General features: G+C 57.9%; 5 protein-coding genes and 1 long non-coding RNA gene across 6 annotated transcripts in view; 4 read left to right on the top strand and 2 right to left on the bottom strand.

Moving 5' to 3' along the window:
* Positions 1-6: 6 nt before the first annotated feature.
* On the top strand, positions 7-20,414 carry OAS3 (2'-5'-oligoadenylate synthetase 3). Its single transcript, XM_036439456.2, has 16 exons — positions 7-284; positions 1,169-1,451; positions 3,735-3,910; positions 5,140-5,375; positions 7,137-7,290; positions 7,775-8,116; positions 9,814-10,096; positions 12,106-12,281; positions 13,275-13,531; positions 14,249-14,393; positions 15,828-16,001; positions 16,496-16,781; positions 17,814-17,989; positions 18,315-18,553; positions 19,701-19,848; positions 20,056-20,414. Exons 1-16 carry the CDS (start codon positions 78-80, stop codon positions 20,065-20,067), a joined length of 3,294 nt encoding a protein of 1,097 aa, XP_036295349.1. The 5' UTR covers positions 7-77; the 3' UTR covers positions 20,068-20,414.
* Positions 20,415-24,580: 4,166 nt separating this feature from the next.
* Positions 24,581-45,627, top strand: OAS2 (2'-5'-oligoadenylate synthetase 2). The gene is made up of 11 exons (XM_036439457.2): positions 24,581-24,935; positions 26,626-26,896; positions 28,837-29,015; positions 30,429-30,664; positions 31,411-31,546; positions 35,168-35,341; positions 37,761-38,052; positions 38,679-38,857; positions 41,249-41,487; positions 42,713-42,869; positions 44,631-45,627. The coding sequence occupies exons 1-11, from the start codon at positions 24,744-24,746 to the stop codon at positions 44,727-44,729; spliced, it is 2,154 nt and encodes a 717-aa protein (XP_036295350.1). The 5' UTR covers positions 24,581-24,743; the 3' UTR covers positions 44,730-45,627.
* Positions 45,628-50,241: 4,614 nt separating this feature from the next.
* On the bottom strand, positions 50,242-53,216 carry LOC123652424. The gene is made up of 3 exons (XR_006741768.1): positions 52,501-53,216; positions 50,763-50,865; positions 50,242-50,518 (listed from the first exon to the last, which is right to left on the bottom strand). It is a non-coding gene; the product is annotated as an uncharacterized LOC123652424 (long non-coding RNA).
* Positions 53,217-54,917: 1,701 nt separating this feature from the next.
* DTX1 (deltex E3 ubiquitin ligase 1) lies at positions 54,918-91,811 on the top strand. The gene is made up of 10 exons (XM_036439459.2): positions 54,918-55,047; positions 55,576-56,524; positions 74,575-75,247; positions 87,311-87,372; positions 87,956-88,117; positions 88,419-88,480; positions 89,063-89,221; positions 89,310-89,471; positions 89,577-89,666; positions 90,551-91,811. The coding sequence occupies exons 2-10, from the start codon at positions 56,266-56,268 to the stop codon at positions 90,773-90,775; spliced, it is 1,854 nt and encodes a 617-aa protein (XP_036295352.1). The 5' UTR covers positions 54,918-55,047; positions 55,576-56,265; the 3' UTR covers positions 90,776-91,811.
* Positions 91,812-92,923: 1,112 nt separating this feature from the next.
* RASAL1 (RAS protein activator like 1) lies at positions 92,924-117,500 on the bottom strand. Its single transcript, XM_036439458.2, has 21 exons — positions 116,964-117,500; positions 113,348-113,404; positions 111,213-111,326; positions 111,019-111,080; positions 109,745-109,874; positions 107,335-107,416; positions 107,111-107,242; positions 105,084-105,172; positions 104,470-104,587; positions 103,759-103,912; positions 103,312-103,376; positions 102,904-103,016; positions 100,868-101,060; positions 98,749-98,886; positions 98,058-98,202; positions 96,782-96,954; positions 95,602-95,739; positions 95,368-95,503; positions 94,576-94,696; positions 93,724-93,797; positions 92,924-93,467 (listed from the first exon to the last, which is right to left on the bottom strand). The coding sequence occupies exons 1-21, from the start codon at positions 117,026-117,028 to the stop codon at positions 93,328-93,330; spliced, it is 2,439 nt and encodes an 812-aa protein (XP_036295351.1). The 5' UTR covers positions 117,029-117,500; the 3' UTR covers positions 92,924-93,327.
* A 15,588-nt stretch (positions 117,501-133,088) lies between these two features.
* CFAP73 (cilia and flagella associated protein 73) overlaps positions 133,089-137,394 on the top strand; it is a 6,031-nt gene continuing 1,725 nt past the window's right edge. Inside the window, exons 1-5 of the mRNA XM_036439460.2 lie at positions 133,089-133,192; positions 133,978-134,082; positions 135,100-135,300; positions 135,989-136,210; positions 136,516-136,674. Coding sequence (XP_036295353.2) covers positions 133,157-133,192; positions 133,978-134,082; positions 135,100-135,300; positions 135,989-136,210; positions 136,516-136,674 — 723 coding nt within the window. The 5' untranslated portion in view covers positions 133,089-133,156. The remainder of the gene's footprint in view (positions 133,193-133,977; positions 134,083-135,099; positions 135,301-135,988; positions 136,211-136,515; positions 136,675-137,394) is intronic.

Here is a 137,394-nt window from a genome sequence, read left to right on the forward strand (position 1 = left end):
GGAGCGCTGTGGAGCCGCGCCCCCGGCACAGAGCCCTGCACCCTACACCCTGCATCCTGCACCCTGCGCCCCGGGCCATGGACGTGGACGTGGACGTGTGCCGCACCCCCGCCGCCGCGCTGGACAGCCTGGTGGCCCGCCGCCTGCAGCCGCCCCCCGGGTTCGTGGGCGCCGCGCGGCGCGCCCTGGGCGCCCTGGCAGCCGCCCTGAGAGAGCGCGGGGGCCGCCCCGGACCCGGATTCGGAGCCGCTGCACCGCCCTGGCGGGTGCTGAAGATCGCCAAGGTGGAGTCTTGGGGGACAGGGGCGAACTCGGGGGACCACCCTCGGAGGACGCTGGGCTCAGTGAGTCAGGGCACGGGGACACGGCGGGGCTTTCTCCGCCTCTCCATTCATTGTGACACTTCCAAAGCACACCTGAACATGCACTACTGCACACAGCACCTCTGCACCCGAGGTACGATGCACCCCCCTTGGCAGATGGGGAAACCGAGGCACAGAGAGCCAAAGCAACCTATCCAGTCCAGCCAGATTTCAAAGCAGGAAGTCTGATTCCTGGATCTGTGCTGCTAAGGGCTGCCTCTTCTACATTCATTCATTCATTCACTCATTCATTCTTCACTTGCATGCACCCAAACAGACCAGGATCTCACTGAGGCCTGCCCCTGAGGACGCATCTGTGATAACTCTCCAGAATCGCTGCCACAGCCCCCTTTCCTGAGGAGTCACTGGGGAACAATGAGCGTTGCCTCCTTGTCTTATCTCCCCGCAATCCCCCCATTCCGTCTCCTGGAGATGACGGTCCCTGTTTAGCGGGTGGGGAAACTGAGCCTGGGTCACTTTTAGGCCTGGTCACTTTTTGCCATGCTGACTCTGAGCTCAGGACGCCCGCAGACTCGCGGAGGAGACAGGTGCCACCTGCTGTATCCCCAAGACAAGCTCAGGGGTGCCGGGGGCGGGGGGGGGGGGGGGATCCAGGAAACCTGGGTGGGATGGAGGGGCACCTGGAGTTTGCCAGGGGAGAGATGACAGCAGGTGCGAGAGGCCTCTGAGCAGCCGGGAGCGGGGTGGCCACAGTCCTCACCCAGCCCACTTGCCTCACTCACCCCGCCAGCCCCGGGCACTGGGGCGGGAGCGTGCAGGATGCTGAGGCTTGTGCTTTCCTCCAGGGAGGCTCCGCTGGCCGGGGCACCGCTCTGCGGGGCGGCTGTGACTCCCAACTCGTCGTCTTCCTCGACTGCTTCAAGAGCTACGAGGACCAGCGGGCGCTGCGGATGGAGATACTCGCCGAGATGCGGGCGCTGCTGGGGTCCTGGTGGCAGCAGCCGATCCCCGGGCTGAGCCTGGAGTTTCTCGAACAGGACACGCCCGGGGCCCTCCGGTTCCGACTGGCATCCGCAGACCTTGAGAACTGGATGGACGTGAGCTTGGTGCCTGCCTTTGACGCGCTGGGTAAGACACCCCGGGGGCAAGGTCGTTAGGAGTAAGTCAGGGCTAACAGTGTGATCCCTGCCACCAATGTACTGTGTGACCTGGGACACCCTCTCTGGGCTCCCGTTTCTTTCTCTTCTTTTTTTAAATATATTTTATTGATTTTTTTTTTTTTTTTTTTTTTTTTTTTTTTTTTTTTTCAGAGAGGAAGGAAGCGAGATAGAGAGTCAGAAACATTGATCAGCTGCCTCCTGCACATTCCCTCCTGGGGATGTGCCTGAAACCAAGGTACATGCCCTTGACCGGAATCGAACCCGGGACCCTTCAGTCCACAAGCCAATGCTGTATCACTGAACTAAACCGGTTTTGGCTTTCTTTTCTTTTCTTTTTTTAAGTATATTTTTAAAATTGGTTTCGGAGAGGAAGGGAGAGGGAGAGAGAGAGAAATATCGATGATGAGAGAGAATCATTGATCGGCTGCACAACCTACTGGGGATCAAGCCCACAACCCAGGCATGTGCCCGACCAGGAATGAAACCGTGATGGGTCGATGCTCAACCACGGAGCCATGCTGGCTGGGCATGGGCTTCCGTGTCTTGACTAAGCGTACTGGGTTTGGGCCAGACAAGGCCCATTCCTCTGGCATCTGTGGTCCTTGCTCCAACCACTGGGGAGAGTTTCCTTTCGCCACTGCCTCGCGCAGTGCAGCTGAGCCCTCCCCTAGACCCCACAGGAGAAGGCAGGTGGACACAGGCCTGCAGCAGGGGTCTGAGGACCAGGCCAGAATCCTGCAAAATCTCACCTGTTATCTTAAAAGCATCAATGGGATTTTTCACTCCCCTTTGTCATAAACCCATGCTTGATTTAATATAATAATATGCATCTGCCGCCCAAACCGGTTTGGCTCAGTGGATAGAGCGTTGGCCTGTGGACTTAAGGGTCCCAGGTTCGATTCCGGTCAAGGGCATGTACCTTGGTTGCGGGCACATCCCTAGTAGGGGGTGTGCAGGAGGCAGCTGGTTAATGTCTCTCTCTCATTGATGTTTCTAACTCCCTATCTCCCTTCCTCTCTGTAAAAAAGTCAATAAAATATATTTTAAAAATAATCATAATAATAATATGCGTCTATGCAATGCAGATAATAATTATAGGATAATAGTTTGTTCTGGAAAGACTTTATGCATGAATGCATGTAATGAACTTAGTACAGTGCCTGGCATGTGATAGGGCTATATGAGAGCTTACTATTCTTATTTCTATTCTTATTGTTATTTCTGTTATCATCATCATCATCATCATCGTTTCCCATGATGCTCTGGGAGATAGCTGTCTGGAGTTTATCCAGCGTTCTGCTGATCTGGCAGACAGCCACACTCTCCCTTACCTAAATACCCACCTAGTTACTAATCCTAATAGCTACTCCTTATGAAATGCCTCACTATTCCAAGCACGTGACATGCTTTGTCTCGTGCACGCCTCCAAGCAAACCTTTGAGGTCTGTCCTGTCTCAGCTTCCATTTCACCAGTGGGGGCTCTGAGGCACAGAGACACACGGTAACTCACCCGAAGTCACACAGCAGGTAATTGACGTCAGGGACCTAGGGAGTTCTGGGGAGGGTATGTTCCCCGCCCCCCCCCCCCCAGCCTGGCCCAGGACAGCGGGGCATCTACTGTAGAATCAGCCGGCTCCGCCTTCCAATCCTGTCTCCAGCCGCCTCACCACCGAATGTCCCTGTGCCTCAGTTTCCACGGCTATAAAACGAGGTGGAGAGCTGCCGGCTTTTAGTGGGGACACACTGAGGGGGTTGGTGTGAAACGTGCAGCACAGCGCCTGGCACGTGGTAAGCGCTCAGAAAACATTAGCAATTACTGCTAAGGAATCAGAATCTCTTGCCTTGTGTTTCTCTGGCATCGTTTCCTCCTCGCGGGGCACCCGTTAATTACAGGTCTGTGCGGTGGTATTTTAGTATGGCCTGCGGGCAGCCTCGGGGCGGGAAGCATTGCCAGGTTATAGAACTCCCGACTCAGCAGGAAGCCTCTTGCCTGCTCGCCTGGGAATGAGGCTGCACTTCTCCCGACGACCTCTGGGGGCGCCTGGCCATTTGGGAGCAGGAACCCTCCCTTCTGGTCCAGAGCTTTTTCCTCTCTGGCTCCCAGGCTCTCTGCCTCATCCTCCAGTGCCCAGGCAAGGGTACCCCGCCCCTCAAATCCTCCTCGCTCTCCCCCAGCGCCCACAGCTGAGCTCAGCACCTTCATCCTGGGTCCTCAGCATCCTTCCTCACTCACAGGCCCTCACCTCCTCAGGTCAGCTCAGCTCCAGTGTCAAACCCAAGCCCGAGGTCTACGCCAGCCTCCTCAGCAGTGGCTGCCAGAAGGGCGAGCACGCGGCCTGCTTCGCAGAGCTGCAGAGGAACTTCGTGAACACGCGGCCAGCCAAGCTGAAGAACCTGATCCTGCTGGTGAAGCACTGGCACCGCCAGGTGAGGCCTCTGGGGGGTAGGGGGGGGGCGGTCCCCGGCATGTGACCGATGGGATGTGTGCCTCCGTGATGGTGAGACTGTTTCCCTATGTTTAGCAGCCATCCGTGTTTCTCTTTCTGGGAATTGTCTGTTCATATAATCTGCCCATTATTTTCCACTGGGTTAGCTAACCGCCTTCTTGTTATTGATTGGTTAGCACTCTTTATATATTGTGGGTGCTGGTTTGTATTTTGTGAACACAGTGCAAATCTATCCTCCCCACCCGTGGCTTATATAATACTTTCACTTTGTTCATTGATCTTTTAACACAGAAAATGTTTGTGTTTTCATGCAGTCAGGTGTGTCCGCCCCTTTCTTATGCGATGTGTGCTTCGGATGTCTTATTTAAGAAGTCTTTGTCTCTTTGGACTTTCTAAAATTATTCTCCCATGTTCCCTCCCCCCAAAAATGTAATTTTTTAAATATATTTTATTGATTTTTTTTTTTTTTACAGAGAGGAAGGGAAAGAGAGAGAGAGAGAGAGAGAGAGAGAGAGAGAGAGAGAGAGTGTTAGAAACATCGATGACAGAGAAACATCAATTACCTGCCTCCTGCACACCCCCCACTGGGGATGTGCCTGCAACAAAGGTACATGCCCTTGACCGGAATCGAACCTGGGTCCCTTGAGTCCACAGGCTGATGCTCTATCCACTGAGCCAAACTGGTTAGGACCCAAAAAAATGTTTTAATTTTTAGGGCTTTGAGACTGTCGGGGGTGTTTTATGTACAGAATGAAGTGTGTGGAGTCTGTGCACCTCCCCCACAGCCTCAGGAATGCCCTGAGCCTACCCTTGGCTTGGGCCTTCTCCTCCTTCAGCAGGTCTGGAAGGAGGCGATCCTGGAGACCCCTTCTTGCTCAGCCAGGGACTCGCTGTGCTTTTCTTTGGGGGACAACAGTCTCAGACTCCCTGCCGGCCTCTCCCTGGCTGCTCCCCCCTCCTGGAGGCTTGCATCTCGTACCTCTCCCTTCCCCCCCTCCCACAACATGAGCCAAGCACATGTCTGAAGCCCAGGCGGGGAGGGAGGAGGGGGTAGCACCAGGCAGCCTTTGGAACAGGCTCCGCACACAGCTTCTCGTCCCAGGCTCCGCCTGCTGGTGTCCACCTCGGAGACCGAGAGATCCTGCTGAATTCTCCAGAGAGCTAGCTCCCCCTCCCCGTCCTCCCCTGAGCCGCCCTGTCCTCTCACAGGTGTGCCCTCGGGCGGGGCGGAACGAGATGCCCCCGGCCTACGCCCTGGAGCTGCTGACCATCTTCGCCTGGGAGCAGGGCTGCGGGAAGGAGGCCTTCAGCCTGGCCCAGGGCCTCCGCACCGTGCTGGGCCTGATCCAGCGGCACCGGCACCTGTGTGTCTTCTGGACCACCCACTACAGCGCCGAGGACCCCGCGGTTCAGAAGTTCTTGCAGCGTCAGCTGGAGGGACCCAGGTACCTCCTCGGACCCAGCACCCACTCTCCCGTGCCTGTGCCTGGGAGAGAATGAACAGTGACAAAGCAGGTCGTGTCTAAGGAGGATCAAAGCCAGCTGCTACCAGGGCATTCCTCATACCACGCATCCAGCCCCAGGGGCAGATTAGGATCACTTAAGACAGTGGTTGGCAAACAGCGGCTCGAGAGCCTCAGGCTGCTCTCTGGACCCTTGAGTGTGGCTCTTCCACAAAACACCACGTGCAGGCGTGCACGGACAGTGCGATTGAAACTTCGCGGCCCATGCGCAGAAGAGCCTGGGCGAGACTATTTTGAAGAAGTGGAGTTAGGACACTCAAGGGGCCGACAACTGGCTTAGGAGATGTTGTTTCTTTTTAAATATATATTTTTTTATTTTTTTAAAAATATATTTTATTGATTTTTTACAAAGAGGAAGTGAGAGAGAGTTAGAAACATCGATGGGCGAGAAACATCCATCAGTAAATATATTTTTATTGATTTCAGAGAGGGAGGGAGAGACAGAATGAGAGAGAAACATCAGTGATGAGAGAGAATCATTGATCAGCTGCCTCCTGTGTGCCCCACCCTTGGGATCAAGCCCACAACCCGGGCCTGTGCCCTGACCAGGAATCAAACCGTGACCTCCTGGTTCATAGGTTGATGCTCAACCGCTGAGCCTCGCTGGCCGAGCGGGGGCAGTTTTTAAAGCGTCCCGCCCACTTTGTGTGTGAGCGGCTCAGCGGTGCCTTTCTAAGACGTGATCACCCGGGAATCCCCATTAGGTCACAGCGTACCCCTGCACCCGGGAGCTTCCCTGTGCCCCTCCCACGGGGAACCCCCTCCTGACTGTGATCAGTATAGCCGTGCTGCTAAGTCACATTTCAGTGGGGCCGCACAGCATGGGCTTTTAAAATATATATATATATATTTTATTGATTTTTTTTTTTTTTTTTTTTTTTTGCAGAGAGGAAGAGAGAGGGACAGAGAGTTAGAAACATCAATGAGAGAGAAACATTAGGACTTATTATATACATGCATATAAGTACAACCAATGGACACAAAATTCTGGGGAGGGTGGGTATGTATGGGAGGGGGGGCAATGGTAAAATATGTACACAGATAATAATTTAATAAAAATAAAGAGAGAGAGAGAAACATCGATCAGCGGCCTCCTGCACACCTCCCACAGGGGATGCGCCCGCAACCAAGGTACATTCCCTTGACCAGAATCGAACCGGGGACCTTTCAGTCCGCAGGCCGACGCTCTATCCACTGAGCCGCACCGGCTAAACAGCGGGGGTTTTGTGGGGCCTCCTCTCTCCCAGAATTAAGTCTTTGAGATTCTCCGTACGGTCGCCTGTAGCGGTGGCTCCTTCTTGTCCACTGCTGAGCAGCATTTCATGGTGTGAGTTTATCGCCGTGCGTTTCCCATCCCACTCTCGGGTCTTACAGAGAGGGCTGAGGCGCGGCCTCACGTCGCAGGGCAGACACTGGGTCCCGGTGTCTTGTAACTCTATCGAGCAGGTGGAGCTGAGGACCCTCGCCCCCACTCGGTCCCCACAGCAGCCCGTCAGCTCGGGCATCGCTGCGGTCTCCATTCCACAGATGAGGAGACTGAGGCGCAGATAGGCCAGCCACCCGCCTCCGGTCACACAGCGGGAGAGGAGCAGAGTTGAGATCGGAACCAGTCAGCCCGACTCCAGAGCCCCTGACTCTGGCCCTCTTGCTAACCAGAACCTTCTCGTCCCTGTGGATTGGCAGGCCCGTGATCCTGGACCCGGCCGACCCCACGTGGGACGTGGGGGGCGGGGCAGCCTGGCGCTGGGACCTGCTGGCCCAAGAGGCAGCGTCCTGCTACGACAGCCCGTGTTTCCTGCAGCCGGCAGGGGGCCCTGTGCAGCCCTGGGAGGTGCCGGTGAGTGAGGGGCTCCTGGGATGGGTGGCATTTACCCCCAGCTTGTGTGCCCCGTGTTTTCTGAGCATCTGCAGTGCGGTGCGCGGGAGGCCATGGGTGTGGAACAGAGCTGAAAAGTGGGAACAGCGGGCGTGTGACACCGTCTAATCACCCATCTTTGTGTCGTTACTGTCTGCTTACCAAGTGTTCCACCTCAGGGGGGCCGTTTTGTTTTATTTTTTTAATTAAATCTTTATTGTTGAAAGTATCACATAGGTCCCCCTTTCCCCTCATTGACCCCCTCTGGCCTGCCCTGGGGGAGGTTTTTATACTGTGTCCCCTTCCTAAGGGCACCTCGTCTCATGTGTACAAGGCACCATATGGGCAATCTCTCCCGTCCCCTCTCTGAGCCTCGGTCACCCTGACTGAGGTGGGGGCGGGGGCTGCCAAGAGGAGGAATGTGGAACCCCGCACATGTAAGACAGCTCCTCCCCCAACCTTCCAGGGCCTTCTACTCACCGTGCACTCAGGTGTGGACCGGCCCATCCCAGGAGGCCTGGCCCAGGGGACCCCCAAGGACAGCAGCAGTGCTGATGCTGGATGCTCGAAGGCAGGGAACAGGCAGCCCTTATGCCCGGCTCCTGACCCCTCGGTGGACGGCACTGCCCCCTGTATACCGGAGGGGGTCCCAGATCTGGCTCAGGTCCCCACCAAGGAGCTGGACCGCTTCATCCAGGACCACCTCAAGCCCAACCCCCAGTTCCAGAGGCAGGTGAGCAAGGCCGTCGACGGCATCCTGAGCCGCCTCCGGGAGAACTGTGTCCACAAGGCCTCGAGAGTCGGCAAGGTGAGCGGCAGGTGAAGACACCAATGGGACCCGATTGGAGGGGGAGGACTGTGGGGGATAGGCAGGGGAGACCTCCGTGGGGACAGGAAGAAGTCACAGAGACACAACTGAGGGAGGACAGAGGAAGTGGACATCAGGGAGAGCAGTTTGCTGGGGGAGAGTTATATATCTACACTAATAAAAAAGAAAGATGCAAATTGACTGTACCTTTGCGTCGCCCACCAGCCAATCGAGAGTGAGTATGCAAATTAACCCAACAAAGATGGCGGGTTAATTTGCATACACCGGCACTGAGCAGCCAGGGGTGGGACGCTTGAGTTCCGCACTGCCCCAGCGGCTCAGGGCTTCTGGGCAGCGAGAGAAGGCAGAAAGGCAGCTCTGGCTGGAGGGAAGGTGGTGCCAGCAGCCAGAGGAAGGAAGCCCATTCTTGCACAAATCTTCATGCATTGGGCCTCTAGTGCTAGTATAAAAGCCAGCTGCTTTTTTTTTTCATGGTAGTTTTATTTTAACCACTATTACCATAATGAGATCACTTCCCTTCTCTCCACAAAATTCTCCAAGGATTCACAGAGGACAGTGGCCTCAGGCTTGTGGGGTCTGGCCCTGGTCTCTCTCTGCCCCTCACTCCATGCTGACTCCCAGGCACACCTCCCCACTGGCTGTTTTCTCTTTCTCGAATGTTCTTCCTCCATCCACTTGGGTCTCTATCTCTTGTGTGTGTGTGTGTGTGTGTGTGTGTGTGTGTGTGTATGCGTGTGTGTGTGATTGATTTCAGAGAGGAAGGGAGAGGAACAGAGAGATAGAAACCTCAATGATCAAAGTCATTCATCAGCTGCCTCCTGCACGCCCCACACTGGGGATCGGGCCTGCAAACCTGGGCATGTGCCCTGAACCAGTGACCTCCTGGTTCATAGGCCGGCACTCAACCACTGAGCCACACCGGCTAGTCCCTTCCCTCCTTTAAGTCTGTGATCCAAGTCCCCTTCTCAAGGAGCCTGACTGCTCATTCACAATCATAACCTTCACTCCCCGCCAGGCCCCTTTTTATTGGCCTCTACACAGCACTTAAGGCTTTTTATTTTGGGGGGAGAGGGAGGGGACGGTTTGCTGACTGTCCCTGCCTCCCCCTCCCTCTCCTCCTGGTACAATATAAGTTCCAAGAAAACAAGTAATATAATCCACTCGCATACCCATATATGCAATTGCTCAGTAAATATCCATTGAATGCATGCATGCATGCATGAATGAATGAATGATTGCTTGAAGCAGGCCAAGAACATCTGCAGACCCTTATCGGGCCTGGACCCCAATTAGCAACCTGGGAGACAGATGTGCAGTCCGCAGGAGCTGCAGATGTTCTGCTGGAACCTTTGACCCCTGCCCTCTCCACCCAGCTGTCCCGTTATCTGCCGCTGCACGCTGTCTGACTTTGCACTCACTTCGTGGTCTAGAGAAGGCAGAGCCTTCAGATAGTCAGACATGACCTGGCCCTGCCAGCTTCTGAGGGGTCAGAGGTCACAGCCTGCCTCTGTCACGGTGCCCCAAGAGCCAGCATCAGGGAGCCAGGAGTTCCAGGGCTGCAGCTGGGAGTGGGACGGGGGGGGTGGGGGGGGGTGGAGGGGGGTTGGGGCTGGGGGAGGAGTCCCAGTCTGAGTTTAAACCGAGTCATGAGTCTGAGACCCCTCTTTTCTCTGCAGGGGGGCTCCCTCGGCCGGGGCACAGACCTCAAGGGAGGCTGTGATGCTGAGCTCGTCATCTTCCTCAACTGCCTCGAGGGCTACCGGGACCAGGGGCCGCGGCGGGCGGAGATCCTCACGGACATGCGGCACAGGCTGGAATCCTGGGGGCGGGATCCGGTCCCCGGCCTGACCCTGAGCTTCCCGGAGCAGACCATGGCCCAGGCGCTGCGGTTCCGGCTGATGGCCCCGGCCCTGGCCAGCTGGACGGACGTGAGCCTGCTGCCTGTCTTTGATGCCGTGGGTGAGGGGTGCTCGGCCTGGGCCTGGGGGAGTCAGGGAACGTCTCACGGGCTCTCGCAATCCTCTCGCTGGCTAATTCCCCTACCTCACCGAGCACTGGGGCTACTGTGCAATCCCTACAGTCATGATCCTCAACTCATCACTATGTAGTGCTGAAGGGTCCCAAGTTCGATTCCGGCCAACGGCATGTACATGGGTTGTGGGCACATCCCCAGGAGAGGGTGTGCAGGAGGCAGCTGGTTGTTGTTTCTCTCTCATCAATTGATTTTTAGAGAGAATGGAAGAAGGGGTGGGGCAGGAGACAGAAAGAGAAACATCAGTGTGAGAGAAACACATCGATTGATTGCCTTTCGCAAGTGCCTGGGCAGGTGATCAGACCTGCAGCCCCACTATGTGCCCTTGTCTGGGAATAGAATCCACCACCGGGAATTGAACCGTGACCTCCTGGTTCATAGGTCGCTGCTCAACCTCTGAGCAACACTGGGCTCTTTTTCTATTTTTAATTGTAGTCAGAAAATATACCCCCCAAAAGAATGCATGCTCCCCATTGGGGAATGCAGGCTCCTGTACAGATCCTTTAGGGTTAGCTTAGGGTCTTTGTACAAACCCTTCTTTTTCCTTATTTTGTCCTCCAGTTTATGAATGGGCTCCCAGAATCTCCTGCTCGGGGTAGAGATTTGTCAGTTTCTCCTTGTAATTCTGGAAAGTTTTGATTTTAATATTTTGAGGCGATGTTATTAAGGAACATGTAAGGATATAATTATATTTTATTGGATTGTTCCTTTTATCATCAAGTAATAATCCTCATTATGTCGAAACACATATAAACTTGCCTTAAAGCCTTTTATCTGACATTAATAGAGCTGCACTGATCTTGGCAGTGTTTTCCTGAAATACCTTTTTCCTTTTTTATTTGTAAGAATATGCTATTAGATTTTAATTGTGCCTGTTATAAGTAATGTAAAACTAGAAGACAAAAATGGAGCACACAGTAATAATAGGATCATTTTGAAGGGGTTAGCAATCTATTAGAACTAACATACAAGACACTCACAATAAGAAAGATTATCTTCCTTGCTTTTGTTTTTATACCTGTGTAAATTAAAACCTCTGAACATAATTAGAAATATTTCCTCCTCCCCCCCCCCCCCCCCCCCCACTAATGCTTCTTAATTTCCAGTTCTTCCTCTGGATTCATTTCCTGGTTACAGAAATACATTCTGTAGTACTTTTTCAGAAGTTGTGTATAAGTGATAAATTTTCACAGACTTTGTCTAAAAAACCTGTCTCACCTCCCTCTTGGAGGGAATGTTTGACATTTGTTTTTCTCAGTTTCTACTGTCTTCTGACCTTCATAGTTGTTGATGAGAAGTCTGCTGTTTACTTCTTTGTTGGTGTGTGTGTGTGTGTGTGTATGTGTGTGTGTGTGTGTGTGTGTGTGTGTGTTTCCTTTTCGGTAGCTTTTAAGACTTTTCTTAGTCCACAGAGTCCTTCAGGCTCTGATGTTTGTGTATTGATTTCTTTTTAATTATTCTATGTGGGATTTGTGCTGACTGAATCTGAGGACTCCCTTCTTCCTTTAGTTTTGGGAAAATGCCTCCCAGTAGCTCTTCAAATATTGCTTCTCCTCTGATTCCTCCCTTCTCGACTTCTGGAACTCTTGAATGGTGTCTCACTCCAACCTCCACGTCTCATCGCTCTCATTTCCCCATCTCTCAGCTGCTGCCTGCTGCTCCATTGCTCAAACATACCTTCCAGTTTACTTTCTTCAAATGTGTCTGATCTGCTGCCTCAGCTTACTTTTTTTAAAAACCCCAGAGACTTTGTTTTCCACGTCCATAAGTTCTAGAAGTTCTGGTGGTTATTCTGTGCTCTCGATGGTGTGTCACTGACCGCAGCGTTTATAATATAATTAATGTTTAACTATTGGAGGCAGGTGAGCGGCCGGGTAGGGAAATGCCGCTGGCTTCCGTTAGAAATGCATCCTCAGCATCTTGCCAACATCCTCAGGGCAGCTCAGCGCCGGCACCAAACCGGACCCCAAGATCTACCGGGCTCTCCTGGACAGCGGCTGCCGGGACGGGGAGCATGCAGCCTGCTTCGCGGAGCTGAGGAGGAGCTTCATGAACTCGCGGCCAGCCAAGCTGAAGAACCTGATCCTGCTGGTGAAGCACTGGCACCGCCAGGTGAGGCCTCTGTGCCCCTCGCTCCTCCCAGAAAACAGCCGCTGTCATGGCAACCGCCTCGGCCAATCCGCTCGTCCCCGGCACAGCGCCCTCCTTTGCGTTTTGTGGGCCACCCCAACCAGAAGGACTGTGTCCTCCACCCCCCATGCTCTAAGAGCCCCTGGCTGAGTGAGAATCTTCTCCATCCGGCCCCCACATCCTCTTGTGACTGGGTTCCCCGCCGCTCTCCAGCCTTCTCTCCTCACAGGGCTAATGTTTTCCCTGTCACTTCTCACCTTCAAGCCCTTGCTTATGCTGTTCCTCCATCACCATCCCCTGTATGAGGCACGCTAACTCCTGAGCATCCTTCTGAGCCCCCTCAGCAAATACTCTCTCAGTACCAACTCTCTTATTCAACCGGCATCTCCTGACCGCCCGCTATTACTAACGTATTATGAGTATTGAAATGCCAAGATGACAGCCAAAACCGGTTTGGCTCAGTGGATGGAGGGTTGGTTGACCTGTGGACCGAAGGGTCCCAGGTTCGATTCCGGTCAAGGGCATGTGCCTTGGTTGCGGGCACATCCCCGGTGGGGGTTGTGCAAGAGGCAGCTGATCGATGATTCTCTCTCATTGATGTTTCTAACTCTCTATTCCTCTCTCTTCCTCTCTGTAAAAAAAATCAATAAAATATTTTTTTTTTTAAGAAAAGAAAAAGAAAGAAATGCCAACATGACTATGTTGCAGACCCCGCTCCTGTGAGATAGACTATAGGCACAGACCAAGTCTGACCTTCTCTGTGACCTTGGACAAGTCACTGCCCCCGCTCTGGCCCTGCGTTTATTCTCCTGCAAAACTAGAAGGGTGTGCCAGGCCACCCCCAAGGCTCTGTTCTCTCTGTGGTCTGTGCTGTGTTTTTTCTGTCCCCCTCCTTCTCCAAGGAGGGCCGTGCTCCGCAGACAGGAAGCGCTCCCTCCACTGAGTCTTGAATTTGGGGGGGTGGGGGGGGCATAGGTTGCTGCCACCGCCCGGAACAAAGGAGAAGGGCCCGCCCGCGCCGCCCTGCCCCCGGCCTACGCCCTGGAGCTGCTGACGGTCTTCGCCTGGGAGCAGGGCTGCGGGAAGGACCGCTTCCCCACGGCCGAGGGCCTGCGGACCGTCCTGCGGCTGGTCCAGCAGCACCGGCAGCTCTGTGTCTTCTGGACAGTCAACTACAGCCCCGAGGACCCGGCTCTCAGAACGCACCTCCTCGGCCAGCTTCGGAAGCCCAGGTCACACCGCTACCTCCTCTCCCGCCCTGTCATCCTCCCCCGCTGTCACCTGGAGTCCCTGCCGCCAGGAGGGGCCCCGGGTGGGGTTTGGGTGCCCCAGCCCCATCCTCACTCTGCATCCTCCTGGACTCTGCTGAGGAAGCATGGAGACATGACCCTCAAAGGAAGCCTGGGCCCGTTTTATTTTTATTTAAAAAAAATTTTTTTTAAGTTAACATTAGAAGAGTTTTGTTTAATTTTTTAAAATATTTTTATTGGTTTTGTGTGTTTGTTGTTGTTGTTGTTTTTTACAGAGAGGAAGAGAGAGGGATAGAGAGTTAGAAACATGGATGAGAGAGAATCATTGATCAGCCGCCTCCTGCACCCCTCTCCCCCACCCTGGGGATGTGCGTGCAACCAAGGTACATGCCCTTGACCGGAATCGAACCCGGGACCCCTCAGTCCGCAGGCCGACCCTCTATCCACTGCTGCAAACCAGTTTTGGCCAGGACCAGTTTTATTAATACAAGACAATCGCCATCTCAAACTAAGGGGTCGCCCCATAGCTTCCGGACCGAGGTGGCCACGCTGGGACCCTGCTGTGCGTGGGCGAGATTGCACCAGCCCTAAGGGGCTGACATTCTTCTCTCCCTCCCCCGCCCCCCCCCCCACCACACACCCCTTCCCGATGTCCCCACCCCCTGCTCCTTCACTGATTCTCGCCCACTGTGCCCCCAGGCCCCTGATCCTGGACCCCGCCGACCCCACCTGGAACGTGGGTCTGGGCAGCTGGGAGCTGCTGGCCCGGGAGGCGGCGGCCCTGGAGGCGCAGGCCTGCTTTCTGAGCGCCGACGGGACGCCCGTGCAGCCCTGGGATGTGATGGTAAGAGGTGGGTCCCGAGGGGGAGGACGCTGCCGGTGCCGCATCCCAGATCCCCTTTCCCTGCCGGTGCCCTCTCCCGGTTGCTCGGAGCGTTGGCTGCTGCCGGCTCACAGCCAAGGCCAAGGTTGTGTCATCCCAGCCGGTGCTCGGTGACATGCGCATAGAGGCCCACCCTGTTGCCAGGCAGGACCAAATCTGTGATGCAATTGCTGCTCCAGGGCCCGCTCTGGCTTCCGGGAAAAGCCTTCTCCAGCTGAGCCTCCCCACCAGCTCCTGCTCCCCTCGCCCCTTTCTGCCTGCTGGCCCCGTCTCCGTTAGTCACAGGCACAGGAACCCTCGCCTCAGCTCTGCTTCTGGGGAGCCCCACTCACCACGGTAGCCACGGGCAGCTCCCCGAAGGACAGAATGCCATCGCATTCGCTATTTTGCAGAATCTCATAACCCGTGCTTAACCATCCAGGCAACCCAGTGAAGCATGGACCACCTTCTTGCCCCCACTTAAAGATGGGGAAGCCCGGCCAGTGTGGCTCAGTGGTTGAGTGTTGACCTATGAACCAGGAGGTCACGGTTCGATTCCCGGTCAGGGCACATGCCCAGGTTGTGGGCTTGATCCCCAGGATGGGGTGTGCAGGAGGCAGCTAATCAATGATTCTTTCTCATCCTATTTTTTTTTAATATATCTTATTGATATTTTACAGAGAGGAAGGGAGAAGGATAGAGAGCTAGAAACATCGATGAGAGAGAAACATCGACCAGCTGCCTCTTGCACACCCCCTACTGGGGATGTGCCTGCAACCAATTTACATGCCCTTGAAAGGAATCGAACCTGGGACCTTTCAGTCTGCAGGCCCACATTTTATCCACTGAGCCAAACCGGTTTCGGCTCTCTCATCCTTTTTTAAAGAAATATATTTTATTGATTTTTTTTTTTACAGAGAGGAAGGGAGAGAGATAGTTAGAAACATTGATGAGAGAGAGTCATCGACCAGCTGCCTCCTGCACAGCCCCCACTGGGGATGTACTCACAGCCAATGTACATGCCTTTGACTGGAATTGAACCTGGGACCTTTCAGTCCGCAGGTTGGCACTCTATCCACTGAGCCAAACCAGTTTTGGCTCTCTCTCATCCTTGATGATTCTCTCTCTCTCTCTCTCTCTCTCTCTCTCTCTCTCTCTCTCTCTCTCCCCCCCCCCCTTCCTCTTCTGAAATCAATAAAAATACATTTAAAAAAAAAAAAAAAGATGGAGAACCTGAGGCTGTGTGGTGGTGGTAGAACCAGAACTTGAACTCTGGTCCCTCTGATGCTGCCAGCGGACAGCCAGTTGAGAAGGAAAAGAGCCACAGGGGATCATGGGAATCTTGTTCTCATGGGAAGCCAAGGGGCGGGGCCTGGGCGTGCACAGGCGACCCTTCTCCACCTGTTCTCTCTGCAGCCCGCGCTCCTTTGCCAGACCCCAGCCAGGGACCTGGACAAGTTCATCGCTGATCTTCTCCAGCCCAACCGCCAGTTCCTGGACCAGGTGAACAAGGCGGTGGACACCATCTGCTCCTTCCTGAGGGAAAACTGCTTCCGGGACTCTCCCATCAAAGTGCTCAAGGTGGTCAAGGTGAGCGCCAGGGGGTGTGGGCCCGGGCTGCAGGCCGGTGGTCTCGTGTGGGCCCGGGCCAGGCCGGACCCACTTCTGTGGGCTCTGCAGCACAAGGCCAGGCATAGAAGAGAATGTGGGACAAGGTCACAGACAGATGGCCGAGGGAGGGCCCATAGAGGCCCACGAGGTTTCTCTGGGTTGCTCACGGCGGCCAGCTCAAGAGAAGCAACAAAGCAAGTGTTGGCTGATGTGAATGGACGGCCCTGGAAGAGGCTGCCTTCAGGCACAGCTGGATCCAGGAGCCCATGCCGGCTCCTCAGGACTCGGCTTCTCTTCCTAGCTCTGGGCCCTACCTGCTGCTGCTTGGGTGGGGCCTGTCCATGGGATGGTCGTTGGCATCTCTTCGTAAAAGGGGAATTCCCTTTTCTCTAACTTCAATGAAGTCTTGGGGTTGAGTCTCATTGGCCTTATGATGTCCTTCCGGGCTCAGGCCGCCTGCCTTGTCCCCCCAGGGCGGCTCCTCGGCTAAGGGCACGGCGCTGCAAGGCCGCTCCGACGCCGACCTGGTGGTGTTCCTCAGCTGCTTCCGCCAGTTCGCCGAGCAGGGGAACACACGGGCTGAGGTCGTCTCGGAGATCCGGGCCCAGCTGGAGGCGTGCAAGCGGGCGCGGCGGTTCGAGGTCACCTTCGAGATCCCCAAGTGGGAGAACCCCCGCGTGCTGAGCTTCTCACTGGCGTCCCAGACGATGCGGGACCAGAGTGTGGACTTCGACGTGCTGCCCACCTTCGACGCCCTCGGTGAGGGGCCGGGCACAGTCCCCAGAAGGGAGAGGTGGAGGGTGGGCTCCCGCTCGGTGGTAGGCACTGTCGGTGTGTGTGTGTGTGTATCACCACTTCCCTGCAAAGGGTCTGGAGAAGGGGACCCCGCGCTGGCTTCTAGTCCCACCAACGTGCTGGGTGACCTTGACCTCGACCTTGAGCCCCCGTGTCCTCATCGAAGTGTCTCAGTGCATCCCCAGCTTTGAATATCTGTGCGCCCCCTCCCCCACCTGCCACAGACCCATCCGATCAGTCCAATCCATAAGCGCACCTACTGTGTGCCCAGCACACTTCCAGGCACAGAGCGGGGAAATCCCTGAACAAAACAGGAGCAAATCGCTTTGTATCTATTCAGTTCCGTGTCTGGATAGCAGAGTGTGCAGAGTGAGAACCCCCCTTTCCCCCCTCCCACCCCCACATCTCAATGTAGACGGTGCCTGCATTTCGCAAAACAAGTAGCCAGGGAGAGATTGGTCCGGAAACGTCTCTGAGTCTGTTCCGTTCCTTAGTTCAGAGAGCAAGAGCGGGGATTCCAGGAAATGCCTCCCAGTGCCCTGGGACTGGGTGACACCAGCTCTCGCCTATGATTCTGTCCCCCGGGCCTCTCCCTGGTTAGGGTCCGAGCGTCGGTGGAGGGGGGTGAGCCCCGAGCAGAGCCTTCCTTCACGGTGGGTAAGCAGGTGGGGTGTGGGCACACAGTAGGTGCACTTGTGGGTTGAACTGATCGCATGGGTCTGTGGCAGGTGGGGGAGGGGGCGCACAGATATTCGAAGCTGGGGATGCACTGAGACACTTAGAATGAAGACACTGGGGCACAAGGTCGAGGTCAAGGTCACCCAGCATGTTGGTGGGACTAGAAGCCAGCACAGGGTCCCCTTCTCCAGACCCTTTGCAGGGGAGTGGTAATAAGCACACACACAGGAGTCAGATCCTCACCAGGGTTCAGCCCTGGGTCCGCTGCACCTGTGTTTCCCCGAAACAAGGTGGGGGTGACCTTCTCCCCGCCTCCAGGCCAGCTGGTCCCCGGCTCCAGGCCCCCGGCGCACGTCTATGTGGACCTCATCCGCAGCTACAGCAGCCCCGGCGAGTACTCCTGCTGCTTCACCGAGCTGCAGCGCGACTTTGTTGTCTCCCGCCCCACCAAGCTCAAGAGCCTGATCCGCCTGGTGAAGCACTGGTACCGGCAGGTTCGGCACACGGACACCTCCTTCCTCACCCCCTCCCCACCCCCCCCACCCCCGCCCCCTGGGCTCTGCATCTGGAGCTGTTTCCCGGGAGAAGGCAGGCCCAGCCCTGACCGGAGCCCTGCGCCAGTGGAGATTTGTCCCAGTGGTGGGACCTCAGTTTTCTTACCTGTGAAATGGGGCTGGCATTCCTGCATCCCAGGAGTTGGTGGAATGGTGCAAGGGAGGGCACCTGGCATGGAGGGGCTCTGTCCGTGTTTGGGGTGGATTTGCCGGCTCCTCTTGGCCGCAGGATGGACGGGTTCGTCGTCTCCTCCTCCTTTCTTAGTGCACCAAGATGCCCAAGGGAAAGGGTGCGCTGCCCCCCCAGCACGGGCTGGAGCTCCTGGCGGTGTACGCCTGGGAGCAGGGCGGGCGGGACCCCCAGTTCAGCATGGCTGAGGGCTTTCGCACCGTCCTGGAGCTGGTCACCCAGTACCGCCAGCTCTGCGTCTACTGGACCGTCAACTACAGCCGCGAGGACGAGACCATCCGAGACTTCCTGGAGCAGCAGCTTCGGAAGCCCAGGTTCGGACCCACCCCGCGTCCCAGAGTCCCTGGTCCAAGGCCACCTCTCTCCCCGCCTCCCGAGGGGAGGGCATGGAGCAGAGACGGAAACCCGCTGCCTGGGACTGAGCTCCTTCCCGGAAGTGTGGCCTCAGCAGCGGGGCCGCAGTCAGCTTCCTGGTCGCCGGGGAACAGGGGTGCCGGTGACATGCAGGACTCCACGTTAAGTTTGAATTTCAGATAAACAATGAAGAGCTTTTTAGTGTAAGAATATCCCATGTAGTCATCAGGATATACGTATGTTTTAAAAAACCAACACCCTTGCCTAGCGAAGAGGCTCAGTGGTTGAGCATCGACCTATGAACCAAGAAGTTGGATTCCCAGTTAGGGCACCTGCCTGGGTTGCGGGCTCAATCCCCAGGTTGGGGGTGCAGCAGGCAGCCTACCGATGAGTCTCTCTCATCCTTGATGTTTTGATCTCTCTCTCTCTCTCTCCCACTCCCTTCCTCTCTGAGATCAATAAAAACGTATTTAAATTTTTATAAAACGAACAAACAAAAACACCTGTATTCATTGTTTATCTGGAGCTCAAATTTAACTGGGCAACTTCTCTATGTGTTTGCTAAATCGGGCCCCTCCTGCCTGTGAACCACCAGGTAACATGAGCTGCCCCATACTGTGGGGTTTTGCCAGCCTCTGAAATGCTACAGAGATGACAAAAATGCTTTCACAACATTGTGATGTATTCCCGGTCCGTGGGTAATGACTACGTAGAGAGATGTGTGGATAAAGACCCTGAGGGTGTGAGTGAGCTCCACTGAAAAGAGTGATCTCATCAGTTCATGGCCATGGATAGGGGAGAGGGATGGAACCAGTGCTGTGGTCGATTAACAATGCCTGCTTTACAAGCAGGTGGGGCAAGCATGGCCTGGGCTCTATGGTTGATTAGTAATGTCTGTCCTGGATTCAGAAGGCAGAAGGGGCTTCTGTGTAGCTTCTCCATCCTGCCCTCAAGTGTGTGCCTGGAGCCCAGAGGAGTCTCCGGGCCCTGCCCCTGCCCCTGCCCCCTGCAAAGTGTTGGGTGAGCGGGAGAATAGTTCAAGCAGTCCCAGAGGTAGATACCCAGATGTTTGCCAGGAAGAGGACTGACCTAGGATGGGAATTGCAGGCCCATCATCCTGGATCCGGCAGACCCGACAGGCAACCTCGGCCCGAATGCCCGCTGGGACCTGCTGGCCAAGGAAGCTGCAGCCTGCATATCCTCCCTGTGCTGCATAGACAGAGATGGCACCCCCATCCAGCCATGGCCAGTGAGGGTGAGAGACCTGTGGTACAGCAGGGAGCATCTTGGTGGGGGGGGAGGGGCATTGTGATCGGGGGGGAGTGGCATGATTCCTCCCAAAGGGGCAGAGCCCCGTCATGGCCCAGATGTGCCCCCATGCCTCCAGGTCCTATCTATTTGCATTCTCTCAGCTTTTCTAGGAAGGTTGGAAGTAACCAGCATATTCTATCATCTTCCCCAGGCTGCTGTGTGAAGCCCAGTAAATCAGTGGTCCTGCCAGATGGACAGATGGACACCAACCCTCCACATGGGGAGACTCAGGGTCACATGCCAGATGTGTGTGTGTGTGTGTGTGTGTGTGTGTGTGTGTGTGTGTTGGAGTGCAGCCTGCATGGGTGGGCACTTTCTGGGTTTCCAGCTTCTTCAACACCCTGGTGACCCTCTGGTCTCAGCTGCATCTGCCCCACCGAGAATGTCCTCCTCCTCCCCGATTCTTTCTACCCATCCACACCAGCTCCCATCCTTCCTTCTGACGGTCATCTCTGACCTCCCAGTGGCTGCTCCTCCTTCCCTAATCTAAGAACTTTTCACAGGGATGGTTGAGTTTTATTCTGGTGGTCTTTTTCTTTTTAATTATATTTTATTAAAATTTTTCAGGGAGGAAGGGAGAGGGTTAGAGAGTTAGAAACATCAGCTGCCTCCTGCATACTCCCCACTGGGTATGTGCCCGCAACCAAGGTACATGCCCTTGACTGGTATCGAACCTGAGACCCCACAGGCAGACGCTCTATCCACTGAGCCAAACGGGCTAGGGCAACGCTGGTGGTCATGATCCAGCATCTAGAAGGGTTCAGAAATCCAGAGAAGGGTTGTGCATAAATTAAATAAGAGTCCAAGGACGAAGCATAATTTTGAAAGGCTTTATGAGGGCCAGACGAGACTTAGCTAAAGGAGCTAAGTCCCCCTTGTCTCAGGACCCCTTGCTTTTTATTAACACAATTTGTCCTAAGGCAAGGTGGAGATATGCACATCAAAGGTAGGGTTAGTACATGAATCCATTGTCAGATTGGAAGAATTTGCCTGCGACTATTCAGCTGTTTGGCCAGTAGGAGGCAATGACATGTAGATTAAGATGCCCTGAAGTGGCTGGCAGCAAGTAATCTTCCTTTTCAAGTTTGCGGAAATACCTTTAGCCATTCCCAACAGGAGATTACATATGTGACTCAGCCCTTGCTGAGTCCCCACGTACCATCAACCTTTTGATGAAACTCTTGCAATTATGACATGCTGGAATTGGCTTCCGGCAGAGTTTTCATCTCATCTGTCGGCCACATTCAGTTGGTTGTGGCTGTCCGGAGCCCTATGTGTTAAAGGATTTTGAAGAATGGATGCCTAGCCAGGAGGAGTGACCTAATCAATTAGTGATGTCTGCCATGGATGCACAAGAAAAAAGTAGTGGCGTGAGTGCTGTGATTGATTAGCAATGTCTGGGCTATTGAGAAGCTTCCTGAGCTCGGCTGCTAGAAAGACAGCATGCTGGGATCGGCTACTTATGTCTGCCACAGACACAGACAGGGAGTGGGATAATGCATGTCATGCGGTTCCTGTCCTTGGACACTTCGCCAGATGCCTTTTCCTCGGAGGCCTCCTTTTGGACACCTTTCCCCAGTTTGCACATCTTCATGCCATGCCATACAGTCTGTACCAAGTTCCTGCCTTTTTTCTTTCTGCTACGATGCCACCAGTGGGATCCTCCATCCCCAGAGCCTGCATGTGAGCCAGTGCCATGGTCACAGTGCCAGCCTGCCTCTGCCCTCCAGAGCAAACCCACCGGCGTTTGCTGGGGGGCACGTCTGACCTCCGGTGCAGTCACATGTCCCTCTCAGTCCAGGACCAGCACTCCGGAATCGGGAGTGGAAAGGGGTTCCATCCGAACCCTGGACCGGCGGCAGGAGGCTGGGGCCGCCTGGACGATAGTTTCGTTATTGGACCACCGCTGGCTGAATCGGAGGAAGCTGCTGCTGCCCTGCCCACCGCCTCTCTCCCACAGAGCAGGGGGCCAGACGCAGGGATGTGGCCTCCCCCAGCCACAAACATCTCCCGGGACCGGGCCCCCAGGGCTGCAGGGGGTGCTTCTGCGTCTCTTCTTCAAAATAAACTAAATCCCAGCCAGAATCTGGCTCAGGGGGGTCTGAGACGTGAGCATCTGTCCTCCCATCCTGGGGAGCACCGGGAGGAGTGGATGCCCGGGGGACAAAGGGGGGAGGGCAGGTCAGGACCACATTCCCAGCATAAGCATCGTGACCGCCTATTGAGTGGGTGAGGGTGTTGTCCGTCCAGGAGACAGAGAGGAAGCAGCCTGGTTCTGAGGGGGTACGTGTGGGAGGATTGAAGAGGGTCTGGGTGACTAGGATGTGTCCGTGGTAGAATCATCAGGTATAACAAACGCCCTGCCTGGGTGGTGAGGCTGTGCCTGTGGGGGGGCAGGGATTACATAGGAAATAGCTGGGCCTTCTGCCCAACTTTGCTGCAAACTAAATCTGCTCAAAAACCCAAAGATTTTAAACAAAGAAGAGTAAGGGGACATCATATCTGCAACACGCTCCCAAACAGCTCGGTAATGAGGCCGCTGATGAGACGTGCATGCAGAATAAGGGCAGGTGCGAAATGTTCTGGATGAGGACAGAAGAGGGAGTTCTTTGTACTCACCTCACACATTTCCTCAGCATTTCAGATGATTTCAGAATCAAATCTTTAAAAAGTAAAAAAAAACAAACAAAAAAAAACATGGACTTTGGAGTCAGGTAGTGCCGGGTTAGAACCCAGCCAGACAATTTACTAGCTGTGTGACCTTGGGCAAGTGTTTCCACCTCTCTGACCCTCCACATGTTTAAAAATATATATTTTATTGATTTATTTTATTGATTTTTTTACAGAGAGGAAGGGAGAGGGATAGTCAGAAACATCGATGAGAAACACCAATCAGCTGCCTCCCGCACACCCCCCACTAGGGATGTGCCTGCAACCAATGTACATGCCCTTGGCTCGAACCTGGGACCTTTCAGTCCACAGGCTGATGCTCTACCCAAACCGTTTAGGGCATGAGCCTCCACATTGTTACCTAAAAAGGAAGCCTGATGACCCCTTCCCAGCTGACTTCTGTTACGGTGAAAGCCAGATAGGAGCAAATGAGGACCTTTAATGGACAGTTGTAATAAGAGTTCTATAAAAAAAAAACACAACAAAAACAAAACAATCGATGTAGATCTAGAGATTTCTTTTACGGAATTGGCTCGTGCTGTTGTGGAAGTTGGCAAGTCCAAATTCTGCAAGGCAGGCGGGCAGGAGGGAGGCCCAGGCAGCTCCAGGCTGAAGGCATCTGCTGGTGGGATCCCCACTTCCTCCAGGGTAGTCCGTCTTTTTTACACAGAGGCCCTCCTCTGATTAGACGAGGCCCACCACATGCTAGAGTGTAGTCAGCTTTATTCCAAGTCCGCTGGTCCAAATGTTAGTCTCACCTTTAAAGCCCCTCCCCAGAAAGATCTAGAATCGTGTTTGACCAAATATCTGGGTGCCTTCGCCCAGCCAAGTTGACGTATGAAATTAATCCTCATGGCAGAGGGGGGCTGCCATGGGGGTGTTTGCTGCTGAGACAGCCTCTGGGAGTTTTTTTCTTATTGCTTTTTTTAAATATATTTTTATTGATTTTTTTACAGAGAGGAAGAGAGAGGGATAGAGAGTTAGAAACATCGATGAGAGAGAATCACCGATCTGCTGCCTCTTGCACACCCCCTACTGGGGATGTGCCCGCAACCAAGGTATATGCCCTTGACCAGAATCGAACCCAGGACCTCTCAGTCTGCAGACCGACGCTCTATCCACTGAGCCAAACCGGTTTCGGTAGCCTCGGGGAGTTTTGTTCTCATAGCTCTGGGCAGGAGTTGCACACCTGTCTCCCCTCCAACCGACGTGCTTCTGAGCTTGTCTCTGTCCTTGCTGGGTGGGGCACGTGGCTGATGAGGCCGTGCGGGTTTCCGTGGATGCTGCAGAACTGGGCATGCGGAAGCTCCCCGTTCACCCCCTCCACCCCCAACCCCCAACCCCCTGCTGAGCCCAGCTCAGCCCTCCTTTCGCTGAGTGTCCCTGAGCTAGTCTGTCACCTCCCTGAGTCTCTCTCCTTGCCGCTCTCACTGAGTCTTGACGCCTCAGGCCACTGAGAACAGGAAGGAGGGGAAAGGCTTAAGGAAGAACTCTGACCCTATACAGTTTTGTTTTTTTAATATATTTTATTGGTTTTTTTTTTTTTTTACAGAGAGGAAGAGAGAGAGATAGAGAGTGAGAAACATGGATGAGAGAGAATCATCGATCAGCTGCCTCTTGCACACCCCCAACTGGGGATGTGCCCACAGCTAAGGTACGTGCCCTTGACCGGAATCGAACCTGGGACCCTTTAGTCTGCAGGCTGACTCTCTATCCACTGAGCCAAACCGGTTTCGGCAACGCTATACAGTTTTATTTGCTTAGCAAACACTTGTGTAGCAGTGGTGACCTGCCCGCCCTCAGCCCTTGGCAGGTACCATTTTATTCTTGCATTCGCCCAATAAGAGAGACACCACTGCTGCCCCCGTTTTACGGAGGGGGACGTCGAGGCTCCCCGAGGCAGGGGCTTGCTCGGCGCACAGGTCTAGCACGCATCCAGCTCCAGCAGCCACGTGCTTCTCCAGAATACGCCTCCTCCTCCTCCTCAGGAACAGCTGGCCGTGGGAGCTGAGGGGCGGGCGGAGCTCTGGATTGAGGAAGTCAGCTGAGAATGCTGTGAGTTTCGGTTTCCTGGCTCCTGCCAGCTTCCAAGCTCCCAGCCGAGACATCCTCCCTCTCCTCTGCCTCCTGCTCTGCTGGGAGCCGTCACCCCGGGAGCCAGCAGGAGCCATGGGCAACTGGCTGTTCAGCAATGGCCCGGAAACGGTGTACGAGATGCCTGCTCATGCACTGGATGATTATGTCCAGTTCTCCCTGAGGCCGACGGAAGACTGTCAGAAGCAGATCGATGAGGCCGTGGACAGCATCTATGCCACCCTGCAGGAAGCCACGGAGCCTCCCGTGGTGACACACGTGGCCAAAGTGAGTGGAGGGCCGGGGTCGGGGCTCCTGGTGACGGGAAGTCAGAGAGACTTGGAGCTGAGCACCTACTGTGTGCCAGGCCCTGGGTGCACCATACGTCATCCTGTCTCCTCACACACACACCCCCACCCTCGGAGAGAAGATGGGATATCGTTTAGCGTTTTAGGAGCACAGACTCTGAGGCCCGCTCTGCCCCTCATTGCTGTGTGACCCGCGGGTGGTTGCTTAACCTCTCTGTGCCTCAGCCTCTGAGTCTATAAAATGGGAGAGGAATGGCCACCCATCTGAAAGTGTCAGGAGGCTTGAGCGTGTCATGTTCTTAGGACAAGGCCTGGGACACGGTGAGTGCTCAGTGCATTGGCTGTGATTACTCCCTGCTCCTGTTCTGTCCTTCCCATCCACAGAGCAGTCAACTGGGGCTGCAGGCCTTCGGGGGAACGGCCCAAAAGTTTCTCGGTGGCTTTTCCAGCGAGGGGGGATTGGGATCGCTCATCGGTTAGAAATGGCTGGTGCTGCGGGCACAAACCTCAGGGCTGAGGTGAAAGAGTCTGGGCCTGTGGGGAGGAAAGGGTGCTGGGAAGGCGCCAGGACCCTAGGGTAGGGAGGGGGTAGGAGACTCGCTTCTCTGCAGCCACAGTGCTACTTGGCCTCTGCTGTTACACACACACACACACACACACACACGCACATACACACATATGCACTTATATACACATACATACATATATACACACGCACTTATATACACACAAACACACATGTATACATGCACGTATATACACATACACACATATACATGCATATATATACATACATACACATGTGTGTGTATAAACACATACACACATATATACACACACACATACACACACACACATACACACACACACACACACATACACACACACACACTCGGATACTGGTGTCTCCTGCCTTGGCCCAGAGGAGGAAACGGAGGCACAGGGACGTTATTTAATAGCTGGGCGTTATTTAATAGCACCACCCTGCCTCTCAATATTAATTAACTTATTCTGATTAAAACAAACACACAAACAGATGAGTGCACAGAGCTAAGTTTGCAGCCTGTTCTGGTTGCCACGAGCAACCCTACACCCGGCTCGAGGAGCAAAGCATCCCCAGTCCCCAGGGCCCCTGCCCTCCCGGTCCTGTCCCCGCCCTCCCCCGGGGCAGCGCCCGCCCGCCCGCCCGCCCGCCCGCCTCCTAACAGCAGAGACCATTTTGCCGGTATTTAACTTTGTCTACATGTAAGGTGGCCAAGCAGCCCAGCGTGCCTGGCCTGAGGGGTTTTCCGGGACCTGGGCCTTTCGACGCCAATACTGGCTGCACCGGACCAGTGGGTCACCCTGGATAAATGAGTCCGCGCCCTGTTCATGCCATGTGTGGCTTTCCTGCATTTTTGGAAAGAATCGGGACTTTTTTAAGACGCCGAGGGACACGGGACAAATTGTTAAAAATCGGGACTGTCCCTCCAAAGCGGGGGCCAGTCTGAAGAGCATTGCTATGGCACCCTGGTCTGTGGGTGGACCAATGGGTGGCTGCCACTCAACTTGAAGACTATGGTGACTTGGGGGGGGTTTTCTCAAGGGAAGTAGCACGACTGCCTCCTGGGGAGTGTCGTGACCCCCGAAAGGGTCTAGACTCTCACACCTGCTCCTCTTGTTGCTGGCAGGGCGGCTCCTATGGCCGGAAAACATTCTTAAAGGGCAGCGCCGATGGCACCCTTGTCATCTTCATCGGTGACCTTGAGAAATTCCAGGACCAGAAGGAAAAGCGATACGAAATCCTTGACAAAATCTGGCAGCGGCTGAGAGCGTGTCGGCTCGAAAGGAGGCTGGCAGCCAGGATGGAGATGCTGAGGCCCGATGGTGGCCTCGCCATCCGACTGTACACAAAGTATCAGTGCGTCACGTTGGACGTGCTGCCCGCCTTCGACGCTCTGGGTGAGCCCTCCGGGGTGGGTGGGGGTGGGTGGGGGTGGGTCTGGGTCTTGAGGACTGTTTTGAGAGAGCAACGTCAACGAGAGGGACAGTGGATAGATACCTTTGGTGCCTTCCGACGGTGGAAGGCCTTCAGCAGAGGAAGCCCCTCCTCCCCTGGCTTTCTCTCTTCTCTAGGGCTTCTCCCCATCTCCTCATTGACTTTTTATTGTTGTTTTAATCCTCACCGAGGATATTTTCCCATTGGTTTTTAGGGAGAGTGGAGGGAGAGGGAGAGACAGAGAGAAACGTCAATGTGAGAGAAACACATCGATTGGTTGCCTCCCTCACAAGCCCCAACCAGGGCCTGGGCTGGGGAGGAGCCTGCAGCCGAGGTACGTGCCCTTGACTGGAATGGAACCCAAGACCCTTTGGTCGGCAGGCCTACGCTCTATCCACTGAGCAAAACCAGTTGGGGCTCCTCATTGACTTTTTTTTTTTTTTAATTTATTTACTGTCTAAAGTTTTACACATGTTCCCTTTTCCCCTCATGACCCTCCCCCCACAAGCCATTCCCATCCTGGGTGCAGAGGGCCCCCAGGGAAGGCATATGGACATTCTTTAGATTGTTGTCGGCTGAGTCCGAGGCGACTGGCAGAGCTGCTTCTCGGATACACATTCTTCAAGAAGGCAGAACGTGTTATTCAGTACTGGCTTTTACCTTTGTCCAGATGTCCTGAGCAGGTCTAGATATGTACTAAATCCAGTCAAGCACCAGGAATGCTAGGGCCTACTCAAGAATGCAAATAAGCTCCTTTGAGCCTAAGTTTTGGTGATACTTCCTGGTATTTAGGGATATAAAATAAATGCGCTGCCTGGGCTCAGGGTCCTGTCCCTCCATCATGGCAGCATTCCACCTGGCTCCCAGCTTGCTTCTATTTCTGCCTCTGGCTTTCTTTTTTCTTTTATTTCTTAATCCCCAGCTCCTCTACTCAAGAACCGGACCCGTTCCTTTTCTGTTCTGGACGCAGAAAAGGGAGAACACCTCTACACCCGGGAAAGTCCCCCCTTCTCTCCCCACCCCCCTATTCCATGCATACAAGCTCTCTAACCCCCGACCCACCCACCCACCCCCACCCCCCATCCCCTACCATTTGTCTCTGGATCTATTCTTGTTCATCAAGTTATGTTGATCATTATATCCCACATATGAGCGAGATCATGTGATATTTATCTTTCTCCGACTGGTTTATTTCGCTTAGCGCAATGCTCTCCAATTCCATCCATGCTGTTGCAAGTGGTAAAAGTTCCTCCTTTTTTTATAGCAGCGCAGTATTCCATTGTGTAGGTGATGACGGTTTTCTAATCTACTCATCTGCCTCATTGACACAGAGGCTCCTGCACCTGTGTTCAGATTAGCTGTGCAGCAGGATTCTGATTGGCACCCGGTCTGGGAGCCACTGCCCTGCATCGCCCTACCTTACAGACTCAGTGCTGTGAGGGGGTGCAACTGCCAACTGGCATCCATCCCAGCCTCCAGGGCTCTGCCCGCACCTGCCTGCACCTGCCTCCTCAAGGTACCTGTACCCTTGACTCTGAACTGGAGCATTCCCTGGATGAGCTCAATAGCGGAATACATCGTATGTGATATATCAACTTTATTTCCTTCCAGGTGTAGGCCAATGCCATTTTTTCAAAGTAACCACCTCTTCCCTACTTATTCGGAACTCCTTCTTTTTTTCATTTTATACTTGTTTCTCCTTTCCTCTGTTTGCTCTCCCTGGTCTTGTCTTCGGCCAGCGCCATAGCATTTGCGTGCCGGTCATTGTAGACTTCATTTTTATCACCGAGCAGGGCAAGCCGCCCCTCGCCTTTTACGCAAACATACCCAGCCTCTGACCGAGGAAGCCCTTTGCCATCAAACCGCACCCAACCTTCAAAGTCCCCTTTCTCTCTCCTGCCAGACTTAAGTGGCAAGCCCAGCCCCTCGACCTACCGCGACCTCAAAAGAGCCTTGGACAAGGCAAGGGCCAGCCCCGGGGAGTTCTCTGTCTGCTTCACACAACTCCAGCAGAATTTTTTTAACAACCATCCCAGGAAGCTGAGGGATTTGATCCTCTTGGTAAAGGACTGGCATCGACTGGTAAGTTTCATATTGTGTTTCCTCGGCTGGCAATCCATTGCCTGTTGGGTCCCAATAACTTGCAATCCAAGAAAGTACAACAGTCTTGAGTATGCAGCTCGGTGCATTTTATATTGTTTTAAGCAAAATTCCGCAAGTGGCCGCAGTTAAGACTCCCCCAAACAGCCCACCATCCTAACAGCTGTCACCACAAATCCGCTTTGCTTGCTTTTCAACTTGCTACGAATGGAATTTGACTGTATGTGTGTTGTGTCTGCTGTCTTCTGTTCAACATTACGTCTGAGAGGTTTGTCCATGTTGGTGCGTGTGATTGTCGTTTTTCATTGTTTCGTAATATTCCATGGTATTACTCTACCACACATTTACCCATTCTGCTACTGATGGGCATTTGGGTCATAATTCGTAAAAGCTGGAGCTATTATGAATTATGTGACTATGGGTATTCCCTGCATGTGTTTTTGTAAATTGTAGGCTCCTTTTTAAAATATACATTTTCTGCCGAAACTGGTTTGGCTCAGTGCATAGAGCGTCGGCCTGCGGACTGAAAGGTCCCAGGTTCGATTCCAGTCAAAGGCATGTACATTGGCTGTGGGCACATCCCCGGTAGGGGGGTGCAAGAGGCAGCTGATTGATGTTTCTCTCTCATCAATGTTTCTGACTCTATCCCTCTCTCTTCCTCTCTGAAAAATCAATAAAATATATCTTTTAAAAATAATAATAAAATAAAATATATATTTTCTTTTAGTGATTTCAGAAGAGGAAGAGAGAAGGAGAGAGAGATAGAAACATCAATGGTAAGAGAGAATCATTTATCGGCTGCCTCCTGCATGCCCCCTACTGGGGATTGAGCCTGCAGCCCAGGCTTGTGTCCTGACCAGGAATTGAACCTCTTGGTTCATAGGTCAACGTGCAACCACTGAGCCACACCAGCTGGGCAAGCACTCCTTTTTCTTGAATAAATATGCAGGTGTGTAACTGCTTGGCTATAAAGTATATGTATATGAAAACATATGTGTGCGTGCATATATATACACATGGCATATATGTGTGAGCATGTGTGTCCACAATGAGGAATAGTTACATATTTAACTTTAGAAAATATGGCCAACTACAGGCGGGCCTTGACTTACAATGGTTTGACTTAAGATTTATTTTTAAATATGTTTTTATTGATTTTAGAGAGAAAGTACGGGAGAGGGAGAGGGAGAGATGCCTCCCACACACACCCTACCCAGTGACCGACCCTGAAACTGGGGTCTGTGCCCTGATGGAAATTGAACCGTGACTTCCTGATTCATGGGGTCGACTTCAACCACTGAGCCACACCGGCCGAGCTGGTTTCTTGATTTCAGAGTCCTCACATGGGAAGAACTGGGTCTCTCCATTAGCTGCTGCTCCATTCCTCCCCCACAGTGCCAGAAGCGGTTGGAGCCTCGGTCCCTGCCACCCTCATATGCTCTCGAGCTGCTCACCGTCTATGCCTGGGAGGAGGGGTGCAGAGAGGAAGACTTCGACATCGTCCAGGGCCTCAGAACTGTCCTGGGGCTCATCCAGCAGCAGGAGCAGCTGTGCGTCTATTGGACAGTCAACTACAACTTCGAGGATGAGACCGTCCGGAACGTCATGCTGGGCCAGATCCGATCACCGAGGTGCCCAAAACCCCCAGGGCCCTCTCTCTCTCCCTCTCCGTGGGCATGCCAGGCTGTACCCCTTTAAATATTTTTTTTTTATTGATATTTTACAGAGAGGAGGAAGGGAGAGAGATAGAGAGCTACAAATGTCGATGAGAGAGAAACATTGACCAGCTGCCTCTTGCACACCCCCTGTTGCGGATGTGCCCGCAACCAAGGTAGATGCCTTTGACCGGAATTGAACCTGGGACCTTTCAGTCCGCAGACCAATGCTCTATCCACTGAGCCAAACCGGTTTCGGCCAGGCTGCACCCCTTTAGAATGAGTGCCCTCCCCTGTCCTTCCCAGCCAGGGGCGCGCCACATGGATGCCAGCAGCCCCGGGCAGGGGAGCAAGGAGAGGCCTGTCTGAGGGAGGGACCCTGAGCCCTGCTTTCCCACTACAGACCATCCATCGTCCCATTCTGTGCCCCGGACAGACCCTTGTGAGGCGTTTCCTTTACAGCAGGAAGAGGCTAAGGGAGAAGGAAGGCCCACAGAGAGAGGCCATCTTGTTACGTTATCAGTGGAGCACCGGTCTCTGCCCACCAGAGGACAGGACCAGAGGGGCGGGCGTCGCAGGCAAAGCACCTCAGCAACTGAGAGGAAGCACAGGAGAGACCAGAGGCCCAGCCCAGGCCCCGTTCCCTAAAACTGATTTCTCTTCCCACAAGCAGCCCCGCTGATTATTTAATTTTATTTTTTATAATCTAATGGAATTCCTAGGCCAGTAATCTTGGACCCAACTGACCCCACCAATCGGGTGAGTGGAGATAAGGAGTGCTGGCAACTGCTAAAGGAAGAAGCTCAAGCCTGGCTGTCTCGTCCCAGCCTGCAAGAGTCGCCATCGTGGAATGTTCTGGTGAGAGGGCGTTCCACATAGAGCTCAGACCCCACCCCACCCCCACCCCCACCCCCGACACCTCGAGATCCCCCCTGTGTCGGTTTCCTAGAGCTGCTGTAGCAAAGGCTCCTGCCCTGGGCGGCTGGGAGCAACAGAAATGTATGCTGCCCCAGTCCTGAGAATCGGGAGTCCAAGTTCAAGGTGTGGGCAGGGCTGTGCTCCCTTTGAAGCCTCTAGAGTAGGGGTGTCGAACTCAATCAGAGAAGGGGCCAAAATCTAAAATCCAGCCTAAATCGCGGGCCGAATGGTTTACTGAACAGTCATAAACTGTCATTGTGATGGAAACGCAGCAGAGTGCAGTGATGACAGCGTGGTGCGGGCCACATTGCAAGGCCTGGCGGGACGGATTTGGCCCGCGGGCCTTGTGTTTGACACATGTGCTCTAGAGAAGGAATTGGTGGTGGTCAGCAGTCCTTGGCTTGTGGCGGCATCACTCCAGTCTCTGCCTCCAGGGCCTCACGGCCTTCCCTCCATGTCTTCACACGGTCGGTCTCCCCTCCACGCTGTCTGTCTGGGTGCCTCCCCCCTCTTCTTGTGAGGACCCAGGGCGGGTTGGATTGGGGCCCAGCCAAATGGCCCCATCTGACTCGATTGCCTCTTGCAAAGACCCTCTTTCCAGATACGTTCACCTTCACCGATTAGGACGTCAGCGTATGTTTTTGGTTTTTTTGTGGGGTTTTTTTTGTTTGTTTGTTTATAATTTTTTTGTTTTGTTTTGTTTTCATTTTTTTATTAAGGTATTATATGTGTGCATATCTTACCAATTCCCCCCCCTCCCATACATGCCCTCCCTCTCCAGAGTTTTGCGTACATTGGTTATGCTTATATCGTCAGCATATGTTTCGAGGGGACGTACGTCCATCCCCTTCCAAGGAAATGATGGTAAGGTACAAACTAAGGGGAGGGCGCCTGCAGGTGAGAGGTTTGGATTGTGTCTGCAGGCGGGAAGGCGGTGGCGGAGGAAATGGAGCAGAGTCCAGGGGGAGTGGCTGATGCTCACCCCTGTGGGTGCCCGGCCAGGCCAGGGGGAGCAGTGGGGCTGGAGACGGGAGAACTATGGGAGGGGCCGGCTTTGAACCAGAGACAGTCCCTTTGCCCCTCACGCCACACAAAGGAGAAGCAAATCTATGGCCACAGAACCCGCCTGCAGGCCCAGGGCTTCTCAGAGAAAGGCGGTCCCCTGAGACCTGTGAAGCGTGCCTTGGGGCCGTAGGGCAGAGGGTATGGGGGAGGGGACACCAACCCTCCAGCGAGGCCGGAGAAGTCAGCGAAATGCCACAGGTCCCAGGATGGGACCCCTTTACACCCAAACGAGGGGAGGCAGCTTCTGTGTTCTGTCCGCACAGAAACTGGAGGTGCAGCTGAGCAGAGGTCTGGGAGGTCAACGGAGATGGAAATAGATGGAGGCCCCAGGCGGGAAGCTCCCTGTGAACAGGAAACCCCTAGTGGCTGCAGAAGGATGGGGACCCTCTGAGCGGTCGCCCCTGTGCCTGCACCCCACCCCGCCCTGCCCCTGCTTTCACCAGACCCCTGGTCTTGGCTCCCAGCCTCCTAAGGCGGCTTTTGAAAACATGTTTCTCCCAGCATTTCATTCTGAAAGCATTCACGTGGAAAGGAAAGCTGCAAAGATGGTCAGGGCACTCCACCTCAGTGCCCTCCCCGTAGAGGCCCTTCACCTGGAGGTCCAGTGGTTAGCGCAGTCCGCACTTGGTGGGACAGCGGGGGGGTGTGGGTATCATTCGTTGAGGCTCGCATGGGACCTGTCTCCAATGACCAGCGTCCTTGAGAGAAGATACACGGAGCCTTGCCCAGTGTGGCTCAGTGGACAGAGTGTCGGCCTGCCGACTGAAGAGACCCAGGTTCGATTCCAGCCAAGGGCACATACCTTGGTTGCAAGCTCAATCCCCAGCCCCGGTGGGGCACTGGAAGGAGGCAGCTGATCGATGGGTCTCTCGCACACAGGTGTTTCTCTCTCTATGTCTCTCCTTGCTCCTTCCACGCTCCCTAAAAATCAGTGGGAAATGTCCAGGGGTGAGGATTAACACCTACAACAAAAAGAAGGCACCCAGAGACACACACGGAGGGGAGAAGGTCATGTCCACGCAGAGGTCAGGGTCGGAGTGACGCGCTTACCGGCCAAGGGGTGACTGGTCCGCCGGAAGCCGGAACAGGCCAGGCAGGGCCTCCCCGGGGGGCGTCAGAGAGAGCAGGGCCTGCCCACGCTTCCCTTAAAAAAAAAATATATATATATATATATTATTGATTTTTTACAGAGAGGAAGAGAGAGAGATAGAGAGTTAGAAACATCGATGAGAGAGAATCATCGATCAGCAGCCTCTTGCACACACCCCACTGGGAATGTGCCCGCAACCAAGGTACATGCCCTTGACCGGAATCCAACCTGGGACCCTTCAGTCCGCAGGCTGACGCTCTACCCGCTGAGCCAAACCGGTTTCGGCAACGAGCACACTTCCCTCCGGATCCTTAGTCTCTGGGCTGTGAAAGGATGAACCTGTGTCGCTTCACGCCACCCCACTGTCACGTGTCATGGCGGCCCTGGAACCGGTCCCCGGGTCCCGTGTTTAAGCGAAGCCGATAGAACCTGGGGAAAGAAATAAGTGTGACCATGGGAAATCTGTCACAGCCACAGGAAACAGGAAAAGAAGGGAGGAACAGAGGGGCAGGGGAGGCTGAGGAGTGATGGCAATGACGCTGCTGGAAACAGTGTGGAGAGGGGCTGTGGGGGGGGGGCGGGCATGAAGGACCCCCACGGAGAAGGATTCAGTTCTCAGCTAGGGGAGAGTATCATTTCTGGGTACGCCCTAAACTAAGGTGACCAGACGTCCCGCTTTTGGCGGGACAGTCTCGATTTTTAACAATTTGTCCCGCATCCCGCGGCATTTTAAAAAATCAAATCATCTTACTATAAGAAGATGTCTTTTGAAAAAAATAATAATAATAATAAAAGACATCTTTCCAAAAATCGGGACTTTTTTAAAACGCCGTGAGACGCGGGACAAATCATTAAAAATCCGGACTGTCCCGCCAAAAGCGGGACGTCTGGTCACCTTACCCTAAACTCAAATATGTCCCTGGGATATCCTATATAATAAAAGCCTAATATGCAAATCAGCCAAATGGCAGAACGACTGGTCGGTGGGGGATGGGGCCTGTGAGCGGGTGGCACCTGGCCAGCCAAGGTGGGTGCCAGCGGACAGAGGGAGGAGATGGCAATGGGGGGCGGGGGCGGATGGCAACCTGCTTGCTCGGCCCACCTCTCGCCCCCCCACAGAGGGGGGCCAGACTGTGGCTTAGGCCCACTCCCCACACTGTCAGTGGGACATCCCCCAAGGGCTCCTGGACTGCAAGAGGGTGCAGGGGGGCTGAGGGGACCACCCCCCCACACCGCCCCAGTGCACAAATTTTCATGCCCGGGGCCACTGGTGTCACTATAAGAAGTAAGGACCATAGTGTTGCTGGGTTGGAGGGCAGGAGGGAGAGGCGGGAGGAAAGCCTGGGGCCAGCTGGCAGGGGGCACTCACAGCGGGGTTCTCGCACCCTCCCTGACCCTCCCCACAGCCGACCCCGCTCCACGAGACCCCCGGCCACCATCTGGACAAATTCATCAAGGACTTCCTCCAGCCCACGAAAACCGTCAGACTCCAGACCAAGGCAGCGGTCGGCATCATCTCCAAGTTCCTGAAAGAAATCTGCTTCCGGAACTCCGCCACCAACGTGCAGAAGCCCATCAAGGTGAGCGCGCCTGTCCCCACGGGGTCACGGCGGGGTGCTGAGCCGCAGCCGGCGCTGTCCCCCGGCAGGGGCATGGGATGAGGGAGGGCAGCGGGTTCTCCGGGTGGGGGTGGGGGTGGTGCTGAGGGACTGCTTACGTCATTAACGAATTTCAAATACTTTAAAATTATATATATGTATATATATATATATATATATATATATATATATATATATATATTATTGATTTTCCACAGAGAGGAAGGGAGAGGGATAGAGAGTTAAAACATCAATAATGAGAGTAACATCGATCGGCTGCCTCATGCACACACCCCCCACTGGAGATGTGCCCACAACCAAGGTACATGCCCGTGACCAGAATCGAACCCGGGACCTTTCAGTCCGCAGGCTGACGCTCTATCCACTGAGCCAAACCGGTTTCAGCTCAAATACTTTTAATACCTCTCCTAAAAGGGCCCCCCCCCCCCCCCGCCGTGGTACAGGAACACACATGGGGCAGGGAACACAGCCTATTTAGTTATCCCTCCTCCGGTTCCTCACTGGCTGAGTACTATTTGGTCACCTGTTTCCTAATAGGCCGCCTACGTCCTGCTGTCTCCCATTGGGCCATTTAAAGTATTGGACTGAGACCTTCCTGGCCGGCTCCGCCGCCCTCTGTGTAGGGGAATCCTCCTGGGAAATGTGCTCTCAGCCCTGAGCACAGCTCCCACACCTCTCCCCATCTCCCACCCCCCATATCCCATATCCGGTTTGCTCTGGGGAGTCTCAGTCACCGCCTGGCCACATGCTGTTTCTTTTCTGTGAAGATGAATCAGGGGCTTGTTTCTTCCATCTCCGCGCCCTCCCCCCCCAACCCTCAGAGAAGCCTGCAGACCAAGCCCCTCCACACAGAATGGGCCTGGCAGCTCCCCTGGGGGCCGTCAAACCAGGGCCCTTGCTGAAACCGGTTTGGCTCAGTGGATAGAGCGTCGGTCTGCGGACTGAAAGGTCCCGGGTTCGATTCCGGTCAAGGGCATGTACCTGGGTTTCGGGCACATCCACAGTTGGGGTTGTGCAAGAGGCAGCTGATTAATGATTCCCTCTCATCGATGTTTCTAATTCTCTATCCCTCTCCTTTCCTCACTGTAAAAAATAAATAAAATATATATTTTTTTAAAAAAACAAACAAACCAGGGCCCTGAACTCAGACTAGTTTTTACGTTTTCACAGAGTTGTTGGGAAAGGAAAGGAGGGTGGGATGGGGTGGGGGAAAGGCAGGAAGGAGGAAGTGGAGAAACCCCTTATCCAACCTCTGCCAAACCCGGAATCTCAATGATGAAGGTTCGCCCAACGGATGCCGGGATTGCAGGAGGAAGCAATGAACCCGGGAACCGATGAGGAATGTCATCCCAGGGACTGCATCCGGTGGATTTCTCTCAGGTCCCTGGAATGGAAAGCCAAGTACGCTTTAGGTTAGGACTGTGGTCGGCAAACTGCGGCTCGCAAGACGCATGCGGCTCTTTGGCCCCCTGCGTGTGGCTCTTCCACAAAATACCACGCACCCTAATTAAGTGAACAACAAGGTACCTACCTATCTAGTTTAAGTTTAAAAAAAAAATGATGTGGCTCTCAAAAGGAATTCCAGTCGTTGTCCTGTTGATAGTTGGCTCTGCTGACTAATGAGTTTGCCGACCGCTGGGTTAGGAGACATGGTGGGGGCGCTGACTTGAGACGTGGTTGGTTTATAACCAACCCGGGAGTGTACACAAGCACCTCAAAGGGTGTGAGAATTGCCGCTTTCGAACCCCATTGTTCTAAGGGTGTGAAAAAGCAAACAGTCTGCGGGGGACTCAGCCCTCACCAGACCCCAGCTTGAAAGCTCATTCCTCAGCCCCACGGGTACCGGGTACCATGTTCCCCCAAAAATAAGACATCCTCCGAAAATAAGACCTACTTACAGGTTTCCTTCTGAGTGAAATATAAGGCATCCCCCCGAAAATAAGCCCCCCCCCCCCCAGGCTAACCATGAGAGATTTGGTCCACTGATTCTGAAAGAAATGGAGTCACAAGAAATTCACCAGGAAATTCAGGAATTGGATTGTTAGGGTGATGTTCCAGAAGATGATGACATGATTGTCAGTGAATAAATGAGTAAATTCTTGATACTGTAGGATTCACAGTGTGTCTGGTTTGTGTTGACAACTACCGTACTACCGTACCGTAGACAGGTAATGAATTTCCTTTGTTTTCATTTAACAATAAACGTGTACCGTATTCTTCTTCATGGAAAAATAGGACATCCCCTGAAAATAAGACCTAGCGCATCTTTGGGAGCAAAAATTAATATAAGACACTGTGTTATTTTCGGGGAAACAGGGTAGAAGCCTGAGGGGAGTGGGTGAGGGGCTCTCGCTGGGTCTCCACCTGCCTGTCCTGCCAGGCAGGGTCAACGGGCAAAGGCACCGCCCTGAAGACCGGCTCCGACGCCGACCTCGTGGTGTTCGTGAACTCGCTGACCAGCTTCCCGTCCCAAAGAGCCGAGCGCTACTCGGTCATCAAGGAGATCAAGCGGCAGCTGGAGGCCCAGCAGCAGCTGGCGGCCGAGCCGGACCTGGAAGTGACCTTTGAGATCTCCAAGTGGGAGGCCCCCCGGGTGCTGAGCTTCTCCCTGAAGTCCAGGCGCCTCCCCGGGCCCGTGGACATGGACGTGCTGCCGGCATTCAACGCGCTGGGTGAGGCCCCACGCCTGCCTTCGCTCCTGGAGGGGGAAGGATCTGGAGCGCTGGTGGGAGGGGGCGGAGAGAAAGCCACAGGACTCGGAGACGGGTCACGGGGCCACGGCCCCCACAGGTGGCATGAGTAATGGCAGCAACATAACAGGGTATTAAAAGAACCCAAGGAGCCCTGGCCAGCATGGCTCAATGGTTGGAGCATCAATCCGAGTACCAAAGAGTCGTAGGTTGGATTCTCAGTCAAGGGCACACATCTGGGTTGTGCTCCCTGTCGGGGTACGTGCGGGAGGCAACCAGTCGGTGTGGCTCTTTCACATCAATGATTTCTCTCTCTCTGCCTCTCCCCCTCCCTTCCACTCCTCTCTAAAAACCAATGGGAAAGTGTCTTGGGGAAACGGTTAACCAAAAATAGTAATAATAATAATTAATAATAATAATAATAATAATAATACCACTAGTAAAGATACAGAGCACATCATCTGTAGTGTCATTACTCTAGAGATGTAACTTACAGGGACACTGATAGAATTCAAGCCGGGATCCCAGGATCGAATGCAGTTGTCAAACCGTTACTTCCTGTCCCCGTAGAGTGAGGCATCCTGTCCTTCTCTCTCTCCCCCACGCAGAGAAGCTGAGGCCTCTCTGGAGGGTCTACGCCCAGCTCATCGCTCAGTACCAAGAGCACCCCGACACTCCCGGGGGCGAGTTTTCGGCCTGCTTCACCGAGCTGCAGCGAGACTTCGTCAGCTCCCGGCCCACCAAGCTGAAGGACCTGCTGCGCCTGGTGAAGCACTGGTACAAGCAGGTGTGCCGGGGCGGGGAAGCCAACATGTACCCAGGCCCCACACGCCCACGCTCTGCCAGGCCGGCCCGGCCGCCTTCCCCCCGGGACCTTTGTGGAGGAACCCCCCAAAGGGACCCCATGGAGTCGGGCTGGGTGCAGAGCGTCTCCTGCCGTCAAAGCTGCTGCCGGGGGTTTCCTTGGCCCTTGCTCTACCACCCAAAGCATTCTGCAGGGCAGGTGCCAGGGGCTTGCATGCCTCGGAGGTGCCAGCCCAGCTTTCCTGCTGCTCCGAGCCCCTAACGGACAGACACTGGCGCCATCTCCTGGAGACAGGTGGGAGCTACAGGTGGTCCAGGGGCTGCATGTCCTACAGTATTGGTTAGCCCGCCTTCACTTTTTTATATCTTTTTTTTTTTTTCTTGATTTCAGAGAGGGAGGGAGAGGGGGAGAGAGATAGAAACATCAATGATGAGAATCATTGATCGGCTGCCTCCTGCACGCCCCTTATTGGGGATCGAGCCCGAAACCCAGGCATGTGCCCTTGACAGGAATCGAACCTGGGATCCTTCAGTCCCCAGGCCACACCGGCCAGGGCCCATCTTCACTTTCATCACGTCTTGCAGACACGATCGTTTCTGAGTATTTTTCGACAGCAGGCGCCAGGCATGATATCTGTTCTTGCTAAACTGTCTCCTTCCTGTGTCCGGCTCCCCGAACCCTGAGCTGAAGCCTGAGTTCTGTGCCCCCAGCCCAGACATCAGAGAGATCCTGCCACACCCCCCAGCCGCAGGGTGCTCTGAGGGCTGAGGCTACAGGCTGACCTGGAGCAGGCCCCTCACTTCCCGAAGCCTCGTGGCTTCATCTAAACCCGCAATCACCACGCCTGCTCACACCTGCCCAGGCCACTCCCACCACACAGCCCGCTCACACCTGCCCAGGCCACTCCCACCACACAGCCTGTTCACACCTGCCCAGGCCACTCCCACCACACAGCCTGCTCACACCTGCCCAGGCCACTCCCACCACACAGCCTGCTCACACCTGCCCAGGCCACTCCCACCACACAGCCCGCTCACACCTGCCCAGGCCACTCCCACCACACAGCCCGCTCACACCTGCCCAGGCCACTCCCACCACACAGCCTGTTCACACCTGCCCAGGCCACTCCCACCACACAGCCCGCTCACACCTGCCCAGGCCACTCCCACCACACAGCCCGCTCACACCTGCCCAGGCCACTCCCACCACACAGCCCGCTCACACCTGCCCAGGCCACTCCCACCACACAGCCTGCTCACACCTGCCCAGGCCACTCCCACCACACAGCCCGCTCACACCTGCCCAGGCCACTCCCACCACACAGCCTGTTCACACCTGCCCAGGCCACTCCCACCACACAGCCCGCTCACACCTGCCCAGGCCACTCCCACCACACAGCCCGCTCACACCTGCCCAGGCCACTCCCACCACACATCCTGTTCACACCTGCCCAGGCCACTCCCACCACACAGCCTGTTCACACCTGCCCAGGCCACTCCCACCACACAGCCCGCTCACAGCTCCCCAGGCCACTCCCACCCACATAGCCTGTTCACACCTGCCCAGGCCACTCCCACCACACAGCCTGTTCACACCTGCCCAGGCCACTCCCACCACACAGCCTGCTCACACCTGCCCAGGCCACTCCCACCCACACAGCCTGTTCACACCTGCCCAGGCCACTCCCACCACACAGCCCACTCACAGCTCCCCAGGCCACTCCCACCCACACAGCCTGTTCACACCTGCCCAGGCCACTCCCACCCACACAGCTCGCTCACAGCTCCCCAGGCCACTCCCACCCACACAGCCCGCTCACACCTGCCCAGGCCACTCCCACCACACAGCCTGTTCACACCTGCCCAGGCCTCTCCCACCACACAGCCTGTTCACACCTGCCCAGGCCACTCCCACCACACAGCCCACTCACAGCTCCCCAGGCCACTCCCACCACACAGCCCGCTCACACCTGCCCAGGCCACTCCCACCACACAGCCCGCTCACACCTGCCCAGGCCACTCCCACCACACAGCCTGTTCACACCTGCCCAAGCCACTCCCACCACACAGCCTGTTCACACCTGCCCAGGCCACTCCCACCACACAGCCCGCTCACAGCTCCCCAGGCCACTCCCACCCACACAGCCCGCTCACAGCTCCCCAGGCCACTCCCACCCACACAGCCTATTCACACCTGCCCAGGCCACTCCCACCACACAGCCCGCTCACACCTGCCCAGGCCACTCCCACCCACACAGCCTGTTCACACCTGCCCAGGCCACTCCCGAACTCGCTGGCCTGCCATGGCTCTTTAATGTACAGTGAGCCTCCCTGCTCAGGCCAGTATCATCCAAAGGTCTTCCTCTCCCGCCAGTGTGAAAGGAGACTGAAGAAAAAGGGGTCGCTGCCCCCCAAGTATGCCTTGGAGCTGCTCACCATCTATGCCTGGGAGCAGGGCAGTGGGGCCACGAGTTTTGACACCGCTCAAGGCTTCCGGACGGTCCTGGAGCTGGTCACCCGGTACCAGCAGCTCTGTGTCTTCTGGACGGTCAACTACGACTTCGAGAACGAGACTGTGAGGAACTTCCTGCTGAGCCAGCTCCAGAAACCCAGGTGCGCTGAGCCCTCCCCTCGCCTTTTCTTAGCCTGATTCCCTTCCACCCTACCTCCGAGAACTGGGTTCTCCCAATAAAAGAGAAATAAGCCCCAGGGAGGCGGGAGGAAATGTCACCCAGAATGGACAGGAGGAGGCCCCAGGCCCCAGGCCCAGGGCCCCAGGCCCCGGGCCCCTGTGTGGCATCCATCTTTCTCGGCCACAAGGAAAAGGGACTGGTTAGCAGGCCTATGAGGCAGAGCAAGTGTGTTCCTGAGAACTAAGGGTGTGGTTCACAGGCTGACAGATCCTACAGGCTTCTTACCGTCAGCTTTCACCCGCCCTTTCAGGGCCGCATCCCACAAAACCTTGATCCTTCAGGGATAAGAAGGCATCTCAGTTCATCTCACCAGCCAGGGACAAAAACAGCAGAAGCAAAAGAACAGGAAATGGGAGAAAAGCAAGGAGTGTGGGGAGAGTCTAGGGAAGATGAAAGAGAACAGGATGCCCTGGGCTGCCTACCATGGGGCTGGCCGCTTAGCAACATTCCATTGGGTTATGGTTACGCATCGTCTTTTGGTTGGCCTGGCATAGAGGAGGCGTTCGTACGATGCCTTCACGTATATAATAATCAGTAGCTTTCAAGACGTTTTCAACAATTATCGTTTAATTCCTGAAAATTATTTTGCAGTGTCTAAGTACCCTTGAATTTTTTTTAAAATATATTTTATTGATTTTTTTACAGAGAGCAAGAGAGAGGGATAGTTAGAAATATCGATGAGAAAGAATCATCGATCAGCTGCCTTCACACCCTCTACTGGGGATGTACCCGCAACCCAGATACATGCCCTTGACCAGAATCGAACCTGGGACCTTTCAGTCCGAAGGCTGACGCTCTGTCCACTGAGCCAAACCGGTTTCGTCTATTTTATTTCATTTTTTAAAATATATTTTATTGATTTTTTTACAGAGAGGAAGGGAGAGGGGTAGAGAGCTAGAAAACATCGATTAGTCACCTCCTACACACCTCCCACAGGGGATGTGCCCGAAACCAAGGTACATGCCCCTGACCGGAATCGAACCTGCGACCGGTTTCAGCAGCATACTTGAATTCTTGACATCCAAGTAGTAAGGACACGTTGTTTCATCGCTGAGAGGAGACACCTCTGGAGGTCACCTGGCCCCCAATCCTGAGGCCGCGGCCTCTCAGGAGCATGCCCCTCACGCGTCTCACCCCTCGTCCAGGCCTGTGATCTTGGACCCGGCCGATCCCACGGGCGACGTGGGCGGAGGGAACCGCTGGTGCTGGCATCGCCTGGCCAACGAAGCGGCTGAATGGCTGTCCTCCTCTCTCTGCTTCAAGGATGGGACCGGAGATCCCGTCCCGTCGTGGGAAGTGCCGGTAAGCATAGCCTCGAGGCTGTGGCATCTGGGGGTTGCTCTGTGACAGGCTTAAGGTGACCAGACGTCCCACTTTGCGTGGGACAGTCCCGATTTTTAACAATTGGTCCCTTGTCCCACGGTGTTTCAAAAAAGTCCCGATTTTTGGCCGAAGCCGGTTTGGCTCAGCGGATAGAGCGTCGGCCTGCGGACTGAAAGGTCCCAGGTTCGATTCCGGTCAAGGGCGTGTGCCTTGGTTGCGGGCACATCCCCGGTAGGAGGTGTGCAAGAGGCAGCTGGTGGTTGTTTCTCTCTCATCGACGTTTCTAGCTCTCTATCCCTCCCTCCTCCTCTCTGTAAAAAAATCAATAAAAAAATATTTTTTTAAAAGTCCTGATTAAGCGGACAGTCCCTATTTCTAATAATTTGTCCTGCGGCGTTTTAAAAAAGTTTTAAAATGCCGTGGGACGTGTGACAAATTGTTAAAAATTGGGACTGTCGCCGAAACCAATTTTGCTCAGTGGTAGAGCATCACTCTCTGGACTGAAAGGTCCCAGGTTCGATTCCGGCCAAGGGCATGTGCCTTGGTTGCGGGCACATCCCCGGTAGGGGGTGTGCAAGAGGCAGCTGGTGGATGTTTCTCTCTCATCGACGTTTCTAGCTCTCTATCCCTCCCTCCTCCTCTCTGTAAAAAAAAAAAAAAAAAAGAAAGAAAGAAAGAAAAATCGGGACTGTCCCGCCAAAGCGAGATGTCTGGTCACCTTAGTGTAGGATGCTGAGCGGCAACCCTGGTCCCTACCCCCTCGATGTGACCATGTCTCCGGACAGGGCCTCCGTGCCTCCAGGTGGCGGGTTCAGGGTCCAGGCGGGAAGGACAGGAGGGAAAGGTACCTACTCAGGGCATCTTCTCAGAAGCCTCATCCAGCAACTTCTCTCCATGTCAATGCCCAGACCGATCAGGGGGCATCTGTTACTTAAAAGTGATTCCAAAAGGGGGTGGGGGTGAGGGTGGGGGTGGGGAGGCCACGGATGGGGTTGGGTCAGCAACCAGGAGTCTGCCACGCCTGCTCACAGTGCCCTCGTACCAGGGCACCTGCCACCAGGTACGCTTGGCTCAGGGTCCTTCAAAGCAGGGTTTCTGGGCCTCAGCGCGAGGGACACGGTGGGCCAGTCAGCCAGGTGATTTTTAAAAAATATATATTTTATTGTTTTTTTACAGAGAAGAAGGGAGAGAGATGGAGAGCTAGAAACATCGATGAGAGCGAGACATCTATCAGCTGCCTCTTGCACATCCCCCATGGGGGATGTGCCCGCAATCAAGGCACATGCCCTTGACCGGAGTCGAACCCAGGACCCTTCAGTCCGCAGGGCGAAGCTCTATCCACTGAGCCACACTGGCCTCGGCAGCCAGGTGATTCTTTATCGCAGGGGCCGTCCTGTGTGCTGTAGGGTGCCGAGCGGCAACCATCTCCACCCACTTGATGGCACCCAGTTGTGACCGTTAAAAATGTCTCAAGACATTGCCTCATGTCCTGTGGAGGCAGCATCGCCTGCTCTGAACCCCACACCCCCACACACTCCATTCCAATCCACGGCCAACTTTAGTCAGCTAGATCTCTGTGCTGTCGACAAGCACCCCACAATTATCCCTGATAACGTTTTACCCTCTCAGAGACACTTCCTTCTCTCCCCCCCCCCCCCCCCCGCCCCATCCTTTTTTAACCAAGGGGTGTTTAATGCTTAGGAAGTATTGTTCTCACATTATCTATTTCTTTCTTCCCAGGCCGTGCAGACCCCAGGAAGTTGTGGGGCTGGTGTCTGTCCTGTTGTCAATGAGATGTTCTCATGCAGAAGCCGTGGAATCCCAGACTGGAAATGCTAGGAGAAGCTTCTGGAGGTCACCTGACAATGGCTCCTGAAGAACCAGTTCACTGTGTACACACATATCCCAGGTCCCTTCTCCCCCACTCCCCCCTCTTCCCTCCTCCCTCTCCCTCCTTCCCTGGTTTTTCTCAGACAACTCTTCCCATCAAGACTGCCATGTCCTTCTCAGAAAGTCTCGTAAACGCTCGCCCTGCTGGGCTCTCACTCTGGCCTGATTTATTAAAAACATTTGCTCTCATCCGTATTTTTCCCATTCACTCCTTCCTTTTCCTTCGAGTTTTAGAAGAGGATTCTCTCCCTCTTCTGAGGGTGAAGCCCCTGGCCTGCCCCTTGGTTCCCATAAGCCAGAGATCCTGCTTTCGTAAACTCCCACCTCCCTCTGGATGCGGACGCCACCTGTGCCTGCTGATCAGAGGCCTCCTGAGCCAGGAGCAAACCAGCCTCTCTGAAGACCTTCCAGCTCTCCTGAGCCTTGGATGGCAACTGTGGAACCATATTTACCTTCCGCTTCCTCCCTCTGAGCTTACCTTTAGTCCCCACCCAGGAGTGGCCAAATCTGAAGGCTTCATTCTCTGGCTTTTCTTCCAAAGATACGTGAAGGTCCAAGTGTTTTAGCCTCCTAGGTATCCTCTGAAAGTCTTATTACTCTCACACATGCCAACTGTCATGCAGTAAAAAAAAAAAAAAAAAAAAAAAAAAAATACCTGGCCCTTCCCGGTTTGCTCAATGGTTAGAGATTAGCCCCACAGACCAACGGGGCCATGGGTTCGGTTCCCAGTCAAGGGCATGCACCCCCATGGCAGGTCCCCCTTGCCCCGCCGGGGCACATGTGGGAGGCAACCAATCGATGTGTTTCTCTCACTTCAATGTTTTTCTCTCTCTCTTCCCCCTCACCCCCCCCCCCCGCCCTCCCTCTCTTTCTAGACATCAGTGGGAAGAGTATCCTCTGGTGAGGATTAAAAACAAACAAACAAACAAAAAATATGTGTGGTCTTTATCCCCAGTTCCTAGCACAGAGTTTCAAAAACCCTTGCCATTTCCTAGAGGAGTGTCTTCTATTCATAATGAGCGCGTGCCAGCCAGCCACTTTATGCTAATGAGTTTATGCTAATGAGGCCTGGGCTCTTACATTTCAAGGGAGGGGCTGGCCTGGCGGGAAAGATCGAGCCAGAAATGCCAAGCTCGCGATTAGAGGATTGAACTCCCCAGAGGAGAGAGGGTTGGAGATGGAGCTCAAGCATGTGGCCAGGGATTTCATCAATCCTGCCTCTCTAATGATTGATTAAATCGTTAACCGATTAATGATTATTAATGACTATTAAACCCCAATAAACACGCTGGACGGCCAGCGTGGGGAGCTTCCTGGCCGGTGAACGCGTGGATGTGTTGAGAAGATGGCACTCCACGGGGGCAGAAGCTCTTTGCCCGAGACCCGCCCAGACCTCACCCCTGTGAGCCTCTTCCCTGGCTGTTCCTCTGTGCCCTCGGTCACAGGAGGGTGCCTGCAGGCAGCATGCTCTCCTGAGTTCTGTGCGTCGTTCTGGAGAATTACTGAACTTGAAGGTGGAGTCACGTTAGGCAGACGTACAAGTGGCCTGGGGACCCCACGGGTGGCTGGCACCTGATGCGATGGTCTTGCCGGGACCTTGCCCTTGAACCGTGGGCTCTGCACTAACTCCGGGGGGGTCAGGATTGAACTGAATTGTGGGTCCGAGAGTAGGTTTTAGAATGCACCACTGTGGTTTGGCTCAGTGGATAGAGCATCGGCCTGCGGACTGGAAAGTCCCGGGTTCAATTCCAGTCAAGGGCACATACATTGGGTGTGGGCACATCCCCAGTGGGGGTGTGTGAAGGAGGCAGCTGATCAATGTTTCTCTCATCGATGTTTCTGGCTTTCTATCCCTCTCTCTTCCTCTCTGTAAAAATCAATAAAATATATTTTTTTTAAAAAAAAGAAAAAGAAAAAAAAGCCAAAACCGGTTTGGCTCAATGGATAGAGCGTCGGCTTGGGGACTGAAGGGACCCGGGTTCGATTCCGGTCAAGGTCATGTACCTTGGTTGTGGGCATATCCCCAGCAGGGGTTGTGCAAGAGGCAGCTGATCGATGATTCTCTCTCATCGATGTTTCTAACTATCTCTCTCCCTTTCTCTCTGTACAAAATCAATAAAATATAAAATAACCTTAAAAAAAAAAAAAAAAAAGCAAAGGAAAGAATGTACCACTGCGCCTGTCTAGAGAAAGACAAAGAAAGCAGCTATGACTTGCGGTTAAAGAAGGAAAGAAGGACCACCCTATGTGGCCATCTACTCAGTCCGCAACTAAGTACCATTCCCTTCGAGACACACACACTTGCCCTAGACACATAGAGGGGGAACTCTCAGACACTGCCCCTCCTCTCAGGGCGAGGGTGACCCACTGGGACCAGCACACACCTCGTTACCCTTAAAGGAAGACGAAGGGCCACTTTCAGTCACACAGTAAGTGACCTCCCCAGGACCTCAGAGGCAGGAGGGACCCTTCTCTTTCCTATCTTCTCCGCAGTCAGTAGACATCGAAGTTTCAGGCCCTCGTCCACTCCCGGTTACCCTGGCCATGAGGGCCCCACTACGTCAGAGAAAGTCCGAGAGGATCAGAAGCAGGGCCACACGCGGCGAGCGGACAATGGCCCGGGAGGGGTCTGGGAAGAGTTTGATGGGAAGACCATGAACGAGACCAGGCGTGAGGAGAATTCGTGAGTGAAGGGACTTTCTGGAGCCTGTGTGCTGGGAGCCACAGCTGCTCTGCCCTGAGGCTCCTCTGGCTGACCGCGTCGCATCTGAGCAGGCAACACGTTGTCACTCTTCAGCGCTATTTCTTCTTTCTTTTAAAATACATTTTTGTTGATTTCAGAGAGGAAGGGAGAGGGAGAGAGAATCATGGATCGGCTGCCTCCTGCACACCCCGCTGCGGGGGATCGAGCCCGCAGCCCCTCATGCGTCCTGACCAGAGATGGAACCGAGACCTCCTGGTTCCTAGGCCGATGCTCCACCACTGAGCCGGGCCGGGGAGCTCTGCAGCTCTATGTCTTGGCACTGGTGCTGGGAGGAGCCTCGGAGCCGGGGACTGAAGAAAGTTCTCCCTGTGTGAGCGTGCGCTGCGGAGTGGGACCCAGTGGGAGGACGGCAGCAGAAGCAGGATGTGAGGATCCGAGTGGCCCGGCCCCACCGAGAGGCCGAGGCCACTCAGTGTGTATTTACTGTATGGGAAAGGGATGACACATTAGAAGCCACCATTTTGCAACGCCCGGTGAAACAAATGGTTTGGGCAGAGGCGCCTGATGGAGGAGACCATTTGATGACATGCAGCCGGGGGGCAGACGGTCACCTCCCAGACCCACCGTATCATCGTAGCTTCCCCAGAAGCACAGCCAGGCACGGAGGTCCTGCTGGCGTGAGGCACACAGCACTGTTCATCAAGTATTTTTGCCCAGGAGGAGTCTGGGAAGAGTTTGATGGGAAGCCCCCCACCCCACAAAGATGTCCACACGCTAACCCCTGAGCCTGAGGCTATGTTCCCTGATCTACGAGGGGGCGCGTCCTGGGTTACTCAGCTGAGCCCAATCCGTCTCCCAGCCCTAAGCAGAGCTCCCGCCCCACCTGACGTTGGAGGCCCCGTGGAGGGAGGGGCAGAGCTGTGAACTGGGACGGCAGGCAGAGAGGGACCCCCACGGGCAGCCAGCCAGGTCACAGGGGCCGTAGGGCTGCGGTCACTGGAAACGGGCTCCAACCACCGGGCAAACCCGGAACTGGGGCAACCCCGGAGCTTCCAGTCGGGGACCCAGAGCAGAGAATCCGGACAGGCCTGCAGGCTTCCACCTGCGGGCTGTGAGGTAATGAGCTCGCCTTGAGTTGAGCCCCTGGATGGATGTGCAGCCATTTAGGGAGTTACCAGCCTCTGGGGCTGGCAGCAGTGAGCGCTGTGGGGCAGGGGGCTAGGGGCTGGGGGCTGGGGACTGGGGGCAGGGTGCTGGGGGCTGGGACTGGGGGCTGGGGGCAGGGGGCAGGGGGCAGGGGGCTGGGGGCTGGGGCTGGGGGCTGGGGACTGGGGGCTGGGGGCAGGAGGCAGGGGGCTGGGGACTGGGGAGTGGGGACTGGGGGCAGGGTGCTGGGGGCTAGGGCTGGGGACTGGGGACGGGGCAGGGTGCTGGAGGCTGGGGGCTGGGGCTGGGCCCCGTGAGGAATCAGCAGTGCCCATGGCAGGCAAGTCACATGTGAGAGGGGGGAGTCTGCCCTCCATTCTCCTGACCCCAGACTTGGGAGAGGGGTCCCCACACTGGCCAATCCCCCAACACCGGTCGGGTGCCCTACAGTTCAATCGGCCTCGGACACCGTCCACCTGGAGTCGGCGGCCGAGGCCGCAGGTTGAGGACTGAGTCCCGCAGACGCCCTCCCCTCGCCGCCCCTGCAGACACAGACGGGAGTCCTGGCCTCCGGGGTCCCTGACCAGCGTGTTACAAACGGGAGTCCCCAGCCCCTCCTCAGCTCCAGTCCTTTGCCGGAACAGCTCCCAGACCTCCGAGAAGCAGCTTGCTTGCTGGACCACCGGTTTCTTATAAAAGCTGTGATTCAAGTGCAGGCTGTCCTCCAGCTTGCAGGGAGGGAGCTTCCTTCCCCCAAGTCTGGCCTGCACGTGTAGCTGGGGGTGGGGGTGGGGGGTTGGAGGTGGGGGTGGGAGGCGGGGGAGGGAGAGGAGAGGGGGTTCTTGCTCTCCTAGATTTCCCCCTTGCTGCCCCATTCCTACTGTTAAAGGAAAATACTGGATTTCTAACAATCTCATGTAAACCCACTTGGGTGGGGAAATTTGCACTCAGAGTCAGCATCCCAGCTCCCCCACCCCCACGCCCCAGGGTGCGGCTCCAGGGTGCCATCCACACAGAGTCCTGTCCCCCTCTCCCCCACACACACACACCCTCGTCCTCCGTTCTCAGTCCTTCTCCTGCATCTCCCTCCCTGTGGGACCTGTGGGCTGCTCCTGCAGCTGCCCTTAGCAGCCCAGCTTTGACCGCTACCATGTGACATCAGAATGAAATTCTCCTGAGCAGGAAGCAGGCCCATCCTAGGGAACAATGAGGCCTGCCGCCAGAAGCCCCAGTACCATGGTCTGGAGCGGGGGTTCATTTGAAATCGTGACCCCTGCCGCGAGGCCTCATTAAACAATCTGCTAGTTCCACAAAGAGCCCACGTGCTCACTAGAAGCAGGGGAGGACAAACCAGCCCATGGCCCCTACACAGCTTCGTTGATAGATAAATTACATAAATATAAAATTGATTTTTTTTATAGAGAGGAAGGGAGAGAGATAGAGAGCTAGAAACATCAATGAGAGAGAAACATTGACCAGCTGCCTCCTGCACACCCCCCACGGGGGATGTGCCCGCAACCAACATACATGCTCTTGACCGGAATCAAACCTGGGACCTTTCAGTCCGCAGGCCAACGCTCTATCCACTGAGCCAAACCAGTTTCGGCTTGATAAAGATTTTTATTGATTTCTTAGAGAAAGAGGGGATGGGGGAGAGAGAAAGGCCTGCTTATTGACACATTCATTGGATGATTCTTGTATGTGCCCTGACCGGGGATCAACCCACAACCTTGGCGTATTAGATGATGCTCTAAGGAACTGAGCCTCCGTGCTGGCCATGGGACTCGGAGGGACGTGAGGGGCCGTGTGCTGGGGTCTCCAGAAACCTCTCGTGTTCCTGACACAGGGGCGGCCTCGGTTGGTCACTGCCTTGAATGTGCTATCAGGTCTGTGGGTGCGACAGGCACTTAGCAAGGATAAGGGACAAGCTTGAGTCCCCAGAGCCACCGTACTCAGTGTGGCAATTCAGCAGTACAAGCACGGGTCCTCCGTGCCATGCTTGAGCATCTGCTAAAAACAGCACCCACCTACATGCCAGCTTCTGATCCCTGGAGACGGTACCCCCAGCTGAGCCGGGCCCCCAACATCCTTCCCACCCTCACGAACTGTGGAAACCAAGGCCTGTCACTCACCTGTCCATGGAAACCCATGTTCATTGCAGCCCTATTCCAGGTCAACAGGTGGAAGCAACCCAGGTGCTCATGGGCGGGTGAATGGCTGAGCAGATCATGGTATCTGCATACAAATGGAATGTTACTCGGCCATGAAAAGGAAGGGCATTTTGACACATGCTACAACATGGATGAACCTTGAAGACATCATGCTATGGGAAAAAGGCCAGTCACAGAAGGACCAATGCTGTATAATTCCATGTGTATGAAGTACCTGGAGTAGTCACAATCATAGAGACAGAAAGGGGAATGGTGGTGGCCAGGGGAAGGGAGGAATGGAGAGTTAGGGTTTAGTGGGTTCAGAGTTTCCCTTTTGCAAGATGAGAAAGTTCTGGAGATTGGTTGCACAACAATGTAAGTGCACTTAACACTACTTAATGCACACTTAGAAATAGTAACGCACCGTGGCCATAGCTCAGAGGTTGAGCATTGACCTATGAACCAGGAGGTCATGGTTCGATTCCAGGTCAGGGCACATGCGGGGTTGCGGGCTCGGTCCCCAGTGTGGGACATGCAGGAGGCAGCGGATCGATGATTCTCTCCCATCATTGATGTTTCTGCCTTTCTCACTCTCCCTTCCTCTCTGAAATCAATAGAAATATATTTTAAAAAGAAAAGAAATCCATACAATGGTAAATTTTATGTTACCACATAAAATTGTTTTTGCCACAATAAAAATAAAGATGAATTACCTGGAAATCCTTCCAGCTTTAGAGCAAAATGACCACCAGGAGGCGCAGTGCACCCTTCCTATGTCATTTCAATGGTAGTTTCTAGTGGGGGGCGGGGGGGAGACACCAAGGTCCCTGAGAAAGTTAGATCTCCTCTCCCCCTCTCTCCCACTTGCCTCCTCACCCCCTCTCCCTCCCTTCCTCTCCATTCCTTCTTCTCTCCCTCTCTCTTCTCTCACCCTGTCTCCAAGTTGTTCCAGATTTGCTCAGCACTCCGGAGACATCCCTGTCCCTCCCCGCTCTGAGCCCCGTTTTCCCTCTGGGTCCCTGCCTTCTGTTAGAGACACAGCAGTCCTGGATGTTGGGTGCCCACCCGCCCAGCTGCCCCCAGGCCTCCAGATGACCCAGGCGCTGGAGAAGAGGACTCCCCTGCCCCAGGGTACCCAAGATGAGGGCAGGTCACACTGGAAATGGGCCACACACCTCCTATCCCAGGACCAACGGCGCCAAAGGATTTTCTGGTTCGGCTGCTCCCTGAGCATGTCACAACCTCTGCGGGGTCAGTTTCCTCATCTGGGAAATCTGTCCCAACACCTGAGAGGACTGAAATTGCTTCATAAAGTCCCCCAAGCCCAGCCGGCGTGGTTTAGTAGTCGATCTATGAACCAGGAGGACTGGGTTCGATTCCTGGTCAGGACACATGCCTGGGTTGCAGGCTTGATCCCTAATAGGGGGCATCCAAGAGACAGCCGATCAATGATTCTCATGGTTGATGTTTCTGTCTCTCTCCCCCTCTCCCTTCCTCTCTGAAACCAATAAAGATATATTTCAGAAATAAATCTTAAATATGATGCCTAGAAAGCACTCCGTGAATGGGCTGGTTCCCATCCCACAACCACATCAGGGCTGGCCTGGGTCGCCGCCCATCGCCCAGGGGTGGTCCCCGGGCGCAGCGCCTGCTCTCCACTTTGCATCTTCTCCTGAGAAGCCCGCACCAGAGCGAGGACATCACTGCGAGCGTCACTCACATGCCGCTGAGCTGATGGCGATCGGCCCCGGATCTGATGTGGAGCTCGGTCACCCGGGAACGTGGCCGGGTCACCTTCTCCCTCCTTGTCAGTGTGATTCCATCGTACTGACGACGTACTAACATCATGGCTGCGAGGAAGCAAGACGAAAACACTCAGAAGAGAAAACCCCAGGGTCACATGGAAATTTAGCAGGAAGTTGCCAAGAAGAACCCAAGATTCTTTTTCTAGGGATTTATTACATACACTTTTTTTTTTTTTTTTAACTTCGCGATTGAGTGTTTGTCCCATTGCCTGGCACACGATGGGTACGTGACACCCGATAACCATCACATACAGAGCCCCAGGCACAGGGTACACGATGGATAAGACTCAGGTCCTGGTGTCCTGGTGTCTCATGCCAGCAGGGGCAGCACTGAAGTGGCTAACGGTGGTACGGTGTGTCCGATCCAGGCAAGGGGAAAGGAGGAGAAGGGAAAATGGGATGAGTTCAGGGAAGGCTTCCCGGAGGCAGTGGCATTGACTCAACCCTGAAATGGCATTCTACGGTCTGCTGTCTTGGGTTCTTCTTGGCAACTTCCTGCTAAATTTCCATGTGACCCTGGGGTCCCCCATCCCCTTCTCTAACATAAGGTGGTTGAGCGTCACAGCCTCCTTTAAGAAGAACCTCTGGCTGAAACCGGTTTGGCTCAGTGGATAGAGCGTCGGCCTGTGGACTGGAGGGTCCCAGGTTCGATTCCAGTCAAGGGCACGTACCTTGGTTGTGGGCACATCCCGAGGGGGGGGGGTGTTTCAGGAGACAGCTGATCGATGCTTCTCTCTCATCAATGTTTCTAACTATCTCCCTCTCCCTTCCTCTCTGTAAAAATCAATAAAATATATTAAAAGAAGAAGAAGAAGAACCTCTGAAAGACAGAGCCCATCTTCCCAGAAAAATGCACAGACATGTCTGTGTGTAAGGGGGGCAGAGGCCTTCACAGACCCCCTGAAAGCCATCGGGGGAGCCCAAGCTAACATCCCAGAGCTCAGGGGTCCTGGAGAGCCTTATCCCTGCAGCGCTGGCCCTGCCCCCCGACAGAACCTCTCTCTCTCTCTCTCTCCCTCTCTCTCTCTCTCTCTCTCTCTCTCTCTCTCTCTCTCTCTCTCTCTCTCTCTCTCTCTCTCGACTTCGCAGGCCCAAACAAGCAGCAGCGTTGACCCAGTCTGGAAGAGCCCATCAGGCACGGGGCTGCAGACAGAGCAGGGGCCTGGGGAGGGCCGGTCACGCCGGCTGGCTGGCTGGGGAACCGGAGTTCAGGTTCTGGGAAAGCACCCCCCCCCACTCCCCACCCCCCACCCCCAGCAGCCTGCCCGTGACCTCCACTAGTTCATCGCCATCTGCCCTGCGGGAGGAAGGGGAGCGTGGGCTGCCCTGGGCAGGCTCCCTCACAGGCCACTGACCCCCATCTGCTGCCCAGACCGGAGTTCCCGGATGCATCCTTCATCTCCCCTAATCCAAACAACCGCCGGCCCCCGGGGGCCACCCCCCCAGCCGATGTGTGTCCTCAGCTGCATCCAGCGTGCCAGAGGAGGGGGGAGGGGGGAGGCCATCCCATCCTCACTGGAGCCGCTGCCGTCACCTGACACCTGCATCCCTTCCCAGCCAGCCAACCCTCACCCCGCATTTATTGAGCACCTAGTGTTTGCAAGCAACTGCGAATGAGATGAGGAGGGCTTGCCCTTGTCTCCTCCCTCCGAAAGTCTCTGCCTCCAGGCCTGGGTCCCCCGCCACACCCCCTGCTGCTACCCCACTCACCTGGAGCAGGTGTGGGTGTCGGGGACGTGAGCTCTGGGCTGGCGAATTGGGTTCCGGGAGAATCTGCTCTGGGTTGGTGTTTGGGCACTGCTCTCAGCTGCTGTGTGACCCCGGGCCTGTTTCTGACCCTCTCTGGGCCTCCGTGTCCCTCTGTGCACACTTCCGATTCCGTGATTCCTCCGTTCCGCTCAGAAACGGGCCCCACCTCACTCCCCGCCCCCAGAATGATTGAAGAGAAGAATGCTCCTCTAGGATGGTATTTAGATCCTTCTTTAGACAATAAGAAGGATCTTATTCATTCAGCCAAGCACTTACTGAGCACCTAGTCTATGCCAGGCCCCGGGCTGGGCAACGGGAATGTCAGGATGACCGAGTTGCAAGCAGGCAACCCACCCACCGGCCCCTCACCCCATGCCGGGCGCCTGCCCGGGGGTGAGGGGACCTCCTGGGTCCCCCGCGGGCCTAGCTGGGGTGTAGGGCGCCCCAGGGACTGTGTGTGAGCCTCAGGGCTGCGATCTGTCTCCTCCCCTTCCTCCTCCGCCCCCTCCTCCCCCCTCCCCGCCCCTGTGCGCGGCGCGGCCGCCTCCCACCCGCGGGATCCCGGCGGCGGCACCGGCTCCCGCGTCCGTCCCTCTGGCGGCGGCGGAGTCTGTCTGCGGGTGGAGAGGGCGGAGGCGGCGCCGCGGCTCCTCCCGCTTCGGAGGCGGCGGCGCTGAGCGCGATCGGAGGCCGAGACGAGGCCGAGGGAGGCGGTGAGCGCGGGGTGCGGGACCCCACCCCTGACTCCTGCGGCCCGCACGCGCTTTGGGGGGGCTGGGCTGGGGCGGGGGGGGGGGGCTGGGCTGGGGCGGGGGGCTCTCACCCCCAGGCCGGGAGCCAGGACGACCCAACCCCGGCCTCCCCTCTCCCAGGACGCGACCCTCGAGGGGCCTGGGCCGGCCTGCAGCGCCCGCATCCCCGCGCCCCGCATCCCCGCGCCCCGCATCCCCGCGCCCCGCATCCGGGCAGGGGGAGGAGCGCACGGGGGGGAGGAAGGGGGGGCTGGAGAGGGGGCTTCGCAGGCCAGAGTCCCCGAAAACCCTGCCCCGGCCGCCGCCCTGCCTTCAGCCCGCCCCTGGGGACCCCGGGCGGGGACCCCTTTCCCCCCTCGCTGCCCACCCTCACCGGCTCCCCATTGTTCTCGGGCGGTGATCGCTCGCGCTCGGGGGAAGGCAGAGGGGAGAGGGGGTGCCGCGCTCTCTTCTTAAAGGGCCCTCTCCTCCTGGTCTCTCTCCCCGAAGGTCGCGAGCACGAGTGGGGTGGGGCGTGCCCGCGCCCCCGCCCCCTGGGCCCTGCGCGCAGCTCGGGAGCCGCAGCGGAAGGTGGCTGTGAACACGCCGCCTCCCCCTCCTCTCCATCCTCGTGGATTCTTCAGCCGCTCAGGCCTTCCAGGACGCGTGGAGCGGGCCCCGGAGACAGGGACACCCCTGCCAGCAGGAGCCGTCGGTGGGGCGGCCCGGAGGAGGCCAGCGGCCCTGCGGGGCCGGGCTGGGGCCGGGGACGCAGCCGGGAGCGCAGAGGGCTGGCGGGCGCCGCGGAGAGCGGCCGACTGGGCCCCGCCTGCCCTGGGGGCAGGCCCTGGGCCGACCGACCGGGAAGGAGGACAGACCAGCTGGCGAGAGGCTAGACCTGGAGCAGGGGCGGCTGCCTCTCTCCCGTGGCTGAGCCGAGGGATCCAAGGAATTTAGAGCAACAGCATTTGTCATAAGAAGGACACTTGCTGTCACTGATTCAGGCTGCGTGGACCTGGAGAGACTTCCCACACGCCTGTGACCGAGGCCCCGGGGCCTCCCGGAGGACAGGCCGTGGGCCCGGAGGCCACCCAGGCCCGGCCGCCTCCCTGGGGAGAGGGGAAGTCCCCACCTGCTCCCCGGCCGGCCCAGGCCTCGGGCCGTCCCCTCGGGGTCCTGGCCCCCGAGGCGGCAGCAGCCATGTCCCGGCCGGGCCAGGGCATGCTGATGCCGGTGAGCGGGCTGGGCTTCCCGCCGCAGAACGTGGCCCGCGTGGTGGTGTGGGAGTGGCTGAACGAGCACAGCCGCTGGCGGCCCTACTCGGCCACCGTGTGCCACCACATCGAGAACGTGCTCAAGGAGGACTCCCGCGGCTCCGTGGTCCTGGGCCAGGTGGACGCCCAGCTGGTGCCCTACGTCATCGACCTGCAGTCCATGCACCAGTTCCGTCAGGACACGGGTGAGCTGATGGCACCCCACCCACCCCACCCCACCCGAGGGCCAGGCAGAGCCACTAACGCCACCAGCATCCCTCCCTCCCTCACACCACCTCTCCTGGGGAGATGCCGAAATCCCCCAGCATCCCTCAGGAGGGAGCCTGGGGCTTCAGGAAGGCCAGTCTGTTGATCCAACCTCCACCTCCTCGGCCCCTCCCCCCCCCCCCCCCCCCGTCTTTCCCCCACCCTTGTCTTCACCCCCAAAAAAAGGGACAGCCTGGCCTCGTCCAGGGTAAGCATTCAGTCCCGATCCAGCCTCTCAGTTGCGGGGCCTTGGGCGAGTTACATCATCCCCTCTCCGGGGGCTCAGTTTCCTCATCTGTAAAATGGGTCCATAGCTCTCACGGCTGCGTGAGGATGGAACGAACCTGGGCTCGCTGAGCATAGAACGTAGGACGCTGGCACTCCATTATCGCCACATACTTCCTCACTGGGTTCTTTCCCATCGCGGGCGGTTCCGCCTCACGATTGCGTTTAGTATCAGCCGTCCTCCCATTTTACAGAGGAGGCAACTGAGGCTCACAGAGGCAGCTAAGGGGTTTGAACTCAGAGCTGGGACTCAGGCCCAGGCCACTGACTCCCACAGCGGGAGCTCTGAGCGGGTGCCCCGTACCGGCTCCCCGTGTGTGGGGGGTGTCGGGATGGTAGGATGCTGGTGGCATTGGTGGGGGGCGGGGCCGTAGAGACGGAGGAGGTAGAGTTGGTGGTGGGAGTAGTGACTGTGGTGTTGACGGCTGTGCTGGTGGTTGTCTGGGGGTCGGTGAGATGGGGTGATTATTGATGGAGAGAGTGAGGCTGGTGGCAGTCTTGGCAATGGTGTGAGAGGTGACAACAGTTCCGGAGACGTGCCATCACCGCGGCCAGGTGGTCTCTGTGCCAAGCGGGTGGACAGTGCGGGGTGGGGAGGTCCGGCCTTCTGGGGGGGCTGCCGGCAAATCCTTCCTTGTCCTGTTTGACCCCGAGGGCCAGCAAGTGGGGGTTCGGGGGCTTTCCGGGGGACCCCTGGGTGGCAGAACCACATGGGACAGGCAGGAGGACACGTCCCTTCTCTCGAGAGCTGTGCCGTCCCCACACGGCAGCCACGAGCCCCGGGTGGCTATTGAAGCTCCCGTGAGATAAAGTTAAACACAATTTAAAATTCAGTCCCGCGGTCCTGCTAGCCACGAGCAAGTGCTTGGTAGCCACCTGCGGGACAGGGAGATCAGAACAGGCCATCATCGCTACAGGCTGGGGGCCACCTGCCCTAGAACACAGCACGGGCCTCGCCGGTGGTCTCTGAGGGTGGAAGCCAGGTGTGCCCACGACAGATTGTTTATGGACGTGACCTCTCAGAACATCCTGATCCCCATAACCCCCGGCACTGACGGCGGGTCCCGGTGTGCGAGCTTCCATTCCCGCCGCCATGTGACCGTGTATTCATGTCCCACTGTGTGTCCGACCCTGCGCGGGGCACTGGGCCATGGCGAGGAGCCGGCCCTGAGCAGAGGGTCGCCACGGGGCCGCGGCTGGAGGTCCCGGTGGAGCAGGGGTAGTCGGGGAGCAAACACACACGTAATCTCACAGATAATCGGCTGCAGGCCTGCGAACATGAGATAAACCTGGTCTCGGGAGAGGTGGGGGGATGTCACGGAAGGCTCACTGAGGAAGGGAGTTAGAAGAGTGAGGGAAGGGCGCCGTGTTCCGGGCAGGGGGGACGTGCAAAGGCCCTGTGGTAGGAAGGAGAGGACGTTCAAACCCGCTGCGTTTGGTGCCGTGCTGGTGGGGAAGGCGACACAGGATGAGGTGGGAGCCCGGCCTGGACGGCCAGGAGAAGGACTTTAAATGTTTGGAGCAAATCACCGTCGCATCCTCGGGCCCATTCTTCCCGAGGCCGGTGCCGCCGAGGGAAGCAGGAAGTGCCGCACGCTCTGGTTCCTCCCGGAGGCCGAGGTCGCCCACAGGAGGTGGCTTTTCTCGCCGCGGCTCCGAGTTCGGTGTTTCCTGCAGGTTCAGAGCTGGATGGAACCAGGGTCTGGTGTGGGGACTTGGGTTCCTTAGAACAGGGCTAGTCCCACCCAAGGCCGCCGAGCTGGCCAGTTTGGCTTTGATTCCGCCCTCCCCCCATGTTGGGGCCCTTTTCTCTTCACAGCACCCCCACTTGGGATCCTCGCTCCTCCACCCCTCCCCCTTCAGCAGGCCCTTCCTCCCCGCCGCAACCCTGCCGCACCCCCGCCACACCCCCGCCCGGAACGGCTCACTCCGCGCCTGCCCCTGTTTGCCGGAAAAGAGAAAAAAGCCCTCATCCCTCCCTCCGCGGGCTCCTGGGAGCCTGCCCAGACCCAGCGAGGGCGAAGACTGGGAACCCTGGGGGCGGGTGGGGGACCTCGAAAGCCGGGCAAACTGCTAGAGGGAGGGGCGCGGCGCGTCCCCACCGGACGTGTCTTAGTGTGTGTGCGCCCCACTTCTCCCGGGACATCCTGTCCTCATGGCTAATGGTCCAGGGGAGACCCTCAGGCAGATGTCCTCGCCTCTCCAGGCCTCAGTTTCCACATCTGTGACATGGGCAGCAGCTTTTCGAGGAAGGTCGTTGGCTTGATGGAAAGAACCAAACCTGTTGTTTTATCCCACAAACCTTGACTAATCACCTACCATGTGCCTCACGTGTGCTAAATATTATAGACGCACAGGAGGACGAGTGGCAGATCCTAAATCTTAAAATGGTTCTCCCTTCTCTTCCCTTCTCCCTCTTCTCTCTCTCTCTCTCTCTCTCTCTCTCTCTCCCTCCCTCCCTCCCTCCCTCCCTCCCTCCCTCCCTCTCTCCCTCTCCCCACAAAACAGTATAAAGTTGTAAAACCCAAAGCTTGCATATATGTACTGAGATAGACACAGCTATCTAGATCTTGTCATTGTAAAATTCTCGACGCGTCCCTTGAGGCTGAACTTGAACTTGGGGGATGCAGCGGAGCTGCCCAGCCTTGCTGGTGCCCTAGCATCGGAGCCAGCAGGCTTCCCAGGAAAGTCAGACAGGACACAGTTTGGCCTGTGTGGGCCCCACGGTCTCTGCCGAACCAGCTCCTCTCACCGTGGTGGCGTAGGAGTAGCCGGGGACGGCGTGTCAGTGAATGAACTTGGCCAAGTTCTCACACTCGCCCGTGGGCTGCACAAAAGCAGGCGGAAGGCCGTGGTCTGGGGTGGTGTGTGCCAACCTCTGCCCATTGTGTTCTTATCCCGCAAGTGGGGCAAGCCAGGGCCGGGGCCACAGCTCGCCCGGCACGGCGTGTGCCGAGAGGCACGCCTGTGGTGTGTACCAGGGTAGGCGCCCGTGTGTGTGTGTGTGTGTGTGTGTGTGTGTGTGTGCGACAGCACTGGCCCTCATGAACGCCGCCAGGAAAGGAAGTCCAGGTGACGGGCTCGGGCTGCAGGCCGGGGCTGCTGTTTGTTCAGCCGGCGCCCCCTCACCCCTCCCTCATGGGCGGCTGCCATCGCTCCCCACGGCTTGTGAGGTTCCCTTTGAAGCCTGGCGGGTCCATGTGGCGGGGAATGCAGTGACCTTGGGCCACATCACACACACACACACACACACACACACACACACACCGAGAGGCCACAGCTTCCCTCCCCCGGAGCCTGGGTTTCCACGTGGTCCCCACAGCTGGACAGCGATGTGACTTAGCCGCTTTCCGGCAATTCCCGGTTCCTCCCTGGGCTCCCGTGGCGGGGGCAGGGCGGAGGGGCACTGTTCTGACTGTGGTGTCTCCCCCCCTCCCCCCCTCTGCAGCTGGGGGACGGATGGCAGCCTTCTGCCCATTCTGTAGCTGGGACAGCGGAGGCCGGGGGAGGCCAGGCTGGGGACCATCCACAGCTGCTGTCCCCGAGGTTCACAGCACGGCTGTCCCTGCGCCCCAGCTGCTGGGCTGGAGTCACAGGTGGCCCCTGGCTTCCACGTCTCCCAGGCTGACTGCATCCCTTGGGTGGGGGACCTGGGCTCCACGCAGGCCCGGTCCCCGCCTCGATGGGCACATCTGTCTGGAGACGCCTCAGGCTGTTGGAGGCTGGGGGAGCTGGGGGGGGGCGGGGGGGGGGGGAAGCGCCCAGAGGGAGGAGCAGTCATCACCAGGGAGAACGCTGCCAGAATGTAGACTCCTCCCAGGCAGGTTATTGCACAGGCAGAACACAGAGGCTCAGAGAGGGTGAGTAACCTGCCCAAGGTCACACAGCCCAGCCACCCCACGCTGGAGCCAAGCCTTCCAAACCGTTCTCAGGGGTAATGAGCAAGGTGACCTTCAGTGCTGGGCTGAGAAAGGCCCCTCTCCCCTCCCTGCTGGAGAGCTGAGTTGGGATCTGTTCTCGGGGGTTCTACCAAGTCAGGAACAGCCTGTGCAACCCAGAGGCCTCCGGGGCCGGTTCCCTCACTGCAGGACCCTGTGGGGCCCTCTCCCAGCCACGCACAGAGGCCCAGGGCGCTGGGCCTGACATCAGGGCGAGAGGGCTGTGCATGTTTGGGTGGGGAGGCGTCTGTCCACACGTGGGTGTCTTTCACTCCACCTGTCACACTGCCTCCATTTCCACCATCGCAGGGCCTTTCCCCCCGTCCCGCACCCCAACCTTTGGCCTCTGGCTGCTTATCTGCCTCCAGAGTCTCTTCTTTTTTATTTCAACCCCCAACTAATTCTTTTTTTTTAAATATTTTTTATTGATTTTTTACAGAGGGGAAGACAGAGGGATAGAGAGCTAGAAACATCAATGAGAGAGAAATATTGATCAGCTGCCTCCTGCACGTCCCCCACTGGGGATGTGCCCGCAACCAAGGTACATACCCATGACCGGAATCGAACCCGGGACCTTTCAGTCCCCAGGCCGACACTCTATCCACTGAGCCAAACTGGTTTCGGCTCCAGAGTCTTTTCTGACACCATCCGTCCATCCTCACTTCTGTTTACAGTCAGAGGTGCCTGCTCGGTGCCGGGACCCTGGGCGGGGTCCCGGGGACCCCTGCATGATGGATGGAGGAGCCCGGTGAGGCGAAGGCAGAGATGGTGATGGGAATATAGCAGCTGAGCCCTCTGACCGGGAGGCCACAGGGAGAGATCCTGGCCGGCTGTGTGACCACGGGCAACCCCTCCACCTCTCGGAGCCTCGGTTCCTTGCCCTGAAATGGGAACAGGAATAGGCCCCGCCTGTGAGGGCCATCGGGAGGACTAATGAGGCGATATGGGTAACCACATAATTGGCACTCCCACTCGAGAAGGGAAAATGTACGTGCCTCGTAGGAGAGGTCCCTTGGCGGGTGGTGGGGGAAGCGTGTGCCTGAGGCCCCCGAGAGGGAGGACTTCCTGGAGGGGGAGTCCTCGGAAGGCCTGTAGGGTTTGAGGAACCCTTTGAGGCGGAGGGGACGGCGTCAGCAAGATCCTGGAGCAGGCCCGGGGCCGGGTGGGAAGGGAAGCTATGACAGAGAGAGGAGGAGGAGGGGGGTGGAAGGGAGGCCTCGTGGGTCCCCTGGGGCCGGGTTGGGCTGCCGGCTGCTGCTTTTTAGTGGTCAGGCCCCAGGGGACCCGGAGCCACGCTGCAGCACCAGCCTGTTAATTACGGGCCCTCAGAGGCCGCAGCTGGAGCAGAGCAGGCAGGCACTTCTGACAGCCCGCGGGCTCTCTCCCCCGCCGGCGGGCATCGCCCCACTTGTCACATAGCGAGGCTGAGGCGCAGGGAGAGCCACCGGCCCGAGCAAGGTAGAGGTGGGCTGGAGATTCAGATCCAGGTCTGCAGGGCCCACCCCGCCAGCCCCAGCACCTTGGACAGCGCCGTCAGGGCTCTGCCCGCTCCGCTCCTGCAGGGTTAGGGGTGAGGGATCCTGGGTCAGACCCTCCTCCCCTCACATTTCTGTCCCCCTTCTCCCCGCTCCATCCCCTCCTGCTCTCCCCCGGCCCTCCAGCCTCAGGGGTCTAAGGGAGCTGTAGGGTCTGACCTAGAGACAAGGGAGGTGCTAAGAGCTGTGATGGGAGGTGGGGGTTGGAGTAGGGAGTGATGGGGAAGGTGAGGAGAGCTGGCTGGTGGGGGGGGGGGGGCGTTGAGAGGCCACGGGCTGTGATTGGAGCTATTCGCGGTCAGGTGGGGGGAGGGGGCGCGAAGGAGTGGGTCAGATGGGGAGGGTAGTGACGGGAGAGGTGGCGGGGATGCCGTGAGGCTGCGGCCGAGGGCGGAGGAGAGGGTGAGCATGTAGGGGAGGTGACGGAGGATGTGGTGAGCAGGTGGTGAGGAGGGGCCGGCGTGGGAAGGGGGAGGGCAGAGCTGGTCCCAGGGGAGGTGCCCACTCAGGATGTGGACCACAGGTCCCCAGCTGTCAGGGTGCGAAGGTGCCCAGAGCCCTCCAGGCCTCCCTCCCCCACATCTGTGTCTTCCTCCTTCCTCTCATGCCTTCATCGCGCTCCGAGGGAACCGCTTCCCGGGACAGCTGCCCTCCTTCCCCCGATTCCATCCAGCCTCCCAGCTGCCCCGGACCGATACCAGCCAAGAACATGGGGCCCGGGATCTGGAACTGTCTGCCTCAGGGAGCCTCGCTGGTGAGGCCCGGACTCCAGACTTCCTAGCTGTTCTCCAGGGATGGGGGTGGAGAGGGGTGTGACTCCGGGTGAATGGACCACATTCCCTCCCTCAGCCTCCATTTCCTCCTCTTAATACGGGTCCAACGACAGCACCCATCCCGTGGGATTGTGGTCAGTATTCGTTCATCCATTTATTCAGCGGGAATTTAATGAGCACCTACTGTGTGCCAGACGCAGTCCTCAGTGCCGTGGGTGCAGGGTGAGTAGGAAGACACAGACGGCTGCCCTCCAAGCCTTCTGTGCTGGCGGGTGATGTGGCCGGTGCCACCGGAGGCTGCACACGGAGGAGGTGCCGGGACGCTGGGCTATTCCCGACCCCCGGGAACCCCCGGTCCGGTTCGAGCCAAATGCCTGCCTCTCTGGTTCCTCCCGTTGTCTCCCTGGAGCTGCACCAGGCTGCCCCCTCCACCTGCCTGGGCAGGAGTGGCTGGCGGGTGTCGGGGTCCCGGAGGGAGTCGGGCACCCAGCCTGAGCTGAGCGCCCTGAAAGGCAGAACAAAGGACGAGGCAATCAAAGGAGGCGGCACCAGCGGCCACCACCGTCCTGCCAGCAGCTGCGGCACAGCCACTGCTGCTCTCGGTGACAGGCTGGCCCGGCTGCCACCAGCCCCCGTGCCCTCTCCCTCCGATGGCAAGCCGAGCGCCAGGGGAAGCCTAGAATTTACCCGAAATCGCACCATTGTTCCCCCATACTCCTCTCCTCTGGGGAACAAAGCTTCATTCATCCCAGGTGCTGCCATCCCAGGAATGGCAGACAGGGGGCCTGGGGTCGAGGTGTAAGCTCTAATTTGTAAGGGATTTGGGCCATGCCCCTCCCCTCCCCCCCCCCTTTCTTCCTCTCTCCTCTCTCTCTCTCTGAACCAGTTTCCCCATCTAGACATACTGGGAACTCAGATGGTTACAGGCCTGGGCAGCTAACAGAAGTGTGTGCAGTGGCCAGGAAGGCAAAGGTCTTCAAAATGTTGTTCTCTAGTGCCCGGCACACAGTAGGCACTCAATGAATACCTGCAGACACGAGCGAGGCCACTGTGACTCAGCTCCCATGAGCTGTTGCCAAGAAGGCCAAATCCCTGTGGCCACATCTTTGGATATTTCGGTATCGCTGAAATCCAGGCTTGAGCGAGTCCACCCCAATGTTTAAATGCCTGGTCATTGCCACTATGCCAGGGGGTCTAAGCCCGAATGGAACCCAGACGGTGTGGCTCAGAGGTTTAGCATCAACCTATGAACCAGGAGGTCACGGTTCGATTCCCGGTCAAGGTACATGCCCGGCTTGCAGGCTCATCCCCAGTGGGGAATGTACAGGGGGCAGCCAATTCATGGTTCTCTCTCATCACTAATGTTTCTCTCTCTCTCTCTCTCTCTCTCTCTCTCTCTCTCTCTCTCTCTCTCTCTCTTTCTCTTCCTCTCCCTTCCTCTCTGAAATCAATAAAAAAAATATGTATTTAAAAAAATAAAAATCAGAATACATTTTAAAAACCCAAATGGATTGGGAGCCAGATGACTGGGAAGACCCCACACAGAACCACATGGTGGGGAGAGCCAGCTTCCGGCTGCCCGCGGCCTCCAGGGTGAACCCGATTTGAAGGCGGTGACCTCTCTGACTGCCCTGCAGCCCCTCAGCCTCCCCGGGCACGGGCACGGCTGGAGACCCCCCTCCCGCTCCCCCTCCATCCCCACCGCCCCAGCCCTGCAGCCAGCGGACCCCGCGGAGCCTGGCCAGCCTCAAGCGTGTAGAAACCGCTAATGGGCTGTTGCTCAGCCTGACAAGTCCCCTGGGAGAGTTTGGTGGAAACAGAACACTGCGGGGTTATTGATCGCAGGGCGGAGGGGGGTAGCCTGGCCACAGCCTGCAGTTCTGATCCCAGCCGGGCCCCTTGCCCTAGCCAGCCCTGAGGGCCCTCAGTTGGGGAGGGGGGTAAGGGAGAGATGCTGGGTCACAAAGTGTGCTCTCTGAATGAAAGTTGTTATGATCACTTCTCAGTTGGTAGAGGATTCGGCCAAGTCCCTTCTAGGGCCCCGGGCACCCAGTGGGTGCTCACTTCATGCTCAACCCTCTGCCCAGCCCCTAGTCCCGGGCCTCCGCCTGCAGCGGGACTCTCCCACCTGACAGGATGTCCCATGACTGCCTCCCACAGGCCCCTTCCCGTCAGGGTCTGCGGGCCCCCACGCTGAGGTCACTTCCCTCCGGGAAGCCACCCCCACGGGAGGGCTCCCTGCTGAGCCGGGGAAGGAGCCTTTGGAGGCTGAGGGGCAGGCAGGAGGGCTCAGGCCCCCGCCCCTTTCTCTGCAGCAGTGTTTCCCAAAGTGTGGTACGCATACCCCCAGGGGTACGGGGAGAGTTTGGTGGGGGGTACCCGTTGCACCGGAGTGTGGTGGGGATATGCACTGCACCGTGCTTAGCTGCGCCTAATTCTGTGTTCTCATGAGGACGAGGGGCACTCAGCGTTACGGAAATTATAAAAGGAAATTATATACATATGTCAAAAGTTTGGGAAACACTGCTCTACAGAGATAGCTTCTTCTTGAGGCAAAAAGCTGGGTCTTGAGACCTCCACACAGCCACCTGCAGGCAGAGGGTCAGGTCGGGACCACGTCCTCAGAGCAGGAACCTCTCACAGCAAAGCTGAGGGAAAAGCTGAGGGAGGGAGTTCCCCGGCGCTGGAGGTATCCTAGTCCGGGCTACCACTAAGCTGAGCAGCACCCCTTCACACCAGTCCAATTCTGGCCTTTCTTTGACTACGTGCATGGCTCATCCTTCCCAGCCCCCAGGATTACACTTCTCTGGGCCTTGGTTGCCTCATCTGTAAAACAGAAACAAGTGCTGGTCCCTCCCTGGAAGAGACCGTGTGAGCATAAAAGGAGTGTGTGCAAGGCAAGTACTGAGCACAAGCACTCGCCATTGTACTGAGCAGAGCACACTGGCTCTGTTGACAGTCCCGTAGCTGCTGTCCGCCTCATGGTCTCTCCTCTCTGCTGTCCCCGTGTCCGGGCCTCCCTCTCTCGTTCTCACTCTGCCGTCTCAGCCTCGCTGTTTGGGGATTTTGTTTCTCTATGTCTCCCACACTGGCTCTCTCTCCTCTCTCTGCCGCTGTCCTACATCTGCTTCGGCAGCTCCCACTTTGATCTTGTCCTCTGGCAGTCTCTCTCGCATGTGGTCTCTGTCTCTGTCGTATCTCTCCCTCTCTCTCTCTCTCTCTCTCTGGGTCTCCATCTCTCTCTCTCTTGTCTCTGCCCCAGGCCTGAACTGGTCCCTGGCTGCCGTGGCTGCGGCCGCCCCCACACCCGGTCTCAGCTCCTGCAACCCTCCCGCTGAGCTTTGGCCAAAGCCTCTTTCCCCTCCGTTCAGCTGGAACAAGACTGGAATTTTGCAACCAAACATTCCTAGGGAACGGAGGAGGGGGCGGGGGACAGACCACAGAAGCAGACGCACAAACACAGGCCCAGGGACGGAGCGTGCCTGACCCGTGTTCCTCACTGCCATGGGGACGGGCCCTCGTGGCCGGCACAGCTGGGTGCCCTCAAGGCCCAGGCGGTGGCGGGAGGGGCGTGGGCTGCTCAAGGACACCCAGCGGAGCGGGTCAGTGAGAAAGCCCAGCCGGGCTGAGGCCCTCCCCGCCTCCCGGGCTGAAGAGCCTCCGGTCCCGTCTTAGACCCATTGTTCTGGCTGGAAATCTAGGCCAAGGCCACGGCGGCGGAGAAGGCCTAGTTCCGCCCCTGCTCCCTGGAACACCTCGAGATTGCAGTCCAGGCAGGTCACCAGGGAGCCAGCTGGCCCCCTCGGCCTGGTGCGGGGCCAGCGCCGCCGGGCGAGGTGGACGGGCGGGCAGCAGCGGGCGTGGGGGCGGGCGCGGGGCCGGCGGGAGGGTGGCAGCTGCCCTAATTACTCCCGCTCTCCGGGTTCCAATCTCGTTTGAAAAGGGCTCCGGGGACGCAGCCTTTAATAACTACCAGTAAACAGGCAGGAAAATCGATCCCTGGTAAACGGAGCCCGGGAGAGAGGGCCGATGGGGCGGGCTGGCCCTGGCCCGGCCCAGAGCAGCTCGCAGAGTCCTGTGTGGCAGAGCTGGCCAAGGCTGCCCTCAGGAGCCTTGTCTCCAGCCCTGGCCCCAGGGGTCCCCTGTGTGCTTTGGCTCCTGGTCCGGTCTCCACGAACACACCTCCTCCTCCTCCCACACCATCTGAGCCCTGACCTGTGTGCCAAGGAGGCTGCCTGTGGTGGGCATTTTCTCTGTTTCCCACGTCCATCACGGAAAATGACAGGTTCCTGAGGGGAGGAGCTGGGGATTAAGAAATTAGAGAAAGTGCCGAAACCGGTTTGGCTCAGTGGTAGAGCGTCAGCCTGAGGACTGAAAGGTCCCAGGTTCGATTCCGGTCAGGGGAACGTACATTGGTTGCGGGCACATCCCCGGTAGGGGGTGTGCAAGAGGCAGCTGGTCGATGTTTCTCTCTCATTGACGTTTCCAGCTCTCTATCTCTCTCCCTTCCTCTCTGTAAAAAAATCAATAAAATATATTTTTTTAAAAGAAAAAGAAAAAAAAGAAATTAGAGAAAGAAAGAGACAAAGGGCAGAAATAGATTCATCAAGCTGGGCGCTGGGTGGACGCCATCTCTCTGATGGAGAGGCTGCAAGGGCGACCCCCAAGCCACGCAGCAGGTTTATTTATAGGGTCAAAGGAGCCTATTTGCATTCTTAACTAGGCTCTACCATTACTGGATTTACATATCTAGACCCGCCCCTGCTGACACCTGGACAAAGGTACTCTGCCAGTGCCTCGGGCTCAGCTGACAATTTAAAGAATGTCCATGTGCCTTCTCAGGCGGCCCTCTACAGCTGCCTGTTTCAGCCGCAGATGCCTCCTTTGGGCCAGGCTCTGTCCGGGTCCTGGTAACACCGACCTGGTCCCTAGCCTCCTAAAAGCTATCAGCCCTTGAGGAAGATTAAGAACAAAAATGACCGAAACTGTTTCACTCAGTGGATAGAGCTTCGTCTTGCGGACTCAAGGGTCCCGGGTTCGATTCCTGTCAAGGGCATGTACCTTGGTGGCGGGCACATCCCCAGTAGGGGGTGTACAGGAGGCAGCTGATCGATGTTTCTCTCTCATCGATGTTTCTAACTCTCTATCTCTCTCCCTTCCTCTCTATAAAAAATCAATAAAATACATTAAAAAAAAAGAACAAAAATGAATAACTGCATCACAGTACAAGGACAGGAAAAAAAAAAAAAAGCTGTATACAGCAGAGAACAGAAAAGCACTTCCGGGAGGAGAGGAGCGTGCGGGGGTTTTGTAGGATGGATAGGAGTTTGCAAAGTGAACAAGGGCTGCGAGAGGGTGAATGTGGGTAACTGTATTTTTTTAAATATATTTTATTGATTTTTTACAGAGAGGAAGGGAGAGAGAGAGTTAGAAACATCAATGAGAGTCATCGATCAGCTGCTTCTTGCACGCCCCCTACTGGAGATGTGCCCGCAACCAAGGTACATGCCCTTGACCGGAATCGAACCCGGGACCTTTCAGTCTGCAGACAGACGCTCTATCCACTGAGCCAAACCGGTTTCTGCTGGGTAACTGTATATTTACATCAGGCATCTTAGCTAACTAACATTCACTGAGCCCTTACTCTAGCCCAGCGCTCAACTAAGCACCCATGGCGTACACGATCTCACCGTGTCCCACAGCTGGCGTCACTGCCCCCATTTCCCAGACGAGAACCCTGAGGCTGTGTGTGGGTCCAGAATTTGCACGTGGCCGGTGAGACTTCTGAGTTGTTTCAGCCACTTCGCTCTGCATCTCCCACACCGCACCCTGCTCTGCCGGTCCCAAGACGTGGCACACGGAGGTGGTTGAATAAAGCGAGTCCCCACCCCTTCTCTTCCCTTCCCTTCCCTTCCTATCCCGGTAACATAGCCCCTGGACCCTCACTCAGCGGGAGGCTAAGGGTGCTACTTCAGTCATATCAGACCTGAAGATCATCTCTCATGGGCCCCCATTTTGCAGACAGGGAGACTGAGGCCCTGGGAGGAAGAGGCCAGCACTCAGGAGCAGAGGCAGGATCAGGACCTGGGATTTCCCCTCTAAGCCATCCCCTCTCAGGCCTGCCCTGGAGGATCGCTGTTGTCAAGGGGAAAAAATCAATATGCACACACTCTATTAACGTGATAAATCAGGCATCGGAGGGAGGCTGCCCAGGGCCCCGGGGAGCTTTTCATGTGATTGGTTGGAACATTACAGGAGCCCTGGGACCCAGCCCCTACCCGCTGCTTCCATACCGACAGCTGCAGCTCTGTGCCTCGGTTTCCTCAGCTCTTCCGGTAGAGAAAGTCCGTAGCCCTTGGATTCTAAGTTCTAACGGAGAGAGCCAGCCAGCGTGGCTCAGGGGCTGAGCATTGTCCTATGATCCAGGAGGTCACGGTTCAATTCCTGGTCACGGTACATGCCCGGGGTGGTGGGCTTGATCTCCAGTGCGGGGCGTGCAGGAGGCAGCCCATCCATGATTCACTCTCATCATTGATGTTTCTATCTCCCTCTCCCTTCCTCTCTGAAGTCAATAAAAATGTAATTAAAAAATAAATTCAAACAGAGAGAGAGCAGAACCCAAGTGCAAACAGTCAGAGGAATCTAAGCAAGTGGAGTGTGTGGGGGGGGGGGGGGGGGGTGTACAAGGGGGCGGGGATCATGATGAGTCCCCACCCACCTGGCTGCAAATTCCTGGGCCAGGCTCCCTGGGGGAAGCCAACTACCAATGGAAACACGGTCATGAGGGCCTGCTGTGTGCCAGGCACCGTGCTAGACGCTTGGAATTCAGCAGCCATGAGCAAAGCCATCAAGATCTCTGTCCTCGTGGGCTGGCGGCCTAGTGGGAGGCGACAGAGGGGGAAGGAAGTGTGCAGATGATACACCAGGGCAGGCAATGCTAAGAGCCAGGAGGATGGGAATGGGAGGGCAGCCGTTCTGAGGTCTGGGAAGGTCTTGAACAGAGATCGAAAATAAAGGAGGGAGCCTCTGGGCGTGGCCACGCCTTTTCCAGGTGAGGGGACAGCATGTGCAAAGGCCCTGAGGCTGGCAGCGTTTGGGATGTTTGAGGCCCAGCAAGCAGGTGAGGGTGTCTGGAGCGGAGTGAGAGGGGGACTGTGTGGACCATGTAGGGCCTCAGAGGTCATGGCCAGGACTTTTGAGCCAAGGGAACCATGGGGGCCAGGGGAGTGTTTGGGGCAGGAGACGGGTGCGAGCTGCCTCGCACTGAGCAGGGTCCCTCTGGCTGCCGTGTGGGGAACACAGTACAGAAGGCAAGGCCGGAAGCAGAGACCGGCCATGCGTCTACGGCGATGGTCCAGGCGGGAGACAGGCAGTGGCTTGGACCGGGGAGGATGGGTGCCTGGGAGAGGAAGGGTCCGAGGCGGGCTGTGTGTGAAGGTAGGGGTGTGAGGGAAGAAGTGAAGCCACATTTGGGGGTTGGGGGCACACGCTGCGGGAAGGACGGAGCTTCCAGTCACCGCGACAAAGAAGCCTTGAGGAGGAGCGGGCTCGGGTGGGGACAGGTCGGAGCCGTGCTTTCGCAGAACTAAAGGTTGAGAAGGTGCCGAGAAGGAAGCTGCCGAGGGGGCAACAGGACACACGCGCCTGGCTCTCAGCAAGGAAGATGTGGCGGGAAATGACCCACTTTATTTTTATTTATTTTTATTTATTTTTTATTTATTTTATTTTTTTTTTAATATATTTTATTGATTTTTTTTTTTTGCCCCACCTCTTTCCCTCCCATACATACCCTCCCTCCCCAGAGTCTTATGTCCATTGGTTGTACTTATATGCATGTACACAAGTCCTTCGGTTGATCTATTATCTCCCCCAGATCTTCCTCTCCTCCCCACTGTAATTTGACAGTCTGCCTGTTGATTTACTGTCTCTATATCTGTCTCTTGGTTCATCAGTTTATAATGTTCTTTATCATCCACAAATGAGTGAGGTCATGTGGTGTTTCTCTTTCATTGATTGGATTATTTCACTCAGCATGATGTTCTCCAATTCCATCCAGGTTGCTGCAAATGATGAGAATTCTTTCTTTTTTATGGCAGCATAGTATTCCATTGTGTAGATGTACCATAGTTTTTGGATCCAATCATCTGCTGATGGGCACCTAGGCTGTTTCCAAATTCTGGCTATTGTAGATTGTGCTGCTATGAACATAGGGGTGCATATATCCTTTCTGATTGGTGTTTCTAGTTTCTTGGGATATATTCCTAGAAGTGGGATCACTGGGTTGAATGGGAGTTCCATTTTCAGTTTTTTGAGGAAACTCCACACTGTTCTCCACAATGGTTGCACCAGTCTGCATTCCCACCAGCAGTGCACGAGGGTTCCTTTTTCTCCACAACCTCACCAACACTTGTCGTTTGTTGATTTATTGATGTTGGCCATTCTGACCGGTGTGAGATGGTACCACATTGTTGTTTTGATTTGCACCTCTCGGACAATTAGTGACTTTGAGCATGTTTTCATGTGCCTTTTGGCCTGCCTTCTGTCTTCTTTTGAAAACATTCTATTTAGGTCCATTGCCCATTTTTTAATTGGATCATTCATCTTCCTTTTATTTAGTTGTATAAGCTGTCTGTAAATGTTGGAGATTAAACCTTTATCGGTGGTATTATTTGCAAATATGTTCTCCCACACTGTGGGCTTTCTTGTTGTTTTGTTGATGGTTTCTTTTGCCGTAAAAAAGCTTTTTATTTTGATGTAGTCCCATTTGTTTATTTTCTCTTTAGCTTCCATTGCCCTAGGGGCAGTATCAGTGAAGAAGTTCTTTTGGCATACGTCTGAGATTTTGCTGCCTGTGGATGCTTCTAGTATTTTTATGTTTTCCCGTCTGATGTTTAAGTCCTGTATCCATTTTGAGTTTATTTTTGTGAATGGTGTAAGTTGGTGATCTAGTTTCATTCTTTTGCATGTGTCTGTCCAATTTTCCCAACACCATTTATTGAAGAAACTGTCTTGACTCCATTGTATATTCGTGCCTCCTTTGTCAAATATTAATTGAGCATATTGATTTGGGTTGATATCTGGGTTCTCAGTTCTATTCCATTGATCTATATGTCTGTTCTTGTGCCAGTACCAGGCTGTTTTGAGACAGTGGCTTTGTAATATAGTTTGAAGTCTGGTATTGAGATCCCTCCTACTTTACTCTTCTTTCTCAGGATTGCTGAGGCTATTTGGGGTCTTTTATTGTTCCAAATGAACTTTTGGAGAGTTCTTTCTAGGTCAGTGAAATATGCCGTTGGTATTTTAATGGGGAGTGCATTGAACCTATAGATTGCTTTAGGAAGTATGGACATTTTGATGATGTTGATTCTACCAATCCATGAACATGGTATGTTCTTCCATCTCCTTACATCTTCCTCTATCTCTTTTTTCAGTGTCGTATTTTTCAGTGTCGTATTTTTATTTATTTTTAAAACATATTTTATTGATTTTTTTTTTACTGAGAGGAAGAGAGAGGGATAGAGAGTTAGAAACATCAACCAGCCGCCTCCTGCACAACCATCACTGGGGATGTGCCCGCAACCAAGGCACATGCCCTTGCCCAGAATCGAACCTGGGACCTTTCAGTCCGCAGGCCGAGGCTCTATCCACTGAGACAAACCGGTTTTGGCACTTTAGAATCATCAGGGACAAGGCAGTGTTTGTCGTGATGGTTCCTTTTATCAGCCCCACAAGGAAGGCCTGCTTGTGCCCACTTTAGAGATGGGGACAGGGAGGCACAGAGACGCTGAGTCACCTGACTGTCGCCACAGAGCTGGGAAGTCAGGCAGTCAGGGCCTGAAATCAGGTCAGCCTGCCTGCCTCCCAGCCCCGGGCCCAGCCCACACCCTGTGCTCTGCGGTTCCTCTCACCAAACCCTCCCCGCAGCCCAAGGTGAGAGGGGCAGGGTGAGTCACAAACCGGCGTCACCTTCATTTGCGAGGTGGGGAGGAACCACGGAAACCCAGGGGGCCCTAAGGGACTTGCCCGCAGCCGAGGAGCGGGCGGGCCTGCCATCTTCCGAGGGAGTGCCACGTGGGCACAGCCGGAGACAAGTCCTGCAGCCTGGGCGTGGGGCTATGTCTGCTAAACCCGGTGTCCCCTGGAGCCGTGCCATCTGAGAGCACCTGGAGATCTGGGAGCCCGGGAGCAGGGCCAGGAGTGAAGCCTCGGTGCCCTCGTCTTTGAAATGGGGGCGTGGGCATCCGCCCGGCTGGGTGACCGTGCGTTTTTTTACGTTCTTTTCGAATGAGCACTCAGCACGGGGTCCCCCAGAGAGCCTGTCAGCGAGTGTTTCTGAAAGGAAGGAGCAAAGGAACGAACAGAGGAAGGAAAAAACACATCAGCGGACCCAGGAATGGGCCAGGGCAGGGATAAGCAGAAAGGCCCGAGGGAAGTGAGAAGGAATCCACGTCTGAGCTAACGAACCCACCCTTACGGTCAGCCAGTGCCTGTGAGCCCCGACTGGGGTGGGTGCTGGGGGGTACAGCCGCGAATAAAACAAAGTCCCTGCGTTGTGGCGGGGGACACTCCAGCCAGAGGAGGCAGGAAGCAAGAGGAGGAGGTCAAAGAGGAAGTATCCCAGGCGGAGAAAAGGGAGGAAGGAGGAGAGAAGGGAAGGAAAATGAGGACAGGGGCGCACATGTACAGTGGGATGGTGGTGAGTGGAGGAACGGCCATGCTTGGACGATGGAGTGAGGGCGGGGGCGAGAGGAAATGCAGGTGTGAATGAGCATGGTAGCTGACCGCGGGTGGGCGTGGGTGAAGGGACCCATGGAAGGGCTGCTGAATGAGGGACCTGAGGAATGGATAAATGTGTGGATTAGGGCAGGAAGCAATGAATGTGCTAGCAGTGTTTCCCAAACTTGTGACATATGTGTACCCCTTCTATAATTTTTGTAATGCTGAGTACCCATCGTACTCATGAGAACATAGAATCAGGCGCAGCTAAGCACGGTGCAGTGCATATCCCCACCAAACTCCGGTGCAACGCGTACCCCCACCAAACTCTCCCCGTACCCCTGGGGGTACGCGTACCACACTTTGGGAAGCACTGCACTAAGGGTAGAAGGACGGGATGAATGAGTGAACTAATGAGGGTCTGCATGCCACCCATGTGTCTGCATGGATCTCTGCCCTCAGGGGTGCTGACTCTGCCTGACCTTGCCTGGGCTGCCCAACCCCAATCCCAACCCACACCCCACCCCAGGGCCGTGCCTGGGTGGCCCCTGGGAGGGGGAGGGAGCCTGCCTGTCCTGCCCTCGCCCTGCCTGGCTGCCCTGCATCGGGTGCTGCCCTGACCCCACCTTTGTGCACCCTCCTCCCCGCCCTGCACTTCATCCTCCCACCTCCCTGTGCGGCCCCTCCAGCCCTCTGAGCATCCCTCGCCCCGGGCCTGACTCCCTCTCCCCTTTGCGCGCAGGCACCATGCGGCCCGTGCGGCGCAACTTCTACGACCCGTCGTCGGCGCCTGGCAAGGGCATCGTGTGGGAGTGGGAGAGCGATGGCGGCGCCTGGACGGCCTACGACATGGACATCTGCATCACCATCCAGAACGCCTACGAGAAGCAGCACCCCTGGCTGGACCTGTCGTCGCTAGGCTTCTGCTACCTCATCTCCTTCGGCAGCATGTCGCAGATGAACCGCCAGACACGCCGGCGCCGCCGGCTGCGCCGCCGCCTGGACCTGGCCTACCCGCTCACCGTGGGATCCATCCCCAAGTCGCAGTCGTGGCCCGTGGGCGCGGGCTCGGGCCAGCCCTGCTCCTGCCAGCAGTGCCTGCTGGTCAACAGCACGCGCGCCGCCTCCAACGCCATCCTGGCCTCGCAGCGCCGCCGGGCGCCCCCGGCCGCCGCGCCCCCGCCGCCCCCCGGGGGCCCGCCCGCCGCCGTGCGCCCCAGCGCCACCTTCGCGGGCCCCGCACTCTGGGCCGCGCCCACCGCCAGCCCCGCCGAGCCCGCGCCGCCCTCCTCCGGGGCGCCCCCGCGGAGCCCCAGCGCCCCCGGCGGCGCGCCCGCCCCGGGACTGAACAACCTCAACCGGCCCGGACCCCAGCGCGCCTCCAGCGGGAGCACCCGCGCCTCCATCCCGCCCGGGTAAGACACCTCCCTCTCTCCCCCCTGGCGCAGGCCTGGCCGCCCAGAGGACAGGTGCAGAGAATGACTATCACAGTAACAAGCGTAAGCAGTATTTAGCATCTATTTTTTTAATATATTTTATTTATTTATTAAGTATATTTTATTGATTTTTTACAGAGAGGAAGGGAGAGGGATAGAGAGTTAGAAACATCGATGAGAGAGAATCATCTATCAGCTACCTCTTGCACACCCCACTCTGGGGATGTGCCTAAAACCAAGGTACATGCCCTCGACCGGAATCAAACCTGCATCCCTTCAGTCCACAGGCCGATGCTCTATCCACTGAGCCAAACCGGTTTTGGCAATATTTAGCATCTATTAAGTATTCGCTTTTTGTCAGGCCCTCACTAAGCGCCTTCATGCGTTTCCACTTGTTTATCTCCGCGCACAGAGGACCCTGTGCGGTAGGTACCGTTCGCTCGCCGTTACAGGTGAAGACCCTGGAGGGGGAGGGTCTGTAACTTCAGGGATCACGCAGTTCGCAAGTGGTAGGCCTGGAGCAATGATAATAAGGGCACGCCGTCCGTGTTTGTTTGCTGAGCTTGGTCTGCATCGTCTCGTTTGCTGCTCCAGCTCATCCAGTCGTGCCCACGAGACAGACGGAGAGGCTGAGGCCGGGAGGGGTGTGGCACCTGCTGCGAGTCCCCCAGGTGGAGAGCGGGGTGGACACGCAGGCCTGGAGGGTCCAGAGTCTGTGTTGTTAGATGGTTTCCACCCCCAGCCCGGTCCGTGCCCATCTCAGGGGAAGGCTCCAGCAAGCACCCGCCACTCACCCCAAACAGTTCCCCAGAGGCCACACCTGAGTTATCACTGTGGCTTTGGGCTAATCCTGTGGTTTGCAAACTGGGTTCCAGGGACTCCGGGGGTGGCCAGAGACAGTGGCAGGAGAGGGTGACGGATCAGGAGAAATCACACCCAGGAACCAGCCTCTGCTCTTGTTTTAACCAAAATGGCCCTTTTTGGGGGGATCTTTGATGAACTGGCAGGATTTCCCAGTGGATGTCATCGAGGAAGGGGAACCCAGGTCAGACCAAGATTGGGAATTCCTGCGTTAAGGCATCCAAGCCCAGGATGGGGGCCCAGTGAGCCTGTCTCAGCAGAGGACCATGCCCTGAGGGAGTGGGAATGAGAGCCAGGAGCCATGACCTTGACCTCGGGACAGCCCAGAAGGGAAAAGACCAGGTGGCGTTTGGATCCTGATGCCCAAGAGGAAGGGCGGGCACTGCTTGTGTCGCTGTGGCATGGCTCCAGGGACTGGCCGTGACAGCCTAAGACCAGCAAAGGCCACATCTGGATCCAATCTTTGAGGCCACCTCCTCCAGACCTCCCATTTCACCAAGGGAAACTGAGGCCTTGAGAAGGGAAAGGGACCCCAACGTGAGACGGGCTTCTGTCCTCTTGAGAGCCTGCTCAGGTTCAGGTCCCCTCTGGGCTGCTTCGGGGCGGTGAGATCTGGGCCTCGCCCTTCCCCTTCGTCAAGCCTCAGTTTCACCATCTGTGAAATGGGAGCAGGACTCCCCACCCTGTGGAGAGGCTGTGACCCTGAACATGGCATCTGCACCCGCAGCCGTCCGGCAGTGACAGGGGACTGTTTTTGTTATCCGGGAGGAAGGTGGGTGTAGGGGGGGGAGGGTAGCGGAGGCCGTAACTTTCCATGGGAAGATTGCAGCTGCCACCTGCCTGCCTCGCCCTTCCCTTCCCCGCCCAGCCCCTCCTCTGGGGCAGGCCCGGTGCCAGCAGACGGGAGACCTCAGGAGGCCGGGGACTGGGGTGTTGGTTGTGGCTCCCTGTCCTCAGCACCTTGGCTCCGGCTCCTGAGGGAGAGGAAGGGCTGGGGGGCCCCAGATCGACAAGAAGAGTGGATGGCCAGCTGGGGTGGGGGTTGGAGGGGGCAGAGCAACGGAAGGTCCAGGGACCTCGGCAGCAAGAACCGGGAACTTCTTCTCTTTGGGGCTGCATTGTGCCCGCACGGGCGGATTATGGGATTGGGATGGAATGGCATGGAGTAGAGTGGAGCAGCGAACACGGGTCTGTGTGAGCGTAGCCATAGTGTAAAAGGTGACCAGACGTCCCGCTTTTGGCGGGACAGTCCTGACTTTTAACAATTTGTCCCGCATCCCGTGGCATTTTTAAAAAGTCCAGATGCTTTCCAAAAATTGGGACTTTTTTAAAACGCCTCAGGACGCGGGGCCAATTGTTAAAAATCGGAGCATCTGGTCACCTTACCAGTGAGAACGGCTCCGGAGCCTTTCGCATCATTGCTGCATTGCTCCAGGGGCTGCCCGGTGAAGTGAATCTCTTATCCCTGAGAAACCGGGGAAAGCCGCAGTTTGAGAGCAGGCTGGGGATTATCGGCTTTTATTGGGCGATATTAATCCTTCACGTGTGGACCGTAGTGCAGGTTCACAGAGCACACCGGACAAACAGGGTCCAGGCTGGTGGGGAGACAGGCAGAGAGCAGGTAAACGCGGAAAGGAACACAATCCCTGGAGAGAGGGGGGGCGCTGGGGAGGGAGTGAGAGGGGAGCAGTGCTGCTGAGGGGGATGGGCGGTCAGGGCAGACCCCTGAGGAGGCAGCCAGCTCGGAGAAAGGCTGTTCCCCACAGAGGGAACAGCGGGCAGGACGTCAGAGGCACTAGAAGGCCATGGCTGGTTCGGGGAAGGGCTGGACGTGAGCGGGGGCGGTGTCAGAAGGGGAAGGCGCTGTGAGAGCAGAGGGTGGCTGTGGGGCTGCAGGTCCGGGCACCTCACGGAGCTAGAGGTTCCTGCTGGGACCTCAGGAGCTGAGATGTTTCCACATGGAACCACAGAGCCAGGTTGGGGGCGTGGTGCTGCCGGCAGTGGGAGCCGCAGAGTGTGCTGGAGCTCACGGGGCTGTGAGGAGAGAAGGATGGCTCCTGAGGGCGCTGATCATAACGCATGTCCCCTAGAACTTACCAGAACTCCGTTCTCCTCATCCACATGCCCCTACCCTGCTGTATCCTTCCGTCCATCCGTCCTCCTCCTCCTCCTCCTTCTGGGAGCTGTTTGTGACCTGAACACCAGACAGGACTCCCTCACCCCGCCCTGGCCTGGCAGAGCTGCCCAGTGTCCCCGACGCCCCTCCGGACTACCCTCCCCAGCCAGACAAGCCGCGTGCAGATCCCCCAACCCTCATCTCCAAGGAACGCCAGTTAAAAATACTCCTGGCTCAGAGTGGGGGGTGGGCAGGACCCGTGAAGCCTGCTACCGTGAGGGGAGGGAGAGGAAGGCGGGGGGGTGGGGCAGAACCTGGTCCCCCCCACCTGCAGCGTCCTGTTGCCAAGGCATCAGAGGCCCAGGTTCGGCCAAATGAGGGGATAGGGATGGGGTCTCTGAGGAGCCAGGCAGCCAGGCCTCCCACCCCCACCCTGGTCCCCAACACCCTACCCCCACCCCCAGTCCTCACAGCCCCGCCCACGGCCTCACCTCTGGGCCCTGGTGTCCAAATGTCCTTCTATAAGGACACAGGGCCCACCCGAGGGACCCCATCTCACTTCTGCAAGGGCCCCGCCCCACAGTGTCTAGGGTAGGGGTGTCGAACTCAATCAGAGAAGGGGCCAAAATCTAAAATCCAGCCTAAATCGCGGGCCGAATGGTTTACTGAACAGTCATAAACTGTCATTGTGATGGAAACGCAGCGGAGTGCAGTGATGACAGCGCGGTGCGGGCCACATTGCAAGGCCTGGCGGGACGGATTTGGCCCGCGGGCCTTGTGTTTGACACATGTGGTCTAGGGCCTGGGATCGGAGGTTAGTGAGAGAGGCCGGGACCGCCATGCACCAGGGACAGCCTCGGTGACTCTCCCAGCGGAGTCTGGTCTCTTCCCCTCCCGTCTCCCTGGCTCTGTCTGCCTGTCTGTGTCTGCTGCTCCTTCCCTCCTGCCGCCGTTTCCTTCTCAGCTCCTTCTCCCTTTCCCTGCTCCCTGCTCTCACCCTCCCTCTCTCCCGCGCGGGACTCACACACACCCAGAGTCCAGTTTCACCCCTTCCTGTCCCCGCTGGGCGACCCTGCGCACCCAGCTTTCCCTCCCTGGCCTCCGGGCCCCCCTCTGCCGAACGGCTGGAAACGCGGCGTGGCCAGCGTGGAACGGAGTGGGCTCTTCGGAGCGCTCTGAGCCCGTCCTCATCCCACCCTCCCCTCAGCCCTGGGTGGGCCGCAGCCTGGAGGCCCAGAGACGGCCACTGCCTTGGCCCAGGCTGCACAGCCAGAGGGGGGAGTGCCTCCAGGGCCCGGGTTTTTCCACTCGCCCCTGGGCGGGGGCGGGGGCGGGGAGCCAGCTGGCGGCCGGGCCTGGGGGACAGCAGGGGTGGGGAAGATCCGCCCTGTCCCCCGAGAGGGCAGCGTCCAGCACTCTGGAACACAGCTGTGGGCAGACTCAGAGTTTCCACCCCACGCGGTGGAGCGAGGGAGGGGGGAGGGAGAGGGGGCAGCTGCAGGCCTGTTTTTCTGTGCTGAGCGCTCACATGTCGGCCCAGCCTCGTGCGTGCGGCTGGGACACGCGATCATGCGATCGCCTCTCTCGGTTCCCGCCTTGTGGGAGGCAGGTCCTGTGACCCCCGTGTGGCATGCCAGGAAACGGAGGCTCACACAACGAGGACTCTGATTCAGAATCCCCCCTCAGGGTATTGGGGTGTCCCGCCCTCCTGCCTTCCCCTCTCCACATTTCGAGCCGTGGTCCCCAAGCCACCCCCAGCCCCCGCCACAGCCCTGATTCCAGGGGGTGTCGGCCCCGGAGCAGAGGCTGCGTGTGGGCCCAGCTTCCACATCTCCTCTCCCTGAGCCCAGTGGAGCCCATGCCTCTCTGGCCCTCAGCTTTTGCACCTGTGGGGTGGGGCGGGCAACCCGTCCTTGTCCGGCTTGAGGCCACATGTCGAAGTGGCCATCTTTTTTATTTATTTATTTTATTTTATTTTATTTTTAAAGAAGGGAGAGGGATAGAGAGTTAGAAACATCGATGAGGGAGAAACATCGATCAGCTGCCTCCTGCACACCCACTGGAGATGTGCCCGCAACCAAGGTACATGGCCTGGACAGGAATCGAACCTGGGACCTTTCAGTCCACAGGCAGATGCTCTATCCACTGAACCACACCGGTCAGGGCAAAGTGGCTGCCTTTTGAAGTCTGCACCACTGACATCCCCTCGGGGGCAGCGGGAGAGGGTACGTCTCGCTCCCCCCCCTGAGGAGTGCCCAGCACCAGCCTCCTCGGTGCCCAGTACCCGGTGCCCGGTGTCCAGCACCTCTGGTTCCTCCTGTTTCCTGGGCTCCCATGGAAAAAGCAGGAGCTTTTTCCATCGTTTGCTTCTCCCACTCGCCCTTCTCTTGGGCTGTTTGCTGCTTTGAGGCCTATCTGCCCGCACTCCTTCTGAGCTAAGGGCGCTGACCCTGTACCCGCCACCTTTTCCCCCATTTGCTGTCTGTTCCCTGGTTAATTCATCCACACGCCTCAGCAACTGCTGTCTGGCAGGTGCTCGGCGGGATCCTGGAGATGCATCCGTGAACGAAGCAGGCCACCCCCACCCTCCCCCCCGAGCTCACATTCAAGACGCAAACAACGAAAATAAATTCTGGAATATGGCAGAGCCCTAACTGCTACAGAGTGAAAAAGAGAAAAATTGTAAAGGATGTAGGGAGCAGTGAGAGAGATGTCATTTTATTTTATTTTATTTTTTAAATATATTTTATTGATTTTTTTACAGAGAGGAAGGGAGAGGGATAGAAAATTAGAAACATCGATGAGAGAGAATCATCGATCAGCTGTCTCCTGCACACCCCCCACTGGGGATGTGCCCGCAACCAAGTACATGCCCTTGACCAGAATCGAACCCGGGACCTTTCAGTGCACAGGCTTATGCTCTATTCATTGAGCCAAACCGGTTTCGGCAGAGGGATGTCATTTTAGGCAAAGAGACCAGAAAAGGCTCCCCTGAGAAGGTAGCATTTGAGCAAAGATTGACGGAGGCTTAGGAGGAGCTCCAGGCAGAGGGAGCAGCTTGTGCAAAGGCCCTGAGGCAGCGGCAGCTGGCATGTTGGGGGAGGCCCGTGTGGCCGATGAGGCTGCAGAGGGTGAGCAGGGGGAGAGGAGGTCAGACGTGAAATGGGGCCAGTTCTCCGGGGCCCTGAGGGCTGTGTCGGGGACTTGGGCTTTGACGTGTGTGTGTGTGTGTGTGTGTGTGTGTGTGTGAGAGCCGGGAGCCTGCAGAGCTGTGAGCCGGGGAGGAGAGACGGGTGTGACTTCGCTGTAACGGGGTCACTGGAGATTGAGAACAGCCTGCAGGTGGGGCCGAGCGGGAGGCGGGGAGCGGGGGGCAGGTGGGCTTTGATGTGGTGGTGATGCTTGAGTGTGTTTTGTTCCTCCTCCTTTTTTTTTTACTCCCAGCAGTGATTTTACGTTCTCACTTAAAAGAGTCTGCATTCTGTGCCTGCAGTTCTTTAATAGGCGTCGCATCGAAATGCTTTTAAAAAAAATAAAAAGAACTGAAAAGCGCACCATGAGGAATGTGTCCCCACCTGGCCTCCCGCCACCCCGCCCTCCCCCTTCCTGTCCTTGTGGGGGGGGGAGCGAGGGGGGGGGGTGTAGGGGCTGTGACTCCGCAGCTGCCATTTCCCCACTGCCTCAGCTTCATCACGAGGTCAAACCAAACACCCACCCCACCCCACCCCGCAGACCTGAAGCACTTCCTGCCTCGCTCCCTGGGAGGCCAAACCACAGGCTCCTGTCTGCACAGGGCGCTGAGGCCGTGGGAACCAGCCCGGCCCTCTCCTCCCCTCTCTTCTCCTCCCCTCCCCTCCCCTCCCTTCCCTTCCCTCCTGGCTGTGCTCCTCCCACAGAGCGCTGCACTGGGCAGGCAGGGAGACCGAGAAGGTGGGGGGTAGAGTGGCCCTGATCCCCAGGCCTCGGGGTAAATCTGACCCCCAAGTGGCAACTGCCCCTCAAGATGCCTCCCCAGGGGACTTTTGCCCCTTTCACCCCTAGGAGCAGACGGGTGTGCAGGGGTGAGAGGGAAACTGAGGCCCAGGGAAGCTCTGGGCCTGTCCAAGCAGACAGGTGCCTGAGCGAGGAAAGGGGAAGCGAGCAAGGCCTCCAGGCAGCAGCCAGGCGGCTGGCACGTTTTGCTGGGCCCGTGGGGCACCCAGTCTTCCCAGCGCTGGCCGGGATGTCCTCAGGCTTCTGGCTTCTGCAGAGGGGTGGGCGGGCGGACCCGGTGGGGGTGGGCAGGACCCAGTGGGGGTGGGTGAGGGTGGGCGGGGCCCGGTGGGACCCAGGACTGTGGAGGGCAGGGTTGGGTGCAGGTGGACTGGGCACTAGAAGGGGGCAGGGGACAGGAGCAGGCCCAGGGAGCCTGGAAACCCCACGGCTTCCGCCCCCTCCTCACCCTCTTGGAACCAAATGCCTGAGGTCTGGGCTGCCCTAGGCCTCCCGAGGGGCCCCTGGGAGCTCTGAGGGCTCCTGACACTCATCGGGGGGCCTGGAAACCATCATCGGGGGACGGTGACACCGCTGCCAGGACGTCCAGGGGCAGGGAGGCCAGATGCAGGTGGAGGGGGACCTCAGCTGCCCGCAGGGAGTGTCCGTGTGGCTTCCCGCTGTCCCGGGCACTGCACTGCCCTGATGCTGGGCCGGAGCAGGGTGGCCGAGCAGACAGAGGGACCCACTGTGCAGCCCGCACAGGGCTGAGCCGGCCCCAGGGCCCAGGGGAGAGGCTTCAGCCCCCCTGCAGGGCACAGAGGTCTCAGAAGACTGGCACCTCTCCAGATGGCCCCACAGATCAGCCTGGTGGGAGCACCCTGCTCACTGACCCACAGCTCCAGGGACCCAGAGCCAGCTGGGTGACCCTTAGTGAGGTCGCTTCCCCTCTCTGGGCCTCACTCCCATCATCTGCAAAAATAAGTGACGAACACATTCCACCTGAGCCTAACAGATTCCACCTGAGCCGTATCTGCCCGCATGGCAGCGACTCCCCAGAGCAGGGTGCTGAGGGGGATTCTGCAGTTGCGTTCCTGGCTCATGGGAAGGTGTGCTGGGATTGATTGGTGATGCCTGTCCTGGGCGTAGGGCTACACCTGTGGTATATGTGCCATCCCTTCTCCAACCTCGTGTTGGGTGGGGGTTGTGTTTGGCGTTGGAGCCTCTGTTTCTACAGATACTGGGCCTCCCCCTGAGGAGACTGCAGAGCCAGCAGAGCGCTTCCTCATGGGGCTCAGCTTCCCCATTGAGTACGTACCGAGGACCCTGTGAGCGAGTTTCATCCTCAGTCCTGTCACAGGCCCGGGTCAGAGATGCTTCCAGAAGCTCACAGTCTGGGGGAAGAGAGAGGGGAGGAACCATACAACGAGAAAGCAAGAGCGAAAATGCCCGAGTCCTCAAGAGAGGAGAAGCACAGTCCCTGGGGAATGAAAAGGGGGCGTTGTAGGAACCCCTTTCACATCCCACTTGGCTCAGGGTTCCGGTTGAGGGTCCGGGTTCTGGAGAAGGCCGCACACAAATGCAAAGAGACTAGAAAATGTATTAATTTGGCGATATCGGGGGCCAGGCGGGAGCCCACCTCTAGGGGGAGGACTACCCACTGCTCTGGCCCTGCTATCCCTTTCATAGAGGCTATGGGAGACACTCATAGCCCTTAGGCAGGTAATAACAGAAATTCACCTAAGACCACAGAGGTAGGGGCTGCTTCAGCTAACAATGCCTCAACTAAACCGTGAGTGGTTAAGGCTGCTGACCAGCCTTCCTGACTTCCTGTCCACATCTCTCTGTCAGTGAGTCAGTCAGTGATTGGTTCCCGGTAAGGTGTGGCTATGAATTCGCGTGACGGGGGTCCGAAGTGGCCTCCCGAGGACAGTCACCTCTGACCCTGTCTTCAGAGGGCAGGTATGACCTGTCTGGTCTCCCCAAACCCTTGCGTGGAACTCCTGCCTCGGATTGGATGGGGAGCATTTCCGGGAAATTCTTCAAGAATGTTCGCGTGGGCTGTTCCCCCGGGATGCCCTCCCTGAGCATGGTCACTTAGGATGCATGTTGGCCGAGACCTCCCAGGGCCAGCAGCTGCAGGGGGGAGGGGGGGGGGGTCCCGGGACTCCTGCTCCAGGCTCACTTCAGATCTGCAGAAAAGTCCATGCGGACCGCCTCCCTGAGCACGTGCAAATGAGTCCCCTTGGGACCTCCCCCCAGAGCCCGGGCTGCCTTCCTTCATTCACGAAATAAGTGTTTACTGAGCATCTACTATGTGCTAGACCGGCGGTTCTCAACCTTCCTAATGCCGCGGCCCTTTAATACAGCTCCTCATGCTGTGGTGACCCTCAACCATAAAAATTACTTTCGTTGCTACTTCATAACTGTAATTTTGCTACTGTTATGAAACGTAATGTCAATATCTGTGTTTTCCGATGGGCTTAGGCGACCCTGCTAATGGTTCTCAACCTGTGGATTAAGAACCGCTGCTGTAGCCGAAACCGGTTTGGCTCAGTGGATAGAGCGTCGGTCTGCAGACTGATAGATCCCGGGTTTGATTCCAGTCAAGGGCATGTACTTTGGTTGCGGGCACATCCCCAGTAGGGGGTGTGCAAGAGGCAGCTGATCAATGGTTCTCTCTCATCGATGCTTCTAATTCTCTGTCCCTCTCTCTTCCTCTCTGTAAAAAAACAATAAAATATATTTCTTTAAAAAGAAAAGAAAACTGCCATAGAGTCTAAGTAGGGGGAGTACAGGAGGCAGCCGAATGATGTTTCTCTCTCTCTCTCCCTCCCTCCCTCCCTCCCTCCCTCCCTCTTTCCCTCTCTCCCTCTCTCCTTTTCTCTTCCTCTCTTTCTCTCTCTCTCTCCTTCTCTCTTCCTCTCTCTCTAAAATCAACAAGAACCTTTTCTTTTTAATTAAAAGAAGACACTGGGGCAGAAGCCTGTGTTGAGTAAGGAAGCGAGACATGTGGCTACCTGGAAGAGCATCCTGGGAGCGGGATCCGCAAGTGCAAAGGCCCTGGGGTGGGGATGTGCCGGGCATGTTAGAGGAGCAGCAGGGAGACCTGGGACGCGGGGGTGGAGGGGCAGGGGGTGGGCATGGGGGCAGTGGAGTTCCAGGGCTCAGTACTGGCTATCCCGTATAGAATAAGAAAGCCACATTTGCTCTAGCAAGGAAGGAACTGCCAGGGATGGAGGGCGGAGGACAGACGGGATCTGCTGAGGGCGGGGAACGAGCAGGAAGACCAGTGTAGCTGTGGGGCCCATTTCTCCTCTGGATGGGGGGTCGGGGGGTGGCGTGGGCCTGGCTTCTGGTCAGAGCAGATTTCAGGGGGATTTAAGGGTTCCTGTGACCCTCCGCCAGGCCGGGCCCCAGGAGGGCGGGGCGGAGAGTGAGGGTGGCCCCGCTTCCGGGGCCCTGCGTCCGCGGCCTCCTGTCCGGGGCAGGAGGATGTTCTCACTGGCAGGGAGGAAGCCGCACACCCCACATCAAAAGGGGGGCCCAGGTGGCTCCCACGCTCGGTGTCGTGGGAACCCTGCTCCCCTGGGTTCTCGCAGGGAGCCTGCAGGTTGGGAGGGGCTGGGGCCGCTTTGGGGCTGTCCCCCAGATCCCCGATAGGTAAACAAAAACCAGCCCCGCCGTCACACCCCACTCCCCACCCTCTCCCCAGGAGCGCGGCTGACGTTGGCAGCCCGGGGCTCTGTGGTTTTTTTAGGGGCGCCACAGATTGTAAGAAAGCCGAGACCTAAAATGCTCCCAGGCCAGAGGCTCGGCAAGATCAGGGCCAGGAGCTGCCCCCACATCAGCCAGGCGTGCTGTGCGCATGGAGCCCGCTCCCCGGTGCCAGCTGTGCCCGCCAGGGGCCGGGGACAAGGCAGCATCAGGCAGGCTCAGTCCTTAGCTAGCAGGCTGTGGGGCTGCAGCGGCTTCTTCCCCAGCTGTCCCTGCCCCCTCCCTGCCTGCACCCCTTCCCCTTCCTGCACCCCTTCCTGGCACAGCCCCCGGGCCCCCGGGCTGCCCCTGGCTTTCAGAACACACTTCTTTTTTTGGTTTGTTTTTAAATATATTTTTATTGATTTCTTACAGAGAGGAAGGGAGAGAGATAGTTAGAGAAACATCGATGAGAGAGAAACATCGATCAGCTGCCTCCTGCACACTTCCTACTGGGGATGTGCCCGCAACCAGGGTACATACCCTTGACCGGAATCGAACCCGGGACCTTTCAGTCCGCAGGCCGATGCTCTATCCACTGAGCCAAACCGGTTTCAGCAACATGTAGAATTTCATTGACTTTTCACAGCAAACAGAAGGAAGGTGCCATGTTACCCCGTGTTACATAGGAAACAGGCTATGAGGAGGAGGAGGAGGAGGAGGAGGAGGATGTGCTGTGGGTCACTTAGCTGGACAGTGGTTGACCTGAGATATGAGAGCAGCCCCCAAAGTCAGGGCCCTCTGGGGGGAGTGCAGAGAGGACACACAGACGGCATTTTCCTAGGGTCTCTTCTTGTGAACAGAGGACGATGCCCGGGACTCAGGCGCTGACGGCAGTAGATACCGCAGAGATGCAAAAAAATGTCCGTTACCAAGTGTCTTTGGAAAACCTGGGTGTACCATCGCCAGCTGTATTTCCGTAGGCAGGACTTATCAGAGCCTTTAACGTGCTCCTGTATGTTGTGAATTTCCCAGGAGGGAGACTTTGAAGTGTTTCCTAACTTACTGGATCCCCGGATCCTTCTTTCCCAAAGCCCCTGATGGGGATTAGTGCCTCTTGCAGCAGCCTGGGAGAGGGAGCCGCGGGAGCCCGGGTGCTCTGACCAGGGAGGAGGCCGGCTGCAGAAGGGGGGAGAGTCTCGGCACCACGGCTAGGGGTTCATTCCTTCATAACGGGGTGAGGCCCTGGCCACACCCACCTTGCCACAGAAGGATGTGGGAGTAGGAATGCAGTTCTCTGGGGATCGGTCTGGATGACAGGCACAGAGCTGTCAGTCACACTGTGCCCGGGCCCCTTGATCCTCCGGTGTGGGGACCTCAACCTCTTCTCCCCTCAGGGTCCCCGCACTTCCGGTGAAGAACCTGAATGGGAGCGGCCCGGTCCACCCGGCCCTGGCAGGTGAGATCCAGCCCGCTAGGAAGCAAGGAATAGAGTCCACCTGCTGGCTTCATGCCTCCATCCCTTAAGGAGCTCTTGGGCGGGGCCCAGAGTTCACACCCTCCCTCTGTGTGGGCGGGGCCGCAGAAGGCATTCTTTTTTTAAAAAAAATATTTTATTGATTTTTCACAGAGAGGAAGGGAGAGGGAACATCGATGAAGCATCGATGAGAGAGAATCATCCATCAGCTGCCTCTTGCACACCCCCTACTGGGAATGTGCCCAAAACCAAGGTACATACCTTTGACCGGAATCGAACCTGGGACCTTCCAGTCCGCAGGCCAACGCTCTATCCACTGAGCCAAACCGGTTTCGGCAAGGCATTCTTCTTGGCTTCAATCTGGGGTGGGGTTGCAGGGGGTGGAGGAGGCCCAGGGCACACCCCACTCGTCCACCTGAGAACCCCAAGAGCCCTGGATTCAGGCAGGTGGGCGGAGTCTGAGAGAGAGGCCACATGCCTACACCCAATAGCAGGAGGGTGGGAAGTGCGTGTGGGCGGGGCCTAGAGGACGCCCCGCCCCTGACGGCCCCGGCCACGCCCCCAGGGATGACCGGGATCCTGCTCTGCGCCGCTGGGCTGCCCGTGTGCCTGACCCGGGCACCCAAACCCATCCTGCACCCGCCCCCGGTGAGCAAGAGCGACGTCAAGCCGGTGCCCGGCGTGCCCGGCGTGTGCCGCAAGACCAAGAAGAAGCACCTCAAGAAAAGTACGTCCTCCGTGCCCCCCACACACACCCCTGAACTGAATCCCGTTAACCCTGGACCACAATCCCTCCGACGCCCAGCTCCAATTTGCTCTTGGACTTAGGACCTCACCTCCATGTCCTGATCTCAATTCCCGTTTCCCCGACCCCTTCTGCTCGAACTCCAATTACATCCCACCTGCAGCAGCCCCTGACCTTTCACCCCTGGCAACCCCACCTCTGCAACCCCTGACTCCATCGGAGCTGCCTCGGCCTGGGGGTAAACTCCGGGCACCCTCAAGCCCACCCCCTTGTGTCCTTGCAGGTAAGAACCCTGAGGATGTGGTTCGGAGGTACATGCAGAAGGTGAAGAACCCACCTGATGAGGTGAGGGCCCGCGACCACGGACCTGGGCTGAGGGCAGCCCTGCCTGCAGAGGCCCTCTCTCTCCCCTTCCCTCCTCTGCCCTCCTCTGCCCTCCCTTCTCCTCCCCTTCTCTCCCTTCCCTCCCCTCCCTCCTCTTCCCTCCCTTCTTCTCCCCTTCTTTCCCCTCCCCTCCCCTCTTCTCCCCTCCCTTCTCCTCCTCTTCTCTCCCCTCTCCTCCCTTCCTCTCCCTTCCCTTCCTTCTTCTCCCCTTCTCTCCCTCTCCCGCGCCCCCAGAAATTCCTCCTGGTTCTGTTATGGTCCCTCCTCCCAGTTTATGTGTTTGCCCTTTCACTTTCTCAGCAACCTCTTTTGGTCAACAGAAAAGCTGAGTGTCATAGAGTCACAGGTGCCAGTCTTTGGGTGATTGGCCGTGTTTGTATCTTATTTTCACCACGGTTTTTAGTTATGCTGCTAATAGTCCTTAATCCTTTGGGGGGGAGGCACATATCTGAATTTGGAGGATGGGCGTCCGAATTGGGTGACAGACGGGCACCCGAGAAGGGAGTCCTGCCCGCCCAGCCCTCACCCGCCCTGTGCCCGCAGGACTGCACCATCTGCATGGAGCGGCTGGTCACGGCGTCCGGCTACGAGGGCGTGCTGAGGCGCAAGGGGGTGCGGCCAGAGCTGGTGGGCCGCCTGGGCCGCTGCGGCCACATGTATCACCTGCTGTGCCTCGTGGCCATGTACTCCAACGGCAACAAGGTGGGCTGGGGGCGGTGCGTGGGCGGCTGGCGAGGGGGCCCGGGGGAGCGGGGGCCTCGGGGACCTCACCCCGCCTCCCCCGCCGCAGGACGGCAGCCTGCAGTGCCCCACCTGCAAGGCCATCTACGGGGAGAAGACGGGCACGCAGCCCCCCGGGAAGATGGAGTTCCACCTCATCCCCCACTCGCTGCCGGGCTTCGCCGACACCCAGACCATCCGCATCGTCTACGACATCCCCACTGGCATCCAGGTGAGCCCCCGGGGCCCCTGACGCCCCTCCTCCCACCCCTCCAGGGCCTCCCCCCTACTCCTGTCTGCGGTTCCAGCCCCTGAGCTCGGCTGCTCCTTCCCGCAGGGCCCTGAGCACCCCAACCCGGGCAAGAAGTTCACCGCCAGAGGCTTCCCGCGCCACTGCTACCTGCCCAACAACGAGAAGGGCCGGAAGGTGGGTGTCCTGAGGGGGCGGGGCCGCGGGCCAGGGCTGCCTCCCCCACCCGCAGGGACAGGGACGTGACCGCCTACTGTGCGTCTAGCCCTGCCAGGCCCTGCTGAGGCCAAGGTCTTGGATCCATGTTACAGGTGAAGAAACAGCCTCAGAGAGGGCAAGTAACTTGCTCAAGGTCACACAGCTAGTACGTGGTGGAGCCTGTCTGTGAACCCACGCAGTCCAGGCTTTTCACCACCTCACTCTAGGTGTTGTCTGCTTCTACTTATTATTTTTCAAGAGGAACCAGAAATTCTGATTTTTTTAAAATGTTGCCAACGGAGTCACATAGTGTGGGGTCCACGCCAAACTGCAGAGACCCTTTGAGACCCTTCTGAAAGATGAAATAGAGAGGGGCCGGAGACCGGGATGGCAGGACACAGGCTTTATTAAAGAGAAGAGCACCCCTGCCGCTGCTCCCAGAGGGGGCAGGAGAGAACCAGGGCCGGGGGAGGGGGGGAGGTCCATGTAGTTTTAAGGGGAGGAGAGGGGGTGGGGCTTAGGGCACTCAGCACACTGATTGGTGACCTAGGGACTTAGGAATGGGGGGGTGGGGTTAGGGTATTTGGCAGGTGCTGATTGGTGGTTCAGTGCTCAGGAACGGCTGGTTGCAGGTGGGGTTTACCTCTGTCCATCAACTGGAGGAAGGGAGGACCTATCACCTTCCTTCACCCCAGAAGAAACAGGCAGATAGCTTGGAATGAGTCTGTCCTGGGAAGGAACCGGCCAAGCCCAGCGGCCACAGGGCATCCTGCTGGGATCAGTAGGCCTCGGGGAGCCACCGCGTGGCCGGGAGGGGAGGCGGGGCTGCCTGTGACCCCGCCCATCGCCACCCGCCACTCCAGGTGTTGCGGCTGCTCATCACCGCCTGGGAGCGCAGGCTCATCTTCACCATCGGCACCTCCAACACCACGGGCGAGTCGGACACCGTGGTGTGGAACGAGATCCACCACAAGACCGAGTTCGGATCCAACCTCACGGGCCACGGCTACCCAGACGCTAGCTACCTAGACAACGTGCTGGCCGAGCTCACAGCCCAGGGCGTGTCCGAGGCCACGGCCAAAGCCTGAGGCCCCGGGCTGCCCACCTTCCCTCCTGCTTTGCCCCTGGCCGGCCACGGGCCTCCCTCCGCCAGGTGTGCCTCCTGGTGGCCCAGGCCCAGGGCTGGGGAGGAGCCCGTGGAAGAAGCCGGATGCGCCCTGGAAACCGGGCTGGTGGCTACTGGGGATGATGGGAAGACGGCAGGCCAACCAGCCTGCTCCGACCGAGCCCTGAGAGGACCGCAGGGAGAGCACCAGGAACCACAGCGACCGCCCTACCGCCAAGACAGAGCCTCAGCCCTCACACAGACACGTGTCCCGGTGAACACACGCACGCGCACCCACGTGCCTCTACTTGCCCCCAGGCCGGAGAAGACACAGGAGACACCTGCGACCCTCCGTGTGGACCCCATGTGTGTCTGTCACCTCCGCACGAGCTTGTCTGCCAGCAGGAGGACTCGGGTCAAGCACTTGGGGACCTGCTGGGGTTCCTGAGGGACAAAGGGGCACCTGGGGCGCCCAGCTGACCCCCCATCTGTGTCACCGCCTCTGCCCCCAGGTTATGGCGCAGCTCTGCAAAGGGGCGGGCCAGAGAGAGGGGGGCTAGAGGTATCTTGCTTTGTGCTTGTGTCTCCTCATCCTCCCACCCATCCATCCCCAGGCCCTTGTCCGTCCATCCCAGGTAAAGGCAATCACTGCTTGCCTTTCTGCCCACGCGCCCCATCCTCCCCACCGATTCGTTTCCAATGTGGAGCTCCTAAGGCTGGAGCTCCTGGCTTAAGGAGCGAGAGGCAGCGGCCTGGTGTCAGCCAGCAGGTCTGCAAAAAAAAGCAGGCAGGAGCGCAGAGCGTCCGCTCCCCTGGCTCGGGAGTGTGGGCCGTGGGGTGGCTGATGGTTTCCACCAACCAGAGGCCTGTTGCCCAGGCAACGCACCAGCTCCGCCTCTGTGGATTGGCTACCGCGGTGGAAGCCAGCCAAGAACGAAAGGGACGCCAGTGATTGCTCTTTTGAAAAAAAACTACCAGTCCCACTGTGGGTGGAGAAATAAACAGCCTTTCTCCTCCTCGCCCTGTCTTTTCCTGCCAAGGAAGGAGGGCGGGGGGCGGGAGGGGGGGGGCCTCTGTTCCTGGGGGCCTTGCAACAAATGACGACCCTAGGACCATTGCCCCTCTGGGCCTGGGGCAGCTGGCGAGGCAGGGTTCCCATGATTCTCTTGTCCTGGGGCAGAGGCAGACCTACCCAGAGGACAGAGGTTGAGGTTTGTTCTTAGGCACACGGTGCTCCCTGGCACAATGACTAGGAATGAGGGGTTCGGCTGGGAGCTCACAGCCTCTGGGGAAATACGGGAGAAAGCTGGGAGACGCCATGGCCAGTTCCTGGGTACCTCCGAACCCCAGTCTCTGCCCTGGAGGAGGAGGGCCAGGTTCTCTCTACCGAGAGAAGAGCCGGGGACACATCCCAGTTTCTGCAACAAGCTTCTCTGATCAGCATTTGCAACAGCCAGGAATTGCCCAGGAGGGTGCTGTGGGTGCTGCGGCTCCGAGCGACCCCTGCTGGCCACACGTGGGATAGCGCCGCATCCTGCTCCACCTCCCAATTCAGGTAGGTTCCGTTTCTGTCCCACCCTACACAGCAATCACACAAAACCAGAGTCCTTCGAGGCCCTACCAGGTCTGCCTGTTGGGTGTTTCCCAACATTTTATCCTCTGGGATTCATTCTGAGACAAACTCTTAATAGGTAAAATCGCCCAGCCTCAGACCCCATGATCATCCAGGTCACCTGAGGAACTTGTTAAGAATCCTGCCACGCTCCTTCAGATTGTGATGCAGTAGCTCCCGGTGCAGCCCAGGGAGCTGTATTTCTAGCAGACACGTCGGGGGTCGGGGGCGGGGGAGAGACTGGGCCACAGTCTGAGAAACTCCCCCCCTGGTTCCGGAGCTATTTCTAAGCCACTCCCTCCTCGTTGTATACATGGGTAAACTGAGGCTGAAAAAGGGGCAAGGAGCCTGTCTGAAGGCGTCCCAGACTCCAAGGGTCTGTCTGGGTCTCGCCCATTGCGCTCCCAGCCTATTCTTCCCGAGGCACCTGATTCTGGAAGCTTGTGGTTAGGACCGTCCGCCAAGGGCAGGGCACGGCTCAAGGGGACCAATGAGGTTACACTGATTGGCAGACGTGAAAACAGGAAGGGCTGAGCCCGTTTAGTGCTTGCCTGGGGCAACAAGGCCATGTGGGCATCAGGGACTCAGGTGCAGCTGTATCCAGCAGCCTCGTGGGGGTGGGTAGAGGCCAGCCCCGTGAAGCAGAGACGTCAGGCTGAGCCGACTGAGTCAGGTCCCTGATGCCAGCCACTCATCTGCCTCATCCCGGAGAGGGAGACTCGTTCGGGGCAAGGCTGGCCCCCTGCCTCCAGGCACCAGGTTTGGGGCTTAGAGAATGTGGGACTAGGAAGTTCCCAGAAGCCTTAGAGCCTCAGCATCAATAAAGAAGGTACAGGACAGCCACAAGGAGACTCCTGGGCCGGGGTCTGCCGAGACCGCCCGGGGGCTCCTCGTTCTTCCTCCCAGCTGGCTGCAGCATCCCCTCAGGGCCTGCGGAGACCCGGGGCCGCCTTCCCCTGCTCCTGCCGCTGGAACTCCTCGTGGGCTCCGTCCAGGTCCTCCAGCACCTCCAGCAGGCGGGCCGCTGCTTCTCTCTGCCCGGCCAGCGCGTCGGGGCAGGCCCCTGGGCGGGAGACAAGGGGACCCCGGGGGCTTAGCCAGGGCAGGGCAGGCTGCCAGAACCCACACCCCGTGGCTTTCTCAGGCTCCAGATCTGCCTTGTGCAGTGAGAATCCTTAGAGGTACTAGCACACACACACACACACACACACACAGCCTTGGGCCTGCAGGTGGACACCAGAGTAGGGGGGTGGAGGTCTCAGGGGTTGGGAGATGTCAGAGCCTGAAAAGGAAAGGGACCGCCTTAACTTAACCCTTACCTTCCATGGCCCCGGAGTCCTCCCTGTCTGCCTCTGGACTCGAATCCGCGTTGAAATCCTCCAGGAATTTCATCCTAGAAATGGGTAGGGAGGAAGACGAGGCTGGTCCCTGCCGTAGGGATTCTCCGCTGGTTGCAGGAGACATTCAGGTTCTCACTCATCAGCACCACCCCCATCCTCATCACAGCCCGTGTCTGTAGAGTCCCGGACACTAGCCTCGGCCCTTCGCATGGGTTCACTTATTCGGTTATCACAAAAAAGGACCCGAGGTAGGTGCTTGCTGTTACCTCCGTTTACTGATGATCATGAGACACAGAAAGGGACAGAACAGCATCACAGTAGTCATCATTCATCGAAAGCTACCTACGTGGCCGGCACCTACATAGGGCTGGCTCTATCTTATATTAGCGCATTTGACCCTCAGGACAACCCCATGAGGCAGGTACTATTACTAACCCTAGTTTCCAAAAGTGGAAACTATGACCCAGAGAAGGTAAGCAACTTGCCTGCGGCCACACAGCCAGCGTGTGGCCAGGCAGGGATTTGAACCGGCGCATGCCAGCTTCAGAACCCACTCTGTAATGAGCTGGAACCAATCTCTGTCGCTGGATAACAATGACCAGGTAGGGGAAGGGGCACAGCTAAGGTCTGGGCCAGGTGTTAGAAGATGCTAAGATCCAGGGATTAGGGTCCACCTGCGGGTGCTTCCCCACCCTCACCCTGAGTTTGCCCTACCCCCTGCCCCACCCTCAGTGGATGCGCGTGGGAAGAATGACTAGTTGAGTAAGGGAGGCCTCCGTGGGCAGCTGGCCCAGCTGGTCACGGGGGTGCAGCGGGATGAGGGGCACCCACCTGAGCTGGTCCCGCCCCAGGAGCAGCTGCCGGTACACCATCTGGGTCTCAGCGTCGGGGTCCAGGGGGTCACTCCAGTCTCCCAGGGTGACGGCCGAGTGTGTGTGGCTGCAACCAGCAGCTGAGGGGACACGGCGTCACCCATAACCCCTCTCATCCCCCACCCCCACCCCACAAGCCCCCTCCCCTTCTGCCTCTTATTTCCAGCCCTGTGGCCTCCACCCTCGCCCAGCAGAGCAGTGGCCTCACCTCTCTCCTGCCTCCCCCAGTCAAGGCGCCACCCATGCAGAGCCCTTTTAACCCTTCTGCCCCTCCGCCTCTGGTCCAGGCCTCTGCTCCCGTTAGCTCGCCGGCGACATCCTCCCTTACCCCCTCCCTGAACCCAGCTTCCCTGCTCCACGCCTGCTCTCCTCCGGTCACAGCTAAGCGGCGCCTCCTCCAGGAAGCCCTCCTTGATTTCCCCCTACCCATTCTTGGGAGCCCCAGAAGCCTCATCCTGGCACTTCTTAGGAAGCTGTATCACAAGCGTCTGGTTATTCGCTTGTCTTCCTCGAGAGCAGGCCCGGTGGCCTGTGTGTGGACCGCTAGATGCCTGAGTGCGTAGCGGGTGCTTGACAGGAACACATCCTGCATTTAATCCTCACAAAACGAGGAGGCAGGCCCTGTTACAACCGCCTTCCACCCTTCAGGAGCCCGAGGGGCACAGAGAGGTTCGTTAACTTGCTCCTCCGTGTGGCTCGGGAGCCCCGATGGCCGATTGGCAGGTGGGGCGTGCGCGTGGTGCAGGCTCACCGGAGAGCTCCGCCTGCAGGCAGCAGGTCCAGCGTGCGCCGCGGAAGGCCCCGGGGTGGCAGGTGGCCAGCTTGTCCGGGTTGGGGGCGCTGGCCTTGCGCAGGGCCGACAGCCACTGGTTGAGGTCGTTCACGTTCTGCAGGGCGCAGTGGTCCGGGGTGAGATGGGACTCGGGGGACACCCTGCTCACCCCACCCCCCACCCCCCACCCCCAGCCGGGGGGCGGCGCCTCACTCTGCACTGGAGGTAGGTGGTGTGCAGCGTCCCTGTGCCGTCCTGGGTCACCACCTGCATGACGTGCGGCAGCTGGAAGGCGCCCTCGTCCACGCGCTCCACGGCGCGGATGTGCGGCACAGGGATGGAGGAGCGCACCTGGGAGACGGGGATGTGGCGGGTGGGCTGGGAGCTGGGGGGGCGGGGGGACAGCTTTCCTCTGGGGGCGTGCACCACGGGGTGTCCCCACTCCGCTGTCCCATGAGCCCCTGCGCTCTAATTCACTGACAGCTTCCCTGGGCCTCCGTGTCCACCATCCCCACCGCCATCCTCCTCCTCCTCCTCACCCTGACATGCGTAGCCCTTGGGATGTGGTTGTAAACACTTGGCATTTACCAACGTGTGCGGGCATCCCAACACATCCCCACGGCCGGGTCCTTTACTCCCCCCCCCCCCCCCGTGTGCAGATGAGGAAACTGAGGCGCAGGAGGTCCTTCGCCCGGTGGGGCCAGACCTGGGTGCACCCAGGGGGTGGAACTCCAGCATCTACGCTCTACGGACCGTGTGGACACACCCAGGTGGCCCCTCGCCGCCGCCGCCGCCGCCGTGAGCTGCTGTTTGTGTTGTGGGCACAGAAGGGGGCGGGCCCAGTGTGCGAGTCTGTCTGTGCGGGACCTGAATGGCCGCCCCGTGAGGGCGGGGGTTCTGTCTCGTTTGCCGCTGCGTGCCCTGCCCGTGCCTGGCCGACCGCCCCCTGCACAGTGGGAACTCGATGAACGTGTAACAACGAATGGGTACGAGTGAGCGGGTGCCCGGCTGTGTGCGCCCAGCAGCCGGGCACGGGCCTCTCCGTGAGCAGATCCGATGGGACGGGGGTCTCCGCGGTCCGTGGGCAGAGACCTGGCTGGGAACAGCTGAGGGCGCTTAAGCATCGGCATGTGTGTGTGTGTCCACGTCGGGGAGGGGACGTCTGGGGGGTGGGGGGTGCATTCTGGAGAGTGTTTGCTGGGAAGGGTGTGTCGGTGCACGCCTGTCCCCGGCCTGGGCCCTCACACCTGGGCCCACGGGTGTGAGCAGAGCCTGGCCTGGGAATCTGAACTGGCCAGGTTGCTATGGGGCGGCCTTGGGCAGGTCTTTGGGTGCACAGGCCGCCCTGTGAGGGGCCTCGCGGGGAGCACTCCGTGGTGGGCTGCAGGCCCACCTGACACTCGGGACTCTTGGCGTAGGACAGGGTCTCCCCGCTGAGCCAGAAGTAGCGCTTCTTGAAGGCGAAGCGTGTGGCCAGGCCGCCGGGCTCCTCCTTGCGCTTCAGCAGGTAGCCTTCCCGGACGGTCACGGAGGGCGGGACCAGGGCCCTGGCTGGGCCCTCAGCCTCTGGGAAGAGGGGAGGGGGCCGGTGAGCCTTCCCATCCAGGCTCCGCGCGGCCAGGGCCTCGGGGATGAGCATGATTCTCGGTTCCCGCAGAGGCAGGTGTTCGCTCCCTCCACACAGGACCCGGTGTCACTGATGGCTGGGCCTTGGCTCCTCTCTACCTGTGGGACCTGCCGGCAGGGTCGCAGGCAGCCAGCAGGGGGAGCCATGCTGTACGGAGTCAGTGCAGGGAGAGTCTGAGATCCCGCCACTCCCGGAGTCCAGCCCAGGCTCCTCCCCAGCACCACAGGGACTGGCCACACCCGGGCTCCACATTTCAACAGGTTGCTCCTACTATGAGGCTTAGACCCAACTCTCGCGTGACCTGGGCTCCACACTGTGACATGGACTCAACCCCAACGCTGCTTAAAACTGCCCTGCGGCTCCATGTCACTCCAAGTCAAAGCCAAAGTCCTTCCCGCTGCCTACAAAGCCCCCACAACCTGGCCTCTCACCCCTCCTTCCCTCCCCTCGCCCCCACCCCGCCCCATTCACTCTCCTCCACTGGCCTCCTCATTGCTACTCTCCGCCCCCACCTCAGGGCCTTTGCACATGCTCTTCCCCAGGGCCCTCGTGGCTTGCTCTCCGTCCTCTTTCAGGGTTTCGCTTTTGCTCTAGCGAGACTCCTTCTGGCCACCCCCCCCCCCAATATTCCCTCCCCTCCTTTACGGTCCCTCCTTGGCCCTTGTCGCTGCCTAACACACCACGATGTGCCGAGTCATCTTATTTACAGCCCGTTGTCTCCACTGGAATAAAACTCCCACGGAAGCCGGACTTTCTTGCTCACTGCTGTTTCCCCAGCTTGTGGAACAGTGGCCTATCACATAGTAGGCACTTCATAGGTATTTGTCGATGGCGTGAACACTACGCCAACAACCCCCACCTACATCTCCACGTCGGCTGGAATGGCACAGTGGGCGCAGAGGAAATGTTAGTGGACGGACTAGCTGATGCTCAGGTCCCACAGGCTCCGGGCTGGGGTGGGAGAGGGATAGAGGGAGGGGAGGACCCAAGGGTCTAGGGGAGTGAGTGACAAGCCAGACGTGGCAGGGCCACCGGAACTCACCCTCCTCCCCATCCACGTCCACCAGCTGGTCCAGGAAGTCCCTCACGCGTAAGATGCTCTGCAGCAGGAAGGGGTGCAGGGGGGCCATCCACAGCTCCTTGCCCTGGCCCAGCTGCTGGCCCAGGTTTCCGATGCTCTGCACAGCCTGGAGCAAAGAAGCCGGGGGTCCCAGGGCCAAGGTCGCTGCAGGGGCAGAGTCCTCTCTGGACCCAGAACAGAGCCCCCGAGTCCTGGCTCCCACGTCAGTATTCAAAGAAGAGAGCTCACAGCAGCACCTGCTCTGGGCAATATCTGTCCCTCCGTGTGGGCAGACATGCACCCCCAGGGCCCTGATTATTCTGTTCCCTCCTGAGCTCACACCCGGGGCTGCCTGGTCCTATCATGCATATCTGGAGCCCATCAGAACCTCAAAATGTGGCCACTTGGCCAGGGAAGGCCTAATTCATACTAAGGTGTAAAGGACTACTAGCCGGCTTCCCACTCTCCTCCTGGAAGCCTAGGTCTTTGTTTCCAAAGAGGAAATCAGAGAGTGTAATGGATTGCCTCCCCCCCCCCCCCATGAGAGCTAATGGTGGCGTGTCAGACGGGTATTTGGGTCACATTGGGTCTCCTGCAGGCCTGGCCTCCCCGCTCTGTCCCCGCCATGCTTCCCCTCACTCAGCACCCCCAGGACGGCCTCCTGTGCCCGCACCTTGGCAAGCAGCAGCAGTGAGCGGCCAGTCTGGGGGTCCGCGTGCTGGTCCCGGAGGTCAAACAGCTTCGGGGTGAGGATGGCAGGTGCAAAGAATCGCAGGAAGAGAAAGCCGCTTATGGCCAGGTACTTGACGTCCTGCCGAGAAACAAAGCAGGTGAGAGCCCAGCACCCCCACCCCAAACCCCTCCCCTCCCCTGTGGAAACCCGGGACGTGAAGCGGGAGCTGGGTCAGAAGGCCATCCTGGTCCGCCCAGGAGGCTTCTCCTTTGGGGCCTCGGTGTGTTCCCTCTGGAGAATGACGCAATAATACCAATTCTGCACGAGCAGACGCAGCCAACCATCCCGAGTCCGCTGAGGTCGCTGTCCCATGAAGGGAGCGTCGTCATTATTCCCATTTTACAGCCGAGGAAGCAGAAGCTCAGAGAGGCCAACTGGCTTGCCCAGGGTCACACAGCTGATGAGCAAAGGAGGCAGGACCCAATCCCAGATCTATGATTTATGACGGTGAACAGCAACAGGCCAGACCCTTCTCCATCCATGTGTTTGTCTACCACGCACCCAGCTGGCGTTTCACCCCCGTGTTACGGAGGAGGCCACGGAAGCCCAGAGAGGGACAGCTGCTTGCCCGAGGCCTCACAGCAGGAAGTGGCAGAACCACGCCTGGGCCCAGGCGGGATCTGAACTCCCATCTCTCCACCACACTCTCTTCTTGTATTCCACACTAGCTACTGCGGGGCGCTCCCTTAGTCAGTTAACTATCGCATGTAATCCTCAAACATCCCACAGGGTGGGAACCGTTCTCTCCTTTTTCTTTCTTTCTTTTTTTTTTTTTTAAATATGTTTTATTGATTTTTTACAGAGAGGAAAGGAGAGGGATAGAGAGTTAGAAACATCGATGAGAGAGAATCATTGATCAGCTGCCTCTTGCATACCCCCTACTGGGGTTGTGCCCGCAACCAAGGTACATGCCCTTGACTGGAATCGAACCTGGGACCTTTCAGTCTGCAGGCCGAGGCTCTATCCACTGAGCAAAACCGGTTTCGGCTCTCCTTTTTCTAGAGGAGGAAACTGAGGCTATCTTGTGGGCAACCACAGCCCAGCCTCTGCCCTGTACAAACTGTAAAGCCTGGCCTGTCCATGCAAACCCCGGGCCTGCCCCCCAGCCCCCTGCCCCCCCCCCAGGTGAGGCTGGTTCCCCCAGCACAGCAGAGGGTGTGTCTCCATCCTGGGTGCGTCTGGCTCCCCCCAAGCCACTCCCCACTCGCCTCTCCTCCTTGGCCCGAGAGGGTTCCGGAGCGTATTTAGGGGCCGTGTTCACACAGGCGACAAGGCCCTCTCTGGTGGGTCCAACTCCCTGGCCACAGGGAGCCCTGCCAGGGGCTGGGGACCTGGAGCTGCCCCTCCCTCCCTCCTCTGGAACCCTGCACTGCCCCCGAGGGTAATTTTAGCCTTCAGCATCAGCACGTGACTTCCTCCTTTTTGAGAAGGAGGAACAGGTGTCAGGGAGGCAGAGCGAGGGGCTCCCCTGACCCCATCCAGACCTGCGGGCCTGAAAAAGTCCCCTGCTCCCCGCCCACCACGGCCTTTCCCACTGTGAGGTGAGAACTGGGGACGCTGGGGTGTCACTGATCTTGGCTCCACCCACCCTCAAGGGCCAGACTTTCTGGGGAGCCCGCCTCCCTGCTTCCCTCCCTTCCTCCCTCCCGCCTCCCTGCCTGTGTCCCACTGAGCACCTCTGCCAAGAGCCGGGCCAAGCAGGGCGGAAAGCAAGCAGCGTCCCAGTCTGGAGGCCACTCCTCAGCTGGGACAGAGCGAGAGGACGGAGGTGCCCCAGCCCAGCCGGGAGGCTGGAGGCAGAGGCCCTTTCCCCCTCTGGGCCTCAATTTCCCCACCCGTAAACAGGAAGTGGGGAGCAACGTGGCGTGGCACAAGTCAAGAGCTCTGAGCCCGGGCTCCAGGGATGGGCCGCAGAGCGCTTTAGCGCGGCAGCCGGTTTCTGCCCGCCTGCCTCTGCCCCTGCCCTGCCTCTCCACGTGACCCTGCACACGCTGCTGCCCGCCCAGCCTCAGCCTCCCCGCCTGCCCAACGGGAGCACCCGCCCGCCCGCCCGGCCCACCTTGTGCTCGTCCCGCGGGAAGCGCTCCTCCACGCGTCGGTACAGCTGCTTGAAGGCGAGGCGCATGGCGGGCGGGCAGCGCCCCACGGAGCCCACGATGGCGTCCACGATGGGCCCCAGGTAGCCCATCAGCAGCCCCAGGCTGGCCTCCCGCACATGCTCCTCCGAGGCCGAACCCTTGAAGGAGAGCCTCCTGGGGGGCAAACGGGGGGATGGCCTCAGAGCCCAGCCGCTGGCCACCCTCCACCGGCCCCCGCTGGGCTCAGACAGCGCTCCCCTTCCCACCCTCCCCTCTCCGCAGCCTCCCCTCCTCCCATTCCCACAGCTCCGTGCTGCTGCTTACACATTCTTGTCTGGAGCCTTTGTGCATGCTGTTCCCTCTGCCTGGGACACCCTTGTCCCCACAATCCGCTTAGAGGTCACCTCCTCCAGGAGGCCACCCCCTTCCTCCCCCATCGCACACCCTCCCAGACCCTGAAAATGCATCTCAGCCTGGACACGCCAGGCGCCTGCTGCCACCCCAGGGCCTTTGCACTTGCGGTGCCCCTGCCTGCACGTGACTTTCTCCCTCCCCTCCTTCACGTGTTTGCTTCAATGCCCCCTTCTCTGGGGGGCTGTCCTGGCAGCCACCCCGACAGAACCCCGCAAGCCCCTCCCCTGCTCCCGGCACTTCCCTCCACCCTCCTCCCCGGCTTCCTTTTCCTCCACACTGATCATCGGCAGGAAGCTTCTTCTTCAGTTTGTGATCTGTCTCCCCCCCTGAAGAGGGGTCTGGGTCCATGTGTCCTCTGCTGTGAGCTGTGTTCAGACCAGGCCCGCACACAGTAGGTGCTCAGCGATGGTTTTGTGGAGCGGACGAGGGAGCAGCAGTTTTCCATCTGCAGTGACGTTGCTCCTTCCTTTCCTATTCCCCTCCAGGGGAAGGGTCTGTGTCATCCCTTCTCAGACTGTGGCCTCCGCAGAAGCCAGGCGGAGGGTTCCCTGCCCCTCCCCCCCCCCCCCCTGCGTCCTGGCCCTAGGGAGCGAATGCCTCAGACACGGTAGCATCTAATCCTCATGGCAACCGGATGGACGAAGCAGCCCATTTAACAGATGAGGAAACTGAGGCTCAGAGAGGTCTCCTTGCAAACTGGGCAGAGTCGAGATTAGAACTCAGGACTGCCCCTTCAGGCTTGGCTACTACCAGGTGCTGGATGCCCCTGCTGCATCCTCACCAGGTATGCCTGGAAACGTCTCTGCCTTGGGGTTTCATGGACCGACCCTGCCCTTGTGCTCAGGGCCTGGGTTCGAATCCCTGCTGTGCAACTTCCTTCCCACGGTGCAGCCCCGGGCAGGCGGCCTCCCCTCTGCGGGCAGCACTTGCTGGGCAGGGCCCAGAATAAAGGGTAAGGCTCTCTCCCGTCCTCACCATCGTCCCCGATGGGCTGCACAGCCACCAGCCTCACGGCCCGGCGGGAGCACACCGCCCATCCTGGCAGGAGCAGGGAAGGGTCCCGGAGAGAGAAGAGGAGCCCACGGAGGCGTGGACTGACCCAGCCACTGCCCAGCATCCTCCAATCGCACCCAGTGCTCCGGGCCCGCCCTGCACGCAGGCCACGCAGGGCCCCGCCTCTGCACGCAGGCCACGCAGGGCCCCGCCTCTGCACGCAGGGCCGGCAAGGCTAGAAATCAGAGCCCCGTGTGCTCGGGGAGCAGCAGTGACCGCGGGGCTGTGTGTGCATAACTCAGCTCATCCTCACAGCCACGCAAGGCGGGGGGGCTTGCACGCCGGTGGTGGCAGAGCGGGGGTTTGAACCCAGGGAACTCAGATTTCCAGTCCTGCCCGGAGCCACTACACCAGGCGGCGTGAGGACGGAGGTGCCACAGGGGAGACTTTGAGGTGGGAGGCAGAGCTGGGAATGGGGGATGCGGTGAGGGGGGCAAGGGAGGCGGGGAGGGGTTAGTAAGGAGCACAGGCCCGGCCTGACAAGGCTCGGGGACAAGGGGGCTGTCGGGGGCCAGGGTCCCCCCACCCCCCTGCCCTCAGCTCTGCTCACTTGGTGCGGCCCAGGTCCATCTTGCTCGGGTCCAGCTCGATGTACTTCTTCTCCTCGAAGACGCGGCTGATCACCGGCTTCAGCACCTCATGCAGGTAGGGCATGCCCACGAGCTGGGGGCGGGGGGCACCACACGGGGTGGGGCTGAGGGTGAGGCTGGGGCAGGCCCCTGAGCTGGGGATAGGGGCCACCATGCAGGGAGAGGCTCAGAGCAAGGCCAAGGCATGCCCAAGGGCTGGGTGGGGGCATGACCGGGCTGCCACTCGGGGTGAGAGGCCAGGCACCTGCCGCCAGCTCCCCAGCTCAGCTGCCCACTGCCCCCTGCAGCCAGCCAAGTTCGGGGTAAACCCTGGAGGGAGGGGTGCCCCTGGGGAAGCTGCTGGGCCCCGCGGGCCTCCGTCCACTCACCTTCATGAACTGCTCCATGGACTTGGACGCCAGGGAGTTGGAGCGGAAGAGGGTGTTGGGGTCAGCTGGGAGGGCAGAAGGAGGTGTTTTCTGGGATGGGGGGGAGGAATGATCCGCCTCACCGCCCCCCCACCAACCCACCCAAGGCGGAGGTCAGGGTGCTTCCAGCCTCGGATTGAGGAGACCCACAACACCAGCTCCGTCCACAGCACGGAGTTCACAGCCCAGGGTGGTTAAGCAATCTGCCTGCGGCCACACAGCTCAAGAGTAACGAAACCACACATGTGCGTGCACGTGCACACACACAAACACACACGCACGCGCGCACACACACTCACATGCACACACAGGAGCCCTGTCCTCTGCTGGAGCACCCCTCTCCGTCCCCCAGAGACCCTCAGACTCATCCCTGGGGGAGTGCTGTCCGGGGATCTGTGGGCCACTCACTGGTCCGCGCCAACTCCCGCCGGGTGAGATAGTCCAGAAAGGGCCCGGCCAGGCCCTGGCCGAGAAAGAGCTTCGCCAGCTTGGTGGCCAGGTCCTGGCGGCAGTCCCCCGAGGTCAGCTCCTCCAGCACCGCCAGGGGGCTGGACACGTCCTCCTGGAGGGACAGGCGGCAGGCGAGCTGGCCGGGGCCCCGCACTCCGGAGCAGCTCAGGCAGGTTTCCCTGAGGCAGGGCTGCCAGGGTCCAGGTCCTCCCCCAGATCCTCCCCCAGGTCCTCCCCAGCCCCTCCCCCAGGTCTTCCCCCAGATCCTCCCCCAGATCCTCCCCAGGTCCTCCACCAGCCCCTCCCCCAGATATTCCCCAGCCCCTCCCCCAGGTCCTCCCCCAGGTCCTCCCCCAGTCCATCCCCCAGGTCCTCCCTAAGCCACTCCTCCAGGTCCTCCCCAGACCCTCCCCTAGATCCTCCCCAGCCCCTCTCCCAGGTCCTCCCCATCCCCTCCCCCAAGTCCTCCCTGGTCCTCTCCCAGATCCTCCCCCAGGTCTCCCCCCAGATCCTCCCCCAGATCCTCCCCAGGACCTCCCTCAGTCCCTCCCCCAGGTCATCCTCCAGATCCTCCCCCAGATCCTCCCCCAGGTCCTCCTCCAGATCCTCCCCCAGGTCCTCCCCCAGCCCCTCCCCAGTCCCCCAGTGCGTGCTGGTCTGACCGCCCACCTCTGCCGGCTGCAGCACGGACTCCATGAGCAGCTCCAGGAGTGGCCGGTAGCACCGGGAGGGCAGCACCCGGTCCTCCAGGAGGCGCACCTTCAGCCGCAGAGCACCCAGGCTCCCCCTGGCCGGTCAGAGCACACGTATGTACGGAGGGAAGCACGGATGGGCCGGCGCAGTGATGGGCAGGTGGGAACACAGGTAAGGAGCATGGGTGTTTGCAAAGCAAGGTGCATGTGGGTAGCTGTGAAGAGGCGTGGCCATGTCTGAAGGGGTGTGACAATGCCGACAGGGTCTCAACGGGCCCGGACAAGCACAGACGGTGTGAACAGTGTGGCTAGTGTAAACACGTTCACACAGGAATGGACAGTGTGAACAGTGAGCAGGCGTGGAAGAACCCAGGGTTCACATCACGTATCCACAGGTGTGAACTGACATGTTCGCAGGTGGGTGAAAGGTGAGCGCGTTTGGGCACGTGTAAACACAGCTGGGAGGCATCCGCAGGCCATGTGTCGAATGAATGAACAGCGCGCGGTGGTGATGGTTTGTTGGCTGACGGGGGCGCCCATGAGGACCCGCCATGCGCTGAAGGTGGTACCCAGAGTGGTTCCGATGCTTACCCAGAATCCTCCTCCGCTCTGGGAAAGGGCAGGAGACGGAACCAGCCGTTGGGGGGGTTCTGCTGCAGGACCTTGGGGGGGAACTCCACCTGTGCGGGGACACAGAGCTTCGGGGAGCCCCGCCCAGCCCCGCCCCCGGAGAAGCACTTGGACTGCCCGCCCACGGTGGGGTGGCATAGCCTGCCAGGGGCCACATCTTCCTCCCCCTCTGTATCCCATCATCACAACAGCAGTGACACTCCCTCCCTGAGTTCTAAATGAGGGGCCCTGCCAGGCACTGAGGCCTCCAGGGACGTTTATTTGAGGGAACTGGGGCTCAGAGAGGTGGAGTGACTTGCCCAAGGTCACATAGCGGCTGGAGACCGCATGTCAGATTGGGTGTGTTTTCAGCTCTGTTCGGGGACACCATTGCGTCTATCACAAAGCTTAAATGCCCCCGAGTCCCACCCCCTCTTTTAAATAACTTTATAGAGATATAATTGTGCCCCAAAGAATTCACCTATTTCAGTGTATCACTCAGTGGCCTTTCGTAAAGTCAGACTTGTGCTAACATCACTACGAACTTCAGAACATTTCCTATGAGCCCCCCAAAAACCCTGTACCCATTAGCAGTCACTCCCCAGCCCCTGACAGCCACTGGTCTATTTTGTCTTAAATATTTCCTATCAGTGAAATCACATCACGTGTGGGGTTTTTTGAGACTGGCTTTTTTCACTTAGCGTGTTTTGAAGATTCACCCATGTTGTAGCATCTGTCCATACTTTGTTCCTTTTTTAAAACATTTTTTAAATTGATTTCAGAAAAGAGGGGAGAGGGATTGAGAGAGAGAACTATCATTGATGAGCCGAGACCGGTTTGGTTCAATGGATAGAGCGTCGGCTTGGGGACTGAAGGGTCCCGGGTTCGATACCTTGGTTGCAGGCATATCCCCAGTAGGGGGTGTGCAAGAGGCAGCTGATCGATGACTCTCTCTCATCGATGTTTCTAACTCTATCTCTCTCCCTTTCTGTACAAAATCAATAAAATATATGTTAAAAAAAAAAAAACTATCATTGATGAGAATCATCGATGGGATGCCTCCTGCACGCCCCCTACTGGGGATGGTGCTCTGACCAGGAATTGAACCATGACCTCCTGCTTCATAAGTCAAAGCTGAACCACTGGGCCACACCAGCCGGGCGGTACTTTGGTCCTTTATGTGACTGAATGCTATTCTATTGTAGGCACCTTTGTTTATGCATTCGGCTGCTGATAGATAGTTGGGTTGCTTCCACTTTGGCTGTGATGAACAATGCTGCTGTGAACATTCAGGTACAAGCTTTTGTGTGGACATGTGTGTATTTGCATTTCTTGGGGACAGACCTAGGAGTGGAATAGTTGGGTCACATGGTAACTCATTCTAGGCACTGCCAGCATTGCATGACCAAGCCTCCCTCTTATCTGCTCTAATCTTGGCTCCTTTTAAAAACGAGCGGCCCTGCTACACCTGCACTGCTATCCAGAGGAAGGAACAAGCCACCCATTGTACAGATGGGAAAACTGAGGTTCCTAGAGAAAAACCTTGACCAACCCCAGTGCTTCCAGGAAGAAGAGGTAAAGACTTAGATTCTGAAGTAAGAGAGGCCTGCACTCAGACCCCAGCTCTGCTGTTTCTTAGTCATGTGACCGAGGGAAAGCCATCAGCCTCCCTCGGTTTCCCCACCCCGGCCTTGTAGGGTGGCCTTGAGGGTCCGTGAGGTTATGCTGGAGAAGCACTCAGCACGGGGCCAGCGCATGGCCATGCCAGGTGCCCTCATTGTAGGACTAGGATATGGGCGCACCCGTGACCTTGGCAGCTTCCTGCACCTTTGAGAGCCTCAGTCTCCCCAAATGTACAAGGGGCAATAGGACTCCATTTCCCTGGACCTGGGGAGGCAGCCTTCACGTCTACCCTCTGAGCCCCAGGGTACCAGCCCACCTGCCCTTCCTTCCCCCTGGGAGGCAGGGGGAGCCCTGGAGGAGGGTGCTGGAGGGGGCGGGGCGCTCACCATGCCCAGGAAGTCGTTCTTGCCCACCATGTCCCAGTCCCAGAGCTCCACCCGCAGTGGGGAGGGGCCGCCCGGCATCTCCCGCAGCTCCAGCACCTCGTCCCAGTGCGGGAAGCGCGTCTTCTTGATGGTCTGGGGGAGGCGGAGAAGGGGGGTGAAGAGAGCGCTGAGTGGGACCCCACCCTCTGACGCCCCCCCTCTCCCAACCCCCCTCTGCCACTCACCGAAGTCTCCAGGCTCTGGCTGCCCCAAAACACGCGTGCGAAGGGGTCTGATGTGCCGGAGATGTCTCGGGGGGCCAGGTCCCTGGGGGCAGAGGAAGATAGGAGTGGGGGCCGCAGGACCCTCAAGGACCAAAGCCCACACTGGACCTTGGAAAACAGAGTCAGGGCAGACCATTCGGGTGCCGCTGGTTTCCGAGGTGATAAACTGCTCCAGGGTAGGGACCCGGCGGGGAGCACCCCTCACCATGCCCATCCTATAACGCTGCCCTATGGGGAGGCACTAGGAATGCCCCTATTTTCCAGATGAGCAAACTGAGGCACAGAGAGCACAGGTCCTTCCTCACGGAGCCCAGCAGACAAAGGTGTCATGGGGCGGGGGGAAAGGAGCCGCTGGATGGGAGACCAGAGGCCAGGACCCAAAGCTTTGTTGTCTGGGCAACACAGGAATGAATAGCCACTCCCCCTCCCTCAGCTTCAGTTTCCTCATCTGGAAAAGACGAATAACAACAGACCGACCGCCGGGGACCAAGAGTATATAAAATGAGATGACACGGGCTCAGCCTAGCAGCTGGCAGCTGGTGAGGGCTCAGATCAGTCACTCATTCAACAAACACCGTGCGCACATCATCCTGGGACCCAAGAAAAGGATGAGACAGAGACTCCTGCCTCTGGTTGTCATGACAACCCAAAAGTCTCATCCCAATGAGCCTCCCCCACTCCTCCTTCCTGAGGTCCCCCAAACCTAGAGACACCACCCCCCAACCAGAGGAGCTTCCTCCTGCTGCTCAGCATCCAAAGCCGCCTTTGGTTTCCTAGGAGCCAGCCCAGTTGCTAAGCAACAGCAATCGGTCCTTTTCCTGTTGCAAGAATCCTGCACAGCCTTGTGGCTGGGGAGGAGGCCCTGGGCAAACAGCAGATAAGGAGCCCCTGTCCCATGCTGAGTCCTGCCTCCTGTCCCCTGCCTCTCCTCTCCCTATTCCCCACCCCACCCTCCGCCCCCAGTACTCCATCCAGACTCCAGGGATCCCCAGCAGGGGACAGAACTCTGGAGGTGGCGGGAGAGACACAGAGAGGGCAAGAAAGGGCTTAAAGTCACACAGCAAACTAGAAATTGAGATGCTCCCCAACCTTGACAAGAACCAGCCTAAAAGGAAAGGTTGGGGAAGTAAGGTATGGGAGGGGGAAAAGGCAGAAAGATAAGATGGGAGATAAGAGGGGAATGGGGGTGGGGTAGTTAAGGAAGCAGAATAATGGGGGGGGCTCAGAGAGGGGCGGATTACAGAGTGATACAGGCAGGAGTGAGGGCTACCCCATGAGCTGGAACCGGCTGTGACTCAGGTCCGACAGATCAGTCCGTGTAACTGACTCAGAGACAGGCATGTGCCCCAGACGGAGCCGGTAAGAAATGCTCCCAAAACACTGGCTGGAAATGGTGAGCGATGGAAGTTCCTTTTCAGCTGGGGCTGCCAGGCTGTTAGGATGGGGTTGCCCCCGCCCGGGGAAGGACTTGGAATGAAGCTAACACACAAGACAGCTCAGGAATCTGTGTGCACGCAGAGTCCCGATGTCTCCCTTCGAGCACCTGGATCCAGCCATGCCTGAAGCCACATGTCATTCATATGAAATAGTCTGCTTACGTCCATGTGAACTGGGTGTCTACTGCTTACAGTCTGACGAACACACCTCCTCCCTCATGTCTGGCCTTTAGTGGCTGGTCCCCGCTCATTCTCAGATCGCCGCCAATACCCCACACCAGTGGTCGGCAAACTGCGGCTCATGAGCCCCAGGCGGCTCTTTGGCCCCTTGAGTTTTTAGCAAAGGCCAGCTTAGGAATACCCTAATCCTATCTAATAAAAGAGTAATATGCAGATTGACCATCACTCCAACACGCAATATGGCTGCCCCCGTGTGGTCAAAGATCCTGCCCCCATGTGGACACAAGATGGCCACCACAAGATGGCCAACAGGGGAGGGCAGTTGGGAGGCACCAGGCCAGCAGAGGAGGGAAGTTGGGGGCAAACAGGCTGGCAGGGGAGCAGTTAGACATCAATCAGGCTGGCATGGGAGTGGTTAGGGGGTGATCAGGCTGGCAGGCAGAAGCGGTTAGGGGCAATCAGGAAGGCAGATAGATGAGCAGTTGGGAGGCAGCAATCCTGAATTGTGAGAGGGATGTCCGACTGCCCTCAAGGGGTCCCAGATTGGAGAGGGTGCTGCCAGCTGGGCTGAGGGACACACACACACCCCTGCCCCCATGCACAAATTTCGTGCACTGGGCCTCTAGTTAATAACAATGTACCTACCTATATAGTTTAAGTTAAAAAAATTTGGCTCTCAAAAAAATTTTTCAATCATTGCACAGTTGACATTTGGCTCTGTTGACTAATGAGTTTGCCGACCACCCCGACCCTACCTGGCCTTGAGCACATGGCAGCGAAGACAGCGCCCCCGCATGTCTTCCAGCATCTGCACAGCCAGGTAGATCTCGCCCTGCACCTCAGCATCCGGGTCCACGGGGCTCAGGTTAATCCAGCTGTCGATTCCTGGAGGGCACAGGCGTTAGCATTTGTTAGGCGCCTACCATGTGCTCGGCGTTGTGCGCGCGATGGTCTTTGATTGTGAATTCGTGTTTGTTTGATCCCGTTCCGTGGGACACGGAGCGTGAGGATGCTTATCCCTGGAGAGGAGCGGTGCTTCTCACTCCGGGTCTCTTTCAGGGTCTCGCTCTAACGGGGAAGTCTTGGGGTCAGCACCGCCTGCCTTCGCCCTGGCTCAGAATTTAACCTGTGGACTGCAGATGCGATCCTGACATTGACTTTCGGGGAGCTTCTTCCTTATTCCCTCGCTGTGGCTCCCCGCTCCCCGTTACGTTTTGCTGACGATCGGGGGGCGGGGGGGGGGGGGCTGGGAGGAGAATGCTGGGCTGTTTTCCTTCTTTACAGCAAGTCCAACAATGTATTAGGAACCGTATATATGTAATTCGGGAGCCCACTGGCACTAACAGGAGGGCCCTTCCGAAGGGGCAGTGCCCGGGCTGCCGGAAATGAAAGTTCCACTTCGCCTCTGTCTCCACTCCAACCCCCAAGTGCGGGACGCGTCAGCTTCCTCTCGCTTGCTCATGGCACCGACTCCAAATGGCTCGCTCAGCCCTCCTCCCGTCCCGCTGTGCTCCAGCATCCACAGAGCAGCACCTTCTGGAAATGTCTCTCATCTCTCTTGTCAGTCTGCCCTCCTCCGACACGGCTCCACTCTCTCTCCGCTGTCTTGCTCAGGGACTATCCATGGCTCCCCAGTACCCTCCCAGAAAAGGCCCAGGCACCGAGGCCATCTCCAATCAACCCCCACACCCTACTCCGCCTGGCCCCGCCCACAGCTGGCCCTAGAGGAGAACCCACGGAGAGGGGCCTTCGCCTCTTTGCTAAAGCACCTCGAAGGCCCAGCTCCTGCCCCTTCCTCCAGGAAGCCTTCCTTGACCACCTGCGCACTCCTCCCCGGCACCGTCATACCAGTAATGTTCCACATCCCGCCGCCCCCACATTCCTCTCTCGTTTAAAGACAGAAACTGAAATTGTTTCCCACAAAGGGCCCTGTGCTCCTCGTGACACTTGCTCTGCCCTTGCAGCGCCCACTCTGAGCACAGCCAACCCTCCTCCCTCTGCCGGCTGAGGGCTGGAGCCCCTCACCCACCTCGGGGGTCCGCGGCGATGGCCTCCCTGCTCAGTGAGATCTTGCCGATGATGTCGTCGTGCCTGTGGAGAGGGGGCAGGGAGGGTCCCGGTCAGGAAAGGGACGGACATCCAGGGTGGGCAGGAAGGCGGGGACTTTGCTCTGGGGTGTCTGCCTCCCCTCGGACGCCCAGGCTCGGGCCCCGGCACACATACCCCACCGTGTCCTCGTCCAGCACGTAGAAGGCCAGGTGGTGGAAGTCCAGGGGCAGGTGCACCGTGTACTCCTCCCCCCAGAAGGGGCTCAGGCTCCGCCAGACGGTTGCTGTCCTGCAAAAGGGGGGGGGGGGCGGGCACAGGGGGCTGCAGGGACTTGGGCCTCACAAGCTGCAGACACCTGGGCACCCAGGTCACATGGGTGGCGCACACACACACACTCACACTGGAGTACACTGAAACAGACACTCATAGACACCACAAGGAAGCCAGAGACACACACTCATATGAAGCCTCAGAAACTTCTAGAAATCTATGCGTTTCTACATACTGACACATGTAGACATGCACAAACAGACATAGTCACACAAACCCACAGACACACTCACGTACGTACACAGCAGATACACATATAGAATCACACAAACATAGTAACCAACACCACCATGATTCCATCTATCCACCCACCCACCCATCCACCCATCCACCCATCCATCCATCCATCCATCCATCCATTCACGGGGTGCCAAGGCTTATGGGTTCTGGGGAATCAGAGGAAGAGACACCAAGGCCCATGCTCCCTCCGAGCCCCCTGAGCCGCCAGGCGCTCTCCTGAGCTCTGTGGCACAGTGCGAGTCCTGTGCTGTGGTTAGTGCCTGGTTGGGTGTGGGAATGGGGGCTGGAGGGGTCCAGAAAGGCTTCCTGCAAGAGCTAGTCAGGCAAAGTGGGAAGAGAGGATGAGGACAAGCATCCCCAAGGGCTGGGACAGCACGTGCAAAGGCCCTGAGGCAGGGGTGAGCGTGGTCCTTTTGAGGAACAGGGCGGTGCTGGTTGGAAAGGGAGGAGGAGTGTGAGGGGCCAGAAGACTGAGTCAGCAGGAGCCAGAGCACTCAGTAAGCAAGGGGGAACCACAGCAGGGTTAGGGACCAAGACAGGCTCAGGCACAGGCACACACATGGAGCGTCTTCACCCTGACACCCCTGCAGACCCACTTCCCTTTACCCAACAGAGAACAAAGAGCCTCCGTGCTCAGTGAGACACACCCACGTGTATGGCTGCGAAACCTGGCTCGTACACCTACCGCTCCCATGCTTCCTTCTGCACACTCTTCCCCCACACACAGACACACACACACACGCACCACGCTCTGCCCCCTAGCCCAGGCACCTCCATCCAATGGACACTTCTCCCTAGCCCTGCCTTTCCCTGCTGGAAGCCCCTCCCCAGCCCCTGAGGTGGGATGCTCCTCCAAGCCCAGAGAGGGGGGGACAGCAGCCTGCTGTGACCCGAAGCATCAGCCTGTGGGCTTGTGGGGAAGGGGGCAGCGTGAGCACAAAGAGAATGAGGGAGGGGGTCAGCTGGCTGGGGTAGGCTGACCTTCCCCCATATGAGCTCCCTGCCCCCAGCTCCCAGTCCATCTGGACCGGAACCACGCCAGCAGCATCCTGAATCCCACTGTCTCCATAGGAACCAAGGCCTCAGCCATCCACCCACCCACACCCCTCAGGCCTGCGGGGGCTGAGAGCTGTCCCTTGGCCGGCCTGCGGGGGTGGGGACCAAGCAAGACCCAGCCCCATGTCCCCCCCCTCTCCCCACCCACACCCAGACTCGCTCACACATCCAACACCCTCACACCCTCGCGTGTGTTCACATGGTGCCTATGGACCCAATTAAGCAGGCAGCGGTGCACACGTGTGCGCAGGGCAGGCTGTGGGCGGGCCACACATGCACACGGACCACACACAGGGACACGGACATCATGGACACACAGGCAGGCCCGCTGGGCGCAGGCGCACACACACACCCTGGTGCCCGCAGCACCCAGCAGGCAGGCCCGGAACCAGCCAGCCCAGCCAAGCGTGAGATGCCCGCCCCCGGGGGAGGCCACCACGGGAGGCACGGGCTGGCGGCCGCTGAGTCAGCCCCAGGAGCCAGCAGGGACATGGTCAAGTCCAGGGGAAGGTGCGGGCCCGCTGGGGCTGGGTGGGGAGGGGAGCTGGCCTGAGCGTCACCCTCCCCAGTCGGTGTCCCTTTTCCTGGCGGGTTCTTGTGTCTGGACTCCCCAGGGCTAGAAGGAGCCCCTCCCCGGCCCCTGCCCTGCTCGCCTCGCCCTCCCACCGGCCTCCACGCCTCACCTGGCCACCACCTCGTCATCCACCTTCACGATGCAGTAGGGGTCACTGCTCCCAGACCTGCGGGAGGAGGAGGGGGAGAGGGCAGTCATGGGCGGGGACCCCAACCCACCTTCCTGTCACAGGAGGGTGCCATGGAGGCCCAGAGAGGGGAGGGGGCCTGTCCAGGGAGGGTCACGCGGCAAGTCCAGCTCCGAGGCCGGGGACCAGCAGGATGTCCTGGCTGCTCAGCCTGCCCATGGCGACCCGCAGAAATAGAACACGGAGGCCCCGAGCGAGGAAGTGCAGAGGCCCTGTCCCAGGAAGGCCGAAGCCAGCGCGTGCGGGGGCGTCACACCTGCTTCCCCACCTGCCGGCTGGGGGGCCTGGCCGGCACCCCCCCTCCCCCCACTGTGTGGCCCTGGCTCCTCCGCCTGAATCAGGAAGAACGTTAACATGCAGAGGGGAAACTAAGGCGCCCGCGGGGCAGGCAGACCAGGCGCCCCCGGAGCCTCGGCCATGAGCTTGGCCTCGCTGGCCTTTCTGGGCAGGGCACACACGCTGCTCAGCTGCCAGCAGAGATGGAGCTCAGCAGCTCTCAGGGCAAACAGGCCGGGGCACCCCCACCTCCAGCCCCCACCAGCCCGCCTGGCCGGCAGGACCCAAGCCCAGGTCCAGAGGGCTCAACGCACGAGCTCTGGGCCAAGGCTGCCTCCAGCCCAAACGGCCCTCCCTCCAGGCCCGGCCCTCACCCTCTCTCTCTCTGCCACCTCCTCTCAGTCCGGCTGGTCCCCGATCCGCACGTGCCTCAGGGGTTCCAAGGAGCAGGGACGTGGGCACCGGGAGCTGGCTCCAACCCGAGGCTTGTCTGCCTGCTGAGCGCCCTCCCTCCCCCCGCGCCTCGGTCTCCTCTCGGGGTTCCTCCCTCGGCCCCCTTTGCTGGGCGCTCCGGTGGTTCACTGCTCCATCTGGTTCCCGCCCTGCCCCTCTCAGCCTGGCCTATGTCTCCCAGTTCCTCTCTAGGCCCTCCCCTCAGATTCCCCTTCCCTGGAGTGCCCTAGGCCTCCATTTCCCCTCCTGGCTCCCGAATGCCCGAGGCTGGGTAACCCCCTCTCTACATCTCGTTTCTCTCTCTCTGGGCTCTCTAACCCTGAGCTTCTTTCAAGCACGCTCCCGTTCCTCAGTTTCCCCGACTGCGGATGTGGGCTGGATTCTCACCAGCAAAGGGCTGGGAGACACGCCCCCTCCCGTGAACCCCGCCTGACCCCCGGGCCCTCATGGGAGCCGAGCTCACATGTCAGCTGCAGGGCGCTGACGCACGAGGGCCTTATCGGGCTCCTATCAGGTAGGGGCCAGGGAGGGAGGGGGCTGCCGCGCTGACCCGCCGTCTCTCCAGAGCCTGCCCTCTCCCACGGCCGCTGCCCCTGCCCAGCGGGAAAGCAGGCCCCTCGGCCCTGGCCTGCCCGGCCTGGGGTGTGCGTGGGAGCGGTCAGGCTCCACGTCCCGGCTGCGTGACCTCAGGCAAGCGAGGTTGCCACGCTGGGCCTCCGTTTCCCCATTTGTAAACCAGAAGTGCTGACAGGAGCATAGGAAACGCCAAGCGTGCAGGACCTGGTCCCTCGTCAGCCCTCGGTGACTTACAGCTACTGCTCTTATTATTTTTGCTGTTGTTGGTCACCCTCACCCGAGGGTGTTTAGAAAGAGTGGAAGGGAGGGAAGGAGGGGGAGAGAGAAACATTGATGTGAGAGGGACACACTGACTGATTTGCTTCCCCACAGGTGCCCGAACTGGGGCCGGCCGGGGGGGGGGGGGGTCGAACCTGCTACCCTGTGCCCTGGACCAGGAGTCAAACCCTCGACCCCTCAGGGCACAGGTCGATGCTCTAACCACTGAACCGCCGGGCCAGGGCACAGCTGCTATTGTCAATGATTGTAGTCGCTCTAAAGTCATCTGCTGAGTCTTCCTCTTACGCCCTGACATCTGGGGAGGATACAGGAAGAATCCAGCCTTTCCCTTAGGAGAGGGGTGAGAGAGCACGCCCTGGCTGAGTCCCCACGGGTGGGGAGATCCCAGCATGCTCTGAGGAGAGCGCCCATGAAGAAGAGAGCCAGCCAACAGCCAGGGAAACTGAGGCAGGGTGGCCAGATCCCCAGCTGGGGCTCAGTGACTCCCTACCCTTGCCCAAGGGCGTGGCCGTGGCCCAGGAACACGGGGAGGAGGGTGGCACGGGAGCCACACGTGACTCAGCTCCCTCCCAGGCGGGCAGATGGCGCTCCCTCGAGGCCCTCGCCAGCCTCCATCAGCCTCCAGCCTCCCTCCTGGCTTTCCTGCCCCAGCACTTCCGGGGTCTCTCTCCCCGAAGGGGGCGGGGGCTCGGGGAGGACATCTCGGAGAGAGGGAGCCGGGGCCTGTCCAGGCGCTGCATTCCCACAGCGAGGCCTCGGCCTCTGTGGGGTGCAGGCGGTGCTGGTTGGGGGTGGCTGGGGAGGATGGAGGCGCTCTAAGCAGCACCCCCCTGGACACGCCAGTGTTGGGTAGGCGGCAGGTGGTGGAAAGGAAGGCGGGGTGATCCTTGCTGGGGGCCCTTCGCTGGGGGAGGCGGGCAGAGCCAAGGCTCAGAACCCAGGTTCCAGTCAGTCCTAGCTGGCCCTCCACCCTCCCGGCTGGACGGGGCTGGGGACCCTGGCCAGGGCTCCCATTGCACAGATGGGAGAACCAGGTTCAAGGTCAAACAGCCCAAGTCCTACCAAGGATCCCAGCCCGACTCCAGGTGCTGACACCCTCAGAACCCTCTCTGGGCTCCAGGCCAAGCAGGAGGGGGACCCCTCCCACCGTCCTGCTGACCAGGCACCTGCTGGCTCAGCCCAGGGAAGCCCAGCCAGGGCCCAGTACGAGGGGGCCCACAGGCTCTCCAGACCCAGCACACCTGGTGGGGAAGGGGTAGCAGAGGGGAGGGGGTGGCTCCTCAAGCCGCTCAGCATGCAGGGAGGGCCCACACTGGCTGGGAGCTACTGGCTGGGGAGCCCGGGGCTCTGGGTCGAAAGCACCCCAGTTTCCCCCAAGGCTGGTGGGTGGGCTGGCCATCTGGTGACACTCTGCAAATCCACACCCCAGATGCACACTGAGGCATGCTGGGCCACCTGCACCCCCTACCTTTTGTTGATAGGAGCCTACCCAAGCCTGCAGGGACACCTCCCCATCCCCTTCCTCCTCCCCCTCGCTTCCCCCTCCGCCCATCCCCATCCCCCTCACCCTCCCACCATTCCTATCCCAGCCCCCTCCCCCTCCCCATCCTCATCCCCGTTCCCCAATCCCAACCCCATCCCCATCCGCGACAGAATCCGCTCCCATCTCCAGCTGACGCCCTGTAAGACCCTTCAGTACATCTCAGGATCAAAGACATCCGTCCACTCTTATGGGGTGGGGAGCCAGGGCGGGCATCTGGGCACGGGGCAGCCATGGGCATGGGACTTCTCCCGCCATGAAGGTGTATCTGCCTCCACACACGGTCTTCGTGTCTCAGACAGGAACCTGTGCCTTGTTCCCCGACCCCCCCCTTCCCCCCGGCACGCGTCATGGGCGCCCCCACCCACCTCACCCCGCGCCCCGGCCGCCCCTCGCGCCGCCGGGAGTACTCACACGTCCTTGGCGGGCAGCGCCCGGCCCTCCACCACGCGGACGTTCAGGGAGCTGATCTTGGCCATGGCGCCCAGCCCCAAACTTTCAGGGCGGGAGGGAGGGCGCCCAGGTTCCTCCGAGGCCGGACCGCGGGGCACGGGGTGGGGGTTTGCGGCGAAGAGAAGAATCTACCTGTCACCACCAGCTGCACGCCTGGCGCCCTGTCCCGGGGTCCCGGCGCCCCCGGTCCAGGACGCGGGTAGCTGCTGGGCGGGAGGCGTTCGGAGGAGGAGGGGGGAGATCGGTGTCCTCGGAGGGGGCGCCCTCCCTCCCCGCTCCCCCACGGAGGATCCACAGGTAGGATTCGCGTGCGGAGCAGGTGGGGCGCGCAGGGAGCGCCGCCGCCGGCTTTTGCCTCGGAGTCTGCAGCTCCTGGTGGGCGGGCAGGGCGGAAGGGGGCGGCCCCGGGCCCTCCCCGCAATCCCGCCTCTCCCCGGCTCCCCACCCCCCCCGCCCGCAGGCCCCCGGGCCCCGCCGCGCGTTCTCCGCTGGCGCCCCAGCCACGCGCACCGGAGCGCACCGGCCGCGCAGACCCGGGCGCACCGGGGCCCGGACCGCCAGGGGGCGTGGCCTTCGGCCGTGATGGGCGTGGCCAGAGGTTCCTGGTGAGTTGGCATCGGGCTCAGAAAACGTGGTGTGTCCCCTGCCTGGCCTCCCTCCTGCACCTTCCCGTCTCCTCGGCCCTCCCCTCCTGCCATCCCGGCGCCGCCTCCTCCCGGTCTATCCACCCCACCACCGCCGCCCCTCCCTCCTGGAGGGGTCATCAGAGAGAGTGGTGGCACGTTCCCTGGGGGGTCCGTTAGATTCCAGGGAGGGGCCTCCGTGTCCCCTGCGATCTCTTCGTTTCCAATGAACCCAGACGGTGCGAGCCGCCGCGCCCACGTCACTGGCCGGCGCTGCGGGGGAGGGCGCGCGGCCGGGGGAGGGGCGCAGCCGCTGCAGCGTGGAGGATAAAGTCGTTTACGATGTTTGAACACCTCCCTGTGCCAGGCACTGCCCTCAGCCTGGCGGGCTTAGCCCATCTTCGTCTTTACAATCGCTCTCTGGGCTGCAGAGGGTTGTCCCGTTACCCTCACTTGGTGGGCAAAGAAACGGAGGTTCAGCTGAAACCGGTTTGGCTCAGTAGATAGAGCGTTGGCCTGACAGGTCCCAGGTTCGATTCCGGTCAAGGGCATGTACCTTGGTTGCGGGCACATCCCCAGTAGGAGGTGTGCAAGAGGCAGCTGATCGATGATTCTCTCGCATCGATGTTTCTAACTATCCCTCTCTCTTCCTCTCTGTAAAAAATCAATAAAATATATTTTTATAAAAGGAAAAAAGAAAGAAACGGAGGTTCAGAGGAATGGAAGAGCTGCAGGCAGGTGTCAGTCAGCAGCTGGTTTGCCTTTCTGGATAGGAATCCTGGTCGCTCTGTGGGGTTGGGCAACCTGTTCCGAGGGGGAACACGCAGCTCGCCCGCAGGGTTTGGGGAGGATTCGGTGAGATAAAGCGGATGCAGGTCTCAGAACAGGGTTGTCGGGAGCTTGGGAAGCTTAAAAAGGTGTTTGGTATTACTATGGCGGTTCTTCCAGCCCTAGCTCCAATGTCACCTCTCCTGGGCATCCTCCAGGATTTCCTCAACAGGCAGAGATTTTTTTTTTTTTCTTCCCTTTCTCTCTGCTCCTGCAGCTCCGCGTTTGTACGTGTATTCAGGTTTTAAATCAGATAAGTGGTCGGGGAAGGGCCTGTCCCAGGGCAGGTACTTACACTTTTTCTCCCCGTGAGTTTCATTGTTTACCTGCTTAAGGGCTCTTAGCAGGGCTGGTGCCCAGCCTGAGTCACTGGGGTCAGCCCAGGGCTGGGCACCCAATGGGAAGTGCCCTGCTGAATGAATGAGTGTGGGCACACCCAGACCGGCGGGACTGGGAGGGCTGCCCAGACAGTGATCGGCCTCCCAGTCTCCCTCCTCGACTCCCACCCAGCCCCTCTCATTAGGGATTCAGGTCCCTGGAATTTTCTCCCCACTGACTGGCGAGTCCTCCAGCTTCCAAAGTCTGGGCCTCAGTTACCCCATCTGGGAAATGGGTCTAGCAGGGCTGGCCCAAGCTTCAGATGTGTTGCAACATCCTTCAGGTGGGGGGTGGGGGGTGATCCAGGGTGGGATTCAGAATAGTGGTAGCTCCAGGGGAGTAGGTAAAGCACCCCCTAATCGTGACCAGTCACCCCAGATCCTCACCAGGGGAAATCTGTACTGGCTTCAATGGGTTCAGGCCTTCCATCCCCCCAACCTACGTGGGAGCTTTCGGCTGGGCCTTCCTTTGTCTTTGGAGACCTTGCAGAGACCCAGCCCCTGGCGACCCCGATGGCACCCGGGGCCTCGTTCCTGGGCCCCCTGGGAAGCCAGCCAAGCTGCCAGCAGCCATGAGCGCCTGCCTTCCGGAGCTGAGCAGGAAGTCACGTTCCTACGCACCCCTCCCCCCCGCCCCGCCCCCCCGGGAGGGGGGGTTACAAAGGTCATGGGTCCAGCCAGGCCTCTGGGGAGTCAGCTCTGTCACCTGCCCAATATCTGGCGTCTGACCCTGCCGTTCCCCTGGGGCTGTGGCCAGAGTCCCCCGGCGTTTTGTTTCCAAATGGCCCGGCCACTTCCTGTTGTTGTGAGAAGCTTTGGCCCCAAACTGGCAGAGGGTTTCAGGTCTCCCGGAACAGCCTCCGTCAGGGCACCCAAGGGGGAGAGGTGGCCCGCGCGGGCATGGGGCCTGCTGGAGGCCGCCCAGCGAGGAGGGCGGAGGGCAGGCCCCTGAGCGCCCGGGCCCGGCTGGCACATGGGAGGGGGCTCGCCTTCCTCGGGGATGTTGGTGAGAAGGAATTAGGACGGTGGTGTAAGGCACCTGGCTTCCTTCCTGGCACACAGGAGTTAGTTGCTCAAGAAATGGTTAACATCCTCCCATTCCTCTTCTGCTCAGATCCGTAAAGACAAAAGCATGGTCCCTGCCAACGCCACTCACCATCCAGCACCAGGCAGAGCACACAGCAGGTGCTACGTAAAACCTTCCTCAAGCCCTAACCGGTGTGGCTCAGTGGATAGAGCGTCGGCCTGCTGACTGAAAGGTCCCAGGTTCAATTCTGGTCAAGAGCATGTGCCTTGGTTGCGGGCACATCCCTAGTAGGGAGTGTGCAGGAGGCAGCTGATCGATGTTTCTCTCTCATCGATGTTTCCTAACTCTCTATCCTTCTCCCTTCCTCAATAAAATATATTTTAAGAAAAGAAAAACCTTACTCAGGAGGCGAGGCTCAGCTTGGGGTCTAAGAGCAGAGGATTTAGCATCCAGCCAGCCTAGGACCGAATCCTGGCACCTACACTTGAGAGCTGGGTGTTCTTAGGCAAGTGAGTTATCCTCCCCGTGCCTCAGTTTCCTCATCTGTAAGTGGGGAGGGGGGGGGAATAATGGCACCCACCGCATAGGCTGGGTGTGAGGATGCGATGGAGTGAATGTCAGATGTTGAACAGAGCCTGGCATACATGAAGTGCTCAGTAAGTGTCATTGTGTGATGTCCTGAACCCACCGCTGTGCCTGATACGGAGCCCCCCTCAGTGGCTGAGCTCTGAGGCTGGGCAGAGCGCCCGCCCCAGCCCCGAATTCCAGGGGCGGATGGGGCAGCTACACTCCAGTGGCTGAGACGGCTCCGGATTGCTGAGCTGGGGGAATCTGTGAGCTGAGAAATCTGATAGGCAGATCCCAAGATAGGGTTCCTGCCGCCCTGATGGGCCCACTGCCCAGGGCTGGGCCCTCCCCTTCGACGGAGATGCTGGGCCTGGGGCCCCGGGAGCTCACGGACATGGAGCAGAGAGGGCTTCTCATCCCAGAGCAGGGACCGGGCAGGGCTGCGCTGAGCCGCTCCTGGGCCCGTGAGAGCTGGCTGTCCCCTGCCTCGCAACTCCACGTTCAGCAGTGCTATCTTGGGGTCTAACCATCAACCATAGTGGGAGAATTTACACCGTGGACATTGGCAAGTGCCACAGATACATATTTGGAGAGTTAGTTTAATAGCACGCCACTGGCCGAAACCGGTTTGGCTCAGCGGATAGAGCGTCGGTCTGTGGGCTGAAAGGCCCCAGGTTCGATTCCAGTCAAGGGCATGTACATTGGTTGCGGGCACATCCCCGATAGGGGGTGTGCAAGAGGCAGCTGGTCGATGTTTCTCTCTCATCGATGTTTCTAGCTATCTCTCTCCCTTCCTCTCAGTAAAAAAATAAATTAAATATTTATTTAAAAAAAAAATAGCACGCCACTGGGCACAGGGTTTTCTGCCACATGGCCCACTAGACACCACTTCTGCATTCAACACCTTTCAGATTTCCCTCAGCTCCCCACACCTATGAGTTCCTTCTGTCAGAAAAGCCTTCCCATTCTTTTTCCTCCTATTTCCTTGTTTAAGTCCTGCAGACATAACTGAATAAAGACCAAGAAGGATGACGTGAAAGAAAGTAAAAATGACGCAATGGCAAGGTGATGGAATACTATACATCTGTCAAAAAGGATGTTCTTAAAGACTAATGACAGGGGAAATGCAAAAAAAAAAGAAGTACAAATGCCATGTAAGTAGTGGGGAAAAACGGTACATACAGCCATCAGCATGCCCTGATCCGATGCATGAGTATATTTATATATAAAATGTTATTTCTTATTCACCAAATATGTTTTTTTAAATTTATTTATTGATTGATTTCAGAGAGGAAGGGAGAGGGTTAGAAAGCTGGAAACATCAATGAGAGAGAATCATCGACCAGTTGCCTCCTGCACACCCCCCACTGGGGATGTGCCCGCAACCAATGTACATGCCCTTGACCGGAATCGAACCTGGGACCTTTCAGTCCACAGACTGACGCTCTATCCGCTGAGCCAAACCGGTTTCGGCCAAATATGTTTTTTTTTTTTTTTTAATATATTGATTGATTTCAGATAGGAAGGGAGAGGGAGAGAGAGAAACATCAGTGATGAGAGAGAAGCACTGATCGCCCTCCTGGGGATCCAGCTGCAACCCAGGCATGCGCCCTGACCGGGAATCAAACCTGGGACCCTTCAGTCTGCAGACGACAGATGCTCTATCCACTGAGCTAAACCAGCCAGGACACCACGTGTGTTTTGAGCACCTACTCTGGGTTAGGCAGCGGGGCTCAGTGAGCGGGGTGGGGAGAGACAGAGACAGGAAAGGTGCACTGGGCAGGAAGCAGGAGGTGGTGTGGGGATGCGGGGCTGGTGCTCGGACACCATGGCGTGTGCTTCTTTTAAAATCCAAGCGTGCCTGTGGCTCCCTCTGGTTTCTGAAGGCGCTCGGCTCTTGCCTTGTCGCTGGGCTCCCAGCCGCCGGGAAGCCCTGGCTGGCGGCTGGGAAGGCAGTGCCGATCGCCCCCACCCCCTGCCCACGGGCAGCCCCGCTCGGCGACCTTGGCCTCCCGTCCCCTTGTTTTTGCGGTGATCTACACGCTCGTCTTATCTCCTAAATGTCAGGGACAAAGTCTGATTCACGCCGTGCCTCCCACACCGCCTGGCACCCAGGGAAGACTCGGCACACGCTCCGCGGCTGCCGGGCACCCCGTCCCCTCGAGGGCTGGCATCGGGGCTGGGACAGGAGTCGTGTTGTTTTTACTTCCTCCCTTTCCCCCCACGGTGGGTGCCTAGGACAGCGGCTCCATCATTGCCAACCCGCCATGGCCCCTCTCCACCTTCACCCCCAAACCAGAAGGCAGACTCCCGCCCCGACTACTCCACGGACACGTTCCTCTCCAGGCCTCAGTTTCCCCTCCTGGGAAGCGGCCAGGATGGGAGCGAGGCAGACAGGCCCCGGGCCAGGTCGGGGTAAGAAGCGCGCCCTTTGTCCTGGGAACACAAAGCCCCGTTTGTGATCGCAGGGCACGGAGCTGGGCAGGGAGCCATGCGCGAGGCAGAAGGCGGCGGAGGGAGGAGTGGGCAGGATCTCCAAATCCCCCTCCCGCGGGGCGGGCTGCCAGGAAGCAGGCGGCAGATCCTGCCCCCCCCCACCCCCCCGTGGGCAGCCCGCCTGGAACAAGGTGTCTGTCCCTCCCCGCCCTGCTTCCTCCTTCCTCAGCCCCAGGTTCCCTGCCCGCCTCTGCACACACACGCACCCCTGCCTTGGAATGGAGAAGCAGGAAGGGGGAAGGCAGCGAAGCCTGAGACGTGGGGGCGGGGGTGGGGAGCGTGGATATTTCCAGAGCAAGCATGTGGGTTTGCGGCCAAGGGCAAGGCCCACGGAGCCGTGTCCTCCTATCGCTGAGCGCCCCACCCAGCCTGTTCCTGGGGACGGGAGCACAGAGACAGGCGGGAGGCCAGGGCCTCTGCCTCGGCAGGGTGGCAGGGGAGCACCTACAGGACTTGGGAGTGGCACCCCATTTATTTTTAATTTTTATTTTTTTAATATATTTGATTGATTTTTTTTACAGAGAGGAAGAGAGAGAGGGATAGAGAGTTAGAAACATCGATGAGAGAGAATCATCCATCAGCTGCCTCTTGCACACCCCTCACTGGGGATGTGCCCGCAACCAAGGTACATGCCCTTGACCAAAATCAAACCCGGGACCTTTCAGTCCGCAGGCCGACGCTCTATCCACGGAGCCAAACCGGTTTCGGCATGGCCCCCCCATTGAACAGAGAGGGATGCTGAGGCTGGGGGTGGAGTGGCTGGCCCCAGGGACTGTCTCTCCTTCCCCGTCCGTGCTGTGAACGGGTCCTGAGCAGGGGTGGGGGAGGGGTGGTCTCCATAGGAACCAGTGCCAGGACCCATCGCTTCTCGGCTTCCTATCCTCGGAGGCGTCACCTGCCTCCCTCGCCGGCCATGTGCAGCACAGGCGTGGCCTCTCCTGGGCCCTCTCCAGGCCTGACCCGCCCCATCCTCCTTGAATTCTACACACCAACCCGCACACCTTTGTTCTCTCTCTCCTCTCTCGGAGGGCCCCGTCCTCCTGCCTCAGGGCCTTTGCATGTGCTGTTTCCTCGACTTGGAATACTGCCCCTCTCCTCTGGTCATCCCTCCTCCTCCTTCAGGCCTGGGTTGATGTGTCGCTTCCCCAGGAGGCCTCCCTGCCCCCTCCTCGTACCCTGGACCTCCCCTCACCCTATTAGAGTGCAATGACACCTTTGCAAGACTCTTGGATTCCCTTGGTCTACCCATGAGCCGGCAAGCCCCATGGTGGCGGGTCTTGTCTTATCCGCGACTACATCCTCACAGAGTTCGGCACCATCATGATAGATTCAATAGAGAAGATAGCCAGAGACCAGGATGGCAGGACACACACAGGCTTTGTTGGAGGGAAGGGTACCCCTGCCGGCTGCTTCCACCAGAGGAGCGGAAGACAGCGAACCTGGGGAGGGGCGGGGGGTGTTTACAAGGACCTTTAAGGATAGGGGGCAGGGCTTAGGGCACTCAACACACGCTGATTGGTGATCAGGGACCGAGGGACTTAGGAATCGGTGGCTTAGAGTATTTGGCAGGTTCAGTGCTCAGGAATGTCTGGCCGCAGGTGGGGTTTATGTCTGTCCATCAACTGGAGGAAGGGAGGATCTATCACATAGTAGCTGCTCAATAGACATTTGTAAATATTCACCTCTAAAACAACAGGCGTTGGTCGGCAAACTCATCAGTCGACAGAGCCAAATATCAGCAGCACGATAACTGACATTTCTTTGGAGAGCCACAGTTTTAAAACTTAAAACTTCTTCTAACTCCACTTCTTCAACATAGACTCGCCCAGGCCGTGGTGTTTTGTGGGAGAGCCACACTCAAGGGGCCGAAGAGCCGCAGTTTGCCGACCACGGCCCAAGAGCATCCCCGCTGGGTCCTCTGGGAAATGCATGTTTGCTTTTTGTTTTGTTTTGTTTTGTTTTGTTGTTTTTAAAGAAACCTGCCTATTTTATATCCCAACCAGCCATGTGTGAGTGATCTAGTTTTTCTACATCCTCACCGTTACCCCCCCCCCTTTTTTTTTTAGACATTCTGATAGGTGTGTTGTGGTATTTCATTTCTCTAATGGCCAGTGACGATGAACATCGTGTCAGATGCTTATTTGCCGTCTGTCTAGCCTCCTCAGCCAAACACCTGGCCATGCCCGACGCCTGTGCGCTAAGGGGCTTGTTCTCTCTCCCGCTGTGGAGTGCCCGACCTCTCCCTGCATGCGAGATCTACATCTCCATGCTCCAGGTGAGCCTCTGTCCCATGTCTCCCCCCCCCCCATCCCACCCCCTAAGGCTGGAGCCTCTCTCTTAATCCTCTTCCAGGATCTTTTCACAAAACAACGTGTTCCATTTCGATGAGGTGCGACTGGCCACCGTTTCCTTTACGGATCCAGCTTTTGGCCTCCAATCCAAGATGGGATTTGAACTCGGGGCCGCCTGGGCGTAGAGTCACCTTCTTCACCACAACCCTGCAGATACAGGAGAGCCCTTCTTGGGTCTTTCCTTCCTCAGGCCCATTCCTCCCCCTTCTTCCCCCACCAAGACGCCATCATCTCGAAGCCAGGATGCATTCTTCCTTTCTCAACGTCTGCTGTGTTTAGAGGTGAGTATTTACAAGTGTTTATTGAGCAGCTACTATGTGCCAGATGCTCTGTGAGGGAGCAAGTCGTGGATAAGGCAAGACCCGCCACCATGGGGCTTGCAGGCTCATGGGGAGGCCCAGTGAATCCAAGAGTCTTGCAAAGGTGGCATCGCACTCTGATAGGGTGAGGGGAGGTCTAGGGTACGAGGAGGGGGCAGGGAGGCCTCCCAGGAAAGGGGCACGTCAGCCCAGACCCGAAGGAGGAGGAGGGGTGGCCAGAGGAGAGGGGCAGTTTGATTCCCGGTCAGGGCATGTGTTGCGCCCCATCCACGCCGTGCAGCGCCCTGTCCACGCCGTGCAGCGCCCTGTCCACGCCGTGCAGCGCCCTGTCCATGCATTCATCCAGGCAACGGAGCGCCCCGTCCACGCCGTGCAGCGCCTCGTCCACGCTGTGCAGCGCCTCGTCCACGCGCTGTAGCACCTGGTCCACGTGGTGTCGCGCCTCGTCCACACGCTGTAGCGCCTGGTTCACGCGGTGCCGGGCCTCGTCCATGTGTTGTCGCACCTCGGTCATGTGTTGTAGCGCCTGGTCCAGGTGTTGTAGCGCCTCCGTCACCCTCTGCATCGCGCGGCTCCGTGGGGCGTCGGCGTCCTGGGGAGAGGGAAGGACAGGAGGCCAGGACCTTCAGGCAGCGTTTTCCAAAACTTTTGACATATGCGCACGCCTTCTATAATTTCCGTAACGCTGAGTACCCCTCGTACTCATGAGAACGCAGAGTTACGCGCAGCTAAGCACGGTGCAGTGCATATCCCCACCAAACTCTTCCCGTGCCCCCGGGGGTACACGTACCACACTTTGGGAAACACTGCTCAGGGCTGGGGCGCCTGCCGAGCTCGCCCCCACAGCCACGGGTGCACACAGATTGCCCACGGGGCCAAGCCAGCCACAATCTGATTTTGGTCCCTCACTCCTCCCCCACGGTTTATCAAAAACATGAATGCTTCTTCAGTGTTCCCACCACTCCCCTTTGTATGAGTACACCAATTTTTAAATTTTTTAAAGTTAATTTCATAGAGGGAGGCAGAGGGAGACAGAGAAACATTAATGATGATAGAGAATTTGCCTCAGCAAGGAGCTGATCTCCCCTGCCCCCCTCCCCCACTCAGCCTTCTTCCATCAGCAGCACCCTCCCAGGTCAAGGTTCACCTTGAACTCCTTTCTTTTTATTGCCCCCTCCTGGGGATGGAGCCTGCAACCTGAGCATGTGCCCTGATTAGGAATCGAACCATGACCTCCTGGTTCAGAGGTCCATGCTCAGTCACGGAGCCACGCCAGCCAGGCTAGTATACCCATTTAAAAAAATAATTAGCACATAAAAGTTTATTAAACATTCTATATATATATTGATATATTAAATTTATAGAATGATTTTTGGAGAGTGACAGCATTAAAATGACGACTCTTGCCTAAACCAGTTTGGCTCAGTGGATAGAGCGGTGGCCTGTGGACTGAAGGGTCCCAGGTTTGATTCCTGTAAAGGGCTCATGCCCGAGTTGCAGGCTTGATCCCCAGTAGGGGACTTGCAGGAGGCAGCCATCAATAATTCTCTCTCATCATTGATGTTTCTCTCTCTCCCCCTCACCCTTTCCCTCCCTGCGGGCCCAGAAGGAGGTGAGCCCCCACTGTACTCCTTTTATTGAAATCAATAAAAATACACTGAGTGGCCAGATTATTATGTTATCTCTCTATATATATTAGAGGCCCGGTGCATGAATTCATGCACAGGCTGGGACGAAGGGAAGAGACATGGGCAGTTGGCCGGCCTGCCTGCTGGTCAAACTCCTGATGGAGGGGACAGTTTGCATATTAGCCTTTTATGCTATAGCACTGTCTCAGTGGTCAGATTATTATGCATTCAGAGATCATCATCATCTGGCCCCTCAGTGTATATTTTAAAAAAATTAGAAAGAAAGGAGTTCAAGGTGAACCTAGGACTAAGAGCTGGGAGGGTGCTGCTGATGGACGGAGGCTGGGTGGGGGAGGGGGGAGGGGGATCAGCTCCTTGCTGTGGCCAAGCTGAAATCGAAGACACCTGTTAGGCCTCCGGGGAGGGTCCAGCAGGCAGCCCCATAGGGCCAGCTGTGTGGGGAGCAGGAGGGACACACGAACTCCATTCGGCAAGCCTCTCCCAGCCCCGGTCCAGGGCAAACGCTGCCATTTTCAGATTCTGAGACTGTGGCTGGGGCCCTCAGTCACTCCACTGAACACAATGCAGGCCTGGGGCGGGCTTCCTTTGCTCTCCCTTTAAATATGCCATGTGCAGGCACCGGGGGCAAACGTTCCTAGAATCACTCCTTCCCACCTGGGCTCACACCATTTCATCTCAGCTGGATGCCAGCTGGGGTGGGAACCAAGGGCAGGTCAGAGCCCTGGGCTACTGGCCCAGCTCTGCTCTAACCAGCCCCGAGCCCTCAGGGGAGTCCCTAGCTCTGCCTGAGCCTCAGTGGTTTTCCTCTGTGAAATGGGGGCAATGATCTCGCACCGGGAACAGGCTGTGGGAGCCAGGATCCGGAGCTTGGGAGAGAATGAGCCATCCACTGCCTCCTGCCCTCCTTCCTGCCCTCCCGGCCACCCCGAGCCACTCACATAGGCAGCTTGTCTTGCAAGGCCCGTCGGGGATATTTCTCCCAGGACACGGCCATCCTCCCTGCGATTGCTGGGCTTTCTTTCCACCTGGAGGGCTTCTGATGGAGGATGGTGCCACAGCGTGTTCTGGGTTCCCTGCTCCCAGAAGGCAGCCACCAAGCAGGCCCTGGTTGCCCAGGCAACCATCAACGCAACATTCCATTGCCCTGCCCAGGCCCTGGAAATCCAGCCCCTGAGGGAGAGGGAGGGGCTGCCGGGAGGGCAGCAGCCTGTGCCCCTTCCCAGGCTTTAACTCCAGGTCTAAACTGGGGTGCCAGAGGAGAGGTCGTGAGTCCCATGGCCACGAGTGTACCCCTCTTGGTGACCCATGTCTGGCCTGGCCTCTTCCTGGCTGGGTGGGATGGGATCTTGCAAACGTGGCTCTGTGCTCAGATGTCTGCCCTGATTGGGCACCCACTGTTTGCCAGGTCTTGGGGGGAGGGGGGGTGCGGAGGGGCGTGTCACCTGCTCCCTAGCAGGTGCCGAGGGCCTACCGTGTTCCAGCGCTGTGAGGGCCCGCTTCCTTCGCTGGGGACGGGGCTCCCCTGGCCACGTCTCACGGAGGGAGCCCCAGGCCCGGGGAGGGAGGTGAAGAGGAGCAGCTGGAGACCAGCGTGGACGCGCCCCGTGATCAGGATTTGAAGGCTGGGGTGGGAGCAGCTGGTGTGGGTTAGGCGATGACTGTGGGTCAGCACAGGGCTCCGCCATTCACACAGCCGCACAGCTGGGAGAAGGACATGTCAACAGCTGGCAGCACCCGCTCCTGGCTCCGGAGCCATCAGAACTCTCACAAAGTAGTGCGGTGTCGGGTGGTATTAGGGGAAAGTTCTCAGTAAAATGACAAACACCCATGGGTACGCCCTAGCCAGCTTGGCTCAGTGGATAGAACCTCGGCCTGCAGAATGAAGGGTCCCGGGTTCGATTCTGGTCAAGGGCACATGCCTGGATTGTGGGCTCGATCTGCAGTAGGAGGTGTGCAGGAGGCAGGCGACCAATGATTCTCATCATTGGTGTTTCTACCTCTGTCTCCCTCTCCCTTTCTCTTTGAAATAAATATACATTAAAAAACACAAACTCATATATCCTTCCCATTTTAAAATTGTGGAAGTGATACTTAGTTTAAAAAAAAAAAAGGAATGTATTTTGTTATTGCAGGTAACACTATTTAAAAAACTATAATTTCTTATAATGCCTGCATTGTTTAAAACAACTGCTAAGCATTTTATTGGAGCATATTGCTGGGAAACACATCAGTTTCACTAAAAAGGAGATGTTGACAGGAAGCCAGGAAGGCTGGTCAACAACCTTCATTGCTCTAACCTTTAGTTGAGATATTGTTAGCTGAAGCAGCCTCCACCTTGTTTGTCCGATGTAAGTTTCTGTTATTTCCTGCCTATGGGCTCCATGTAAATTTCTGTTTATGTTGCCTAACATGTTCTCCCCAAAGCCTCACTAAAAGGGGATGGCAGGGCCAGAGCAGGAGTAGTTCTCCCACTAGAGTTAGACTACCATCTGGCCCCCCATATCGCCAAGTTGAATTTCTTCCAAGTCTCAAGTCTCTTCATTTGTGTGCGGCCCTTCTCCAGAACCCGGACCCTGAATTGGAAATCTTTCCACGCGAGTCGTGAGAGAGATTCCTGTAGGGGGACAGTGGCCCTTTCCACTCCACTGCATCCCCTTGAGAGCCATCCCCATGGCTACTCGGACCCATGTTGGTTCTTTTTGATCACTAAGCAGCATCCCATAGCAGGAAGGGGCAGTGTTTTTATAACCTTTCAGATTGAAGGACCTTTGGGCTGGTTCCAATGAGACGTGGCCAGGGGAGCCCCGTCCCCAGCGAAGGAAGTGGGCCCTCAGGGCGCTGGAACATGGTAGGCCCTCGGCACCTGCCAGGGAGCAGGTGACACGCGCTCCCCCCCCCCCCCCCCCCGAGACCTGACAAACAGTGAGTGCCCAATCAGCAGACATCTGAGCACAGAGCCATGTTCGCAAGATCGCATCCCACCCAGCCAGGAAGAGGCCAGGCCAGACATGGGTCACTAAGAGGGGTACATTTTTGGCCAAGGGACCTACGTCCTCTTCTCTGGCACCCCAGTTTATTGTTATTTTTATTTTTTAAATATATTTTATTGATTTTTTTACAGAGAGGGAGGAAGAGAGATAGAGAGTTAGAAACATTGATGAGAGAGAATCATCGATCAGCTGTCTCTTGCACACCCCCTACTAGGGATGTGCCTGCAACCAACATACATGGCCTTGACCGGAATCGAACCTGGGACCTGTCAGTCCGCAGGCCGACACTCTATCCACTGAGCCAAACCGGTTTCAGCTGGCACCCCAGTTTAGATGGGAGTTAGTGCCCCCATAAGGGGCACAGGCTGCTGCCCTCCCGGCAGCCCCTCCCTCTCCCTCAGGGGCTGGATTTCCAGGGCCTGGGCAGGGCAATGGAATGTTGCGTTGATGGTTGCCTGGGCAACCAGGGCCTGCTTGGTGGCTGCCTTCTGGGAGCAGGGAACACAGAACACGCTGTGGCACCATCCTCCATCAGAAGCCCTCCAGGTGGAAAGAAAGCCCAGCAATCGCCGGGAGGATGGCCGTGTCCTGGGAGAAATATCCCCGACGGGCCTTGCAAGACAAGCTGCCTATGTGAGTGGCTCAGGGTGGCCGGGAGGGCAGGAAGGAGGGCAGGAGGCAGTGGATGGCTCATTCTCTCCCAAGCCCCGGATCCTGGCTCCCACAGCCTGTTCCCGGTGAGAGATCATTGCCCCCATTTCACAGAGGAAAACCACTGAGGCTCAGGCAGAGCTAGGGACTCCCCTGAGGGCTCGGGGCTGGTTAGAGCAGAGCTGGGCCAGTAGCCCAGGGCTCTGACCTGCCCTTGGTTCCCACCCCAACTGGCATCCAGCTGAGATGAAATGGTGAGAGCCCAGGTGGGAAGGAGTGATTCTAGGAACGTTTGCCCCCGGTGCCTGCACATGGCATATTTAAAGAGAGAGCAAAGGAAGCCCGCCCCAGGCCTGGGTTGTGTTCAGTGGAGTGACTGAGGGCCCCAGCCGCAGTCTCAGAATCTGAAAATGGCAGCGTTTGCCCTGGACCGGGGCTGGGAGAGGCTTGCCGAATGGAGTTCGTGTGTCCCTCCTGCTCCCTACACAGCTGACCCTATGGGGCTGCCTGCTGGACCCCTCCCCGGAGGCCTAACAGGTGTCTTCGATTTCAGCTTGGCCACAGCAAGGAGCTGATCCCCCTCCCCCCTCCCCCACCCAGCCTCCGTCCATCAGCAGCACCCTCCCAGCTCTTAGTCCTAGGTTCACCTTGAACTCCTTTCTTTCTATTTTTTTAAGATTTTTTTTTTATAGATTTCAATAAAAGGACTACACTGGGGGCTCACCTCCTTTCGTGCCTGCAGGGCGGGAAAAGGGAAGGGGAAAGGAGAGAGAGAGAGAGAGAGAGAGAGAGAGAGAGAGAGAGAGAGAGAGAGAGAGAGAGAGAGAGAGAGAGAGAGAGAGAGAGAGAGAGAGAAACATCATTGAAGAGAGAAACTCATTGATCTGCTGCCTCCTGCACCCCCTCCCCCCCTTACTGGGGATCGAGCCTACAACGTGGGCATGTGCCCTTGACAGGAATCGAACCTGGGACCCTTCAGTCCACAGGCCAAGGCTCTATCACATGAGCCAAACTGTGGCTTGCAAGCCACAGGAGGCTCTTTGGCCCCGTGAGTGTTCTAATGCCACTTCTAAATAAACTCGCTCAGGCCAAAAAAAACGACTTCTGTGCATGGCCCATGAAGTTTCAATTGCACTGTATGTGCACGCCCACACGTGGTATTCTGTGGAAGAGCCACACTCAAGGGGCCAGAGAGCCGCGGTTTGCCGACCACGGGGCTTGGGCACAGACTCGTTTCTCACCTCCCACATCGCTCCATCAGCTCAGCTCTCAAACTGAATCCAGAACGGACCCCTCTTCCCCTCTGCACTACATCTACCCGATCAGAACCACATCATGTCACCCTATCACCTGGTCCCTGGTCTCCTGCAGCTCTCCTGCCCCTCCTATTGCGTTTGTCCCCCACAGCGGCCAGGGGGACCCCTCCTCCGCTCAGAAGCCCCCCCTGCTGCCCACCTCACTCACAGTCAAGGCCAAAGTCCTCCCTCGCCACCCTCTGGGCCCCACAACTTCTCTGATTGTAATTCCCATCTCTCGCCTCCCTTCCATCCTCCCCTTCCACTCACCAAGGTCCTGGCCCTGGGGACTGGGCAGTGGCTGTCCCTCGGCCTAGGACCTGTCCCCTTCGACCTCTGCTCAGCTGTCACTCCTCAGAGAGACTTCTTGGCCTCCGCATTGAAGGATTTGGCATCTTGGCACCTACCATGCCATGCCATTACTTCTTCTTCGTTGTTAGCTTTATATCCTGGGTGTGCCCCTCCCTCCAGGATGCCAGCTCCCCCAGGGCCGCTTTCTGTCTGGCTGTCTTGTCCCCAGCGGGGGCCCCAGTGCCATCATGGTACTGGGCATTTGCTAGGTGCTCAGTACAATTCCTTGAATGAATAAAGAATTCCAGCCGAAACTGGTTTGGCTCAGTGGATAGAGTGTCGGCCTGCGGATTGAAGGGCCCCAGGTTCACTTCCAGTCAAGGCCATGTACCTTGGTTGCGGGCACATCTCCAGTAGGGGGTGTGCAGGAGGCAGCTGACCGATGTTTCTCTTTCATCAATGTTTCTAACTCTCTATCCCTCTCCCTTCTTCTCTGTAATAAAATCAATAAAATAAAATAAAAAATCCCACAGCCAGCAGGTGGCTATTGGGGGCATTTCGGGCCCTAGGGGGGAGTTTGAGGGCCCTGAACTCCCATCTCATTCGTGAGCCACTCCAGGAAGATCCCGGAGCAGAATCCCAGCCGCTCCCTGCCGGTGCTGTGTCTCCTGCAGAAGAGGCAGGAGCTGATGGATGTGGACCAGGGCCTGCGGGCCCAGAAGGAGGTGAGCCCTGCTGTAGTCCTGAGACCGAAAGAAATGGTGGTAAGCAGGGGAATGGGAAATCCTAGAGCCAACTTATTAGCTCCAAGGGCTGAGACAGGTCATGTCACCACTCTGAGCCTTGGTTTCCTCACCTGTCAAATGGAGATCAAAGGAGATCAGTTGTTGGCACAAATTAATGTGCGCTGAGCACCTATGTGCAGGGCGGTCGCTGGGATCTAGGGGTGTCACCGTGGCCGCTGTCCTCAGGGGCCTCACAGTCTAGAGAAGATACCGACCGTATCCAACTGGTGACTGCTAGGAGGGGACGCACTGAGAAGGGCTGTAAGAGCCCAGAGAAAGCCCCCGTTTCCACATGTGGCTGATCAGGGAGGGCTTCCTGGAGGAAGCGGTGTCTTAGGGATTGCTGAAGGGCACGTTGGCTTATCCATCCGAGGGGGACAGTGTGGGAAGGAAGAACCAAAGAGGAAACAGCATCTACAAAGACTGGAAGGCCAGGACGAAGCACAGGCAGCCATGTGGCTGGAAGACAGAGTGTCAGAGGGGAGGGGTGAGATGAGCCCTGAGGCAGGCCAGGGACAGGGACACGGACATTCGGGAGCTGCAGGAGGGCACCAGGGCTTCCTTGTGGCTGGCAGAGCCGTGGGTGGATTTGAGGAGGGGTGCAGGGACCCGATCAGGGACCCCAGGTGAGAGGAGGTAAGTATGAGCTTAAAGGAGCTGGATGACTTGAACCCCCAATCACTCACACACACACACACACACACACACCCTCATTTACACCCCAGGCGTTCCAGACCAGGATGGTGGTCCTGATGCAGCGCCGGGAGCAGTTGGAACAGAAGAAGCAGGAGCTGAAGGGGGCGTTCCTCCGCTTTGACAAGTTCTTGCAGGTGGGTGGGGCCTGCCAGGGAGGCAGGTCACAGGGTCACAAAGTCACCATCCTGAGGGGCCAGGCATGTCACAGAAATGTTTTAAAATTGATGTACTCCTATAGTTGGGGGCTTCAATGCCTTTTGGCTAAATCCAAATTCATGAATGATGAGTCATCATTTTATATATATATAAAATTGATTTTTTTTTACAGAGAGGAAGAGAGAGGGCTAGAGAGTTAGAAACATCTATGAGAGAGAATCATTGATAAGCTGCCTCTTGTACACTCCTTACTGGGGATGTGCCCGCAACCAAGGTACTTGCCCTTGACCGGAATCGAACCTGGGACCTTTCAGTCTGCAGGCCGGGGCTCTATCCACTGAGCCAAACCAGTTTCGGCAAGAGTCGTCATTTTAATGCTGCCAATTCTCCAAAAACCATTCTATAAATTTAATATATTGATAAAATGTTTAATAAACTTTTATGTGCTAATTATTTTTTTTAATGGGTGTACCAGCCCTACTGGCGTGGCTCCGTGACTGAGCATGGACCTCTGAACCAGGAGGTCATGGTTCGATTCCTAGTCAGGGCACATGCTCGGGTTGCAGGCTCCATCCCCAGGAGGGGGCAATAAAAAGAAAGGAGTTTGAACTGGGAGGGTGCTGCTGATGGAAGAGGGCTGGGTGGGGGAAGGGGATAGGGGAGATCAGCTCCTTGCTGTAGCCAATTCTCTCTCATCATTGATGTCTTTCTCTCTCCCTCTGCCTGCCTCTCTGAAATTAACTTTAAAAAATTTAAAAATTGGTGTACTCATACAAAGGGGAGTGGTGGGAACACTGAAGAAGCATTCACGTTTTTGAAAAACCGTGGGGGAGGAGTGAGGGACCAAAATCAGATTGTGGCTGCGTTGGGCCCGCGGGCCACCTGTATGCACCCCGTGGCTGTACTTCATTCATGCGGGGGCGGGAGGAGGGGGCGAGCTCCGCAGGCGCCCCAGCCCTGGAGGTCCCGGGCCTCCCGTCCATCCCTCTCCCCAGGACGCCGAGGCCCGAAGGAGCCGCGCGGCGCGGAGGGTGGCGGAGGCGCGGCAAGGCGCGGGCCGCCAGGAGGCCGAGGCGCAGCGGCTGCGGGCGCAGCTGGAGGCTCTGCGGCGGGAGCGCGCGCCGCTGCGGCGCAGACTGGAGCGCCTGGGGCCGGGCGCGCGCCTGCTGGAGCGGGTGCTGGGGCAGCTGCCGGAGGTGAGGGCCCCACGGGAGGTCTGGGGCTCAGAGCCACCTCAGGGGCGACTTTAATGGGTGCACTGCTAGGGCGCCGACTGTATGCAGGAATCGGCACTTACTGAACACCGACTGTATGCCTGCCGGGGGCACACTTTGTGCTGGAATCCTCCCCAAGGCCCAGCGAAGTGGGTCCTGTTATTGTCAGCCCCATGTTACAGATGGGTAAACCGAGATTCAGAAAGGACACCCCGGCTGAAACCGGTTTGGCTCAGGGGATAGAGCGTCAGCCTGTGGATTAAAAGGTCCCGGGTTCGATTCCGGTCAAGAGCATGTACATTGGTTGCGGGCACATCCCCAGTAGGGGGTGTGCAGGAGGCAGCTGATCGATGGTTCTCTCTCATCGATGTTTCTAACTCTCTATCCCTCTCCTTTCCTCTCTGTAAAAAATCAATAAAGATATTTTAAAAAGAAAGAAAGGACACCCCGCAGGCGCGGGAGGGGGCAGACCCAGGTGCTCAGAATGGATATTGGCCGCAGGCAGGGAGCTTAGCCAGGCTTAACGGATGGCGGAGCAACCTCCGCTTAATGGGCAGCGGCTGTGGGACGCCCCCATGTCACAGGTGGGCTGGGGAGGCGCGGAGAGCCCAGTGGTTTGGGGAGAGCGGGGGCTGCAGGCCCGATGAACCCCCTCCGGGCCCCGTTCCAGTTCCAGGAGGTGCCCGAGCTGGTGGCGCGCTTCGGCGCCCTGGCGGACACGCTGGCGGCGCTGCGGCTGCGGGAGCACGAGCTGCGGGCGCAGCTGGAGGAGGCGCGCGCGCGGCTGCGGCGGCTGCGGGACGCCCGGCGGGACGAGCTGCTCCGGCGGGGCCAGCAGCGCGCGCAGCTGCTGGGGCGCCTGGAGGCGGCGCGGGAGCACGCGGTGCACTGGGTACGGCCCCGGCGCAGGGACCCCCGCCTCCCCCCCGGGACCCCCGCCCACCCCCCCCCCCGCAGGGTAGAGCGCCGGGGAGGGGGGGAGGGGGGATAAGAGCAGGTGGGGCGATGCTTAGGGCAGCGGAACGGATGCTGCGCAGGTTTGGCATCAGAAAGCACGTTAGGGCGGGACGCCTCTGGGTACCTGACCCCGCACCTGCCGTCCTCTCCCCGGGAGCGCTCCCGGGTGGGTGGCTGGCGGGAAGACACTGGCCGCGGGGCCCAGCCCTCCTGCAGCCATCACACCTGAACGTCCTCCAGGAATCCCAGTGGGCTCAGATCCAGAACACGGCGGCCGAGAAGACGCTGCTCCTGGGCCGCGTGAGGATGGCGGCGCTCAACCTGTACCAGTTAGTGTGCCAGCACCAGAGGCAGCCGCCTGCCCTGGCCATGGAGGACAGCGAGGGGCAGCTGGAGCAGGTGAGAGCCCTGTTGTCACCTCCAGACCCCCACCTTCCGTACATCGCCTCCGGAAGCCCCGCCTCTCCGGGTTAAGCTTGGCCCTCTGTGACCAGAGGCACCACAGATAGGAGCTCAGCCCCCCCAGGTGGGTGCCCCCAGTTCCTGACAGTCACCTACCTGCCAGGTGGCCAGGTTCCCCTTGGGTGTCAGTGTCCTGCTTATGTGGGAGGGCCAGGGTGCAGGGTGACGGACTCCATACATTTATTTATGCCAAGGGTCAGACACGTGACATCAGTAAAAGCCAGGAGGTGGAGACTTACTTTTTAAAAGTTTTTTTTTTTTTTATTGCTTTCAGAGAGGAAGGGGAAGGGAGAGATAGAAACATCAGTGATGAGAATCATTCATCGGCTGTAGGGATCAGCAACCCGAGGATGTGCCCTGCCTGGGAATCAAACCACCGTGACCTCCCCATTCAGAGGCTGATGCTCAACCACTGAGCCACACCAGCCGGGCGAGGTTCACTTGGCACTCATCGGCCGGGCCTTGCTTCCCTGTGGAGGGCGAGGGTGGGGTGGAGCAGTGGTCTCCGCACCGAGGCCTCACAGGGGTCACGGTGGACCGGCACACCGTTTTTCTGTCAGGTTTGCAAGGCTGACAGAGGAGAGGCTTCTGACTTTGGAGACATTGTATCTGGGGGCTCCCAAAGCATGACCCCCTTGAGGACTGGGGGAAACAGAG

Source organism: Pipistrellus kuhlii, unplaced genomic scaffold, assembly GCF_014108245.1.
Source record: "Pipistrellus kuhlii isolate mPipKuh1 unplaced genomic scaffold, mPipKuh1.p scaffold_m20_p_155, whole genome shotgun sequence".
NCBI classification, from domain to species: domain Eukaryota; kingdom Metazoa; phylum Chordata; class Mammalia; order Chiroptera; family Vespertilionidae; genus Pipistrellus; species Pipistrellus kuhlii.

Excerpts from the sequence above, each read along its gene's own strand:
- OAS3 (XM_036439456.2), top strand. The coding sequence starts at position 78 with ATGGACGTGGACGTGGACGTGTGCCGCACCCCCGCCGCCGCGCTGGAC. Across the intron at positions 14,394-15,827 it reads TGCAGCCCTGGGATGTGATG|CCCGCGCTCCTTTGCCAGAC; the intron begins GTAAGAGGTGGG and ends TTCTCTCTGCAG. Across the intron at positions 17,990-18,314 it reads TGAAGCACTGGTACCGGCAG|TGCACCAAGATGCCCAAGGG; the intron begins GTTCGGCACACG and ends CTCCTTTCTTAG.
- DTX1 (XM_036439459.2), top strand. The coding sequence starts at position 56,266 with ATGTCCCGGCCGGGCCAGGGCATGCTGATGCCGGTGAGCGGGCTGGGC. Across the intron at positions 75,248-87,310 it reads CGCGCCTCCATCCCGCCCGG|GGTCCCCGCACTTCCGGTGA; the intron begins GTAAGACACCTC and ends TTCTCCCCTCAG. Across the intron at positions 89,472-89,576 it reads ACATCCCCACTGGCATCCAG|GGCCCTGAGCACCCCAACCC; the intron begins GTGAGCCCCCGG and ends TCCTTCCCGCAG.
- RASAL1 (XM_036439458.2), bottom strand. The coding sequence starts at position 117,028 with ATGGCCAAGATCAGCTCCCTGAACGTCCGCGTGGTGGAGGGCCGGGCG. Across the intron at positions 107,243-107,334 it reads GCCAGAGCCTGGAGACTTCG|ACCATCAAGAAGACGCGCTT; the intron begins GTGAGTGGCAGA and ends CGCCTCCCCCAG. Across the intron at positions 103,377-103,758 it reads GCGGGAGTTGGCGCGGACCA|CTGACCCCAACACCCTCTTC; the intron begins GTGAGTGGCCCA and ends CTGCCCTCCCAG.
- OAS2 (XM_036439457.2), top strand. The coding sequence starts at position 24,744 with ATGGGCAACTGGCTGTTCAGCAATGGCCCGGAAACGGTGTACGAGATG. Across the intron at positions 26,897-28,836 it reads GCCCGCCTTCGACGCTCTGG|ACTTAAGTGGCAAGCCCAGC; the intron begins GTGAGCCCTCCG and ends CTCTCCTGCCAG. Across the intron at positions 42,870-44,630 it reads TCCCGTCGTGGGAAGTGCCG|GCCGTGCAGACCCCAGGAAG; the intron begins GTAAGCATAGCC and ends CTTTCTTCCCAG.